Source organism: Hypanus sabinus, chromosome 21 (genome assembly GCF_030144855.1).
Source record: "Hypanus sabinus isolate sHypSab1 chromosome 21, sHypSab1.hap1, whole genome shotgun sequence".
In the NCBI taxonomy this organism is placed as follows: Eukaryota; Metazoa; Chordata; class Chondrichthyes; order Myliobatiformes; family Dasyatidae; genus Hypanus; species Hypanus sabinus.
This window is the reverse complement of record NC_082726.1, coordinates 21,293,001-21,414,896: the sequence shown is the minus strand read 5'-3', so window position 1 is coordinate 21,414,896 and position 121,896 is coordinate 21,293,001. Positions and strand designations below refer to the sequence as shown.

Below are 121,896 nucleotides of genomic sequence, written 5' to 3'. Positions count from 1 at the left end.
TAAGATTTCTCCATAAATATAATCCTTCTCCCTGTCAGCTGAAATGTGCTCTGTTAGATCTTTCTGATCCCTAACAGAGACTTTGGTTGAATTGACTAACTGTCTTTGGTGTAGTCTGTTATTTCTATTGTGCTGCGCTGTAATTATTTAAAAATTCGGCAAACTTGCTGATGTGCAGCATGTGACATATTTTGTTGCTGGGCTCTGTCTCTTCTTTTGGTTTTCTTCCTTGCTAAAGACACCGGATTATGTCGAGATTCCTTTCCAAGCTTGGGGCAGCTTGCCCCTGGGGTCACTCCTGCTCTTGCTCACCAGTGGTCTTATGGACAATATGGTTTCCAGTATCTTTCTGAAGCCTCAACTTGGCCTATCTAGTGTTACAGAGCTATAGAGCCACAGAAACTTATACAGTATGGAAACAAACCCTCTGGCCCAACTGTCCTTGCTGCATAATAGTCCCATTCACCTGCATTTGGCCCATACCCCATTCTTTGAAAATTTGCTCTTGTCAATTTTAATGTAGAATGGTAGGGTGGAAATACTTCTCTACCGAAGGAGGTGTAAGGTGCTCCTTCCCTTCCCTAGCCAGCAGGTCACCCTTCAGCAAGGTTTAGCCCCCCCAATCAGGGTCACGTGAAACCGTGGGAGCAGGTGGTGGATGGGCATACGAGCAGATGGTGCATATCACAAGCCCTGGCTATGCCACCACTGACACCAGACAGACAATCTCTGAAGAGCATTGAAAATGGCTCCCCTTGTAAGACACTGACCAGAAGAAGGCAATGGCAAGCCATTTCTGTAGAAATATTTGCCAAGAGCAATCACGGTCAAGAGCATGATTGCCAACGTTATACGATGTGGTACATAATGAACGAATGAACACCAATCACTTCCTCCCTATTCCTCATGCGGACCGACCGACCTCGGGGTGAAAAGGTTGCCCTCAAGTTTTTATTATGTGCTGGGTGCTGTGAATATACTGAAGGCCAATGCAATAGAGGCATGTAAGAGGCTCTTAAACTGGCAAACTGTGACCCTGTGGGTTTCCTCCCACAGTCCAAAGACATACCGGTTGGTAGATTAAATGGTCATCGTAAATTGTCCTGTGATTAGGCTAGGCTTGGGAGTTTTTGGGCAGCACAACTTGAAGGGCAAGAAGGGCCTATTCCATGCTGTATCTCAATTTTTTAAAAATATGTGCAGTAAATGAAAGGAGAAGAGCACTGTAGGCAGAAGGGGTTAGGATAGTTGGGCATTTGATTCATAGTGGAATTATTTCAGTATAGTGTTGTGGGTCACAGGGCCTTTTCCTGCACTGCGCAAAATAAAAGGCTCTCATTGGCTGTGGACCACATGGCACTGTGCAGCAGTAACAAATCAGAATCAGGTTTGTTATCACTGACTGATATGACATAAGATCTGGTGTTTTGTAGCAGCAGGACAGTGCAAAGATATAAAATCACTATTAATTTCAAAATAAATAAATAGTGCAAAATAAAAGGAATAGCAATGTAGTGTTCAGAGACCAATCAGAAACCTGATGGCAGAGAGGGTGAGGTTGCTTCTGAATCATTGGGTGGCCTCCATCCTTCCTCCCTAATGGCAGTAAGAGGACATGTCCCAGAAGATGAGGGTCCTCGTTGATGAATGCTGCCTTCTTGAGCACCACCTCCTGAAGATGGACGTGAAGGTGGGGAGGGTTGTGCCCACGACGGAACAGGCTGAGTCTACAGCCCTCTGAGGCCTTATGTGAGCCTATGCATGGGAGCCTCGACACCAGACTGTGACGCAACCAGTCAGCATGCTCCCCACTGTGGATCTAACAGAACTTGTGTGAGTGTTGATTCAAGCTTGCTTGTCCTTTTCAGAGAGCCGATAAAAGTCAGTCAGCTCACTGTGAGTCCAGAGTTGCATATGGGGCCCGAGGTGATAAGGGTGACAGATTTCCTCCCCTGGAGGGCTTTTATGAACCAGTTGAAACATTAACAGCAGCTCAGTGGTTTAGAAAACAATCTGTACCCATTCATCAGGCTACTGCAGAGTTCCATCCTGTGGACTGACGGTAACCCAGGCAGTTTGCAAGTCCCAGATGCAGCTGTGAGAAAAGTTCCCAGTCAGCCAGAGATGCTTGAAGCCCCTTGACTGCCAGGGAAATCCATCCCACTTGTCTCCCATATGCTCATACATATGTAGTGTCTATACAGAAGTCGGGTGTTTGTAACCTGGGGAGTACCTGTATTCTTTAGTTCATCCAGTTCAACACCACTCAAACTGCCATTCAAGCAGAGGAGGTTTACAAGAATGATCCCAGAAAAGAAAAGGTTAATGTTTGAGGAACATTTATTGGTTCTGGGCTTGTATTCACTGGAGTTTAGAAGAATGAGAGGGGATCTCATTGAAAAATACTGAATAACGTTTGTAATTACTGCACTTTACAAAGTCTATAATTTAATGTGTAGTTAATAACTACTCTTCCCCAGCCAAGCAAGGGGATAATGGTTCTTATAGGGGCTTTTCTTTCATCACTATTTTAGTCTTTGGCAGATGCCTTTTCCCTGATCTACACAAGAGCAGTATTTTGCAGACATCTGTATACAGCACAGTAGCATAGTGGTTATATAATGCTTTTAAAATACTAATAACCCTGGTTCAATTCCCGCCACTGTCATTAAAGGGTTTGTATGTTCTCCCTGTGACCGCGTGGGTTTCTTCCGGGTGCTCCGGTTTCCTCCCACGTTCCCAAGACGCATGAGTTAGCAGGTTAACTTGTCACATGGAGTAATTGGGCAGCATGGGCTCGTTGGCCTGCTTCTGTGCTATACAGGTATCCCCCGCTTTATGAAAGTTTGCTATGCACCACTTTGTTATTACAAAAGACCTACATTAGTATCTGTTTTTGCTAACTGAAAGAAATCCGAAGAGGATTTTTGCTTTTACAAATAAAGGTGAAAAGTGAAAATACCGTTCAGTGTTCGTTTTGCAGCGAGCCGTTATAGAGGCAGCGCACACCTCGAGCAGCGAGAGTGGCGAAAAGCGAAAATAGCATTCAGCGTCTGTTTTACTCTCAGTAAAACAAACACTCAGCACCTCAGCATCAGGCCGCCATAGCTTTCAACTGCGTGAGATTTTTGCTACGATTGACAGTGCTGGAATGATTACAGAAAAGTATGACTTTAATTTTGAAAGGGCACGTAGGTCTAGGGCAGGTTTGCAGGATGTTTTGAGTGCTTACAAAGAACTGTATGATAGAAAAATGTGTGAAGCTTCCAGTGTGCTCGCGTCTTCCTGATTCTGGTAAGTGAAACTGCACTGTACATTCATTATTTCTACTTTATATAGGCTGTGTATTTATCATATCATTCCTGCTTTTACTATATGTTAGTGTTATTTTAGGTTTTATGAGTTATTTGGTTTGATTTGGTAGGTTATTTTTTGGGTCTGGGAACGCTCAAAAATTTTTCCCATATAAGTTAATGGTAATTGCTTCTTTGCTTTACGCCATTTCGGCTTACGAATGGTTTCATAGGAACACTCTACTTTCGGATAGTGGAGGAAACCTGTATCTCTAAATAAAATCAAATCTGTACTTAGCAGGTTTGAAAGGACTAAATAAACTTATAAAAGGATTCAGCCTCCACTTTTTTCATTAGCTCATATATTGGTGAGGTGGAAAACAATTCGCAGTCTCATGGCCTGGAGTGAAACCTTTTTTTGAATAAAAAGACTGAGAAGGGAAGTGTAACAAGCCCCTGATTTAATTGAAAGCAAGAAGGAAATGAAATAATCACAATGGCAGGCTTGAGTGCGTCTGACTCTCAACTCAGAATGGAAGGAATATTACAACCTGGTTGTAAAGGGTATTGGTGATGAAAATAAACAGAGGTTTATTCTAATTAGTGCAACGAGGCACTTGTGTTTTTTTAAAATGAGAAATCTGCTGAGCCAGCGGAAACTTGATGATAAAATAATGCATAAACTCGGTGGATTTGTTGGAGAATTAAATTAACTCAAAGCCAAGTAAAGGTTGAAGTTTGAACCCCTCTCAGAATATGTAAACATTACATACAGCAAACTGTCAGGTCAGCAAAAAAGGAATTGGCTGCAGTCTACTGTCACTGTGTCCTTGTATCCAGGACAAAGAAGTGGGCAGGAAAAATTATTGTAAACACTACCCACCCAGCAATCTACCTTTTCAAAAAGCTTCCTTTTGGAAACTGATATAGGGCTACAAAAACAAAAAATTCACACCATCTTAAAATTTTCTTCCTGCAGGCAGTTAATCAGATCAACCATTCTAGTTATCTCCAACTAAACCTCTCTATCTATTACCTCATTCACTACACTGCAATGTAATCTCTTAAAACCACTCTTTATAATGTTGTGAACATTGTAAATACATGCTGGCATTTATGTATTTATGCACATGTTTCAAATATACGTACTTTAACCTCTAACTTCAGTTTTTATGTAATTCTTTATTCTTTATAATTGTTAAATGTTGTTTTTCATTGAATGTAGCACCCTGACCAACACACCACAGAAAATTCCCGATACATGTAAATGTATCTGGCGAATAAAAACCTAAACAAAATAGAGGCTGAGTTTGTACCCAAAGTAAGTAAGTTATCACAGTCAGTAGTCGGAAGTAAATTTAATATCAAAGTGCATATATTTCACCATATACAACCCTGAGATTTGTTTTCTTGTGGGCATTCACAGTAAATACAAAGAAGCACAATCGAATCAATGAAAAAACCAAACAAAAGACAGTCAAACAACCACTGTGCAAAGACAACAAACTGTGCCGATGCAAAAAACACAAAATAATTATAATCATTAATCAATAAGCAATAAATATCGAGAACTTGAGCTGAGGAGTCTTTGCAAGGTTGTGGGAACAGACTGGTGTTGGGGTGAGTGACGTTGAATGAAGTTATGCCCTTTGGTTCAAGAGTCTGATGTTTGAGGGGTAACAACTGTTCCTGAACATGTGGTGTCAGTCCCTTCTGTACCTCCTTCCTAACAGCAGCACGGAGAAGAGAGCATGACCTGCGTGGAGGCGGTTCGTGATGTTAGATGATGCTTTCCTGTAACAGCGATCCATGTAGATGTGGTGAATGGTGGGGAGTGCTTTCCCCATGTTGGACTGGGCTGTATCCATCGCTTTCTGGAGGATTTTCCATTCAAGAACACTGGTGTTCCCATCCCAGGCCGTGATGCAACCAGTCAGTATACTCTCCAACGCACTTCCTAAAGAAGTTTATCAAAGTTTTAGATGTCATGCCGAACCTTTGCAAACTACTAAGAAAGGACAGGTATTTGTGTGGAATCATTAAAGTCCATATTCAGAGCCCATGAAAGGTGAATCAGTCCTTTGGGAAAGCACTGAAAACTTCCCCAGCAGTGAGATCATCAAATAAAAATCAGAATCGTTTATTTTTTCCAAATTACCGTACATGAGCTTTGTCCTTTTGTGGCAGCAGGACAGTGCGAAGATGTAAAAAATACTATAAATTACAAAATAAATATATAGTGCAAAAGAAAGGAATAATGAGGTTGTGTTCATGGATTCATGGATCATTCAGAAATCTGATGGAAGGGAAGAAGCTGTTCCTGAACCAGTGAGTGTGTTTCTAGGTATAGTGCACAGTGGAAATATGCAAACCATACTGTTCTGCAGTAAATCAAAAATCATTTTATAAAGTTAGGCAATAGAATAGAGGGAAATGATGCCATATGATTGCTGGTTCCGGCAAGAAATGTGGTTTAAAAAGCTACTATTGTGTCTGTGCACAACTAGATATCAATTAAATAAAAGCACACATGCAGGAGATGGATTTAACTGATGTATTCACATTGCAGCGTGAGAGAGAGAGAAAGAGAGAGGGCAATGCGCATGCGTAGACCATAGCACATGCACAAGCAACAGATCAATATGTCGTGCTAAGGGTCATTGCTCTAAAAGAAATAGATCCATACATTACACTTCCTCCCCCCTTAGATTAATGCAACATAAAACTGTATATGTAAAACATTCAATTTCCCTTTCATAAACCTATATTCCAATAAACATGCTTTCACAATAACAGTCAATTACTAACTTCACAGTGCTTGGGTGGTGCTCTGCTTCTTTCAGGATAACACCTCTAGACCTGTGGCGCTGCATCAAATCTGACATGTGTCCAGTCAATGATAATGTTCTCGTTGCGTATCTGTAATTACAGACAAAGCTGATTTACTCCATTCTCAGTTTTATACCACACAAAAATCGATTGTGAGCCAGATGATTTTGTGATTTGCTTCAGTTGTACTATGCAGTTCTAGGCATGATAGTTCATCTTTGTCAGACTCTATGTTGTCTGATTCTGTTTTACATTCGGTAACTTTATGCAGTTGCTTAGTTTGAGACTTTTCACTTGGTCGTGCTTTTCGTCGGCCTTGCACATTCTCTCCATATGACCTTGTCTGTGGCACTTTCTCCAGACTTTTTCTTTGAACCAACAGTCATTTCCATCATGGGAGGGTTTGCCACATTGATAACATTTTTGGCTTTTTGCACCTTTCAGGGACATTTTGTGCATTTCACAATCCAACCTCCTTTCCCGAAGTTCTGCTGTATCCTTTGCTGAAGCCTCTAAGTATATTGCAATGTTCAATGCCTGTTCTAAGGTTAGGTCTCTGTTGGACTGTAGCCTCTTTTGAGTGCTTCAACTGTGCGTAACACATACAGGGCTGTCCCTCAATGCATCAGGAAGTCACCTGGGAAAGTCGGCGCATTTCTACAATGTATTCAGAAGTGCTTTCATCTTTTGAATGCTTCCTTTTGTAAAATCTATATATCTCGGCTATAACCAGTGGTTTAGGGCTCAAGTGATTTCATAAAATTGCCACAATTTTGTTGAATTTTGCTGGCTTTGGAGGGGTAACTAAGTTGTGTAAGGGACTGTACATTCTTGGGCCTGTTAAGCTAAGAAGTGTAGGGGCTTTCTTTTGCTCCTCCACGTTGTTCACATTGCAATATAGCTCAACCCTCTCGATGGACAACTCTCAGCCTTCATTAACTTTCCCAAGTGAGCCATCACCACATTATTTTCACTTTAAATTCAGTGTGTCTTTCGCTATTACTCACCGGTCCTTCGGCTTTCTCGTGCTGTTTGACTCTTGCTGTTTCAGCCCGTAACTGTCTGTGCAGTTCATGATTTTCTCTGACATGCAGGTTCGTACTCGTCACCAATTTGTCATGTCTGTGCCCAACTACATATCACTTAAATAAAAGCCTGCACATGATAGATGGCTTCAACTGGTGTATTTACATTCCAATGAGATAGAGAAAGGGAGAGCAATGTACATGCGCAGACAACAGATCAATATGTGGTGCTAAGGTCGGGGGGGGGGGGGGAGTCCCTGCTCAAAAAGAAATAGATCCATATATTACAGCTACACTGCCAGAACTTGTACAAATAAGCATGGAGTCAACAATCAAATTGGAAGTAAATATGTTTCTGAAGTTGTGAGCATTTTTACCACAGAAAGGAGTAGAAAGGAGGTGTTCACAAAGTTTAATGAAAACAGGGCTAATTTATCATTGTGGGTACAGAGCTGTGTAACCAGAGAGGGCTGTGGAAGCCAAATCACAAGGTGTATTTAAAGGAGAGGTTGATTGGTAAGGGGGTTAGGGATTACAGGGAGAAGGCAGAAAGATGGCAGGACACTTGATGAGCTGAATGGCCTAACTCTGCTGTTATATCTTATGCTCTTATGGACATGATATTTGATATTAAAATTGGAAGCCACATTACCCTGATGAACCAGGCCTGATGGGCTGGTCAATGCAACACCTGAACTTAAACCGACATGACTGAATCCGAAAACCTTTACATAGTCATAGTCACACAGAACTGAAACAGGCCCTGCAAGCTCATGCTAATCCCACTTGCCCACATTACAACCCCATTCTTCTCTGCCTTGCCTATTTAACTACCTGTCTAAATGCTTCCCAAATGTAGTTGTATCTGATTCCACCACCTCCTCTGGCAGCATGTCTAGAGGATCAGAAGATTATGGACTCTGAGCACCATGCAGCAGATGGGTGAATTCTTTAAACCAAGCATCACTTACTATGGTCACACCATTGATACTCAAGAATTACACAAGTGTACTGAGAAAATTCAAGCAGTAGTGGATGTCCCAAGGCCAAAGGGCGTGTTACAGTTGTGATCCTTTTTTGTCAATTACTATAACAGGTTTCTGACAAACCTAGCTATGTACTCTGGCCCTTGAATTCATTACTACAGAAGAAATGGCAATAGACAAAGCAGTGTGAGGTGGCAGTTAAAGGAAATGGTCAGCCAGCTGGTGGTGTAGTGGCATCAGCCTTGGACTTTGAGGCGAATGGTCCAGAGTTCGAATCCAGCTTTCCATATGTGCTGGGTTAAGTGTCAGGCTAGCAACTCAGCCACATAAAAAACAGTCAAATGCTACTGAAATGGCAATAATGCTGCTTGATATGCTACAAAGGTGTGAAAAACAACAACAACAAAGGAAATGGTGGCGTTGTACTCACACATTATGATCCACTTCATCTAGTGGACTTCATCAAAAACATGCAGATTAGTGCTCTTTTTGAAACTGCAACTTGACAGTTTATCATTTTCTCTTCCCTGTGTGGTCCATTTAATTTTGTCGGCCTCAGATGTTCTTGTATGTGTCCTGTTTTGTTGCATTTTCTGCAAGTTTAGCCTTGAAACCTGCATTGTTCTGGTGTATGTGCCATAACGGTAACACAATTTGTTCAGCCAGGTCAGTTTCTGTTTAGATGTTCAATTTTGTTCATGCTCACTTTTATTCCTGACCGCTACTCAATTGCATCTCTGTTTGCTGTTTCCACTGATACAGCAATTTCAACTGCTCTTTTAAATGTAACTTGTGCTTCAATTATGAGCAGTTTTTGAATGCTTTCTTTTAAGGTTCCAAAAACTAAATGATCTCTCAGAGTATCATTAAGCCTATCACTAAACTGGCAATGATCAGATAATATTAATTCAGCCACGTATGCTGACATGGATCCCTCCTCCCTTTCGATTATGAAATTTAAAGCATTCTGAAATCAACAATAGTTTTGGTTCTAAATGTTCCTGTGTTACCTTCACAATATCAGCAAAGCTTACTTTGGCTGGTTTGGTTTGAGCAGTTAAACCTCAATGCAAACTTTATGCTTTAAACCCAATGCAATATACTTAGTATACAATATCCAGTTATCTCTTGTGCAACCAAACAGGTCTATCTTTCTAATGTTGGCTGCCAGTTTTACCTACTTTATTTTAGAATCATTATCACCCACTACTCACTGTTTATGACCTGTGAATTCCTCCATTTATTTGTCTTTATTTAAAACTTGCCTGTTTCTGTCCCTTCCCGAAGAAGTGCATGCTGCATTACTTTTTAACTCAAATGCCTCACTGTGCTTTTTTTTATTTACACTCGAACGTCTCGCTGCACTTCAATGGGTAAGTAGTCATTTTGGGCTTTTTAAGAAGTTACCTGTCACCACTATTACATTTTGTAACTCCTAAACATAAAACTAATAGTGGAAAAACGTCAGGAGTCCAGGAGAATGGGTCCTAGTTTTGTTTTTACTTTAAGCAAGACACACACTATGACATGGTGGCAGGATAACATATGCCATTCAAGCACTTTTACAAATAACCCAGACTGCATAATGTAAACGACCATGAATTCTTAATCAAACACTATACAGAATTTACAATACTACTCAAATATTACTGCAATATGGAATACACAACACTTACTAATCAAGAAGCTATCAACCTCTGCTTTAAATATACCCATGTGTTGGTCTCCACAGCCATCCGTGGCACTGAATTCCACAGATTTAGCACCCCCTGGCTAAAGAAATTCTCCTCTTTGTCATTGTGTGAATGAAGACACGGGAGAAAATTACTAGTAGATACAAAGCAGCTTCTTTATTCTACAAAACAAGATACAGCAGGCATCATACGGAGATGCTTTTGATCGAAAGGTCTGCTGGCCCAGTGTGGGGCTCAATATTTTATGTGCCAAACATCAAATGACAATTCCATATTTACAATGTATGGACAATGCTTTCTTTGAAACTACATACAACCTTCAACCCTCCTGGTTCATATCCACACCGCAGACGTTCAAATGAATTTAAATCAGCATCGACTGGTCTGAGATTCACTGCTTTTAGGAACCCATTTTTCAGAGCTGCTCTCCAAATTAAATCCATAATACACATTCAGATGTGAAGACTGGTAGCCAAAGTCAATTGCTAAATGTAAATGTCCGAAACCCAAAAATTGCTCTAACAGTCCTCTCTGTTCTAAATGATGACATCGGTGATGTCATAAGGAATGAGGAACCAGAGGGAAAGGGCTTTGGTTTAAGTTAAGAGAAGTAAATGTAAAAGCCACCTGCGAGACATCTTCACATGGTTTGCAGCTGTGGGAGGAGCATATATATTAATGAGTGTGAGTGAGTTGCACCTTAATCCTAAAAGATTGGGAACTGCTAATGGAAAATGTCTCCTAACATTATTTGAAGAAGAGCACAATATTCACCTTTGGTTCTATTTAGCTACTTTTTGTTCTTCATTCAACCAGATTAAATCAACTCGTTATACTTTTTTCTGGCAGAGCCTGAATAATAAGAAGAGGCTAAAGGCTTATTCACTGGCACTTAGGAGGTTGAGTCGGTGCTTTAAACAATGAGGAATGTACATAGTGGGAATGCATATTATCTATTTCCAAGGGAATAAGGAAGCAGAGGGAAAGGGCTTTGGTTTAAGGTAAGAGAGGTAAAATTTAAAAGCAGCCTGTGGGATATCTTCACATGATTTGCTGTGTGTATAGGGAATGAGCTATCAGTAAAAAGTAGTTGAGGTAGGCATAATAATAACACTTAAAAGATATTTGGATACGTATATGGATAGCCGTCAGTTACCGTGCCAGTACAGAAAGGTAACTGTATAAATCCAGCATAATGGTCCAGAGCTTTGTCACAATGCCTAGGGTACATGGCAGGGATTGTTCCACTCGTGGAACCCAAGGGGTGCACAGTTAGCTTCCTCTCACAGCCAGAGATCTGCCCACTGGCCCAAAGCCTGATTAAAACCCACACAAGCACAGCCAACCCCACTCAAATGCCAGGCTAAAGATAAGAGTTAATTTTAGCCTTTTGTTCGTTTCAATGTTAATTATTGATCTTTATTGTGTGACTATCTTTTTAAGTGTGCTAAATGTAACATCTAATATTTGGCATGACACCAGGAAGAGATTTCAGGCACACAATTCTCTCCATCATCAATGATATTTCTTTTTTAGGACAATGCTTCATGAGGTTCTATGAAAAGGAAAGGAAGGAACATATGATAAGCAGCTTTCCATCTGCTATCGGAAATAGTTTCACTAGTTCTGCTGTTCCATTCTATTGAAGCTGCTCAGACATTTTATCCCAGTGGTAAGGTCTCAAAAACTTCAAAGTTCATAGTTCAATGTAAATTTATCATCAAAGTACATATATGCCCCTACATACTACCCTGAGATTTATTTTTCTTGTGGGTGTTCACAGTAGAACAAAGAAAATCAACAGGATCTGTGAAAACTACACACAAAGACTGACAAACTACCAATGTGCAAAAGAAGACAAACTGCAAATGCAAAAAAACCCGAGTAATCATAATAATCGATAAAGAGTAAATAAATAAGACTGAAGATTTAATGCAGGAGTGAAACAGGTGGAGGTAACTTCTACTTTGAAAAAGGACCACTCGACAACTTCATGCCCAAAGGAACAACTTTATCTGGGACGGCAAAACCGATATTTACATACAGAGGCTTTGATAGGGAGCCGCCAATCCACATCAAGGTGTCGATGGCAGCCTTGTCAAATAAGACCTGGTACCCTTCCCCTTCAGCTTTAGCGGCAGCTTGATCCATGTTTTACATGCACACCCTGTTTTCTAAACTGGTCTCCACTGATTCTCAATGGAACTCAATCTCTGGAGCAGACAATCACAACTCAGCTATTACATTCAATGCTAGCAATAAGCGTCAAGTTTCAGTCCTAATGTGTTCAATGTGAAGCCCAGCGTAGCTCAAGGGAAACAGTTTGAAGCGTGCCAGGGATACAAGAAGACCAAAAATGTTTCCTTTCCCTAAATAACATTGGTGAAGTAACTAAACTGTATGGTCACCACTTCAATTCCAAAATTTTATTTAGCTGTGTTTAAATTCATCTTCATTGTAGACCATTGGCCTAAGCTCTCGTTCACTAGCTCACTGTGCCATTATTTATCTTATCAAGTATGTTTGCTAAGTGGACTGAACTATTAATATACCACTGATATGATCCATTCATTCCACTGCCATTTTTGGAAAATGGCCTCGAAAATAATAAGATCAGAGCATGTTCAAATTGCCAGGAATTAAGTCATTATTGCCCTGTGTGTACAGACGGATGATTCATGGTAGCTCAGGCAAGCCTTTGCGAGCTGCAGTAAATCCGCCATATAAGGCTTGAGTTATTTTGGGATTAAACTGTGTTTCTTTCATTGACACTCTGTACAAACAACTGTAAAGACAAAGACTTTAAAAATAAGCATTCAATACAGTTGGCCAGTTTTGTTTGAGTTGGTGGAGATTCTACTTACTCTTGTTTGACCAAGAAAGTTTGGGTAAGGATTACAAAATTATCCAGGGATATTAGGGAGTATCTAGTTGGACTGTGCATGATGTCAACTCAATTCACACAGTGTCTATTCACATAACTGTGAAGCCCACAGCGCTGTGACAAAACAGCCCTGTGCTGAACTGTGCATTAAGTGGCAGGGATACACCTTTAACAATATTCTAATAACAGGAACATTCATCCAAGCAACACACACACACACACACAAACACACAAAACGCTGGAGGAACTCAGCAGGCCATGCAACATCAATGGAAAAGAGTAAATAGTTGACGTTTCGGTCCTGAAGAAGGGTCAAGGCCCGATACATCAACTGTTTACTCTTTTCCATAGATGCTGTCTGGCCTGCTGAGTTCCTCCTGCATTTTGTGTGTTATGCTTTAGATCTCCAGCATCTGCAGATTTTCTTGTGTTTGAGGAACATTCATCCATTGTCTTTCCCTATGTAGTTTCAAAGAGACAGAATCAGCTCTTATTGACATATAGCCATTTCTAGTTTATGAACATCCAATTCATAGACTCCCATACACACCAACAAGCTCCCATTATATGAATAAATTCAAAAGTCCAATGCCTGCACAAAGGTTGTTCCTCTGCATGGCGGAACAAGTTTCTTCTCTCTCTCAACTTTTAGTGATTGTTCCTCCTACCAGTCTTATGGACTTTTGATGTTGTTCATTATATTACTGTGCTGGTTTGGTTACCATATTGAGTGATTTTGTAAATTTTCCAATTTACAGCCAAAATTAATTTAAGGCCATCTGTAGAGACAGCTGTAATTAATTGAATTTCCTCATGATAATCCAATATGGCCAACATAGTACATTTTAATGTGCATTGTGGGAAATGTAGCAGGGAATATATACACAGCAAGCTCCCAACACCAAATAATCCATTTTATCAATGTTGATTGAAGGAGATTTCCCAAGATCCTTAAGATAATTCTTCATTTTCTCCTTATAATGATTCCATGAGACCAGTTTACATCTACCTGAGAGAGAACTTGTTTTAACATCTGACCAGAGCATAAAAAATAAGAGCATGTGTAGGCCACACATCCCCTCCAGATCGCTCTGCTGTTTCACAGGGGTTAGAGCTAATCTGATCTTGGCCTTAACTTCCCGAGCCGTCTCTCGTGATCAAAAACATCAGTGTAGCTGGACTCGGAACAAATTCACAATGATCTCTTGGGCAGAGAATTCAAAATGTACACAGTTCTTTGAGTGACAAAAATGCTCCTGATCTCCACCTGAATGGGTAGGTTTTTATTTCAAGAAATTTTCTCTCGTCCTAGATTTAGCCATTACTGCACCTGAGTCCATCTAGAATCTTACATGTTTCAATAAAATCACCTCTTATTTCAGAGAATTAGGCCTCATCTATTAGCCTTGCCCATCTTTTATCATTCATTTTTCATGTGAAAGACAATATCTGTGATAGTGCAGCACTCCCTTGATGCTACATCAAAGTACCAGTTGTGCAATAAGTCCCTGTAGTGTTTTCTTCTCTACTGAGTCGGCAACAGTTTATAACACGTTGCCATTACATGTAGTGGTGATCTTCGGGAAAAAGCTACATTGCTAAAGCTGGGAGCCAAGTCCCTACAAAGTGTTGGTTTGAGAATGAGCCTTTGTCTCGAAGTTCATAAGGAGCTTGTTGCTTTGTGCTTTGTAAGTATAACCAGTCAGGTAACTCATTCTGAATGTTGGCACACCAACAAGTTTTGGGATTGAATTGACACTTGAGAGTTCAATAGCCTAGTGTTGTAATAGTTACATTAGCATTTTGTTGCCATGGTGGCAGAAATCCTACACGTCAATGTGATCAAATGAGAAGTTTTCAATAGTCATGTAATGAAAGACTTGCATTGCTTGTTCATTTTCCGATATGTGAATAGTTCGACTCCCTTACATGTTTCTGAGCAACAACAACAGACAGTGAAAGGGTTAACTGCCGCTTCGCTGTCATGTCATTGATTTCAAAGGGTCGTGGTAATTGGGGGGGTGGGGGGGGGGTAAAAGAGGTATGGAAGGTGGGAGTGTAGAAAAGACCTACATTTTAAAGCCATTTACAAAAAGGAGCATTTCTGTAGCTATAAATGCATTTTCAAAGGGACTTTGTGAAGGTGAATAATCGCAAGCTGCTTTTATATTTTCCTAACTTAACATGAAAAGCCACCGTTTACATGGGTTAGTCTGCTTTCTGCGTAGCAGAATTGTGGCCATGTTAATGAAATGGCATTGATTTCATGAGAACTGTAGAGTAGACAGGCAGTATCTTTTTCCCAACGTTGAAATATCTAATATCAGAGGGCATGCATTTAAGGTGAGAGGAGATAAGTTCAAAGGAGAAGTGAGGGGCAAATTATTTACACAGGGATTGGTGGGTGCCTGGAATTCACTGCTTGGGGAGGTGGTAGAGACAGATACATTAGGACTTTTAAGAGTTGTTTAGATAGGCACATGAATGTGAGGAAAATGGAAGGATATGGACATTGTGCCAGCAGACGAGATAGTTTAGTTGGCTATTTGATCACTAATTTAATTGGCTTGGCACAACATAGTGGGCTGAAGGGCCTGTTCCTGTGCTGTACTCTTCTATGTTCTATGCTCCTGTTAACCAAATCCTTTCCATAATGTGTCCTATAATCTGCATTGCGATGTGGAGGCTTCCAGGAGTGAGATGGATTGTCTGATTGAGTGGTGTCGCAACAAAAACCTCGTACTTAACTTTAGCGAGCCAAGGGATTGATTGATTCAGGAAAGGGAAAGTCAGGAGAACAGACACCAGTCCTCATTGAAGGGTTAGCGGTGGAAAGGGGGAGAGGCCTTGATTTCCTGGGCGACAACAGTTTGGATGATCGGTCCTGGGCCCAACATATTGCTACAATTACAGAGAAGGCACGCCAGCCGCTCTGCTTCATTCGGAGTTTGAGACCATTTGGTACGTCACCAAAGACACTTGCAAATTTCTACAGAGGTACAGTGGAGAGCGTTCTGACAGGTTTTATCACAGTTTGGGATGAAGACACACAATGCATAGGATCACTAGTGGATGCAGAACGTCGTAGGTTCAGCCTACTCCATCATGGGCACAGGTCTCCCCCACCATTTTCCTGAGATTGTGGGATCCTTCATTCAGGACCCACACCATCCAAAATATGCCCTCTTTTCATCACTGCCATGCAGGGCGCTGAAGACCCAAACTGAATGATTCAGTAACAGCTTCTTCCCCTTTGTTATCATATTTATGAATGGTTCATGAACCCATTATGCTACTCTGTTATTCCTTTTTTGTACTATTTATTTTGAAAATTATCATTTTATGCCTCTGATGATGAAAAAGAAGAAAAATTTCATGTTATGTCAGTGATAGTTAATCTGGTTCTGATACCTAACTTCTTTATTGGGTCAGGGGATGTGGATGAAACTGGCACTGACATAATTCATTGTCCATTCATCGTTGAACTGAAAGGCTTACTCAGTTGGATATTAAAAGTCTAATCACATAGCCGAGGGCAAGAGTCACCTAAAGGCAGATTAGTAAACCAGGTCACGGTCACAATCGCTGGCGCGAGTTTCCAAATTCATCTCTGGGGACGGAATTTGAAATTCCTTCCCCTAGAATAGATCACTGATCCAGAACTCTGGATGAGCATTCCAGAAAAAGCAGCCAGTAAAAATACAGAGAGGGTGGGGTAAGGTGAAGGGGAATGGGGACCATAGGGACAGAGAAATGCAGCTCACTGGAAGCAGCCAGATGGACATTGGAAAGCCATATTGTATAATTTCTGGTGGCGGTGAGATGCTTCAGGTTACTGTTTTAGTTTTGTCTGCATTATTGTCACACACAGTGCAAGGATGTAAGACACTTAAGTCAGGGAGTGTGATTAGCTTTCTTTGTGCCTTGCTCAATGCACTGTACCGATATCGTGCTTGTTTTCAGTTGGTAGTTTGTGTCCCGAATAAAACAAAACCTTTGTACTTGAGCAAGAAGAGTTTGCTCGAAAGACTGGAACAGTCTTTATTAGAGGTGTTCTGACTAATTTAAAACTGAGCCACACTGAAGCAGGAACTGGGAAAGATGGCAAATTGCAAGTTGGGACAAGAGCTACAACTGCCCCCTTACCTCCTCCTTCACCTCCACACTCCTTCCGAGTGTGGCAACACTTTACCTGAAATCTGTTGGGTCAACGGTACTCCCGTGGGTGACCGCTTCATTCAGCACTTCATGTGCCTCAACAGGTATGATCTCCTGGTGGCCTCCCATTCTGTCATGTCGATCCACATGATTTACTCTACTGCCACAATGAGGTCTCTCCCAGGTTTGAAGAGCAAAATATCATATTCTGTTTGGGTAGCCTCCAGCCTGACAACATGAACAGCGATTTCTCTAACTTACAGTAATTTCTGCCTCTTCGTCCTTCTCTAATTTTCAATCCCTCATTCTGGCTCCCCTCTTGCCCCTTCCCATCTTACCCCTGCCATCACATCCCTCTGGCACCCCTCCCCTTTCCCTTTCTCCGATGATCCTCTCTCCTCTCCTATCAGATCCCTCCTTCTTCTTCAGCCCTTTACCTTTTCCACCTATCACTATCCAACTTCTTAGTTCATCCCCCCCCCTCCCATCCGCACACCTTTCCTCACACCTGTGTTGCTCTGGCTATGGAAACTAAAACTGATCCACATGGAAGTGGAACTGGGAAACTTTATTCACACACTAAGCCTCCAGCCTCCAAGAGAACCTCAAATCTCCTGACATGACGTTTTGTAGTTTTTCAATGCAAAGGTGACAATAATTGATTAACACGCACAAAATGCTGGAGGAACTCAGCAGGTCAGACAGTACCTATGGAAATGAACTAGCAGTCAATGTTTTGGGCAGAGACCCTTCATCAGAACTGGAAAGGAAGGGGAGAAAGCCAAAGTAAAAAGGTGTGGGGTGGGGGAAGGAGTACAAATTAGAAGATGATAGGTAAAGTCGGGTGAGTGGTGGAAGAGGTGATAGGTAGCAGAGGTAAAGGGCAGGAGAAGAAGGAATCTGATAGGAGAGGAGAGTGGACCATGAAGAGAAAGGGAAGTGGTGGGTGTTGGGCAGGTGATAGACAGGTGAAGAGAAGAGGAGAGGTGGGAGGGGAACCAGAGTGGGGAAAGTAAGAAGAGGGAAGGAGGAGGGGGAAATATACTGGAAGTTAGAGAAATCGATATTCATGCCATGAAGTTGGAGATGACACAAACAGAGTATGGGTTGGTGCTCCTTTATCCTGAGAGTGGCCTCATCATGGCAGTAGAAGCAACTATGAACTGACATGTCGGAATGGGAATGGGGATTGGAATTAAAATGATTGGCCTCCAGGAAGTCCTGCTTTTTACAGATGTGGTGAAGGTGCTTCGACAAGGTGGTTTTCCTACGCCAGCTCTCACCAATGTAGAGGAGGCCACATCAGGTGTACTGAATACTGTAATGATCCCAACAGATTTGAGGTGTCGCCTCACCTGAAGGGATTGTCTGGGGCCCTGAACGGAGGCGGCTCAGTTTTAGTTCAGGGTGAGGGTGGATGTCTGGGAAGTAGAGGAGATGCGGATGAGGGCAGGATCAATGATGGAGGAAGGGCACCCCCATCCTTAGAAGATTGAGGACATCTCTGATGTCCTGGAGAGGAAAGCCTCATCCTGAGACAGATGTAGCAGAGATGAAGGAACTGGGAAATAGAAATGGCAGCCTTAAATGATACGGCAGGGTGTGAAGAAGTACAGTCAAGATAGCTGTGGGAGTCATTAGGTTTATAAATGATTGCAATTGCTATAATCACCTACCTTACTTGGAACTTGGGAAGATAAGTTTACAGAACACAGACAGACAGGCAGACAGACATACTTTATTGATCCCAAGGGAAATAAGGTTTTGTTACAGTTGCACCAAACAAGAATAGTGTAGAAATATAGCAATATAAAACCATAAATAATTATATAATAATAAATAAATAATGCTAAGTGGAAATAAGTCTAGGACCAGCCTATTGGCTCAGGGTGTCTGACACTCCGAGGGAGGAGATGTAAAGTTTGATGGCCACAGGCAGGAATGACTTCCTATGATGCTCAGTGTTGCATCTCGGTGGAATGAGTCTCTGGCTGAATGTACTCCTGTGCCTAACCAGTACATTATGGAGTGAATGGGAGACACTGTCCAAGATGGCATGCAACTTGGACAGCATCCTCTTTTTAGACACCACAGTCAGAGAGTTCCGTTCCACCCCCACAACATCACTGGCCTTATGAATGAGCTTGTTGATTCTGTTGGTGTCTGTTACCCTCAGCCTGCTGTCCCAGCACACAACAGCAAACATGATAGCACTAGCCACCACAACCTCGTGGAACATCCCCAGCATCGTCCAACAGATGTTAAAGGACCTCAGTCTCCTCAGGAAATAGAGACAGCTCTGACCCTTCTTGTAGACAGCCTCAGTGTTCTTTAACCAGTCCAGTTTATTGTCAATTCGTATCCCCAGGTATTTGTAATCCTCCACTATGTCCACACTGAGCCCTTGGATGGAAACAGGGTCACCGGTGCCTTAGCCCTCCTCAGGTTCTCCACCAGCTCCTTAATCTTTTTCACATTAAGCTGCAGATGATTCTGTATACAAAATTACTTAGTTATTTGAAAAGGTAGCATATTCCAACTAACAGAAGCCTTCTGAATATACAAAACTGGTGTTTGACAATAAGACCATAAGATTGCAAACTGCGGGCATCAAAATATATATCTCTTTTGTTACAGCACTGAAGGATGGACTATGAATATACAACTAGCCAGAAGGTTGACTGTACAGACCTGTCTTGAGCTGTGACTTAAGAAGCAGCTTTACTTATTTACTGCCCGTAATGCACTGGCATTTAGCGCATCCATGAACATTCTGTCACCCGGTTCGGATATGACCCAAGTGCATAGTGAGGGACACTGAAGCAGGTCGATAGTTCACAAACTTTAATGCGAACAGTGTTAAAGGGAAAATAAACAATAAACACTGGGCCAAATAGGGCTGTTAAACAAAACTCTCAAATGGGAAATGAAGCCTACACTGCGACTGAAAAGAACAGCTAAACATTAAACGAATACCAGCAGTCTTCAGAATCAGTTCACTCGAAAGCCCAATTTCTCAAGGAAGGCCAAAAGCAAACAGCAGCGAAGCATTGCCGTGCTCTGTCCAAGTCTCGACAAGCACTACGACTACTAGTATAGAATTAAGTACTATCATGATTAAATAATAATTAGCTGACTTGTGCAAATTCACAAGTGCAATTGCTGTATCTACAGCGCTGTGGTTGTGACACATTCTCCATCTCTGGCGGTGTTCAGGGCTCCCTTCATCATGTCAGTAGCTTCCTTTCAGTTTTCACCGCTGTCATTCGTGCAAGTCCCAGGTGGAGACTCGGGAATACCATCACACTCAGATGTAGAAGGATTCTTCTTTGCTGTTTCCGTAACCATTTTGATTTACCGGTCAGGGTTGTTAACCCTGAGCTGAACCCCCGACCCTGGAGGACCAGTGGAACAGTCTTCGTCTGGCCTCTGCCCTTTGACCTGCTTGGCGTAGGTGACCCTGTCAAGAACCAAAGCATGAGGCTCTGACTCCAGCAGCATAGCTGTCCAGGTCATTGAGGCATACAAGCCTCCAATCTCTATGACAAGATTGTGGTCCTCTTGGAGGCTAAGTAACAGTGATGCACCTTTAATAATGTATTTATAGCAGGACCACTCATCTATTGTCTCCCCTTGTGTAGTTTCATTTGGGTAGAATCGGAATACCATGCACCTAGATCATTGGTTTCACTAGCCACAAATTATTGGTTGGAAGTTAGATTGTGAACAGATTTTATTTCCTGAAGAATGGTTCTTGTACTTCAGTCCATAATTATGCCATCTATAATTTCATAACTCCAGAACAATCCCTAACAAGAGGGCATTCAGCAGTACAGCGATTGTGACTCCAAATTAAATAAAATTGATGTTTTTGAGCACGAAGTGGACGGTCGTTATTAGAACAGTCAAGGATAGAAAGGTTCTGCATCAATTGATGGGACCACCCATAAAATCCTGAAGGAACTCAACAGATCTGGCAGCATCTCTGGAGAGGACATCTTGACAAGGTGATGCCGAGGAAGGTTAACATCCAGCATTTAGGACCATCACCACTCGGGACATCCTTTTTCTCCTTTCTACCTCTAGGGAGAAGATATAGGAGCCTGACAATCACACTCACTGATTTAGGAACAGCTTCTCTCCCTCCGCCATCAGATTTCTGAATGGTCCATGGACCTATAAACACTCGCGCCACTTATCCCTGGATCTCCCCAGGAACACTACTTCACTATTCCCCTTTATGAACCATTTATTTATTTACTTTTGTAACTTACAGTCATTTTCTTTTATGCCTGGTAACAATCTATGCAACAATGCAAATAATTTGTGCACCATCGTAGCAAAGCAGTTAGCAAAACACCATTACAACTTGGGGAGTTGGAGTTCGGAATTCAATTCCAGTGCTGTCCGTAAGGACTTTATAGCTTCCCATAATCGCGTGGGTTAGATCTGAGTGCTTCTTTCCACAGTCCAAGGATTACCAGTTAGTCAGTTAATTGGTCATGGTAAATTGTCCTGTGATCAGACTAGGTTTAAATTGTTTTGCTGGGTGGTAGGGTCTGTTCCACATGGCATCTCTATATAAATAAAATAAATGTTTAAATAACTTTTTTTGATTCTAATGTATATTCTATGTTCTAGAATTTGAGAGAAGAGACACATTCTGTGTTCTAGAATTGAGAAAAGAGACGTGGACACTTAGTTGGTGTTGAAGCTGTAGTTAAATCTCAGATAGGAAACTCCAGAACTTGTATCTGGACAGCAAAGCTGCAGTGATGAGAGTTAAGTTTGCACATGGAGGAGCCCAGATGTCTCAGGGGCTGCGAAATTGGAGGAGTTTATACACTTAGGGAGGGCTGGCCATGAAGAAATTCGAAAACAATGATAAGAATTTTATAAGCAGGGAACTGACAAACAATTTTCTGTGGTAATAGTCTGCCTAAAACACAAAGAGAGAAAATGTTGAAGTCAAGTTTTGGACATTGGATTCCCGTAATCTTTGGCGAGCTTTTCTCTGGACAATACTGAGGCCAATATCCATTAACCATCTATGATTCAGCGCAGTGGCTGTATTTGAAATTCAAAGCCGATTGATTTTATGCAAGATGAACAATAAGGCTTTTGATTTAAACCAACAAAAGAGAGTGGGTGCTCACAGCCATCCAAAATGACAACAGTAAACTGTAAACAAGCAACTCCAGCTCAGAGCTGCCCCCTGGGGTGAGGGGTTAACATGCTGTCGTGGGAGAGTCAGGGCAGTGGAGGGTCTGCCTAGTCTGACTGTATGCTACTGTTCAGAGGGCATGCCATGCCTGGGTAGTTCTGGAAAAGGGACATGTGGCATCCAGGAGGACCATAGAGATGTTTCGGGATCATTGGGCACTGCAGGGAATAAATGCCATCCTTGATGAGGTTGGGACTGTGCTAGTTTAGTCTGTGTTAGTCATGACTTGTCTGTTTCTTTGCTTGTGGTTGTACAATAGTGCTGCAGTGGTTTGAATTTATAATAAATGTATTTTTGTTAAAAAAAAAGAGGCGTTCTGGCCAACAGCTCCACTTAGCCTGGCTGCACCAAGTTCATTTCTGTTGCTATTTTGGAATCTTGCTGTGCGTATCTGCATGACGTGATTTCCCTATCCCAGTGGAGGTGTGTGTTTCACGCTAAACTCTCTGTGCTGCTCCAATGTGGAGGTTTAGTCGTAATTGTGTTTCCTCGAACTTGAGCACCTGACGATCAATTGCCAATTGTTCTATTTACCGAGAGAGTTCTCCTCTGTAATCCTGACCACAGTTTACATACCACCAGTGGCAGACTATAATCAAGGCACGGAGATAGTGGATGATGCCGTCACCAGACAGGAAACAGTTCACCCAGGCACATTTCATATCATAGTCAGGGACTTCAACCTGGCTTGTTTGAAGAAATCTCTGCCCAGTTACCATCAGCACATAACCTGTAGCACCAGAGATCCCAACACACTAGACCAGTGTTATACTAAGATAAGGAATGCCTACCATTCCATGCCCAAACCACATTCCAGTAAATCTGATCACTTGCCTGTCCTTCTCCTGCCTGCATAAAGGCAGAGGCTAAAGAGCAAAGCTCCAGAGATTAACATAACAATATGTTGATAGCGGGAGACAGAGGAATGGCAACGGGAATGCTTTGAGTCATTAGGCTGGGCCGTGCTCCAGAACTCATCTGTGAATCAGAATAAATGGTTGTTACAGGCTTTACTAAAAACCATTGTAGGTGAGTGTGTCTCTACGATATCATCCAGTCTTCCCAACCAGGATCTCTGGATGAACCATGAGTTCCACAATCTGCTTAGGTTAGAGGTATTCGAGTCTGGCGACCAAGGTAGTAACCTGAGTTCGAGGTACAATCTCTAAAAAGCCACCTCACTGACAAAGTGGCAACTCCAGACTAAACCTGAATCAACGAAGGACGCTCACCAGCTGTGACAGGGCTTGAATAATAGCACCTCCTACAATGTGAAATCAAGCAGCATAGGTGACCACAGGGTCTCACTTCCAGACGAGCTCAATGCCTTCTATATCTGCATTGACCGTCAAAACATGAACGATCACAGACTCCCGCAGCCCTCGAAGATCCTGTGGTTTTAGACTCTGAGCTTGACTTGCTGGCATTCTTCAGGAGGGTGAACCCATGGAAAATATCCAGCCCAGACGGGGTACCTGGCTGAGTGCTAAAGACCTGTGCTGATCAACTGGCAGCTGTGTTTACTGAGATCTTAAATCTCTCGCGTTGGCAGTCTGAGGTATACACCTGCTTCAGTTATACTGGTAGCTAAGAAGAACATGGTAACCTGCCTCAGAGACTATCAGCCAGTAGCACTTACATTGACTGTGAATTGTTTTGAGAGGATGGTGCTGAAACATATCAGCTCCTGCCTGAGAAGCAACTTGGATCCACTACAATTTGCCTACCAGCTCAATATGTCCACAGCAGATGCCATTTCACTGGCTCTTCACTCAACCCTGGAAGTCTGGACAACAAAGATGCAAACATCAGGGTGTTCTTTGTTGACTGTAGCTCAGCATTCAATGCTATCATCCCCTCAGAACTAATCAACAAGCTTCAAGACCTTGGCTTCAATGTCTCCTTGTGCAATTGGATTCTTGATTTCCTCACTTGAAGATCCCAGTCAGTTCAGACTGGCAACGACATATTCTCCACACTCTCCACCAGCACGGGTACGCCACCAGTCTGTGAACTTAGCCCCCTGCTCTACTCATTTTATATTTATGGCTGTGAGGCTAAGCACAGCTCCAATGTCATATTTAAGTTTGCAGACAACACCATTGGCGTAGGCTGAATCAAAGGTGGTGACGAATCGCTCTCATATAGGAGGGAGATTGAAATCTGGCTGAGAGGTGCTACAACAACAACCTCTTACTTAATGTCAGCAAGACCAAGGAGCTGATTATTGACTTCACAGGAAGGAAACCAGAGTCCATGAGCCAGACCTCATTGGGGTTCAGAGGTGGAGAGGGTCTGCAACTTTAAATTTGGTGCTATTATTTCAGAGAACCTGTCCTGGGCTCAGCACACAAGAGCAAGTACAAAAAGCATGGCAGCACATTTGCTTTCTTAGTTTGTGAAGCTACAGCATGACAAATAAAACTTTGACAACCGTCTATAGATGTAGTGAAGAGTATATTGACTGGTTGCATCATAGTCTGGAATGGAAACACCAATGCCCTTGAACGGAAAATCGACAAAAAGTAGTGGATACTTCCACCATTAAGTACATCTACACAGAACATTACGGTAGGAAAGCAGCATTTATCTTCACAGACCCCACCACCCAGGTCATGCTCTTTTCTCACTGATGCCACCAGGAAGAAGGTTCAGGAGCTTCAGGACTCACAACAGGTTTAGAAATAGTTGTTACTCCTCAACCATCAGGCTCTTGAAACAAAGGGATATATTCACTGAACTTCACTTTCCCATCACTGAATTGTACCCACTACCTATAGACTCACTTTATCTCATGTTCTCAGTATTTATTGCTTATTCATTTATTACTTTTTTTTGTATTTGCACAGTTTGTTGACTTTTGTACACTGGTTGTCCACCCTGTTGGTGTAGTCTTTCCTTGATTCCAGTTTGGTTATTGGGTTTATTGAGTATGTCTACAAGAAAATGAATCTCAGAGTTGCATATGGTGATATACGTATATGTCCTTTGATAATGAACTTCTTTGAACTTTGAACTTAGAACCCCTTTATTTTCTTTCTGTGGCTCCATCTCCCAACTCTACCACACCAGCTTCCCCACCTGGATCCATCTGCCATCTTCCTGAAAAAAAAAAGACATTTTGGTTATTGGTATCAATAAAATTAGTGTGAAGTTTAGAAATAAATGACCATCTGACCTTACAAATTAAGCCAAAAGTAAAGAACTTCGGCATTATTACTGACTCTGAGCTAGATTTCAAATCACATATAAACCATATTATTAGACTGCATTCTTTCATTTAAGAACATTACAAAAACTTGATTTCTTATTACATCTCAAGATATAGGAAAATTGATACATGCTTTTGTGTTTAGCTGATTAAACTATGATAATGCACTCTTTGCAGAACCGCTAAGAAAGATATAAATCGGCTGCAGCTTGTTCAAAATGCAGCAGCAAGAATCTTAAACAAAAAATGAAAATCGTAGCACATTTCACCAAAGAACATAGGAGAGTACAGCAGAGGTACAGGCCATTCAGCCCACAATGTTGTGCTGAACTGGCTAAAAAGCAAATCAGAAACAACGAAACACCTATCCCTGCTTCCTACACCATGTCCATATCCCTCCATTTTCCTTACATCCACGTGCCTATCCAAATGTCTCTTAAATGCCTCTAATGTATTTGCCTCCACCACCATACCAGGCATCCATGACAGTCTGAGTAAAAAACTTATTCCTCACATCCTCCTTGAATCTATCCCCCTCTCACCTTCAATGCATGTCCTCTGGTAGTAGACATTTCATCCCTGGGTAGCAGATTATCTATGCCACTCAAAATCTTGTAAAACTCTATCAGATCTCCCCTCAGCTTCTGATATTCCAGAGAGAACAACTTCAATTTATCCAGCCTCACGTGATAGCGCATGTCCTTTACACAAGACAGCATCCTGGTAAACATCTTCTGCACCCTCTCCAAAGCCTTGCTAACCTCCCTATAGTGGGACGACCAGAACTGCATGCAGTACTCCAAACCAGAGTTTTATAAAGTTGCAACATAACTTCCTGACTTTTGAACTCAATGTCCTGATTAAGAAAAAACAACATTCCATAAGCTTTCTTTAACCACCTTATTGACCTGTGTAGCCACTTTCATGGAGCTATGAACTTGAACCCCAAGATCTCCCTGCTCAGGAACGCTGTTAAGGACCTTACCCTTAGCAGTGTACTGTCTCCTTGCATTTGCCCTACCAAGGTGCAACACATATTTATTTGGGTTAAACTGCATCTGCCATTTCTCAGCCCATATCTGCAACTAGTCTACATCCTGCTGTATTCTTTGCCAGTCTCCTACACTTTCCACAAATCCATCAATCTTGGTATTATCCGTAAATTTACTGACCCACCCACCTACATTTTCATCCAGGTCATTTATATACATCACAAACAGCAGGTGTCCCAGCACAGATCCCCGCGGAGCTCTGCTAATTACAGACATCCAGCTTGAATAAGTCCCTTTAACCATTGCCCTTTGTCTTCTCTGTGCAAGCCAGTTCTGAATCCAAACAGCCCATTCACCATGGATCCCATGTATCTTAATCTTCTGGATTAGCCTCCCACGAGGGACTAAAATCCATGTGGACAACATCCACTGCCCTACTCTCATCAATCTCTCTTATCACTTAAAAAAAAACTCTATCAAGTTGATAAAGCACAACCTGCCACACACAAAGCCATGCTGACTCTTTCGAACTATGCCGTAGGTTTCCAAATCCTCATATATCTTAACTCTAAGAATTTTCTCCAGCAATTTCCCTACAACCAACATAAGACTCGTCGGTCTATAGTTGCCAGGATTTTCTCCTGTTCTCTTCTTAAATAAAGGTACAACATTAGCCACTTGCCAGTCCTCTGGGACCTTTCCTGTGGCTAGAGAGGACACAAAGATACCGGCTAAGGAGCCAGCAATCTCATTTCTTGCCTCCTTCAATAACCTGGGGTAAATCCCATCAGGCCTGGGGACTTACCCAGTTAATACTCCTTAGTAGTCCCAACACTTCCTCCTCCTCGGCCTCCAAAAGACTTAACGTAATTATACACTCAGCACTGATCTCCAGGTCCTCCGTATCCTTTTCCTTGGTAAAGACTGAAACAAAGTACATAGTAGGTATCTCACTCACATTCTCTGCATCCATGCAACTTTATCCTTGAGTGGTCCCATCCTCTCTCTAGTTATTCTCCTGCTCTTGGTGTATGTATAGAATGCCTTTGGACTCACCTTATTCTACTAGCCAATGTCTTTCCATGGTCCATCCTGATTTTCCTAATTCCTTCTTTTAGTTCATTTCTGGCTTCTTTATACACTTCGTCTGCTTTGTCTGATCCTAACTTCTGAAGCTTTACGTAATTTTCCTTTCTCTTCTTGACTAAATTCATGACTTTGCTGGACATCCAAGGTTCTCTTGCCTTTCTATCCCTGTCCTTCCTTCTAACAGGAACATACTTTTCCTGTATTTTGTGCAAATGATCTTCTAAGCACTCCCCACATGTCTGATGTGGACTTGCCAGAGAAAAGGTGTTCTCAATTAAGCCATCCTGAAAGATAAGGAGTTGTGGTCAGTGTTCCCTAACTGTCCACCCACGGAAAGGTCAGTCACCTGGCCAGGTTCATTACCCAACATCCGGACCAGTACAGCCTCTCCTCTCATTGGACCATCCACATATTGATTTAAGAAACCTTCCTAAGTATGCTTAACAAGTTCAGCCCCATCTAAACCCCTTACACTAAGAAGGTCCCAGTTTATATTAGGGAACTTGGAATCCCCCATGATTTCATTTCCAGTATAATGATACTGGTTTTGGCATCATTGCACTCGCTGCCTGTGCCCTTTAGGATCAATTTTAAAATCCTCTTAACTGTTAAATCAGGCTCTGAGTAAACTAGCCCTTCTGTATATTTTGGAGTGTCCATCCCCTATCATCCCTAATTGTAATCTAACATCCATTAATACCGGTTTTCTTATTATTCCTATTGTCAAGCATGTACAAATTGGTGATGCAGCCTTTTGCTCATGCACAAGAAATCTGGAATACTCAGGAGACAGATACACCAGGCTAGGACACTGGAATGTTTCAAAACACTTTGAAAAACTTACTTTTAAAATTCAGCCTGCTTATAGGATTACTTAGTGCCTGTGATGTTGATTACAATTATTTAATCTGATATATTCAATTACATTTTATTCTATATAATGTTTGTCTCTACTTAATATTTTTAATTTTGCCTTTTTATAACTATATGATTTAACATTACTATGTAAAGCACATTGAGATGCATCTTAATGTATGAAAGGTGATATATAAATAGAGTTATTATTATTACAATTATTATGATTATTATCCTTCACCCTTCCACAGTCCACCAACCACCTCCCAGCCCCAGTATCACCCGTCTCTTCTCCTCTTCATACAGGCCATCACCTCTCTCCACTCAGTCCTGATTTAGGGTCTCAACCCAAAATGTTGCCAATTCCTCTCTGGTGCTGCTCGACCCACTGAGTTCCTTCAGCAGATTCACTGTTGCTCCAGATTCCAGCATCTGCAGCCCCTCGTATGTCTCCATCTTCTTTGGCTGTCCATCGATTTCGATGTTGGCTGTGCTGAGAGTTTTACTCCAACACGCCTTGCACAGTAATACGACAGACAGTGTCGTGCCCTCACCATACGTCTCTCTGGGCTTCCAGATCTGACGCTAAGTGGTACACAGGAGTGTAACAGCGGGTCAGGAAGCTGCCCCGCAGTGACAACAAACTAGTCTAGTGATGCCATCCGTCGACCAGCACTCTGGTTTCCCCGTGTGCCACCAAGGTGGCTGTACCATTGACCCTTTTGGATTCATTTGCCACAGACACCATCAGACGCTCTGCTGCCGGCGTCCTTGTTGGGTGCAGCCTTTGCTTGAAGAGGCACAACCTACAAAGTAGCAAAGGCATGCTTACCTCCATGACTTAGCTAGCCAGGATCCTACTGCTAGATCTAGTCTAGTAGTATACCGATGGAACATCACCATCATGGCTAGGTTAGACTTGCCAGAGAACGAATCTTCGCCGTACTTCGCTGATGTTCAGCCAGTGTCACTCCCACGCCACGGTGAGGTGCCAAGGTAGGATTTTGTCTCTATCAATGCAATCATGACTCATCCTCTGTCTCAATACCATAATCCCCTACTCCTTGCTTCCCTTAGTGCCTTTCGTGTTCAGAAATTTATTCCTGCTATTCCCTCAAGATCAAGAGATGTCTCACAGAATGATGAGGGATAGCTACTGAGGGAATTCAAATCACAGAACATAACATTAGCAACACGCAGAAAGTGCTGGAGGAAATCAGCAGGTCAGGCACCATCTGTGGAAAAGAGTAAACAGTTGACGTTTCGGGCTAAGGCCTTTCTTCAGGACTGGAAAGGAAGGGAAGAAGTCAGAATAAGAAAGTGGGGGGAGGAAGAAGTGCAAATGGCAGGTGAAACTAGGAGAGGGGGAGGGGCGAAGTAACAAGCTGGAAAGTTGACTGGTGAAAGAGATAAAGGGCTGGAGAAAGGGGAAATCTGACAGGAGAGGACAAAAGACCATGGAAGAAGGTTCTAGAAGCAGCGGAGAGAGGAGGTGGGCAGGTAAGAAGAGAAGGTGTGAGAGAAAGAACAATGAGGAATGGTGAAGGGGGGCAATTACTGGAAGTTTGAGAGATTGATGTTATGGCCATTAGGCTGAAGCTGCCTACATACAATATGTGTTATTCCTCGAACCTGGGTGTTGCCTCATCATGGCAGTAGAGAAGGCCATGAACTGACATGTCAAAATGAGAATGGGAAGTAGATTTGAAATGGTTGCCACTGGGAGATCCCACTTTTTCTGGCAGATGGAGCGAACATGCTGGATGAGGCAGTCTCCCAATCTATGTCGGGTCTCACCGACATTGTATTAGGGAGCTAGGGCTTTACTAGGAGCTAGGGATATTAAGAGGAATAGACAGAGAGGACAGCCAGCACCTCTTTCCCAGGGCACCACTGCTCAGTACAAGAGGACGTGGCTTTAAGGTAAGGGGAGGGATGTTCAAGGGAGATAGTAGAGGAAGGTTTTTCACTCAGAGAGTGGTTGGTGCGTGGAATGCACTGCCTGAGTCAGTGGTGGAGGCAGATACACTGGTGAAATTTAAGAGACTACTAGACAGGTATATGAAGGAATTTAAGGTGGGGGGGGGGTTATATGGGAGGCAGGGTTTGAGGATCGGCACAACATTGTGGGCCAAAGGGTCTGTAATGTGCTGTACTATTCTATGTTCTATGTTTTATGATATACAGGAGGCCACACCAGGAGCACCAGATACAGTATATGACCCCCACCTGGAAGGACTATTTAGGGCCCTGAATGGTAGTGGAGGAGGAGGTGTAGGGGCAGGTCTGGCACTTGTTCCACTTGCAAGGATAGGTACCAGGAGGGAGATCAGTTGGGAGGACAAGGGCGTTGCACAGGGAGCGATCCCTGCAGGAAGCAGAAAGTGAGGGGGATGGAAAGATGTGCTTGGTGGTGGGATCCTGTTGGAGATGGCAGAATTTATGGGGAATTACGTGCTGTACGAGGAGGCAAGTGGGCTGGTAGGTGAGGACAAAAGAAACCCTATCCCTGGTGTGGTGGCAGGAGGACGGGGTGAGGGCAGCATTGATGGTGGAGGAATGTGAGCCCCTTTCTTTGAAGAAGAAGGACATCTCAGTTATTCTGGAATTGAACATTAGCATGTAGCATGGTAGAATAAAATAAGGAAGGAATATTTTTATAAAGGATGTATTGTGGCAAATAGCACGAGGCCATTCAACCCATCAAGTTTATGCTGACTTTCAGAGCAATCTGGTCATCCCACTTCCCCACTTATTTCCCATTAATATGCTCTCTCTCTCTCTCTCTCTCGCATATTCTTGTATCCTTCCTCAACCCCAGCTCCCCCACAATTCTCCCACCAACTTTAATTAATCTACTGACCAGCACATTGTTGGGTTGTGGGACGAAACCACTGGGTCACAAGGAGAGCACTCTGACTGGAATCAAGCCGGCAGGAGCCGAGAGGAAGCTTGACCCAGTCAGTAGAGCAGCACTCTACATAATCAAAGACCCCTGCCATGTCGGGCATTCTCCCTTCTCTCCTTCCCACTGGGCGGAAGATACTAAAGCTGGAAAGTACGTACGGCTAGGCTTAAGGACAGCTCCTATCATGCTATTATAAGAGTACTGACTGACTTGATCTCACAGTCTACCTCACAGTTTATTGTCTGCCTGCACTGCACTTTCTCTGCAATTGTAACACATTATTCTACATGCTTCGTTCTTATTTCCTGAAACACTTCAGTGCACTGTTGTGATGAAATGATGGACGGTACGCAATAAACAAAATTGTTTCCCTGTACCTCACTATATAAAACAATTTACCAACTTACCCAGTGGCTAGCTGAAGGTTTCTAAACCAAATGATGGCTACTTTGAACTGGAGTCCCGTCACAATCTAACTGAATAGATGAACAAACCAAGAACCTGTTTCCATTTTCTTTAAATGTTCCATTAGTGGTGGAGCACTTTGTATTGGGCCAAAAACTGAGGGAATAAATCAGACGCCGTAAATCTGAAATAAGATAGGAAACATTCAGCAGATCTGATAGCATCCATGGTAAAGTAAACAGAGCTGGTAGTGCCTTCAACCTGAAACGTTAACATTGTTTGTATCTGCCTGATTTCTTTGCTGCTAATAAAAGTTTAACATTAGTTCTTCAGCTGAGCAGATGAGACTGGAATTCATTGAAACACAGCTTTTAAGCATATGGGGCTGTTCACTTGTATCAATGCAACCTTTTCCATTCAGGCCAATCTCCAGCTCTGTATAGTATTTTCAGCTTTGGTAGATAAAATATTAAATACAATATAAAGCAATTTTATGTCATGTCCAGAGCATGCTAGTAAATATTTTAAAAGATACCCTGTTCCTAAAAACGTTTTTAATCAACCTTGATGAATAAAAATAAAATCCCTGACTGTGTGAATGAAGCTCTTCAACCTATTACATTAATTTTAATTTATGTGCATTTTTAAAGAAAAAGAGTTGCATTTTATAATTATGATGTTCAGAGGGGATTTTCTGTTTTCTGTTGTAATATGAAGTTGCCACACTCTAAGGTAAGTAACATTGGGCATTTTCGTATAAGCAGTTCCATTTACAGAAACAAAGGTAGGAGTTATGTGATGCCATGTGTCAGGAGCTGGCAAGGGGAGGGGGTACAGTAAAGTTTGAAAGTGTGTTCTGATGGTCTATAAGAGTTTTACTACGGGCAATTTGCATTGTGTTTCATTTAAGTGTACATGTTTGTGCTGTGTGTTCAAAGTTCAAAATAAAATTTATCATCAGAGTGCATACGTGACACCACATACAACCCTTAGATTCCTTGTCCTGTGGGAATACTCATCAAATCAATAGAACAGTAACTGTAAACAGCATCAATGAACAACAAAATGTGCAAATGCAAATATAAATAAATAGCAATAAACAATGAAAGCATGAGATAACAAGATAAAGTATCCTTAAAGTGAGATCATTTGGTGTGGTAACATCTCAATATTTAAGTGTAATTATCCTCTTTTATTCAAGAGCCTGATGGTTAAGGGCTAGTAACTGTTCTTAAACCTGGTGGTCTGAGTCCTGAGGCTCTTGTACTTTCTACCTGATGGCAGCAGTGAGAAGAGAGCATGGCCTGGGTGGCGAGGATCTTCAATGATGGATGCTGCTTTTCTACGGCAACATTTCATGTAGATGTGCTCAATGGTTGGGAAGAATTTGCCCATGATACACTGACCCGAATCCACTACCTTTTATAACCATATAACAATTACAGCATGGAACCAGGCCAGCTCGGCCCTTCTAGTCTGTGCTAGAACTGTGCTAGTCAACTTACTCTCACCTAGTCCCACTGACCTATTGTAGTATTCTCTGTGTAAAGGCATTGGTGTTCCCTTACCAGGCTGTAATGCAGCCAGTCAATACACTGTCTACCAGACATCTGTAGTGTTAGTGCTGTTGTTAGTGTTTAAAATAGACACAATATACACTCAGTGGCCCCTTTATTAGGTACCTCCTGCATCTAATAAAATGTTTATTGTGTGTATGTTCATGGTCTTCTGCTGTTGTAACCTATCCAGTTCAAGGTTTGATGTGTTCTGCATTCCGAGATGCTCTTCAGCACACTGCTCTTGTAATGCGTGTTTCTTTTAATTACTGTCACCTTCCTGTCAGCTTGAACTATTCTGACCATTCCCCTCTGACCTCTCTTATTAACGAGGTGTTTTCGCTCATAGGACTGTCACTCACTGGATGTTTTTTGTTTTCTGCACCATTATCTGTAAACTCTAGAGATTGTTGTGTGTGAAAATGCCAGTGGATCAGCAGTTTCTGAGATACTCAAGCCACCCTGTCTGGCACCAGCAATCATTCCACAATCAAAGTCACTCCAATCACATTTCTTCCCCATTCTGATGTTTGGTCTGAACAACAACTGAACCTCTTGACCATGTCTGCATGCTTTTATGCTGCCACATAAATGGCTAATTAGATATTTGCAATAACAAACAGGTATACAGGTATACCTAATAATGTGGCCACCGAGAAAATGTTGTGTGTGTGCATAATACATATAAGCCTTAAGACCCTGCTGTTCATTATGCCCTACTAATCCTCCAAAGCTTTGACTACTTACTTCCCTCTATAGATGCCGCCTGACTTGCTGCGTTCCTCCAGCATTTTGTGTGTGTTGCACAAGATTTCCAGCATGTACAGAATATCTTGTGTCACTGCCAAGGATTAAGTTCCTCCTGCCATTACTCTGCCCTTCTTACCAACTCGTGAATATTGTCTTGTAATTGAAGACTATCCTTGCTATAAATTGCACCGCCAATTTTCATGTCATCTTCAAGTTACCATTAATCATACCTCCTACATTCACGTGCAAATCATTTATCATTGTGAGCAATAAATTAGATACCGATTCAGTACTTCAGATTTCTGCAGTACACCGTAGTCACAGAATTCCAGTCACAAAGCAGCCCTCCACCATCACATTTGTTATCAAGACATTGAGACAATTTGACCTGGATTCCATGGACTGTAATACTTCGATTTGTATGCATTGTTGACACTATCAAAGGCCTCAGATCAACTGTACTACCCTCAGCAATAGAATTTGTAAACTAATCAATAGATTCAATCAATTTGGTCAACAGGATCATAATAATAGGCATCCATTAGTCTCATGAGAACATGGATTTGCACCTTGGAAGGATTCCAGGGCGCAGGCCTGGGCAGGGTTGTATGGGAGACTGGCAGTTGCCCAAACTGCAAGCCTTCCCCTCTCCACGCCACCAGTGTTGTCCAAGGGTTGCACTAGGATCACACAATGTTGCACTAGGACCCAAGCAGCTTGGCACCGGTGTCATCGCAGAGCAACATGTGGTTAAGTGCCTTGCTCAAGGACATAACACACTGCCTCAGCTGAGTCTCGAACCAGTGACGTTCAGATCACTAGACCAATGCCTTATCCACTAGGCCATGCGCCAACACGCAACAGGATCGCCACTTAACAAAACCATGCTGTCTTAGATTAATTCCTGCCTTTCCAAGTATTCTATAATTTGATTTTTTATTATTATTGATTTTTTTATTATTATTAATTATTAAATTGTTTCAATAATGTTCCTTCTATGGACGTTAGATTCACTGACATATTATTATCTGGCTTATCCCTTTTACCCTTCTTATGCTCCACATTTTCTGTCTTCTAATGGTCAAGTACCTCACTGCCATTAAATATTTTGAAATCCCCATCAGGGCCCCAGCAGTCTCTTCCCTTGTCTGCCAAAACAGACTGGAATACATCTCCAGGGCTCTGGTGATTTATCCACCTTTAAGCTCATTAAGACATTTAATACTTCATCTTTTTTTTAAAGATAATTTGTCCCCCACCCTGAATTCTCCAACTTTCAGCTGGGTGAATACAGATGAGAAGTACTATTTCAGACGTCATGTACATCCTCTGGCTCCGTGCTCTGATTTCCTTTTTGGTACTTCATTGGGCACCACTCTCTTGCTGTTAACACATTTTTTATTTAATTTAAAAAATTCCACCATTGATATTTTGCTCCCCCTATTAATTTCCCTTCCACATTGGCTCTGTACTCTGCCAGTTTCACATTGGAAGGAAGGGTTTTCATTTGTTGGTTGTAGACTTACCTGTAAGTCACTTTTCCCATTTACTTTGCCAGTTCCTACCCAATAACATTGAAATCACCTTCCCCTAATCCAGAAAGTCTGGATCATCCTTATCCATTTCCATAGTTACCATGAAGCCTGCAGATTTATGCCACCGGTTTCACACTGGAACTTCAATCTCTTGCCAACCGCATTCACTAGGTTAATGACCCGTGTGAGCGTGTGTGCACTAAGCAGGCATGTTGAGTGCTCATGTGTGCAGTATTTAATTTATGTGTGTGTGCTTGTGTGAATGGTGTACATCACAGTGTGTTGGTTTGTGCGCAATGCTTAGACGCTGAGTTTGTGTGTGTGAAATGCAGTCACAGTGGAGAGATGCCCATATTTCCATTCGTAGACACATTATATTGGTGCACACATGCACAGAATTGATAATGAGTCTGTACTTGCAGAGGAAATGATGCACAAACTATTTTTTTAGGAATTCCACACTGTGTACTTGCATTGGCACAGAATGCTTAGGCAGCTGCTTTTATAATCTTACAAAGGATGACCTGCTCACAACATAAGCAACAGTCAGCAGACCCAAGTTATAATGGAGACCACAGTTGGATCCTGATGATTTTGTGACCGAAGTTTCTTCAGAAGCTAAGAGTGAAACATAAAACTTGTGGCTTACTATCATTATTTATTTAGAGTTCCAGGAACCAATAGACCCCACAATCTATACATAATTACCCCAACCTAAGGACTTATTAACAAGGACTCTTCATCTCATGTTCTTGATATCTATTGCTTATTCATTTATTATTATTATTTCTTCTTTTTTCTTTTAGTATTTGCACATCTTGCTGCTTTTGCTGGCTGTTCACCCTGTTGGTGCAGTCTTTCATTGATTGGATTTATTGGGTATGCCTGCAAGGAAATGAATCTCAGGATTGTATATGGCAACACACGTGTACTTTGATAATAAATTAACCTTGAACTTTGAACAAAGAAAGAGAAAGAAGAAGGAGCATAATGAAAGGGAACAAAGGAAGAAAAGAGAGCAGGGAAAAGAGGAGACAGGGAAGAAAAGCCCAAGGGAAAAGAGAGCAAACAAAGGAGTTCTTTTCCTCTTCTACCAGACCACTGATAACGTTAAATTCCATTGATAATGTTGACCAATCAGAAAGTCAGATTCAAGTAATATGACACCCACCACTGAAACCAAGAAGATAACAGAAAAATAGAGGCCACTGATAATCTCACATGTCTATGGGTGATTATATAAAAATACAAACAAGCATAAGAAAGTGATACTACAAGAAAACTACAATCCAATCCAACGCCTCACTCAGCTTGTTTGGTAATGTGGAGCACAGTGCGTAGAGATCTGCACTTTGATACTTCAGTGTCTATGCCAAGGCCGCCTCTCTCACAACTCTACTTAGCGTTATCAGAGGCTGAGCAACAGTCAAGGATATTTAAGGAACATTGTTATAATGTGGAATTAGAGCACAGTGGCCCATCAGTAGAGAGGATACACTATCTTGTTTCGGAGGTCGGAAGGACGCCAGAGTCTGCGCTGCACGAACATCCATCTCCATTTGCAGAAGGGATTTTGGTACTGCATCAACTGGACAGTGGTTAGCTGGCCTTGCAGCAAGTACTTCTCGATGAAAGAAGTCAGAGCACAAGGAGCTCTCACCCTCAATATATAGATGCACTTTTATCTACAAATCACCTCTTCCTTTCCTTCTTCCCATTGGCTTGTGGGAGAGGGTGGATTGTACCTAGACCAGATGCTTTCAGGGAACCACTTCCCTTTTACTGTATTTCCAAAGCATTTCTTACACAGAGGACACCCAACAGACAATAGACAATAAGTGCAGAAGTAGACCATTCAGCCTTCGAGCCTGTACCGCCATTCTGAGATCATGGCTGATCATCTACTATCAATACCCGGCTCCTGCCTTGTCCCCATATCCCTTGATTTCCCTATCCATAAGATACCTATATAGCTCCTTCTTGAAAGCATCCAGAGAATTGGTCTCCACTACCTTCCGAGGCAGTGCATTCCAGACCCCCACAACTCTCTGGGAGAAGAAGTTTTTCCTTAACTCTGTCCTAAATGACCTACCCCTTATTCTCAAACCGTGCCCTCTGGTACTGGACTCTGCCAGCATCTGGAACATATTTCCTGCCTCTATCTTGTCCAATCCCTTAATAATCTTATATGTTGCAATCAAATCCCCTCTCAATTTCCTTAATTCCAGCGTGTACAAGCCCAGTCTCTCTAACCTCTCTGTGTAAGACAGTCCAGACATCCCAGGAATTAACCTTGTGAATCTACGCTGCACTTCCTCTACAGCCAGGATGTCCTTCCTTAACCCTGGAGAACAAAACTGTACACAATTCTCCAGGTGTGGTCTCAGCAGAGCCCTGTACAAATGCAAGAGGAATTCCACCTCATGTGTGGAACGAGCTACCAGAGGAAGTGGTAGGGATGAGTACAGTTAGACAAGTGCATGGACAGGAGAGGTTCATGGAACAAATGTGGAAAGCTGGGACTAGCTCCCTTAGGCAGCTTGTTCAGCATTGACAAGTTGGGCCGAAGGTTTGTTTTCTGTGCTGTGTAGCTCCATAAGTCTTAGCCTTTAACTTACTCTCCCCCACATACCTACCAACCCTCTTTGTTTCCTTGGACACCTTCCTGCACTAAGGAGCAATTTAAATTAGCCAATCAACACCCATGAAAAACCCACAAAGTCACAGGGAGAACATTTAGACTCCACACAGACAGATCCCCAGAGCTCGGAACTATTATTGAAATTACTTGGTCAGTAACTGACTGCGGTGACAAGTAATTATTGTCTGAAGTGTAGCTCCACTTGCATGGTCCAAGTTGCCTCGTGGATTGGATGATATCCTTCCCAATCTGCCACTGGAATCAACAGAAATTAGATATAGGGATGTTTATGGACGCAATTCAGATACTGGGCAGAACAAAAACCTCTGCTGAATCTGTGGTGCACTGTTGTGGGGTTGATGTACAGTCATCAAGTTTAAAATGAGACCATAAGGGAGGCAGCGCCTGGCTCAGACTCAAGGAAAAACCAACAGCTAATCATGGCTTTGGGGACAGCAGTGGGTTTGAAATTGGAGAGAAACTTTTTAAAACATTGCAGTGCGTGACTAAAAGTCCCAGGAATTGTGAGCAACACACACATAGTGCTGGAGGAATTCAATAGGTCAGGCAGCATACATGGAGGGGAATGGACGGCCAACGTTTTGGGCTGAGTCCCTCCAGGAAGGGGAAAGAAGCAAGGATAAGAAGGTGGGGGAAGCGAAGGAGTAAAAGCTGGCCTGTGATAGGTGAGACTAGGTGGGGGGAAGCGGGTGGGGTTGATATGAGAAGCTGCGAAGTGATAGGTGGAAGAGGTGAAGAGCTGAATAAGAATAATTCTAATAGGAGAAAACAGTGGGCTATGGGAGAAAGGGAAGGAGAAGGGGAGCCAGTGGGAGGTGATAGGCATGGGAGGAGAGAGTAAGGGTGAGAAGGTAAACAGAATGGGAAACAGAGAAAGGGAGAAGGAGGAGTGGAGGGGAAATTGCCAGAAGTTAGAGAAATTGATGTTTATGCATTCAGATTGAAAAATAGTGCTTGATCTCACTAAGATTAATGACTCTCTCATTACCTGCATGACTCTTAATGACCTTCATGCCATTGCTATACCTTTAAACAACTCATAGAGTTTAAAAAACGGAAAACTACACACCAGGGATCAGAACTGAAGAAGCCTCTCAGATGCGTGGTGAAACGTCTTCTAGACAACACAGCAAGTCGAGTTGCCTTGATTTACTACCACTTGATATACAATGACCTGGATGACTGAGAAACTTAATAGACATGTTGTAGAGATCTGTTTTCATTTCGACACAAAAGAGTAGTTTTCTGTTTATCTGTGTCAAAAAAGCCAAATAAAATCCACTGTGATTCAATGTTGTAAAGCAATAAAACATGAATACTTCCAAAGAGGGTGAATACTTTTGAATGGCACTTAAGTCAGGGGACAGAGATTAAAGGCAACTAGCGAAGGATTCAAAAGCGACACAGGGAAGATATGTTTTGATGCAATGTGATGAAACATATCGTCAGTGAGGAATAGAGGAGAACTATTCAGTTCAAAATGGAGCTGGATAGGTATCTGAAAAGGCAGAATTTGCAGAGCTTTGGGGAGTGGGTGGGAGAGTGAGTCTCGATGGATTGCTCTTATATAGAGCGGAGCAGGGCAAATAACTAGTTTCCATACTGTAACTACTCTTTGAAATGAGTATCCTTACTCCGTTTCCTTGGACACAGGCCAAATCTGGATACGAGGGACCCTTTGTTCTGTATTGTACATCACAATCATTCTGCCTCCTCCTTTGACCTGTGTTTGTTCCAAAGGAATGCTCTATGTTCTGTAGAACCTCATAGGAATCCGGTCCACCTAAGCAGTGCATTTGAAGGAGAAAGGTCTTGCCGAGTTCAGATCCTGCAGCTGATAGAAACTTCAGAGACGGATGGGATGCTTTAAAAACTCCTCCTGCCAAGAGTTCTGGCTCCCTGTAGCTCTGCAACTGATAACATAGCTGGAATTCTCATTGGAAGAGTCACAGGATCAACAGTCTACTAACACCAATTTTATCCAGCATGTTTCAGCCTTTTATAGCTATTTAGCCAGCGCCAAGCTTCACTCAGTTTACCAGTCAGGTCTATGATGTTAAACAGACTGTAACATCCAGCAGGCTTCTAGCAATGCATGGAGAGGAAAGCTAAGCTTTAGGGTGAGACTGGTGATGTAGTTTTTATCAAGTGCGGTGATACAGAGTTATCTCCATTTCAGGAGAGCACGGATAATTACCACCGTCCCCTCAGCTTATAGAATTCACAGATAGGTCTGATGAAGGGTCACTGCCCAAAACGATGACTCCTTATTCCTTTCCATAGATGCTGCTTGACCTGCTGAGATCCTCCAGTAGTTTGTGTGTGTAGGCCTACTCTGATGGGACACCCACCCCCATTGCTTTTCATAGCATCCCTCTCCAAATTTTCCACTCTCTTGTCACTTATGTCCACCTTCTGGTTTAAGATGGCGCAAATGAAGGCGCGCGACAGCTTACTAGTAGATCAAAAGACAAGAGTTTCGACTAAAAACCATTACTTGAAACATTTTTTTCTGAAACAAATTGTGGTGAGTTATTGCTGTAGACAGTGAGGAGACAGGCGTAGGCAATGCTGGTCCGAGGGATGAGTCGTGGTGGGGCATTGTGAGGTGTGACATGTTCGATCCGGTGGGTTTGCAGAAGGAGTCTGTATTGCTGCTGGAGATGGAGCAAGTGATTCAGAGAGGAGTTCATGTGGGAGAGTTTTAACGCTCTTCCACCTGACCAGGGTGTGAAGTATGATACTCCAAGCACTGAGCCAATTTGGTGAGATCAAGAACGTGTCGTGGTGTTGGGGTCTGGGTCCTAGAGTGAGGCATTACCTGGTGCTTGGACAATTTACACACCAGCTCAGATAGTCTGGAAGCCCAAATGTCGGAAACAGAGACGTGGGTCAGGCTCGCTCTCCCACAAGAGTTCATTACTTTCCCCGCGGTGCTGAGGCTGTGAACAGATCTGGCAGTTCTACGTTTTTGCTCCACTGCTGATCTGGAACCGAGGCTTGGGCCTACTCCGCCTGCTCCGGGAATAGATCTGGGTCTCAGTCCAGTTCAGAATGCCGTTGGCTTGCTTCTGTTAGTTACGTGGTCTGTGATTTTGTTTCTCTTTGTATCTGTGTTGTGGGTTTGTGGTCTTGCTTTTTCAAAAATTGGGTTATTCGGGTTTCTTGCTTTCTGGTTGCTTGTAAGCAGTCAAATTTCAAGGTGTATAATTTATACATTCTTTGATAATAAATATGCTTTGAATCTTTTAATCTTGCGCTCCACCTTCACAACGAACCATCCGTTCTCTGACTGGATCATTCCTCTCTTTACCAAAGACTTTGTAATTATTAAACACGTTTGACCATTTAATGCCACCAGTGAACATTTTGCCAGAAATAGTTATACCAGCGGGCATAATTTTAAGGTGACTGGAGGAAAGTATAGGGGGGTTGAGGGAGGCAAGCTTTCTACACAGAGAGTGGTGTGTGTGTGGAATGCCCTGCCAGGTATGATGGTAGAGGCAGATAAATTAGGGGCTTTTAGGAAACTCTTAGATAGGCATATTTGCATATATGATTACAGAGGGCTATGTAGGGAGGGAAGGGTTAGGATGATCCTAGAGTAGGTTAAAAGATCAGCACAACATCGTGGCTAAAGGACCTCTACTGTGTTGTAATGCTGTATGTTTTATGAATTTTCCTCACAATGGTAACATGAAAGTTGGGCTTCAAATAGTGAATAAAAATCCTTCACCTCCCAAAGCTACACTGAGTGTGTCTGAGTTTAATTTAATGAAAGTAAGTGAATGTGGTTTTATTTATTTACTCAGTATGAAAAACAAGACCACTCTGCCTTTTGGAGCCCTGCTAGCTCCTATCAGTCATCCAGTCTCATTCCCCCCCTGTATGTTTCTCTGTGCCTTGTTCTCTTTCATATATCTAACTTTTGTCCTTCTAATTCTTTTCCCGGTTACCTGCACTCGGAGGTGGCAGGTCTTGATGGTCAGATGCAGAACAGAACCGGGAAAAGAAACACTGCAGGGGTAACTCCATTCAGGCCATCATTCCCAATATATCCCTCCAAGCAGTCCTAAACCCTGCCCTTTCTCCTGCACAAGACAACATTCCTTATAATCCCTTCCTGTTCCTTTTACTGTAATTAGGTAGAGTATTACAATACAGTGTTATGGTCCGGTCCGGAGCCCGCATTCCGGGTCTTGATCCGGTCCGCAGACTCCAGACTTCGGGTCTTGCAGCCGTCCCTCCTGTCACCCTTAAGCCAAATAGGATCATCTTGGCTTAAGAAGGTGCATCTGTTGCCCATCAGCTGGCAGGTGGATAAAAGGGACTCTGGGACCAAGTCTGGTTGGGGGTTGTCCTGCTCTGAATGTGTTTTGTCTTGTCGGCTGGTTTGCCATGTTCTGAGGTGTTTTTTCTGATTGGCTCTGTTTGTTCCAGTTGTCCCGGCTTGGAGGGCCCACGGCTTCATCCCCAAGTTCTGTGAGTCAGCCTGGACCAAGTTCCCTCCCGATCCTTTGCCTCTGTCTGGTAGCAGGCCGGACTGCCATTGCCCGGCGGGGGGGACTCTGTCCCCTTCCTACCCCTCACCTCTGATAGGTTGTGCCTGCTACCTGCCCAGGTGTTCCTCGTCTTGCCCGGGCCCCTGTGTTCCTGCCTGGGAGTCGGCCCTGCCCAGGTGTTGTGCGGCCGCCCAGGGGGCTCTCCAGCCTAGCCACGGACTCCGGCATCCAGCCTAGCCACGGACTCTCCCTGAACCCCAGGATTACCTAGCATGCCTCGTCTCTTTGGCACGCCCTGGTCTCCCCATCTGGTTCTATCCTTTAGTTATTCCTGTCCTGCCCCTAGTACTACAGTTCCTGTGTCCTGCACTTGGGTCCAGCCTCCTGTCCCCCTGTGACATACAGAAACAGGCGCTTTGACCCATCTTGTCCTCGCCAACCTTATCTTCTGCTTAGTCTCATCTACCAGCACCCAGAGCATATCCCTCTAATCCCCTCCCATTCACATATCTATCCAAACTCCTCTTAACTGTTAGAATTAAGCCTGCATTGGTGGCAGCTCCTTCCACACTTCCACTATCCTCTGACCGAAGAAGTTGTCCCTCAGATTCCCCTTAAATCTATGACCTCTAGCTCTAGTCTCAGCCAACCTGGGGAGAAAATGTCTGTATGCATTCACTGTATCTATATCCCTCATAATTTTGTAAACCTCGATACGATCGCCCACAATTTCTGCAGCATTCCAGGGAATAAAGTTCTATCATTCCTGTAGACGGTTATCAGAAATGCACAGAAGTCTCTAAGTCATAGAGCAATACAGCTTGGACACAGGCCCTTCAGCTGAACTGGTCCACGGTGGCCAACTAGTCAGGTAGTATTTGGTTCTGGCCCCTCTAAATGGTTTCTCTTTTATACATTGCTCACACTACAGTATATGCCCATAATCCTTTCTGCTCTAGATAGACCAACTCCTTCTTCACTGTCTCTGTTCATAACTGTGCTTCCTCAGTCAGATGTTGTCATCCTTATGATCACAAATATACCATTCACCATGAGGAATGGCTGACAGTGGCTCATGGGGGCAAGAGGTTATTGCCAGTGTTTACAGGTTGGAGAGATCACAGGTCTGTCTGTGACTGGTTTAGTCAGGGCATCTAGGAGACCCAAGCCTTCCCCTGGTGGGCTGAGAGACTAGTTTGCCACTGGGCCGAGGATTAGCACACTCAGCCGGGTTTGGAAAGTGCACTAGAGCTGGTCATGGTCAGGAAGGGTGGGAGGGGGGCATGGGGGTTTGGGTGGGTAGAAACTTAAAGAGCTCACGTGGAACAGCTTCCAAAGTCAAAATCGAGTGTTTTGTCTCCAGCACGTATGCACAGGCATGTATGGTGAAATATATTCACTTATTGGATAATAAATTTACTGAGAACTCTGAAAAACCTACTTGAAGCAGCATCACATAATCTCAGATAAACAACATTCAAAAGAAAACATAAAGTAAACATAAATTATTAACAGGCAACATGAGTGAATCTGCAGATGCTGGAAATAAATAAAAACACAAAATGCTGGCAGAACTCAGCAGGCCAGACGGCATCTATGGGAGGAGGTAGTGACAATGTTTCGGGCCGAACCCTTCATCAGGAGTTAATGGACCATCGTGATGAAGGGTTTCGGCCCGGAACGTTGTCACTACCTCCTCCCGTAGATGCTGTCTGGCCTGCTGAGTTCTGCCAGCATTTTGTGATTTTGTAAATTATTAACAATCTTATAAGTAAACACAATTAGGACAAAAAAAATGTTCATTACAGTGCAAGGTGGTCATAGAGTAGTAGTGATTAAGGTTGGGTCTGTTGGTTCAAGAACTACATGGTTGAAGAGATGTAGCTGTTCTTGAACCTGGTGGTGTGCGGCTTCTGTACCTCCTGCACATTGCTTAATAAAGGTAGCCTTGAGCATTTTGATGATCTACCCCAGAAGTGGCCAGTGCACCCACAGGCCACACTTACATTGCGGAATATCACAGGAGCTGCATTCAGTTGTGCACTGGAGATCATGGAGAGTGTCCCATTGTCTTTCTCCACACTTCAGGCCATGGCTGTTCCAATTTTTCCAATCTCTGTATGTCCATGATTTTATTTAAGGAGAGATTTGCCATAGAGATTGTAGTACACCAGCCATTATGGTCAAGCAGCCAACATAATCAAAGAGTAACACACGTAAGGAATTCAGCAGCTCAGGCAGCATCTATGGAAAGGAGTAAGGAAAGGCCCACCCACATGGACATTCTCTCCTCTGCCCCCTTCCACTGGCAGAAAATACAAAACCGGAAAACACATATGATTAGGCTGAAGAATATCTCCTATCCTGCTGTAATAAAACGACAGAAGCATCTCATGATATGAGAACAATCTACCTTGCCATGGCCTTACACCTTCTTTGTCTACCTGCACTGCACTAACCACATTCTGTATTCTGGTATTGCTTTTTCCCTTGTGCCACCCCAATATGATGCAATGATCTATATCGGGGGGAGGAATAAGTAGGTGAAACCGGGAGAGTGGGGCGGGTGAAGTCAAGAGCTGGGAAGTTGATTGGTGAAAGAGATAACGGGTTGGAGAAGGGGGAATCTGATAGGAGAAGACAGAAGGCCATGGAAGAAAGCAATGGGGGAGAAGCACCGGGGGAGGTGAGAGGCATGTAAAGAGATAAGGTGTGAGAGGGGAATGGGAATGGTGAAGGGGGGGTGTAATTACCAGAAGTTCGACTAATTGATGTTCATGCCATCGCGTTGAAGGCTACCCAGATGGAATATAAGGCATTGCTCCTCCAACCTGAGCGTGGCTTCATCGTGTCAGTGGAGGAGGCCACGGACAGATTGACATGTCAGAATGGGAATGGGAAGCAGAACTAAAGTGAATGTCCACCAGCAGATCCTGCTCTCCCCCTCTTTAACTCCCCTCTTTACCATTCCCCATTGCCCTTTCCCCTCTCACCTTATCTCCTCACCTGCCCATCAACTGCCTCTGGTGCTCCTCCCCTTTCCTGTTCTTCCATGGCCTTCTGTCCTCTCCTATCAGACCCTGTATCTCTTTCACCAATCAACCTCCCTGCTCTTTCCTTCACACCTCACCCTCTCCCAGTTTCAGCTATCATCTCCTACCTTTTACTTCTTCCTCCCCTCCCCCATCACCTTACTCCGACTTCTCATCTTTTTCTCTCCAGTCCTGATGAATGGTCTCAGTTCGAGACATCAACTGTTCACTCTTTTCCATAGATGCTACCAAACCTGCTGAGTTCCTCCAGCATTTTGTGCGTGTTGCTTGGATTTCCAGCATCTGTTTTGACAATAATAAACCAATTTGCCAATTTACATTAGCAGAAAGTTCCTGAGCCAGGGTCTCAGTCCAGGTAAAGTTAAGCACCAGTGGCTGTTTACCACTCCTTCATTATAGCTGTGAAGAACAGGTTTAGATTTTGTGTGTCTACAGTAAGGCAGACCCACAAGCTTTTGATTCAGGTATTGACGTGGCATGAAATGACAAAAGTGAGAATAAATTCTTTGGGGTTTTTGTTTTGTTTTGTGGGCGTCTGTGGAGAGTAAGAATTTCAGGTTGTAAACTGTATACATTCTCTGATATTAAATGGAACTATTGAAAATGTGGAAGAATTTATTCCTCCTGGAAACCGTGGAGTTAATCTAGCCATTTTTAATTTGTTTATTCTGTAGTGTTTAACTGTTGAATTCCTTCCCTTTTCTGCAAAGGGGCACTCATCTGGTAAAATTTTGTGAGAATCAGGTTTATTATCACGGACATATTGCATGTTGTGGCGACCCACTTCCCAGTGCACTCGAACTGGCTCACAAAGCGGCGCGCGCCGGCATTGAGGCCGGTCCCAAAGAGGGCGATAAGCCTGCTTCACCAGCAAGGGGAAAAGCCCGCGCGCGGGACGGGACTGTGAATACAGCATTCCGGCCCAGGGAGGGCGGGATCAGGAAGGCTTTAAAGCGGGGCCGCAAAGTTTGAATAAATCTCTTTTGTAAATGCAGCTCACCGATTCCGTTTCGTTATTGCAGCGCCGTGTGTAGCACACCGCTACAATCGGTGACGCTGACGGCCCAAACAATATTTGGACCGGAGATGAACAATGCCGCATCTGTTCATGCAGTTTTATTAAAACTGCCAAGCTTCTGGACGCTGCGACCTCACCTATGGTTCCAGCAAGCAGAAGTCCAATTCCACATTCGGCAGATAACCTTGGAGGACACACGTTACTACTACGTGGTGAGCTCCCTTGACCAGGACACAACGGCCCAGTTTGAGGAGTTCATACAGTCTCCCCCAGCGGACGGCAAATACACGGAATTCAAAGCCCTGCTCATAAGGACTTTCGGACTCTCACGGCACGAGCGAGTTGCCCGCTTACTGCACCTGGATGGTTTGGGGGACAGGCCACCGTCGGCTTTGATGAACGAGATGCTGGGCCTAGCCGGAGGACACAAGCCCTGCCTCATGTTTGAGCAGGCATTCCTGGAGCAGCTGCTGGAGGACATACGCCTGCTGCTGTACGACGCGGATTTCAGTGACCCCCGGAAGGTGGCGGCCTGGGCGGACATGCTATGGAAAGCCAAGAAGGAGAGTGGGGCGTCCGTTGCACAGATCACCAGGCCACGCTCCCAGCAGCAGACCAGACCAGGCCCGGCCACAGAGCCTGCTAACCCCAGAGGCAGGGGTGAGGAGACCAATGAACAGTGGTGCTTCTACCACCAGCGGTGGGGTGCAGAAGCCCGCCACTGTAGCCCGCCCTGCAAGTTCCTGGCAAACGCCAGGGCCAGCCGCCGTTAATGGCTACGGTGGCTGGCCATCGGGGTAGCCTCCTGTATGTGTGGGACAAGCGGTCGGGACGCCGTTTTTTGGTCAACACCAGAGCCGAGATCAGCGTCTTACCTTTGACGAGTTACAACACCCACAACAGGGCACCCGTACGGTGCAGCTACAGTTCGGCTCCAGCCGGTTCACATGGGACTTCACACTGGCCGCCGTAGCCCAACCGCTTCTGGGTGCGGATTTTTTGCGGGCTCACAGCCTACTGGTCGACCTGCCCAGGACGAGACTGATACACGCCGAGACCTTTCAGACGTTCTCCCTGGGTGAAGCCCAGTTGCCAGCCCCTCACCTCGACTCCATCACGCTGTCCGACAACGACTTCACCAGAGTCCTGGCGGATGCCACCTCAGTTCACGGCAGCCATGCCCAGACATGGCGTACAGCACCACATCCTGACTCAGGGACCACCCCTCCACGCCCGTGCTCGAAGGCTTCCCCCGGACAAGCTCCGGCTGGCGAAGAAGGAGTTCAAGAGGATGGAGGAATTGGGGATCATATGGCGGTCTGACAGCCCATGGGCCTCCCCCCTGCACGTGGTGCCCAAAGCAACAGGGGGCTGGAGACCATGCGGCGAATACCGCAGGCTGAATGAGGCTACAACACTGTGTTCATGGACCACAAACCGCTTACCTTTGCGTTCACGAAAGCATCCGACCCCTGGTCATCCCACCAGCAGCGACATCTGTCCTACATCTCTGAATACACGACAGATGTCCAGCATGTCTCGGGAAAGGACAATGTCGTGGCGGACGCCCTCTCCTGTCCTAACATCCAAGCCCTGTCCCAGGGGGTAGACTATGAAGCACTAGCAGAGGTGCAGCAGGCAGACGCAGAGATCCTGTAACTACAGGACTGCAGTCTCCGGTTTGCAGCTCCAGGACCTCCCCGTAGGCCCAGGTGAGAGGACCCTACTCTGTGACGACACCCCGCCCCGTCGTTCAGGCAGCCTGGTGGCGGCGCGTTTTCAACTATATTCATAACTTAGCACAGCCCTCCATCAGGACTACCGTCCGGATGGTAGCCAACAGGTTCGTTTGGCACGGACTCCACAAGCAGGTCAGTGAATGGGCCAAAACATGCATGCACTGCCAAACAGCCAAGGTACAGTGGCACACCAAAGCCCCGCCGCAGCAGTTCCACCTCAGCCGCCGGCATTTCAACCACATTCACGTGGATATCGTGGGCCCCCTGCCAGTGTCGTGAGGAGCGCGGCACCTCCTGACTATCGTGGACCAGTTCACAAGATGGCCAGAGGCGGTCCCGCTCACCGACACCATCTCCGAAACTCGCACTCGGGTACTGATTGCCACCTGGATATCTCGCTTTGGTGTACCGGCCCACATTACCTCCGACAGAGGCGCCCAGTTCACCTCCAGCCTGTGGTCAGCTATGGCCAGCCTTTTGGGGACATAGCTGCACCGCACAACTGCCTACCACCCACAGTCGAACGGACTAGTGGAGCGTTTCCACGGTCTCCTGAAGTCGGCTCTCATGGCCCGCCTCAAAGGGCCTAACTGGGTGGACGAGCTCCCCTGGGTCCTGCTCGGAATCCGCACGGCGCCCAAAGAGGATCTGCACACCTCGTTGGCCGAGTTGGTATATGGCGCACCCCTGGTCATCCCAGGAGAGTTCATACCAGCCCTAAGGGGGCAAGAGGAAGAACCCGCAGCAGTCCTGGGCAGATTACATGAGAGACTCGGTAACCTGGCCCCCATACCCACTTCAAAGCATGGGCAGAACCCAACCTGCATACCCAAAGACCTGCAAAACTGTAAGTTCGTTTTTGTACGACATGGCGGACATCAGGCACTGCTACAGCGGCCCTACGAGGGGCCGTTTATGGTGATCAGAAACAATGGGTCCACATTTGTGCTGGACATTGGGGGGAAAGAGGAGGTTTTCACAGTGGACCAACTCAAACCGGCCCATGTGGACTTGGCGCAGCCGGTCGAGATTCAGGCACCACGGCGCAGAGGCAGACCTCCCAAACAGAGTCCGACCCAGACTGAGGACATCGGGGGGTGTATCACCAGTTCTGGGGGGGGTTATGTGGCGACCCACTTCCCAGCGCACTCGAACCGGCTCACAAAGCGGCACGCGCCTGCATTGAGGCAGGTCCCAAAGAGGGCGCCAAGCCTGCTTCACCAGCAAGGGAAAAAGCCCGCACGCGGGACGGGACTGTGAATACGCGCCCCCTACAGCGTTCCTGCCTGGGGAGGGCGGGATCAGGAAGGCTTTAAAGCGAGGCCGCGAAGTTTGAATAAATCTCTTTTGTAACTGCAGCTCACCAACTCCGTGTCATTATTGCAGCGCTGCGTGTAGCACACTGCTACAGTGTCAGGCAATTTGTTGTTTTGTGGCAGCAAGACATATATATATATATTACTATAAAATGCAGTAAGAAATATTTTCAGAAGTAGGGCAAAAAGTTAGATAGCTTTCATGTGTTCATGCTCCATTAAGAAATCTGGTGGCAGAGGGCAAGAAGCTGTTGTTAAAACGTTAAGTATGTTGTGGGGGTTTATCAGAAGAAACCTGACCAATTAGCATTTGTCAGCAAGAACACTCACTTTGATTCATCTCAAGCAGCTTATGGATACTTGTCAGACTAATCAAGTGATATTAAGACCCAAAGAGTTTGGATCAGTTCCTGTGGGAATAGAGACAAAACTGTCAGTTCGTAATGATTCGGTTCAGTCACTGCTTAATGGATGTATGATGCAAGAACCAAAGGAATTTATTTGTGTACAGTCAGCCTCCAGGTTTTACAGAAACAAAAGGAGCTAATATTTAACTTTGGGATGCACCTGTTCTGCATCAATGTCTAGGCCGCACTTACAGCTGGACTACCTAGTTTTGGATGTGGAAGGCAGAGTTGAACAGCAGTGCACCCAGTTTGTTGGTACCTCACAGTGCTGGGGATCCAGGTTTGATCCTGACCCCAGGTGCTGCTGAGTGGAGTTGGCACATTCATCCTGTGACAATACAGAGTTCCTCACGGTGCTCCAGTTCCTCCCATATTCCAAAGACATTCAGGCTGGTATGTTAGTTGGCCACTGTAAGTTGTCCTAATTTACAGTAGATGAGTGGTAGAAACAAGGGGGAGTTGATGGGAATGTGGGGGAAATAAAAACATTCATGTAAGTGGGTGAGTGAAGCCTAATGTTGATTTGATAGGCCAAAGGGCCTGTTTTTTTCCAGCCCTAATGAAGGGGCTCAGCCCGAAACATCAGCTGTTAAGTCTTTTCCATAAATGCTACCTGACCTGCTGGCTTCCTCCAGCATTTTGTGTGCGTTGCCCTGAAGAGCTGCTCCCTGCTTTTTTCACTTAGTGGGCCATGTCTGTTCAAACTTCTTCTTGGTAAATTATTAAAACTACTTTCATATTAATGTGATAAAAGTATGATGTTTGGAAGTCTTACCCAAGTGAAGTGGACCGAAATTGTGTCCATCTTTTCAGCCGTATTCCAGGTGATGGAAAAACAGCGATTTGTGTTAACTCTCTTTGCTGCCCCATCAGAGAAGGTGTGGGGGTCTGTGAAGTAATCCGTGGGAAAGCACTAATCCTCTCTCAGCACCAGTGGTTGCAGTGGCCTCTCCAAGGTACTTTCCCACAGAAGAGAATAACGGGTGGGTGGGTCATTATCAAATACTTGATTGCAGACTAAAACAGCAGGTCAGACGATTAAGTTATTGGGAATCAGTGTGTGAAATCATTTGTGATCAGTGTGAAAACTCATTAGAGATCAACATGTAGAATCATTGGAGATAGTGAAAAATTATTGGAGAAGAGTGCACAAAATCATTGGAGATCAGTGTGCAAAGTCATCGGCGATTAGTGAATGAAATCGCTAGTGATCAATGTAAGCCATTGAAGTGTCTGTGGAAAATTGTATTCAGTGCAGTTCCAAGACAGAGGGAGTAATCTAATTGCTTTTTAAAATTCTGTTCACAGGATGTAGGCATCAACTGCATTTCTTCTCCACTTCTACTTGCCCTTGAATTGAAAAGCTAGTTACGAGGGGTGATTGATAAGTTCATGGCCTAAGGCAGAAGGAGTCAATTTTAGAAAACCTAGCACATTTATTTTTCTGACATTTACACACTTAGTCCAGCGGTCGTGGAGCATACAGATCCCTTCTTTGTAGAAGTTGGTGTCTTGGACCTCCAGAAGTGGGCTACAGCATGGAGTGATTGATAAGTTCGTGGCCTAAGGTAGAAGGATATGAGTTATTAGTTTTAAACTTTCTGCATTTTCACTCAAAGACTTGAACTGCACGTGCATGTAATGAGAGCTGTATAACTTATCACCTTCTACCTTAGGCCACAAACTTATCAATCACCCCTGGTGTAGACCATTTCTACAAAGAAGGGATCTGTATGCTCCACGACCGCTGGACTAAGTAGGAGAGGACTATGTTGAAAAATCAATGTACTATGTTTTCTAAAATTGACTCCTTCTACTTTAGGTCATGAACTTATCAATCACCCCTCATATAAGCCAACCACAGTGATTGTTAGGGAGTCAGATAAGGCTAGAACAGGCATCAGGATGGAAAAGGTGGGAAACAAACAGCTGAAATATCTCAGTGGGCCAAGCAGGATCTGGGGAGGGAGAGAAGTTGTTGGTGTTTCGGGTCAAAATGCTGCATGAGAACCTGATTCCCCTTGTCACAACCACCGAGTCTGGGTACCCTCTCGGGCAGGCTGCTGAACGGGATCTACAATCACACTTGTGAGCATGCACGTTCCAGCTAATTAGTGCTTCACTGTGGTTGTATTTAACTCCCTTCCTCTTGTCAAACCTTGACCAAAAGAACAGCCATGTCAATGCTCACTCCTTCCTCTTGTCTATGTTCCAGAAAATTCTACCACTTAGATTGACACTGTAAAGGAACGGTATTTATTTAGTATTAAGTTAATGCTTTGGAGAGGCAGTGTCTGTGTTAGGTTTTAGTTGAGATGTTTAGTTCAGGCTCTGTTGACTTAGCATTTATTACTGTTTTACCTTCAGTTCTGCACAGTTATTCCTAAAGGTCAGTAAGCTGTTCATCTGCTTCCGTGAATCTCCGTCTCCACTTGGGCCATAACCACACACTTCTGTTAGCAAGGCTCGGCAAGTGGACCCAGTGGAGAGAGAACAGCTGATCTCGGCTCTGAATTTCATTGGGCAGGTAGGAGAGGAGCTAGGGTCAGTAGAACATCGAGGTGCTGCAGATGCTGGAAGTCTAGAGCAATACACACAATGTGCTGGAGGAGATCAGCAGGTCAGGCAGAATCTATGGATGGGAATAAAGTCGTTGCTTCAGGCCGAGACCCTTCAGCACAACTGTAGAAGTCAGTAGAAGCCCGGTCGGCAGATGTGTCTCATGTGGTGTGCCAACTACTTGCAGTGGCAAGCCCCATCCACGCCAAGTTTCAACGGTCAGATGGAGGCGACGATAAAGTCGATGGAGTCTGAATTGGCAGAAAAGGCTCGCACAGTGCAACAACTGCTTTCAGAGCAGCAAGCCCAGTCTGAACAGGAAGAGCAGGTAACAGCACTCAGCACAGACAGCCAAAATTGGGTGGCAGCCATTGCTGCTCTCACTGACGTGGTTCACTACTAACAGCCAGAATCAGGAGGCTGCCATTACCACTCTCGCTGACCACAATTCAGCTGCCACAAACTTCAGCCTGGAGAGTCCCACGCCCAGCATCTGTAACGGTCTCAGCAGCCTCAGCCACTAATGCCCCAATTCCCATAGCAGTTTCTGGATCAGAACTGAGTGTTCCTCCACCAGACAGGTAGTCCAGTGAGCCCTGCCGAAAGGTCTCGACCCGAAACGTTGACTGCTTCTTTCAACAGATGCTGCCCGACCTGCTGAGTTCATCCAGCTTGTTTGTGCATCTTGATTTGACCACAGCATCTGTAGGTACTCCAGTGACCCTGGTGACTGCAGGAACTTTATTACCCAGCGTGAGCTGACTTTTCAAGCCCATTTTTGGTCAGTTCAGTGATGATGCATGTAAACTGGCTTACACAGTGAATTTCTCAGATGGACCACCCCCCACCCCCCAACTCTGGCTGTTCAACATTTTAGGACAAGGTACCCTGCTGCCCAAACCTTCCAATAATTCATGGTTGGTTCAGCATGTGGTCAGGCTGCATGGCTTCTTTTAGGCCATAGTATCTGAATGAGGACCACAGTTCACATTCCGTTTTTGGAAGGCTTTCTGTCCTCTTCTGGGAGCCACAGTTAGTCTCTAGCCTGGTTTTCACCCCCCAATCTAATGGCCAGACTGAGAGAGTGAATCAGGAGCTGGAGACAGCCCTGCACTGCCTTGCCTCTTTCCTTCCAATTTTTAAAATTAAATTTCATACAGACAAATACAGAATTCATAACAATACTTACTATAAATCAAAATAAGATAGCACAAAATGCACTATATATAAATCACACTGATACAATCATGGTATCCCATATCCATGATCAATCAAATAAAATAAATTGAATTATGAAATGTAATAATATGGTTAATTATATTATTTAAAAATCTGCACTCAGTACCAAGACAAAGCTGGTTGGTAAAAAAAAAACAAGAGAAAAAAAGAATACTTTACCATATAGTGTTTTATAATAATAGCTCAGATCTATATTTTAATAACAATAACAATTCAAAGATTTTTAAAATAGTTCAGAAAAGGTCCCCATAGCTTTTGAAAATCGTGGTTAGAATCAGAAATTGAACAACAAATCTTCTCTAAATTTAAACATGACATAACATCACATAACCATTGAGCATGTGTGGGGGGGGCAAACTCCTTCCATTTAAGCAAGATTGCCCTCCTAGCCATAAGAGAAATAAAAGCCAGTTCCCGCAAATGAGAGGGCTCCAAAATTATACCGTTTTCAAGCTGTACCTGTTTTTATTCCTAAGTATTTTTTTGATTCCTTAGATTCGATTCTTTCTTCCTATATATGGAAGAACAGAAAACCTGATTAAGTAAAGCCCACCCTTCAAAAAATTAAAAAGAATGGAGGCCTTGCTGTACCCAATTTTAAGTTATATTATTGGGCAATTTTACATTCTTACATTCTGGTTATATTATATTAGTCATGAGGATTGTCCAATATGGGTCTTTTTGGAAGCCAACTCTGTTACGAAATTTTCTATTATTTCTCTTCTTGGATCCTCTCTTCCTTTATCTTTAAATAAATTAACTGACAATTTGGTGGTTAAACACACTTTGAGGATCTGGTTACAGATCAGAAAATATTTCGGTTTATTGAGATTTTCCCTTTCTAGTCCTATTTTTTCTAAATTTTTTTGAACCATCTACGACTGATCTGTTTTTTAGAGAATGGGATAGATTAGGCATTAAATGATTTCAGGATCTGTTTGTTGGAGGGACTCTTTCTTCTTTTGAGTATCTCTCAGTGAAATATAACCTATCAAATACCCACTTCTTTCGATATCTACAGATTAGAGATTTTTTAAGATCTAAATTACATATATTTCCTACCAGTTCAGATATGAACATAATAGATATAATTTTTAATTTGAAACCTTTTAATAGTGGCTCAATATCTTATATTCATGGTCTGTTGTTGGGATTGAGAATGGTTCCTTTAGACAAAATTAAAAAAGATTGGGAAAAGGATTTACAGACTTCATTATCTGATGAGACCTGGAGAGCTATTTTCAAAATGGTTAATTCTTCATCATTATGTGCTTGTCATTCCCTCCTACAGTTTAAAGTGGCACATAGGGCTCATATGTCTAAAGACAAGCTCTCTCGTTTTTTTTTGCAGATGTATCTCCTTGTTGTGACAGATGTAATAATGGAGAGGCTTCATTAATTCATATGTTTTGGTCATGTTCGAGCCTTGAAAAACATTGGGAAGATGCATTCCAAACTTTTTCTGCACTTTTTAAAGTTAATTTCAAGCCCAATCCTTTGATTGCCTTATTTGGTATTATTGAGGAAAGAGCTATAATTTTGGTGCCTTCCCTCTTTCAATCAACATTCCCTCTAATTTGTAATGATCAGTATGCACAAAAATCTTGTGCTGTGCAATTCATACTGTAAAATTTATTGTGCACATGTTGTCACTGGGCAAAAATCTTGCACTGTGCAATTTTTTGTCCAGTGTCATCAACATATGCGCAATGAATTTTATATATTGAGGTATTCATTTTAACAGCTGTCAATAAGAACTTTAATCTCCTCTGGGTTTGATTGTTTTCACTCTTGTTCATCTGCATTCTCACAAACATACATTTCAAGCCTGTAGCAGGTAATAAAAGATTTTCTCACTGGAGCTTTTGCACACCATCCATATCTGATTTGCTTGCTAAATAATGTTTTAACAAATGTCAAGTTTCCAAATATCACTCCACTTCTTCTCATGTGCAAATTCTCCAGCAACTTTTCCTGTATTGTACATAAATATTTCTCATACCTGCACATTCCTGACTTCTTGAGCTTTCGGTGTAGCAGTTTCTACTATTTCATTGAGCTATTCGGTTTTAAATGAACTAGCAGCTCTTTTGCACTTCACCCCCTTTGCTTCTTTGGAATTTGATATGGTGAATCAATAATTTCATCAATAAAAACATTATAAATAAGCCAATTCTAAAATCTGCAGACAAATCTTTTTACATAGTACAGAATTAAGGGTTATGGGGAAAAGGCAGGTAGATGGAGCTGAGTTTACGGACAGATCAGCCATGATCTTGTTGAATGGTGGGGCAGGCTCGATGGGCAGGATGACCTACTCCTGCTCCTATTTCTTATGTTGTATCATCACAAACTCCACGTTGTTAACACCATCTGATCAGAAACTGGAAAAGGATATGCAATTGTGTATGATCATGGAATATACTTAACATGCCAATGAGATAGAGGGTGACAACCATTTATGCATAGTTGTGCACGTACGCATCTGCACACCTTAGAGGGAACATTGCTTCCAATCTCATGACCTGGAGCTCCCAAATGGCTTGGGCAGAGATTGCCCACAATGACCTCCAGACATCCCCCAATGGCATCTCCCCCTTTGAATGCAAGAAGGGATTCCAGCCAACACTCTTCCCTGACCAAGAGACTGACATGGGAGTTCCTGATGCTGAACAGTTGGTCCAACGCTACAAGTGCACATGGAGACGGGCCAGGGCTTCTCTACTGGACACTCAGAAACGATGTGTCTGGGAGGCTGATGGGTGATGCCTCTCAAGCCAGGGGAGGAAGTCTGGCTGGCACGCAGAGATCTTCTATTGAAAGCCTAGTGCCTCAAGTTGGTCCCATGGTGCACAGGACCAATTGCAGTATAGAAGGCTATCAACAGAGTCTTATATAGCCTGTGCTTACTATCATCGTTGAAGTTTCACCCGTGTTCCATGTTTCCCAGCTCAAGCTGATGACCTCCTCCCCCCTTGTTCCAGTCACCCCCTCCTCCCCACTTGGTAGATTCTAGTCTATTTGGTGAGGTGCCTCCTGGCATCTCGCAGGGTCCAGCATCTCATGGATTGGGAGGGGTATGGCCATGAGAAACATTCTTGGGTTCCAGTCATGACATCCTGGACAAGTCTCTGATCCAGGACTTCCAGTGGTCACAAGTCTCTGGTGACTCAGGAGTTGTTCCTAGGGAGGTGGGCCCTGTCACAACCATGGACTCTGCGGTGAGCCCGGCAATCACGCTTGTGAGTATGCACGTTTCATTGTGGTTGTGTTTAACTCTGTTCCTCTCATTGTCGACTCTTGACCAAAAGCACAGCAACATAAAACATTTCCTGCTTTCCTTCGTCTTTGCTCTGGAAAGAAGACTACCTATTAGATTGACACAATAAAGGAGCGGTGTTTATTTAGTATTCAGTTACTGCTTCTGAATCGTGGTGCCAGCATCATCTTGCAGCTTGAGAGTTTTAGTTGATGCTCTGTTAGCCTAGTATTTATTGATTTTTTCCTTTAATTCTGCTTGGTTCTTATTAAAACTCTTCATCTGCTTCTGTGCCTCTCCCTCTGCACTTGGGCCATAATCACACACTTTTGTCACCCATGGAAGAATTCAAGACACAGTCAAGCAGAACCTTTGGTCCATCGAACTGATGCTAACCATCAAGAATCCACCTGTACACTGTAACTCCCATTAATCAGACTTGGCCCATAGCCTTCTCTTGGTGATTTGAGTATTTGTCTACTGACTCTAAATGTTGTCAGAGTCTCTGCCTTCACCATTCCTTCAGGCAGTGTTCTGATAAGTACCAGGTAATCTGTATTATTTTTTGTGTTGATGAGAAATAAACACTGATGATCGGGCATAAATCCTCTGTTTCTTTTGAGTCTTTTGTATCATTGGGAACGATAGTGTCTCAGCCAAATAGAAGCACAGGTGCTCAACACTTTGAACTGGGACTTGAATCCATGACTCCAAATGAGAGGGCCTCCATTGGAGCTATGGTCGACACCCTTCCTGCCTCTTGCTCTGATGGGAGAATAGACAGTTACAAACAGAGTCTTACTGTCCATTATGTTTACACTTCTCACATAATAGCCCAAATAATCAATTATCACACCTACCCAGAATATTCTCTTTTATCTTCCCCCCCCCCCCAATCAGGCAGAAGATACAAGTGTGAAAGCACCAACCTCTAGCTTCTATTCCACTATTATAAGACTATTGTATCATAAGATGGACTCTTGACTTCACAATCCACCCGGATATGATCTTGCACCTAATTGTCTACCTGCATTACACTTTCTCTGAAAATGTAACACGTTATTCTGCCTTCCAACTCTTCATGCTCTCCATAATACATCTGTAGAAGTTTCCCAGTGTTTTAGGTGACAAAGCAAATCACTGCAAACTCCACTGCATAGCCACTGTCTTGCCTTTTTTTGGTACCGTAGCTGCATCGAAGTGTTGGGACAAGATTGGATCCTCAGAGATACTGACACGCAGGAACTTGAAACTGCTCACTCTCTCCACCTCTGATCCCTCTATGAGGATTGGTTTATGTCCTTCGTCTTACCCTTCCTGAAGTCCACAATCAGCTCTTTGGTCATACTGACATTGAGTGCAAGGTTGTTGCTGCTACAACATTGGACTAGCTGGTATATTTCGTTCCTATATATCATCTTATCACCTTCTGAGATTCTGCCAACGATGGTTGTATCATCAGCAAATTTATAGATGACATTTGAGCTGTGCCAAGCCATACAGTCATGGGTGTAGAGAGAGTAGAGCAGTGGGTTAAGAACGCATCCCTGAGGTGCACCAGTGTTAATTGTTGGCAAAGAGGAGATATTATTACCAATCTGCACAGATTTTGGTTTTACGGCAGGAAGTCAAGGATCCAGTTGCAGAGGGAGGTACAGAGGCCCAGATTCTGTAACTTTTCAATCAGGACTGTAGGAATGAGGATATTAAATGCTGAGCTAGAATCAATGAACAACATACTGCCATAGGTATTTGAATTGTCCAGGTGACTAAGGCCATGTGGAGAGGCATTGAGATCATGGCTGCTATAGACCTATTGTGGAGGTAGGTAAATTGTAGTAGGTTCAGGTCTTTGTGGAGGTAGGAGTTGATTCTGGTCATGACCAACTTCTCAAAGCATTTCATCACCATAGATGTGAGTGCTACTGGACAATAGTTAATAAGGCTGGTTTTCTCATGCACTGGTATGATTGTTGTCTTTTTCAAGCAGGTGGGTGCTTCTGACTGTTACAATGAGAGTTTGAAAATGTCTTTGAATACCCCTGCCAGTTGATTGGCACAAGTTTTCAGAGCGTTACCGGGTACTTCATCAGGGCCTGTCGACTTGTGAGGGTTCATCTGCCTGAAAGACAGCTTGATGTCGGCCTCCAAGACAGGGATTACAGGATCACCGGGTGCAACAGGGATCATCAAAGCCTCTAAGAGATCCTGCTTTTTCTGGCAGATGGAAATTAGGAGGGCTGAAAGTAGGCATGAGGTTGCACTAGCAGACAAGATGACAGAGAATCCTAAGGGATTCTACAGATATATTAAAAGCAAAAAGATAGCAAGGGACAAAATCAGACCTCTGTAAGATTAGAGCGGTAATCTGTGCATAAGGCTGAAAGGGATGTAGGACATCTGTAATGGATTTTTTTTGTATCCATATTTCCCCAGGAGATGGACACTGTCTAAAGAAATGAGGCAAAGTAGCAGCACGTTCACGGCCCCTATACAGATAATGGAAGAGGAGGTTGCTGTCTTGAGGAAAATTAGGTTGGATAAATCTGCAAGGCCTGACAAAGTGTTCCATCCTGTGGGAGGCAAGAGCAGAAATCGCAGTGATCATAGCAGATATATATAAAACATCCTTAGCCATGGGTGAGAGGTGGTGGATTGGAGCACAGCTAATATTTTTCTATTGTTTAAGAAAGGCTCTAAGAATAAAGCAGAAAATTATAGGCCAGTGAGTCTGACATCAAACGGGAAAAGTTACTGGAAGGTGTTTTAAGGGACTGGATATATATGTATTTTGATAGATGGGGACTGATTAGGGATAGTCAATGTGGGTTTGTGTGTGATGTCATGTCTAACTAATCTTATAGAGTTTTTCGAGGAAGTTACCAGGAAAGTTGATGACGACAAAGAAAGTTGATGGTGTCTACATGGACTTTAGCAAGGCATTTGACAAGGCCCACATGGGAGATTGGTCAAGAAGGTTCAGTCACTTGGCATTCAAGATGAAGTAATAAATTGGATTAGACATTGTCTTTGCGTAAGGAGCCAGAGACTGGTTGTAGATGGTTGTCTCTGTAGCTGGAAGCCTGTGACTCATGGTATGCCACAGGGATCAGTGCTGACTCCATTGTTGTTTGTCATCTATATCAATGATCTGGATGATATTATAGTAAACTGGATCAGCAAATTTACAGATAATACCAAGACGGGGGTGTAGTGGATAGTGAGGAAGATTAACAAAGCTTGCAGCGGGATCTGGACCAGCTGGAAAAAATTGTTCTGAAAATTGGCAAGCACGAGAAAGTCTGCAGATATTGGAAGCCTAAAGCAACACATGAAAAATGCTGGAGGTAAAATGACAGATGAATTCAATGCAATTAAGTGTGAGGTGTTGAGCTTTGGGAGGACTAACGAGGATAGGTCTTACACGGTGAGTGGTAGGGCACTGAGGAGTGCAATAGAGCAGATGTATTGGGAATACAGATCAAAATGGTTTGAGAATGGCATCATAAAGATAGGTTCATAAAGAATGGCTTTGGCACATTGGCTTTCATAAATCAATGTATTGAGTACAGGAGTTGGGAAGTTACACTGAAGTTGTACAAGATGTTGGTGAGGCCTAATTTGGAATATTTTATTTATTTTTAAAATCTTTTTATTGGTACATAATCTTCTACAGCTATAAAATGATACAAAACTTCAACAAGGATTCAACAGTGGCTAGATGGGAGATGCCAGAGAGTGGTGGTGGATAATTGTTTATCGGGATGGAGGCTGGTGACTAGCGGGGTGCCTCAGGGATCTGTTTTGGGCCCAATGTTGTTTGTAATATACATAAATGATCTGGATGATGGGGTGGTAAATTGGATTAGTAAGTATGCCGATGATACTAAGGTAGGAGGTGTTGTGGATAATGAGGCGAGTTTTCAAAGCTTGCAGGGAGATTTATGCCGGTTAGAAGAATGGGCTGAATGTTGGCAGATGGAGTTTAATGCTGAGAAGTGTGAGGTTCTACATTTTGGCAGGAATAATCCAAATAGAACATACAGGGTAAATAGTAGGGCATTGAGGAATGCAGAGGAACAGAGAGATCTAGAAATAACAGTGCATAGTTCCCTGAAGGTGGAGTCTCATGTAGATAGGGTGGTGAAGAAGGCTTTTGGAATGCTGGCCTTTATAAATCAAAGCATTGAGTACAGAAGTTGGAATGTAATGTTAAAATTGTACAAGGCATTGGTAAGGCCAAATTTGGAATATTGTGTACAGTTCTGGTCACCGAATTATAGGAAAGATATCAATAAATTAGAGAGGGTGCAGAGATGATTTACTAGGATGTTACCTGGGTTTCAGCACTTAAGTTACAGAGAAAGGTTGAACAAGTTAGGTCTCTATTCATTGGAGCGTAGAAGGTTGAGAGGGGATTTGATCGAGGTATTTAAAATTTTGAGAGGGAGAGATAGAGTTGATGTGAATAGGCTGTTTCCATTGAGAGTAGGGGAGATTCAAACGAGAGGACATGATTTGAGAGTTAGGGGGCAGAAGTTTAAGGGAAACACGAGGGGGTATTTCTTTACTCAGAGAGTGATAGCTGTGTGGAATGAGCCTCCTGTAGAAGTAGTAGAGGCCAGTTCAGTTGTCATTTAAGGTAAAATTGGATAGGTATATGGACAGGAAAGGAGTGGAGGGTTATGGGCTGAGTGCGGGTAGGTGGGACTAGGTGAGATTAAGAGTTCGTCACGGACTAGGAGGGCCGAGATGGCCTGTTTCTGTGCTGTGATTGTTATATGGTTATAAGTTATATATACAATTAATAAAGCTGAAAAAAACATCAAAAAAGAATAATATATGATAATGAAAAAAATGTTTAAAAAGAAGGATAAAAGTGAACCCCAACTAATAAAAAAAATGAAACCCCACTAACTACTAGAGAAGGAAAAAGTAAAAAAGAGAAAAAAAAAGAAAAAAAAACCATTACGAATCAACTCCTGGAGCAATACATCTTACCTATATATATATATGTGTGTGTGTGTGTGTGTGTGTGTGTGTGTGTGTGTGTGTGTGTGTGTGTGTGTGTGTGTGTGTGTGTGTGTGTGTGTGTGTGTGTGTGTGTGTGTGTGTGTGTGTGTGTGTGTGTGTGTGTGTGTGTATAAAATTTGGAATACTGTGTGCAGTTTTTGTCAGGTACCTAAAGGAAAGATGTAAGTAAGATTGAAACAGCGCAGAGAAAATTTACACGGATGTAGTAGCTGGGGCTTGTGGACCTGAGTTGCAAGGAAAGGTTGAATAGGTTAGGACTTTATATCCTAGAACACAGAAGATTGAGAGGAAATTTGAAGAGGTATAGAAATTTTTGAGGGTATAGATAGGGTAGTAAATACAAACAGGCTTTTTACACTGAGGTTGTGTAGGACTAGAACTAAAGGTCACAGGCCAAGAGTGAGAGGTGAAAAGTTTAAAGGGAACATGAGGGGGAACTTCTTCACCCTGATGGTTGTGAGAGTGTGGAATGAGCTGCCAGCACAAGAGGTGGATGTGGGGTCGATTTCATCATTTAAGAAAACTTTAGACAGGTACATGGATAAGAGAGGTATGGAGGGCTATGGTCCAGCTGCAGGTCAATGGGGCTCAGCAGATTGAAGGCTGGGCAGAAACTAGATGCTTCTGTGCTGTGATGTTCTATGACCCTATGACTCTTTGACTCTGTGGCTGAATTCTGTTCGTATGTTCCCATAGCATTATTTGTGTCAAGAGCTTGCCAAGACCACTTGCCCACGTTGTCTCTTTGTAACGACAGGATTTTCAAAGTTGAGGGGAATGCTGATTTGAAGATTTGCATGTGGAAGCACATCTTTCTAGGTCGCTTCTGCTCATTACTCTGCTTTGAGCTCTTGGAATAGTTTCCATGGGTCATGTGCAAAGCTTTATCATTTCCCATGCGACACTGCTTTGAAACCCATGAAACTGGGCTGCATTATTTGGAAGAATAACTACCAACAGTGAATCCAAAATTTACTTTGACCTGCAATGGACCTGTTTAAACAGGGGATTAAATTTTGGGCAGCCCATCACTGGGAATCTTCTGCTCTATCTTGTTATGGTCACTAAACCTACCATGTTAACCTCTTTAGACATAGAACAGTACAGCACAGGAACAGGCCCTTCTTCACACAATCTTCTGCTGAACCAGCTAAAAAGCAAATGAAAAACACCAAAACACTGATTCCTCCTACTTACACAATCCCCATATCCCTCCATCTTCCTTATGCCTATCTAAATGTCCCATAAAAGCCTGTAAAGTATTTGCCTCTACCATCATACCAGCCAGCGTATTCCAGGCATCCGCGACTCTGAGTAAAAAAACTTACCCCTCACGTCCCCTTTGAACCTACCCCCCACCCCCACCTTCAATCCATGCTGTCTGGTATTAGACATTTCAACCCTGTGAAAGAGATCCTCACTGTCTACTCTATATATGCCTCCTATAATCTTATAAACCTCTATCAGATCTCCACACGGACTCCAATGCTCCAGAGAAAACAACCTCTCATGATAGCACACGCTCTCTAAACAAGGCAGCATCCTGGTAAACCTCTTCTGAACCCCCTTCAAAGCCTCAACATTCTTCATCGAGTGGGGCCACCAGAACTGTATGCAGTATTCCAGATGTGGCCTAACCAGTGTTTCATAAAGTTGCAACATAACCTTTTGACTTTTGAACTTAATGCCTTGACAAATAAAAGCAAACATCCCATAAGCCTTCTTACCAAGCAATGTAGCCAGTTTCAAAGAGCTATGAACTTCGATCCCAAGATCCCTCTGCTCAATAACACTGTTAAGAATCCTGCCCTTAACAGTGTACTGCCCTATATTTATCCGGGTTAAACTGTATCTGCCATTTCTCTGCCCATATCCACAACTAAACTATATTGTGCCATATTCTACAATATCCACAACTCCACCAATCTTGGTATCATCCATTAATTTACAAACCCGCCCATCTACATTTTCACCAGGGCATTTACCGGCATTACAAACAGCAGAAGTCCCAGCAGAGGTCCCTGCACTGTGGAACACTGCTAATTACAGACCTCCAGCTAGAATAAGTCCCTTCAATCACTGCCCTTTGCCTTTTATGGGCTAGCCAGTTCTGAATCCAAACAGCCAATTCACCATGGATCCCATGCATTTTAAACTTCTGGAGTAGCCTCCCATGAAGACCTTTGTCAAGTACCTTACTAAAATCCATGTAGTCAACATGCCACAACGTGCCGATGAAGCTCCTCTAGAATGCCCCTGTCTCTTTCTGGCCTTACCACCCAACAAAGACTCTCATCCTTGAGCATCCTCGGCAGCACCATTAAGCAACTAGCAAACTCACTGAAAGTTGCAGTGAACTAGGTTCAATTCTGACCTTGGGTGCTCTCTGTATGCTGTTTGCATGTTCTCCCTGTGACTTCATGGGTTTCCTCTTGGGACACAAGCTTCCTTTCACATCCCGGAGATGAGAAGGTATGTAGATGGATGGGCTGCTGTAAATTGCCTCTAGTGTGTAGATGGCTAGTGGAATCTGGGGGAGTTAATGGGAATGTGGAGAAAGTAACAAAAATGTAACAAGGAAATGGGATCATATTGTGAGTCAGAATAGACTTGAGAGGCCAAATGGCCTCCATCTGTATGTTTGGAAAATAAGGAAGTATTATTATCATTAGTCCACAACTAAAACAATCATTGGCTTCTCACACAATGCTCCTTAATCTAACACACATCATTCATCTTCCTCAAATATGAATGGTGATCTGGATTTCCATTCTTTAAGCCCACAAAATTGTCTTTTTGCTGATTACTTCCTCAAAAGCTCCAGATCCACCTGCAGAGATCACAGATGTCTGGAATGTGAGATTTTCACTGTCACTTAGTGGAGAAGGCAGCTCAGATCACCTGGGGTCCAAAGCACCGAGTCTTTGTTTCCTGGACTGTGTGTGAACACACATCCATAAGCACAGTTTTCATCTGAAAATCCCACAGCAAAACAGTGAGATCATTAATTCTATCTTTTACCTCCCTATGGTAGTTATCTTGGCATTGATTTCAAACAAAAACTGGATGGGAGTTCAGGATTTTAATTTCCTGTCATGAAAGAAGATTTAAATATTCAATGATTAAATGCTACAAGAGACATTTTTAGATGCTAACTTAGATGATGCCAAAACATTACATATTCCTTAAAAATATGCCAGAAAACTTTAAATAGATATGGGTCATTTAGTAATTACCCTGACTGAGAACCTATTTGAAACTCTACTCTGCAGTTAATGAAGTTCACCTGGAAATATCCTATCTCACAATCCACGTTAATCAGTCTAAGTGGTACCTTTGTCCATTCGTCCCTCCCCACTAATCTCCCTTCTGGCACTTACCCTGCAAGCAGCTAAAGTGCTACACCTGCCCATTCACCTCCACTCAGGGCCCAAACAGTCCTTCCAGGTGAGGGAACACTTCACCTATGAAGCTGGTAAGATCCGTTGTACACAGGGGGACTGCCTCGTTGAGCTCATCCGCTCCATCCACCAAAAGTGGAACTTCCCATTGGCCAAACATTTTAATTCCGACTCCCAATCCTGTTCTGACATTTTTGTCCATGGCCTCCTCTTGTGCCACCTTAGGGTGGAGGAGCAATATCTTATATTATTTCTGGGTAATCTCCAACCTGATGGCATGAATATTGATTTCTCTTCTGGTAAAAAAAAATCCCTCCCACTTTCCTCTTCTTCTATTCCCCACTCTGACCTCTCCTCTGTTTATTACATCCCCTGGGGCCCCTCCTCCTCTCCTATCAGTTTCCTTCTTCTTCAGCTCTTTACCTTTCCTACCCACCTGGCTTCACCTATCACCTTCTTGCTATCCTCCTTCCCCTCCCCCACCTTTCCACTTCCTATCCAGTCCGAAAGAAGAGTCTCAGCCCAAAACATGGACTCTTTACTCTTTTCCACAGATGCTGCCTGACCTGCTGATTTCCTCCAGCATTTTGTGTGTGTTGTTAAGTGGTCACACAATATAGCGAAGTCGCCCACTATGATTCTTCTTTTGGGATAAATGCAGCACTATTATCTGGCAGGAAAACTTTGTTATTTACAAATACATGAGAGGTTGTTAAATAGTCTGAGCTTCTGGGTGGGATACTGTAAGCCTTCTTCTGCAGCTGGCTATTTTATAAGTATAAATACTCAAACAGATTAAATATATCGATAAAGGCTACAAATGTAGTTTTTCCATATTTCCTTCCAACAAAGAAGCTGGCAATTTGAGCCCATTGAGAATAAAGCCATTTCTCCACTTAATCTCTTGCAACCTATGCTCCCTCATATAAGAACACAAGACCATAACAATTAGGAGCAGATTTAGGCCATTCAGCCTATCAAGTCTCCCTCTCTATTCAATCGTGGTGATTTTACTTTTTAATCCCATTCTTCTGCTTCTCCTATTAACCCATAATCCCTTTATCAATCAAGAACCTATATTTCTGCCTTAACGCTACCCAGTGACTTGCCCTCCACACTTCATTGTAGCAACAAATTCCAAAAATTCATCATCTTCTGACTGAAGAAGAAATTCTTCCTCATCTCACTTTTAAATGGACATCCCTTTATTCTGAGGTTTGGCCGTCAAATCCTAGACTCTACTACTAATGCAAATGTCCTTCACCTCCAATTAATTCAGCACTTATAGTATTGGATAGATTTCAAAAGATTCTGTCTTCTGCTTCTGAACTCCAGTGAGTATAGGCCCAGCCATCATTTTGACTGTCAGTTAAAGGAGACTGTCCCTACACCTCCTCTCTTACCACCATTCAGGGCCCCAAGCAGTCCTTCCAAGTGAGGCAACACTTCACTTGTGAGTCTGTTGGGGTCACCCATTGCATCTGGTGCTCCCGGTGCGGCCTCCTCTGCATTGGCGAGACCTGACGCAGATTGGGGGACTGCTTCGTCGAGCACCTACTCTCCGTCTGCCACAACAGACAGGATCTCCCGGTTGCCACCCACTTTAACTCTGCTTCACATTCCCATTCGGATATGTCCATACATGGCCTCCTCTACTGCCATGATGAGGCCAAACTCAGGTTGGAGGAGCAACACCTCTTATACCATCTGGGTAGTCTCCAGCCCCTTGGTATGAAGACTGAATTCACCAACTTCTGGTGATTCCCTCCCCCTCCCTTCCCCTATCCCACTTTCACTCTGCCTCCTCTTCCAGCTGCCTATCACTTCCCTCATGGTTCCGCCTCTTTCTACTACCCATAGTGCTTTCCCCTTACATTCCTTCTTCACCTTCCCTGCCTATCCCCTCCCTGCTTCCCCTCCCCCACTCCTCGATCTTTCCTCTGATTGGTTTTTCACCTGGCACCCACCAGCCTTCTCCTTCCCCCCCCTAACCCCCCCCCCCCACCTTCTTTATGGAGGCCTGTCTTGTCTGTGCTGGGGTTGCAGGCCTGTCTTGTCTGTGCTGGGGTTGCAGGCCTGTCTTGTCTGTGCTGGGGTTGCAGGCCTGTCTTGTCTGTGCTGGGGTTGGAGGCCGGTCTTGTCTGTGCTGGGGTTGGAGGCCTGTCTTGTCTGTGCTGGGGTTGCAGGCCTGTCTTGTCTGTGCTGGGGTTGCAGGCCTGTCTTGTCTGTGCTGGGGTTGGAGGCCTGTCTTGTCTGTGCTGGGGTTGGAGGCCTGTCTTGTCTGTGCTGGGGTTGCAGGCCTGTCTTGTCTGTGCTGGGGTTGCAGGCCTGTCTTGTCTGTGCTGGGGTTGGAGGCCTGTCTTGTCTGTGCTGGGGTTGCAGGCCTGTCTTGTCTGTGCTGGGGTTGCAGGCCTGTCTTGTCTGTGCTGGGGTTGGAGGCCTGTCTTGTCTGTGCTGGGGTTGGAGGCCTGTCTTGTCTGTGCTGGGGTTGCAGGCCTGTCTTGTCTGTGCTGGGGTTGCAGGCCTGTCTTGTCTGTGCTGGGGTTGGAGGCCTGTCTTGTTTGTGCTGGGGTTGGAGGCCTGTCTTGTTTGTGCTGGGGTTGGAGGCCTGTCTTGTCTGTGCTGGGGTTGGAGGCCTGTCTGTGTGTGTTCCTGGGTGGGTGGTTGGGAGGGAGGAAAGGGTTTGTTTTGCTGTAATCGAGTTGTTCTGCTGAACATTATGTGCATGCAATGCTGGCACCGGAATATGTGGTAACACTTGCAGTTTGTCCCCAGCACATCCTTAAGTTGTGTTTGTTGTTAACGCGGACAATGCATTTCTTTTGATACACATCTGATAAATAAATGAATCTAAATCTGAATCATACTTTAACCCTCTCATTCCTGGAATACAATGCAGGGCCAGTACATCCTTCCTCAGACACAGGCCAGATTTGCTCACAGTATTCCAATGTGGTCTGCTCAATGACTTATAAAGCCTCAGCAGTACAAACTTGCCTCTATACCCTTCAACTCTATTCATTCCTCCTGTGACTCACATACATGAGGGATAATTTAGAGTAGCCAATAAAACAATGTGTCTTTGGGAAGCTGAAGTATCTCGGAGGAAGCAGTGCATGAAAACTCTGCAAAAACAGCAAGGTCAGGATTGCACCCAATCACTGGTGGAAAAGCACACAGCTTACTTTGAATGTCATTTAGCTATTCTAACCAAACCATTTTCTGCTTTTATTTCAGATTGCTAGCATCTGCATCCTTTTTGATGCCCATTTAGTAAGAAGTTTTAAGTGGACACTGGACCATTGCCGATCAATTCTGTGCAACCAATGCTGCTCTATTTTACGTTGTATGTACGGTAATTATTATTGTTTATTTCTGGTTTAATGCAAAGAGTTTAAAATGGTAATTTCAACATTTTTTCAGTGTTACGATATGTATCTGTCTTTGCCAGCTTCTGATGTTTAGACACTCTAACTCCCTGGAATATGACTGGCTGGCAATGCCCCTTTAAAGAGTTAGGCCTGCCCCACTAATTGGTGGCCATGTTTTGGTGCCAGAATTTTAATATTTAAAGAGCACCTAAACTGAGGTTCAGGCTCAAACGTCAGCTCTGCTTTGGATTCTCATCTAGCATCTAGTTTAGAACCCTGACCTCGTTTCAGTCTCATGTCGTGTCTTGATTCTCGTCTCGAGTACTCCAGCACTTGAGTCCTAACCATCCTCGCCTAGGTCTCTCATCACATGATGATGGACCCAGTGGATTATCAGAGCCTCTCTTCAACTGTGGTCAATCCACACCAAAAAACTCTCCAGACAGAGCCTGGATTTACACGACCTCTAGGAAGCCAGAGTTGCTCGGATGGGGCTGCCGGTCACTCTGCAGAGTCAGTCTATCTTCAGTACCCGGAGAGATTCAGTGGTGACCCGGGCTCATGCCACAGCCTCCTCACTCGTTGTTTATCGGTGTTAGAACTCCAGCCATCCTGGTTCCCTATGGAGTGCGGAAAGGTGACCTTCATGATCTCTCTCCTGATTGGGAGAGCCCTGGCCTGGGACCACCTTGCAAAGACAATGGAGGTCAGAGACTTGCTTGGATCTGGAGGAATTCATGGGCACCATGAAGAGGGTGTTTTGTCATCCTGCCGAAGCTAACAGAGCCACAAACTGTCTGATGAAGGTGCACCAGGGTAGCCAATCAGCAGCCATCTACACTATTGAGTTTCAGACTTTGGCAAGGAATGTGACTGGACTGGGAAGGCCTTGGCCACACTGTACTGCCGCAGACTCCAAGGTGAACTAAAGGATGCCCTTGCCTTGGGAGAGCTGATAGGGAACTTAGAGAATCTGATTGATCAGTCCAGCCGCCTCAGTAATGGCCTGGTGGAGCGAGAGTGGGACATCCTCAAGAAGCTGAAGAAGGCTAGCCCAAGCCCAGCCTCGGCACATCACAGTTCCGCTTCCTGACCTTGGACAATGTCCAGCCCGTCTCCCGCTCAAGATCCTGTCAAGCCCATATGAATCGGCAGCCCAAGTCTCTCTGCCAATGAGAGGTCCCGGCATTGGAGTCAAGGTTGCTGCTTTTACTGTGGGGAAGAAGGTCACCTGTGAGTTTTCAGCTGCAGCCATTGGGAGAACTGCTGAGACCATCCAGTGTTGGGAGGACTCTACGGTAACAGCCTCTACCCCCAACCCTACTGATTCTGGTATCACGCTGAAGGCAGAGATCCTGGGGAAAGAGCCAGCAAGAGGTTGCTCCACTTAAGCGGAGGTTGTTTTTACAGAACTCAAACAACGGTTCACAACAGCTCCCATTTTGGCTTCACCTAACCTGGGTGAATAACTATTGTTACGAACCCCGTAACTGGGTCCCTTACCAGCAAAGATAGAGAGGTCCGTTGAAGTCTGATGGTACAATTTTTAAGAGTATTTATTGATAAAAATACACAAAAATAATATCAATGCAAACATACCGATAACATACGTCGTCAATACTAAATCTAAAAGTGCGGGTATAATAATAATCAATAAGAAATAGCTCTATCGTTGTCTAGGGAATAACGTATTGTCCGATGGAAATATAAGAGTCACTTTAGTTCGTTCAAGCAGCAGCTTTCTGGTTTGAGAGAAAGACGGGTTAAAATTTGCCCAGTCCTTTTATGATGTCAATCCTTCGAGAGTCGTTGGGAGTTGATTTCCCCGTTGTTAGCTAAAAACCATTCTTCCGTGGTCAAGACACACCGATTCCAGGGCAAATGGAAATGGACCCACGTGGCCTTCCCATCGGCTTTTGCTATTACGGGATCGCTAGCGTTTCTTCTGGTGCGTCTGAGGGGCTGTTCCCACAGACCCTCTTTTATGCTGACTCACAGGGTCTCAGATGTCAATCAGGTTGGGATGATGCAATCTCTCCACCAACCTCCCCCTCGGTTCATTGCCTGGGGCTTTGATGCATGGTACAGGATGCAGTACACAAGTCTGTCTCAAAGAGACAATAGCCGGTTTCAATGGGTCCGCCTTTTGGAGGCCAGGACACATTCCAAAGCTTTGTGGATTCTGCATGTCTTTCTCTCATTTCCTGGGTCTCCTGAACTGACTCAATAGTGATCTTGCGATTCTCACAAAGGAGGGGGCTACCCTGCACCCTTTGGCCCCTCAGCTCTGTGGTGCATTCATAACATTCCCTTTCTTCAAAGCGTTTTCACCAGCGGTGAAAACGAAGTAGTACAGAGTCTTACAGGATTTTAGAATCTAACACAATACAAAAGTTTTTTTTACAGAGTAATACAGTTATACATTCAATTCAGCATCTAAACAGTTAACGATTACAGTGTCACTTCCTTTAATATCTTAACATCTTGTACCTTACTAAAGTCTTGTAGCATCAGACTTCAGTTTAATAACCACCTATTTTTATTTCTTTCCTTCGGCAAACAAAACTAAAGAGTTGTGTTCTTAGCTTACGTGTGTACTACAAAAGTTCATGCAAATACTAATCTTTTTGTTGCTTTCAAACTTAACAGACAGGCTTTCATGGGGTTGTCTTTATTATTCACATGCTTTGTCGAAATCCCGTGAAACCGGCTTTTGCTGTTTAAAAATGGCGTTCCCATTAACCCTCACCTCTTTTCCGGTTAATTCCCATGTGGGGAGCTTGGGTACCCTGGCGAAATAGGCGTTCGCCCGCTTCTTCCATTGGAGTTATTTTATCAACACCGTGTCCCAAAGTTAGACCATCTTCTGAATTTCCACCCAATTCTTTAATTTTACACAGGTTGTGAGTTTTCTTTTCAGGACCCTTCAGGCTATTAGTTTTCAGTTCGAACTCTTTGTTCAAGCCGCATTTCAAATTCTGCCTTTTCACACCACACTCTGGAATAACAATAACATGCCCCCCCCCCCCAACCGTCATCTTCCGGCTCAACCTGTAAGTGATCCGCAGGCTTTGTGGTACCACGCCATTGAAATGACTGGAGCCTGGTTGCAGCTTTTGATATTAATCCAGTCTTTAAATTTTCTTCATTCGATTTGGGAACTACATATTTCCCGTTTCCTTCAATAATAATATTCATCTCCCCACTTTTGATCTCCGCATTAACTTTTAACACACCTTCGAGCACAAACACCTAGGAACTCTCACTTCCCACTATTACCAAGGTTAACCCTTTCTTCACTGAACCAAGTCTATCTGACCCACAAGGACGGCCTACCTTTTCAACTGAATCAAATACCTCAGACTTTTTCTGAGCTCCATTACCAGGTTCAGTACCACATGCATCCACATCTTGGACACACTCAAATGGAACATTTGCCTCTTCCAGGCTTTCAATACTCTTACCAGGTCCAAATTCTAAATTCCCCTGATTCTCCCAGCTACTCTTTGGGCAACTCCCTTCCGGAGTAAACTCAACCCTGCAGGCTGTAACAACCTCATCTGCCAACCCAGCAAACTTCTTCAAGGTAAGGGCACCCGTTTCAGCTAGGTCTGCCCTCATTTCATTATTGGGAACACCTTTAGAACTTCAACCTCTTCAAACAGTTCTGCCGAACCAGACAGATCATCCATGTCCAACTCTGGACCTTTTAACAGCTCTATCTGTTCCTCATCTTTATTTTCTGCCTCTAGAACTTTTCTCCTCGCTAAGGGCAGGTCTACCCCCTCTCCCTTACTCTCTTTCACTTGACTACTCTTAGTTTTACCACCCACTAAATCCTCGTAGTACAGGGTCGGTAAAAACATCTCGGCCAAATCGAAACTGGCCAGATTTAAACTGCTCCCTTTCTCAGCTGCCTTTCTCGACATGCTGCGAGTGACCGCGCATGCGGGATAGATCTGGGACTCTAGGGGCGGAGCCTCAACACTCACCGGCCGGCCGGTCCTCGTCATGGCTGCCCAAACCTTACCACCTGCTAAATCGTTACCAAGAAGGACGTCCATGTCAGTTCTCAGGAATTCTGATCGCACCCCTATTTCAACTGGTCCAGAGACTAGCTCACAATTCATAATGACCCTATGCAAGAAAATCATTTCCGTCCCTTTGCCTGTTCCTTTAACAGCTACCATTCCTGTCTTGCGACCAAAATCTAGTACCTTACTGCTGATCAATGATAGCTCAGCCCCTGTATCTCTCCAGATCCGTACTGGAACTGGTGTATCTCCCTCCCTCACAGACACGGTTCCATTTGACATACAAGTCTCAGACCCTTCTCGTACTCTGTCTACCCGGGGCTCTCTTGTCGATTTACTGATTACCACGGCACATCCGATAGGGACTGCTGCTTTCCCTTCTCCTGTCTCTTTCCTTGGAGCAAAGTACCTAGATGCAATATGCCCCCCCTTTCCACAATTAAAACAGGTCAAGCCCGGAAACCTCTGGCAGTCTGGCCTTTCCCCCTCAACTTTACCACTAGCTCCCAGCGGGACCTCTGCCTCAGCCGCGTGCTTTCTCGATTGTTCCCACTGTCTCTCTGGGAACTTTTATTTGAGGAAAACTTTGTCTTGTGGGTTAGGGCATATTCATCTGCGAACCTAGCAAATTCTGAGATGGACTTATTCGGCTTCTCATTCAAATACATCCGGATATCCTCCGAAACACAACCTTTAAATTCCTCAATCAGAATTAACTCCCTGAGATGCCAATAACTCTCTTCCACTATCTCTGCTGTGCACCAACGGTCCAAGAGCACACCCTTCTCATAGGCAAACTCGGTATACATCTGATTCCACCCTTTCTTTAAATTTCTGAACTTTTGTCTCTACGCTTCAGGTACTAACTCATAACTCCAGAGAATGGCTGCCTTTACTTTGTCATAACTCTCCTCCTCTTCCTCCTCCATGGACAACGCCGTATATGCCCGCTGTGCCTTCCTTTTTAACACACTTTGTAACAACGCCATCCACTGATCTCTGGGCCATTTCTGATTCATTGCCACCTTTTCAAAAAGCAAGAAATAACTATCAACATCCGTTTCCTCGAACGGAGGTACTAACCTCAACTCCCGACTAACATTAAACCACTCCTCTCAGTCTGACCCTTGATCTCTTAGCCCTTGCCTTAACTTCCCCATCTCCAAGTTATGTTTCCTTTGTTTCTCTGCCTCCCCATACTCTCTCTCCTTCTCAGCTCTTTCTCTCTCTTTCTCTGCTCTCTCTTTCTCTTTTTCAGCTGCTTCCAGCTGTTTTAACTGAATTTCATGCTCTCTTTGTTTCTCAGCTCTTTCCTGCTCCCGTTTCACCTCTAACTCCTTTAGCTGGAGCGCATGCTCCCTCTCTCTCGGCTCTTTCATTCTCCTTCTCAGTTGCTTCCAGCTGCTTTACCTTAATTGCATGTTCCAACCTTAATTTCTCCAACTCTAACTGAGCCGTCCCACTAGCTGGTACCTTTTCAGGGATATTTTCCCATACCTCAGCCGAAAACACATTCTTCCCAATATAATACTGGGTTATTGCCCTTCGCACCTCCCGCTTTTTCATGGACAACCTCACCTCTGCGAGGTTTAACCCCTTCGCCAAATTTATCAAGTCTGATTTGGTGTCTGCCCCTAGCGCCTCCAGAGTTGGGTTTTCTATAAATTCACCCACGTCCATCTTTGCTGGTTTCCCATCTGGCTACCCGCGTAACCAGATCCAAGTTTGGACTTACAAGCCCGATTCACTGGCCTCCCAATTTGGTGTCAAATCCTGAGACGAGAACCCCAATTGTTACCTACCCCGTAACTGAGTCACTTACCAGCAAAGATAAAGAGGTCCGTTGAAGTCTGATGGTACTATTTTTAACAGTATTTATTGATAAAAATACACAAAAATAATATCAATGCAAACATACAGATAATATACGTCGTCAATACTAAATCTAAAAGCGCAGGTATAATAATCAATAAGAAATAGCTCTATCGTTGTCTAGGGGATAACATATTGTCCGATGGAAATATAAGAATCACTTTAGTTCATTCAAGCTGCAGCTTTCTAGTTTGAGAGAAAGACGGGTTAAAACTTGCCCAGTCCTTTTATGATGTCAATCCTCCGAGAGTCGTTGGGAGTTGATTTCCCCGTTGTTAGCTAAAAACCGTTCTTCCGTGGTCAAGGCACACCGATTCTGGAGCAAATGGAAATGGATGCACGTGTCCTTCCCATCGGCTTTTGCTATTTCGGGATTGCTAGCGTTTCTTCTGGAGCGTCTGAGGGTCTGTTCCCACAGACCCTCTTTTATCCTGACTCACAGGGTCTCAGATGTCAATCAGGTTGAGATGATGCAATCTCTCCACCAACCTCCCCCTCGGTTCATTGCCTGGGGCTTCGATGCATCATACAGGATGCAATACACAAGTCCGTCTCCAAGAGACAATAGCCGGTATCAATGGGTCTGCCTTTCGGAGGCCAGGACACATTCCACCTCTTTGTGGATTCTGCATGTCTTTCTCTCATTTCCTCTCTCGAACTGACTCAATAGTGATCTTGCGATTCTCACAAAGGAGGGGGCTACCCTGCACCCTTCGGCCCCTCAGAGCTGTGGTACATTCATAACACTATAGAATATAGCTGAATAAAAATTGTTTATTGCTGAATAAGGATTTCAATATCCACCAGCTTCAATGTCTCTCCAGTGACTTTGTTCACAGTCACAATTCCACCGTCTTTTAAATATTTCCTGACATGGAAAGGATTAAAGACTGTGGGCAACAAAGGGAGATTCATGGGCCACCACTTCTTGTGTAGACACTACCTACAAACAACAGGGAGAACCACATTTTGGATAGCCCATATAGACTTATCTTAGACTTATGCTCCTGAAAATAATACACAATCAGGATCAAGTTTAACATAGCTGGCGTATGTCATGAAATTTGTTAACTGTATGGCAGCAGTATAATGAAATACATGATAAATAAATATAGAGAAAAAGTACCTGAATTACAGTGAGTATATATGTCTATTAAATAGTTAACTTAAAAATAAGTAGTGCAAAAAAATAGAAATAAAAGAAAGTAGTGAGGCAATGTTCATGAGCTCAATATCCATTTAAAAGTCAGATGACAGAGGGGAAGAAGCTGTTCCTGAGTCGCTGAGTGTGTGCCTTCAGGCTTCTGTGCCTCCTTCCTGATGGTAACACCAGAAGAGGGCATGCCCTGGGTTGTCGGGAGCCTCAGTGATGGACACTGCCTTCCTGAGGCACCGCTTCTCGAAGATGTCTTGGATTCTACAGAGGCCAAGTACCCACGATGGAGCTGACTAGTTTTATAGGTTTCTGCAACTTACTTCAATCTTGTACAGTAGACCCCAGCCCTCCCCCCTCCAAACCAGACAGTCTCCTCAAACTCTGAATTAAATTTAGCTGTTGTCTTGCCTTCTCTATAGCTGCATCAATATCTTGCATCCAAAATTGAAATCAAGCATTCAAGAAGACAAAATATACTCAATATTTTCTCATACTTCATTGCAACATAGAAAGAATTATATTCATTGTAAGGACTGGGACTTCACAGGCTGAGCTAGCATTTAATTGGCCTTTCCTAGTTGCCCTTTGTCATGAGCCCTGCAGCTTGCCATACAACATTGATCTACCAGGGTTTCTGAGCACCTGTACTTACTAATCAAACTCTTATCTAGAGTTGTTAAGACCTTGTATTTTCAGTTTAATTTTTGTCAAGTTAATTGTGGCTGGCACATGCTTCCCGCGTTCTATGATTATTTAAAGAGGACCTGCAGTGCTTTAGTAGGGTCATTGTATCAGAGAGGATGAATTACCTCATGGTGTGACTTCTCAGAGCCTCTGATTCTGATGTTTAGCCACTTGTTCCTGTCTCTTCCTGGGGACCCTGCTGATCCTCTGCACCTGGGTTCAGTTCTTCATGAGCACACCATGACAGAATGACCCTACCCTTATGAACCCAGCCAAAGTTCTGAGTTTATGTTCAAGATGTTTTTCTGAGGTTCTCTGTGTCTTCAAAGTTCATAAGGTCTCCTATGTTATTCTTTTTCTCCAAGTTATGTTTTGTTTTCAGATTTGAATGGTATAGTTCCAAGTTATATGCTACGTTTCTGAGTTGTATGCTGAGCTCCTGAGTCGAATGCAGTGGTTTGTTTCTGAATTGTATGTTGTTATTCCAAGTCAAATGCTGTTTTTCCAAGTTATGAGTTATGTTTCTGAGCTGTGTGCTATGTGTCGAGCTCCAGGCATGTCCTGTGTTTTTTCAAACCTGCCTTGGGAGCACAAGGTATAGACTTGATTCTTCAGCACTGCCTTGAGCTCCGTGTCTGCCTTGTTTTTCAGACCTGCCTCGAGAGCTGTCTGGGTCACTGGGTGCTAGCCTTGGCGGTGAGCTCTGTCATGAGCTCTGCAGCTTCCCACAGAGCATTGAGCTCCAGGGTTTTGAGAACCCTGGCAGTGCACTGTGTAGGCAGGGTCCTTAGCATTGTCATGGATCTCTCCCAGGCACCCCACAACCTTTGACCCCCCAGGCAGGAGATACCTTCTCATTAGGTCCAGGACTGTTAGTTTGGGAAGGAGCTTCTTCCCCAAGGCTGTGTGACTACTGAACTCCCTGCTACCACCCAGGTATCAAGCTCTTAACTAGAGTTGTTAAGCCCCTGTGTTTTCGGTTTTATCTTGTCAGGTTAATTGTGGGCTGACGCATGTTTCCTGCATTATTTAAAGAGGACTGCCCTGCAGTGCCTTGGTGGGTCATTGTGCTGGAGAGGATGGTGTTGCTCAGTCACTCCTCTGAGGATCTTATTCCGACGTTTAACCTCTCACTCCCATCTCTTCCTGGGGATTCTGCCATTCCTCGGCACTGTAGTAAAGTCCGTTGTGAGCACACTGTTAGGGCTGCTGAAGCTGCCTTCATCCAAGCAAGTGCCGCAATTCAATTACAACTCTTGTCCTGAGTCTTGCTGTTGTAAAACATAGAACAGCACAGTACAGGGTCTTTGGCCCATGATGTTGTGCCAAATTTTAACCTACTCTAAGATCAAACTAACCCTTTCCTCCTACATACCCCCTCCATTTTTCTATCATTCATGTGCCTATCTAAGGGTTTTTTAAATGCCCTACCACATCTGTCTCTAACATCTTCCCCTGCAGGACATTCCGTGCACTCCCCATTCTCTGACATTCCCCCAGCCCTTTACTTTCCTCCAATCTCCTTCAAATAATGCCCCTGGTGTTAGACATTTCCATCCTGGGAAAAGTGTCTGGTTATTCACTTGAGCTGTGCCTGTTATCATTTTGCCTGTCTTCTTTGGGGAGATGACTTACTCGCTACAGGGTTCCTAGCCTCAATCATGACCTTGTAGCCACATTGTGAACAATGGCTACCCCAGTCCAATTTCTGGTAAATGGTAGCCACCTGGGATATTGACAGAGTGGTATTTACTGATGTTGATTGCATTGAATGCTGGGGGGTAATATCTAGATTTTCTCTGGGGTATCATTTGGCACATTTATACTGGTCTCAGAGAAAGCCTATTAACTTCATTCCAAAAATTTCCCTCTCAGACTGTTTCATCTTTCCATTTCTTGCCACATAAGGGTCTGCATGTTTAGCTGTGCCAACTTATAATCGCTGCAGTCGGTTACATGAACCTCCTTGGCTCATGTTCCTTGGCTGTGTTACCCCTCTGATAAGGAGGTGCCCAGAATTACATCTATTTCCCTCACTGTGGGGGAGCCTCACTGGTGATTCACTGCGTCTGGCATACTCCTCTACCTGACATTGCCAGCTTGGCCGCACCCAGCAGACTGTGCATCAGTCTTGGCTCCAGATGAGGGTAACTTCTGCTTCTCGTTTCTGGTAGGCTGCAAGGCAGGGCCTGAAAACTCCGCCAGCCATCTTTGAAGTTCATTAAGTAAAACTGACTGTGTCAATAAACACAGCTGCAGCAGATCGTGCCTCTGATGTAGCAAAGTCATTCAAACTGGCCTCAATGGTGTATTATCAGACCAAGTTCAACATGAAACATGAAACTGCAGCAACTGGCCCAAAGCTCAGGCAGAAATGTAGAACCTAAGGGCATAAGAACAGAAGAAATTAAGAGCCGGAATAGGCTGTTTGGCCCTTTGGGCTTGTCCCACTATCCAATAAAATCATGGTTGATTTTCTAGGCCTTATCTCCTTTCCTCCATCAGCTTTCCATAGCCCTCAATTTACATAGCCTGGACAAGTTTATCTGCTTCCACTTTCAGTGCCTCCAGTGATCCAACTTTCACATGCCTCTATGAGATTCACCATCCTCTGCAAGACAAAGTTACAAAGGACCGCTTACAAGCTATGCCCCCTTCTTTGAGGTTCCCCACTTCTCGACATCCACTGTGACATGCCCATTCGGAATATTACATAGAACATCGAGCATAGAACATTGCAAGCACAGTACGGGCTCTTTGGCCTATGATGTTGTGCTGAACTTTTAACTTGCTCTAAGACCAACCCAACCCTTCCATCCTACACAAGTCTTCATTGTTCTGCTACCCATGTGCCTATCTAAGAGTTCCTTAAATGCCGCTAATGTTTCAACCTTTACCACCACCCCTGGCAGTGCACTGTGTAGGCAGGGTCCTTAGCATTGTCATGGATCTCTCCCAGGCACCCCACAACCTTTGACCCCCCAGGCAGGAGATACCTTCACATTAGGTCAAGGACTGTTAGTTTGGGAAGGAGCCTCTTCCCCAAGGCTGTGAGACTACTGAACTCCCTGCCACCACCCAGGTATCATCACTTACAAAGCATTTTCTATGTGTTGCTCTGGACGTCTGCAGAATCTCTTGTGTTTGTGGTATTACCTTGCTGTCCTTGAGCCCAATATCCCAGATAACGAAAGCCAACGTGCTACACACATTCTTAACAATGGCTGCATGGCAATTCTGAGCGATCTATGAGAGATCTTGTATGTTCAAACAAGAACACTTCTCATCTTAATCTCCAAAAATACAGCTGTACTTTCTTGTGTTGGTTTAAAGAAGAGAGAGGAGGCAGAGAGATGCCAAGTTTTAGGAAAGGAATCCAAGGTTGCTGAAGGCTTGGCTGCCATATTGGGTTGTTGGGATTCATTAATGCCAGAATTGGTAGTAATCAGCAAAATGCTTGCCTCCTGCTGAAGTTACATCTAAAGGTGTGCCATGAGTGATCACATCATGGGGGAATTTCAAATTCACTTTGATAGTGAGCAGCTTGAGCCTGAAACTACTGTGCGACACTAACACAAGGGCTATTACAGTGGTCCACGTGGACAATTGGCTAAGGTGGTCTAGGAAAACAGATTAAAGGGTCAGGTGGTTTATCTACAGTGTTCGAGGAGAATTTCATAACTGTATATGCCAGTGACAAAGAGAAGGACCATGATCCACTTTTAATGTAGGAAGTTAAAGAGGACATCAAATGAAAAGAAAGGACATGTCATATTCCAAAGGTTAAAGTTCAAAGTAAGTTTATTATCAAATTACATATGTCGCCATATACAACCCTGAAATCCATTATCTTGTGGGCATTTTCAATAAATCCATAATAAAATAATAACAGTAACGGATTCAATGAAAGACAGTGCCAACTTGGGCATTCAACCAGTGTGCAAGGGAAACAGACTATAAATACTAAAAGAAATAAATTTTAATAATAAATAAATAAATAAATAAATAAATATTGAGAACATGAGATGAAGAGTCCTTGAAACTGAGTTCATAGGTTGTGGGAACATTCCAGTGATGAGGCAAGTGAAGTTGAATTCCTGACCTGGTTCAAGATCTGTTTGAGGGGTAATAACTGTTCCTGAGCCTGGTGGCCTGAGTCCTGAGGCTCCTATACCTTCTTCCTAATGGTGGCAGTGAGGAGGGAGCATGTCCCAGGTGGTGGGGTCACTGATGGTAATGCTGTTTTCCTGTGCCAACTTCTTGTGTCGATATACTCAGTGGTGGGGAGCTTAGTGGTAGGCTTGAAGGCCAGGGAATTTTTAGTGACCAGGAAAGGACTATAAAAGTTGAGAAGGAGGGAGGAGTGCATGAAGGAAGCCAGAGAGGGACACCTGGTTAACTTTCCACCTGTATTCCTCCTTGTCACTGATCCCAATCTCTGTTCCCCATCATTCCTCCCCATCCGTCCCCCCATCACACATCCCTCCTCTCCTCCCAGTGACATATCCTTCTCATTTCCATTGGTGGCATCGTAACACAGCGGCTAGCATGATGCTGTTAGAACTCGGGGCGTCAGAGTTCAGGGTTGAATCCCGATGTCCCCTATAGGGAGTCTCTGCACCATGGAATATGTGGTTTTCTCCTGCTCCTCCGATGTTCTTCCACTGTCCATAGACTTACCGGGTAGGTTAACAGGCAAATCGTCCCAAGATTAGATCGTCTAAGTTAGGGATTGCTGGGCAGTGTGGCTTGAAGGGCTGTATCTTTAAATAAATAAATAAAATCTCCACACTGAGAATGTCCATGGTTAGGATTGTACATGGGTCACTGGAGCTGGCATGGTGGACAAGGTGAAGATGGTCAGTGAAACTATCCTTTTATCTGCATCAGTGTCATCAATGTGGAGGAGACCACACTGGCAGCACCGGATACAAGAAATAGCACAACAGGATTCACCTGTGTTAGACATTCACATGTAAAAGCCCCATCCTAGGCTATCCCAGAGGTAATCAGCCATGACTAACAGTGTTGGATTGTATTATGTTTTGTAACTCCAAAACATTAAACTAACTAAAAGAAAGACGCGGAATTAGGGATAGTTAGCATAATCACATTTCGGCACCAGTGATTATTGATCATGGTTCCATTCCCGCCACTCTCTGTGAGGAGATTATACGTTCTCCCCATAACTATGTGGGTTTCTTCCAGGTGCTCCAGCTTCCTCCCACATTCCAAAGTATTTTTCGGGGCTGTGAGTTGTCGACACACCATCTTGGTGGTGGAGGCCTGGCGATACTGGGAGGGCTGCCTCAGACTGCATTGGTCGGAGCCCAAAAACGATGCGTTTCACTGGATGTTTCGAAGTATGTGTGACAAATAAAATTTAAATTTAAATCAAATGAAGCTAATCAGTATCTTTTATCTTTTATTTGGAGGGTAGGGCAGATGAAATACTTTTACAAAGTTAACTATTTCATGGAAAGCACCACACAAAGATCAGATGGAAAGCTGTAGCAGAAAAAGCAAGAAGATATAAAATATGAATGGTTGAGATGTAACTGTACTGTGGTTACACTCGAAGAGGAAGAGATCTAATCTTTCTCTTTCCTTTGGCACTCTCAAAACATCGCAGGAAAGTGAAGGATAAGCTGATGTGGAGTAACATGAATCATCTGGGTACAGAATATTTAAAGTGTGTACATAAGGCTGCCTATGACATTGATGTTATCAAATGGAAGCATTGACTAGCCAAGCGGAAACCAGGCTGGACGTTTATGGATGAACTTATTTCAAATGAGTGGGCGAAGGAGGAGAGGGGGCACTCTCTGTGGGAAGAGAGCTGAGACTAGCATAGATCAGCCCTGGTCATTCTGAACTGTGGCGCTGGCCTGACAGGCTTGATAGCCTACCCTTGCTCTCATTTCCTTGTGCTCTTGCATCGTGAGGTGATCCTGCATTACTCTTACTGTCAGAACATGCTGGGACTCTGAAGCTGTCTTCTGGGTGGGCATGTGAAAAGGTGGGCAGTGACCCAGGTGAAATCCTGATCTCGGATCACTGTCTATGTGGAGAATGCACGTTCTCCCTGTGGGTTCAAATTCAAAGTTCATTTTTAGTCAAATTTATAGTCATATGCACAAGTGTTTATGCAGCACAACACAGGCGCATAGCACCAGACACACAGCATTCACAAAAAAACATAAATTAATCATAAATTATACATAAGTTTTACAAGAAAGAACTAAATTTGTATTAAAACAGACTACTTTAGTGAAAAGTGGTCATAATGTTGCTAAATTACAGTGATTTGGATTTTGCCAGTTGGTTCAGGACCTGAAAGGTTGAAGGGAAGTAGCTGTTCTTGAACCTGGAGGTGTGAAACTCCTGGAGATTCCTGTTCCCTTCTACATCCTAAAGGCATGTGGGTGGGGAAGTAAATGGACACTTAATAAGTTGGTCAACTGTATTCTCTGGGGGAGGAGGTTGCATAAAAAAATAAAAGAAATAGGATTAATATAGAAACTCAGAAAGACTGTTGATGCTATAATCGGGAGCAAGAAACAGTTTGCTGGAGAAACTCTGTGGGCTGAGCAATGTCTGTGGAGAGAAGATGAATTGTTGAGGGTTTCAGTCAAATGTTGAGGTGTAAAATGGAAGTTTGAACATTGGTGTGAACTTGATGGGCGAAGGGCCTTCTTCTGTGCCATGTCATTCTTTGACGCCATGACTTTAATGTAATAGGACATTGGAGAGAAGTGCAGCAGATTGCTGAGTTTATAAAAATCTGAGGGCAGTTTTCTGAGGGGAAATGTGAGTGGGGTATGAGATTGCCAGGGCAGATGTAATTGTCTGTAGTAGAGGTTGTGGTGTCCCAATCTGAATAGGTGTAGAAACAGAGCCCCTATCTCACATGACCACAGATGATCTGTGACCCAATCAGGGAGGTTCTGTGCAGCGTTTATCCTTTGGTAAATATTTATTATCTCAATGAAGGAAGGGTTTCAGAAAGGTACATTAGCTCTGTTTCTCTTTCCATTGATGATGCCTAACACGCTGAGCTTTTTCTGCTTTTATGTAAGATTTTCATTTTCCCCCCCATTTTTATTGATTAATTATATCCTTTAACCAACATCACCTCAAAGCATGGGTTCCCACTTAGGGATGATCCATGGACTCATCGGGTAATGGTAGGGGTCCATGGTATAAAAAAAGGCTGGGAAACCCCTAAGCAAATGACCTGATCATTACCACATTAGGGGGCTATGATGAACTACCTTCTTGAATCTCAGCAGTCCTGGTGTTGTTGGGAGACAGTTTCCATTTTATAAATGAAACTTTCTTCAAAAAATGTCTAGTTTGTTGCAGCATGAATTGGACCGAGGTCACAGAAAGTTGTGTATAAAATCACTTGTGGAAAATAGGTGCTAGAGCCATGTTCAAAGTCAAAGCTGAGTTCATTGTCATTTGCACAAGTACATGTATCCAAAGGTGCAATGAAAAGCTTACTTTCAGCAGCATCAGAAGCACATTGCATCAAGTAAACAGCTTTCTCAAAACACCAACAGTTAAATAAATTGTACTCAACTTTTATGAAAGAACATGAAAAAAAAAGAAAAAGAAGCATCCAGATCTCGTTGAGGTGATTTCATCCAGATTTATGTATCCCTGACTTTCCACGGAGATACGGTGCAGGTGGCAGAGATACAGCCTCGCTGTTCCGGCGGCCCAGCTTCAATACTGAAGCCGGGTTCTGTCTGTGTGTAGTTTAAACATTCTCCCCATGACCATACTGGTTTCTTGTTGCCCTCCCACATCTCAGAGATGTGCCAGTTAGTAATTTAATTATCTGCTGTCAACAGGCCCTTGTATGTAAGTGAGTGGTAGGGGTAAGGAGATTAAAAAAGGGATTAGGGTAGATTAGTGTAAATGATTAGTGCTGAATCATGCTCAGCACAGATTCAGTGGGCTGAAGAACCTCTTTCTAACACGACATGAATCTGTGACTCTTTGACCGTAATCAGACACAAAGACAGGCCTGAAGGAGGATCATTGACTTCGGGATAGTAATGGTGGGACTGAAATGTGTGTTGTTTCTCACAGCACAAATAAAGCTAACAGAGATAACATGGGAGTGCAGATGCTGGAGTCTGGTGCAGTAATAAACTGCTGGAGGAACTCAACGGGTTGAGCGGCATCTGTGTGGGGTGGAGGGGGTGAGGAGGTTGATGGGCGAAATTGTCACCTCGTCAGGTCCTGATCCTGCATCGGAACTGAGATTCAGATACAGATTATTTATCATAAGTGCATGCAAACATACAATGAAGCGCATCATTCGCATTAACAACTACACATTCCAGCGTCAACATGGCATACCCACAATGCTTAGCAGAACAACACAGAACACAGAAAAACAGAACATACCAAGCAACAAAGCAACTTCGGTGAAAACACGCCCCGTTCCTCCCACCCTGCAACACACATGCATAGTCCTCTAACCCCAGGATAAGCCACCTTCTTCTGCCTCCAGTCTTGTGGATTCACAGACACTGGATCTCGACTTCCCCAGCAGACTCGCAGAGATTCGTAAACATGGCCCTCAACTGGACTTCTGGTCGACCTTCAGCCTTTGATCCAGATCTCAGATTGGCCTTCAGGCTTCAAGTCATCAGGACTGACAGAAGAGAGGGGAGATGGCCAGTATAACTAACCCATGTATGCTACCGATCTCTCCTTTCCACTCTCAGACCTGATGTAGGCTGAAATGTCAACAGTTGCCTTCCCCACAGATGCCGCTCGATCTGCTGAGTCCCTCCAACCATCTGTTTGTTGCTCCAAATGAATGGATAAGCGGCAACTGATCAACTTGTGTCTCAATGGCTCAGAGAAGACATACTCATCACATCAAGCATTGGGTGGAGTGTTTCTAACCTCATCCTGCAGGAAATCTGGGAGCTAGGAGTTGTAGCCACTGTAATGGAACGGTGCCTTCTGACTTTCATGTTTGTATTCACATCCACAAACCCCTTCCAGCGGAAAAAGCCCAGGCCAGTAGCAGTCACAAGCTTCTGAACTTGTTTGGTTCAACCTCAGATGGAGGAAGTGCTGGCAAAGGCTGCAGAGTTGGCAGCTGAGCCTTTGATTTCTGGGAGAGTGATGATTCCTAGATTGCTTCTAAAAATGCCTCAGCATAAACTAAACATTATTTGAATTGTAAACAAGTTAGCGATGGTACTGATTGGTTATGGGGTGGGGAAGGTACTGAGTAATGCTTGAAGGTCTTTATTCCTTTTACCAAACTCTGGGAGAAAGTTTAGACCATATGAAGTACCAGCAGGAGCAGCCTATTGTTCATGCTCCGTCACACTCACAACCCGAGTTTTGTATCAGAGCCAGTGGAAATATTAAGGTCATGAAGTGGCCAGAAGTAGGACAAGGGGCCTTTCAATGTAGGTGGAGATTTAGGAAATAATATTTATTTATTTATTTATGTGTTTTGACATCTTTGGAATGTGAGAGGAAATTGGGGCACCTCTAAGAAATCTCTACTGTCACAGGGAGAAAATCTAAATTCTTTACTATAGACCGGTGGGTCTCATTTCAGTTATAGGAAAATTGCTGGAGAAAATTCTTAGGGATAGGATATATGTTGAATTTACAAATGATATCTAAAGATAAAATTAAATGTGCTCGGGAATTGGAATTTCAAGAGTCATTTTCAGATAATCAATGGAGTAACATTTTTCATCTGGTTAATAACTCATCTATTTGTGCCCACCATTCCTTGATACAGTTCAAGGTAGTACATCGGGCACATATGTCAAAGGATAAGCTAGCACGTATTTTTTCCAACATCAATCCTATTTGTGACAGATGTAATATTGAGGTGGCCACTTTAACTCAAATGTTTTGGTCTTACATAAAGCTAGACAATTTTTGGAGAGATGTTTTTAAAATGTTATCAAAAGTCTTGGATCTGGACCTACAACCTAATTTACTTACGCCAATCTTTGGGATTATCATATCGGAAGCAGGAAATATTCCTGTTTCCACTCAACGTATGATAGCTTTTTCAACTTTACTGGCTAGGAGAGCCATTTTACTGAAGTGGAAGGATTCTAATCCAACCACTGCCTTTTATTGGCTTTCCCCCGTTATGTCCTGTTTAAGTTTAGAGAAAATAAGAAATCGGACATTTGATACATCCTTTAAATTTGAGCAAATCTGGTGACCTATTATTCGAAATTTTCATTTGATTTGATTTATTACTCTTCCAATTTTTTTTTGAGTTTTAGATTCGATCAGGAAGTCTTTTTTTTTGGTTGTATCCTCAGAATGGACTGCCCAGTCCCTTTTTTTCCCTTCCTCATATAGTGTAGTGGTGTTTTTTCATTTAAAAATGTACAATTTTTTTTTCTCTCCATGAATTGATAAAAGGAGAATTAACTGTGTTCTTTTTTATTATATACTACATATTAGCTTAATACTATGTATGATTTTGATAATGTCTATTTCACTTTCTTATTGATATATATATATATTTGAGATAATTCTCCTCTTGTTTGTATATATGCTCTTTTTAAATCAATAAAAATATAACATTAAAGGGCAGAAAACCCTGGTGGGAGTTGTGTACAGGCCACCTAACAGTAGTAGTGAGGTTGGGGATGGCATTAAACAGGAAATTAGAAATGCGTGTAATAAAAGAACAGTAGTTATAATGGGTGACTTCAATCTACATATAGATTGGGTGAACCAAATTGGTAAGGGTGCTGAGGAAGAAGATTTCTTGGAATGTATGCGGGATGGTTTTCTGAACGAACATGTCGAGGAACCAACTAGAGAGCAGGCCATTCTAGATTAGGTATTGAGCAATGAGGAAGGGTTAGTTAGCAATCTTGTCGTGCGAGGCCCCTTGGGTAAGAGTGACCATAATATGGTGGAATTCTTCATTAAGATGGAGAGTGACATAGTTAATTCAGAAACAAAGGTTCTGAACTTAAAGAAGGGTAACTTTGAAGGTATGAGAAATGAATTAGCTAAGATAGACTGGCAAATGATACTTAAAGGGTTGATGGTGGATATGCAATGGCAAACATTTAAAGATCGCATGGATGAACTACAACAATTGTTCATCCCAGTTTGGAAAAAGAATAAACCAGGGAAGGTAGTGCACCCGTGGCTGACAAGGGAAATTAGGGATAGTATCAAGTCCAGAGGAAACATATAAATTAGCAAAAAAAAACAGCACACCTGAGGACTGGGAGAAATTCAGAGACCAGCAAAGGAGGACAAAGGGCTTAATTAGGAAAGGGAAAAAAGATTATGAGAGAAAGCTGGCAGGGAACATAAAAACGGACTGTAAAAGATTTTATAGATATGTGAAAAGAAAAAGATTGGTCAAGACAAATGTAGGTCCATTACAGTCAGAAACAGGTGAATTGATCATAGGGAACAAAGACATGGCAGACCAATTGAATAACTACTTTGGTTCTGTCTTCACTAAGGAGGACATAAATAATCTTCCAGAAATAGTAAGGGACTGAGGATTTAGTGAGATGGAGAAACTGAGGGAAATACATGTTAGTAGGGAAGTAGTGTTAGGTAAATTGAAGGGATTAAAGGCAGATAAATCCCCAGGGCCAGATGGTCTGCATCCTAGAGTGCTTAAGGAAGTAGCCCAAGAAATAGTGGATGCATTAGTGATAATTTTTCAAAACTCCTTAGATTCTGGATTAGTTCCTGAGGATTGGAGGGTGGCTAATGTAACCCCACTTTTTAAAAAAGGAGGGAGAGAAAAACTGGGGAATTATAGACCGGTTAGTCTGACATTGGTGGTGGGGAAAATGCAAGAGTCGGTTATCAAAGATGTGATAACAGCACATTTGGAAAGAGGTGAAATCATCGGACAAATTCAGCATGGATTTTTAATAGGAAAATCATGTCTGACGAATCTTATAGAATTTTTTGAAGATGTAACTAGTAGAGTGGATAGGGGAGAGTCAGTGGATGTAGTATATTTAGATTTTCAAAAGGCTTTTGACAAGGTCCCACACAGGAGATTAGTGTGCAAGCTTAAAGCACATGGTATTGGGGGTATGATATTGATGTGGATAGAGAATTGGTTGGCAGACAGGAAGCAAAGAGTGGAAGTAAATGGGACCTTTTCAGAATGGCAGGCAGTGACTAGTGGGGTACCGCAAGGCTCAGTGCTGGGACCCCAGTTGTTTACAATATATATTAATGATTTAGATGAGGGAATTAAATGCAGCATCTCCAAGTTTGGGGATGACACGAAGCTGGGCAGCGGTGTTAGCTGTGAGGAGGATGCTAAAAGGATGCAGGGTGACTTGGATAGGTTAGGTGAGTGGGCAAATTCATGGCAGATGCAATTTAATGTGGATAAATGTGAGGTTATCCACTTTGGTTGCAAGAACAGGAAAACAGATTATTATCTGAAGAGTGACTGATTAGGAAAAGGGGAGGTGCAACGAGACCTGGGTGTCATTGTACACCAGTCATTGAAGGTGGGCATGCAGGTACAGCAGGTGATGAAAAAGGCAAATGGTATGTCAGCATTCATAGCAAAAGGATTTGAGTACAGGAGCAAGGAGGTTCTACTGCAGTTGGACAAGGCCTTGGTGAGACCGCACCTAGAGTATTGTGTGCAGTTTTGGTCCCCTAATCTGAGGAAAGACATTCTTGCCATAGAGGGAGCACAAAGAAGGTTCACCAGATTGATTCCTGGGATGGCAGGACTTTCATATGAAGAAAGACTGGATCGACTAGGCTTATACTCACTGGAATTTAGAAGATTGAGGGGGGATCTTATTGAAACGTATAAAATTCTAAAGGGATTGGACAGGCTAGATGCAGGAAGATTGTTTCTGATGTTGGGGAAGTCCAGAATGAGGGGTCACAGTTTAAGGATAAAGGGGAAGCCTTTTAGGACCGAGATGAGGTGAAACTTCTTCACACAGAGAGTGGTGAATCTGTGGAATTCTCTGCCACAGGAAACAGTTGAGGCCGGTTCATTGGCTATAGTTAAGAGGAAGTTAGATATGGCCCTTGGGGCTAAAGGGATCAGGGGGTAAGGAGAGAAAGCAGGTACAGGGTTCTGACTTGGATGATCAGCCATGACCATACTGAATGGTGGTGGAGGCTCGAAGGGCCGAATGGCCTACTCCTGCACCTATTTTCTATGTTTCTATTAATAAAGAAAGAAGAAAGGATATATGAGCATTTGGAAACCTATAGCCTAATTAGGGAGAGCCAGCTGACTTCATGCCAGTTAGGTTTTGCCTTGCCAACCCTTTTGACATGATGACAAGTGTAGGGCAGAAGATGTTGTCTACATGGATTTTAATAAGATGTTTGATGAAGTTCCTCGTAGGAGGTAATCCAGAATATTAAGATACATGGGATTAGCATCAATTTTGGCTGTTTGGATTCAGAACTGGCTTGCACATAGAAGGCAGAGGGCAGTGGTTGAAGGGACTTATTCAAGCTGGAGGTCTGTAATTAGCGGAGTTCTGCGGGAATCTTTGCTAGGATGTCTGCTGTTTGGGATGTATATAAATGACCTGGGTGAAAATGTAAATGGGTAGGTTAGTAAATTAGTAAATGATACCAAGATTGGTGGAATTGTGGGTAGTGTGGAAGACTCATTTCACTGACCTTTTGTTTGAAACGTGTATGAAATGAGTTGAGCTCATTGGGGAGAGCTGTGTTGTTGTCAGCAACAATACCCAACTTTACCTTACAGCCCGTTGCATCGTGAAAGCCTCGCTACAACTGACGATCTGTCTGGGACTCTAGTTTGAACCGGTATTAGCTTTGCAAAGGTTGTGTCTGAATTCCTGTAGAGGTCAGGATTGATGAATCTTTTCCTCTGTCTGCCTGGTGACATTTCCCATGAAAGAGCTTGGGATAAGGTGTCTGGTTTGTGAGTTGTGATCTGCCCAACATGGCCGAGCGTGTGTAGCCAAGGCCTCGGAATGAATCTGAATCAGGTTTATTATCACTAACGTATGTCGCAAAATTTATTATTTTACAACAGTAGAACAGTACAAGAAATGAGTTACAAGAAAAAGTGCAAAGAGTGAATAACAAGGGTTAACAAGGATTCATGGGACTGTTCAGAAATCTGCTGGGGGAGGGGAAGAAGTAGTTCTTAGTATGTTGTGTGTGGATTTTCAGACTCCTGTACCTTCTCTCCAACTATAGTAATGCACAGATGGCATTTTCACCCAAAGGGTGAAAAGGGTGGGGGCGGGGGCGGGTGTTGGTGTTCATACTTCACTGCTGCTTGTGGGGGAGGGGGGAAAGGGGGCTTTGAGGTTCTAACAGTTTTCTGTTGTTCGTTCTTTTGGGGTTCTTCTGTTTGTCGAGGATGTCTATGAAGACTAGTTATTTCAGGTTTTGAATACTGTATACATTCTCTGATCTTCAGAAGTTTTCTGATGACTCTGCCATAGTTGGATGCATCTGCAAGGGAGATGAGGCTGAGTACAGGGCTACGGTGGAAAACTTTGTCATATGGTGCGAGCAGAATCATCTGCAGCTTAATGTGAAAAGGACTAAGGAGCTGGTGGTGGACCTGAGGAGGGCTAAGGCACCGGTGACCCCTGTTTCCATCCAAGGGGTCAGTGTGGACATAGTGGAGGATTACAAGTACCTGGGGATATGAATAGACAATAAACTGGACTGGTCAAAGAACACTGAGGCTCTCTACAAGAAGGGTCAGAGCCGTCTCTATTTCCTGAGGAGACTGAGGTCCTTTAACATCTGTCGGACGATGCTGAGGATGTTCTATGAGACTGTGGTGGCTAGTGCTATCATGTTTGCTGTTGTGTGCTGGGGCAGCAGGCTGAGGGTAACAGACACCAACAGAATCAACAAACTCATTCGTAAGGCCAGTGATGTTGTGGGGGTGGAACTGGACTCTCTGACGGTGGTGTCTGAAAAGAGGATGCTGTCCAAGTTGCATGCCATCTTGGACAGTGTCTCCCATCCACTCCATAATGTACTGGTTAGGCACAGGAGTACATTCAGCCAGAGACTCATTCCACCGAGATGCAACACTGAGCATCATAGGAAGTCATTCCTGCCCGTGGCCATCAAACTTTACAACTCCTCCCTCGGAGTGTCAGACACCCTGAGCCAATAGGCTGGTCCTGGACTTATTTCCACTTGGTATGATTAACATTATTATTTAATTATTTATGGTATTATATTGCTATATTTCTTCACTATTCTTGGTTGGTGCAGCTGTAACTAAACTCCATTTCCCTCGGGATCAATAAAGTATGTCTGTCTGTCTGTCTCATGAACGGAACCATTTAGTTGCATTCTTTGTTTTGTGGTTCTCAAGCGCCATCTTAAATTGAGAGTCCACAATAGATTAATTGGTCTTGAGGATGATGTTGTTGTGACACCACTCTGCCAGCCGATCTATCTCACTATTGCCTACTTCTTCGTTGGCATCTGAAATTTATAATTGGTGTTTGAGCTGTGCCAAGCTACAAGGTCAAGAGTATAGGGAGAGTACAGCAGTGGACTAAACATGCTTCCTTGAGGTACACCTGTGATGATTGTCAGCGAGGAGATGGTATTACTGATCCTGATCAGGAAGTTGAGGATCCAGTTGCAGATGGAGGTACAGAGTTCCAGTTTTGAAGTGTGTACTGAGGATATTGGCCGGTGAGAGGACTTTCACTTGTCCTTCCAGAATATTTTGTGGAGACAGTGTTGGTGTTATTTTTCCACTGCCTTGAGGCTCCCACTATAGGTAGTAGATGAATCAGAAGCAGATCAGAGGTCAGCAGCAAGCCTGCCATGAGAAGGTCATAGCAAAACGTACAATGTTCAGTTTTGTTACCTATCAGCTGATCAGGTCTTGCAGAAAAGCATTCCATCTCAGTCAACTTGTCCAGTTTTCTTTCAGTACAAAACAACCAAATACCATTAATACCAAACTAGGAAAGATGCCAGCTCACCTTTGGACATTTTACACCTTTGGATGAAATCAAAATTACTGCCAGAGAGTCTTCTTTTAATTAAAAGCAGGTTAATTTACATTACCAGGTAACTCAATATTTCAGCACTGAGTTCCTACTCTGCTGTGTGTGATTAAACTCGAATTAGTAACTCATTCATTGTTTTTTTGTGCAATAAATGACCCTGAATTGACAAGAGCATTGTGAAATTTTTATAGTTTGGGTTAACCGTTAGTGGTAGAGGAGCGTTCCCAGTAAGAATTGCTCATGAAGGGAGTTCAGCAATCCTACATCTAAGGTTTGACAGGAGAGCACGTCCATGTCTGGTGTAGCCTGGTGTTTCATTCACTAGTGGAAAAAACAGGATTAACCAGAGCTCTTGCTCAGTATGTGCTGTTGTGAACAAACCTGGCTTTCAGGTTTTCAGGCAGAAGTACAGGACACTGGAAAGGGAGCAAAAAACAGAATTATTTTAACCAAGTGTAATGTAGCTTTAAAACTTCACAAGAAGATTTCACCAGGAATGTAATGAAGTGATTGCTTTATGACTTGATGGGGCAAGGTCTTATTCCAAAGGCAAGAAAAGTCCAAGACAAACGGAGACCAGGCTTTGTTATACAGATATAGTATGCACATACACATGCAGACACACAGACACACTCACATATTCCAACACACACTGACAGTGTAAAACATAAAGGCACAGACACAACAATCCAGTCATGCAATCTTCTCTCTCTCTCACACACACACACACACACACACACACACACACACACACACACACACACACACACACACACACACACACACACACACACACACACACACACACACCAGTCCCTCCAATGTTTTTGCAAAAATCAGAGAAGTTAGAGGATTAGGAAGCTTTTAAAAACCAACAGAAGACAACCAAAAAAAAAGCCATGAAGAGAGGAAATGAAATATGAAGGTAAACTAGCTAATAACATAAAAGAGGGTACAAAAATCATCCCCCCCCCCCCGATATATAAAGAGTAAAACAGAGACGAGAGTAGATATTGGACATCTGCGGAGACGGTAAGAGGGGAATGAAGAAATAGCACCAAAATTATAAGTATTTTGCATCAGGGGGCAGAAGTGAGTAAAGTTGCTATTACTAAGGAAAAGTTTCTTAGGAAGTGGAAAAGTCTGAAGGTAGATCAGTCACCTGGAGCAGATAGACTACAAACCAGAGTTCTGAAAGAGGTAGCTGAAGGGATTGTGGAGACATTAGTAATGATCATTCTAGAGTGACTTGATTCTGGAATGGTTCCAGAGTAATGGAAAATTGCAAATGCCACTCCACTCTTTAAGAAGGGAGGGAGGCAGAAGAAAGGAAATTATGACTATAATTTTTGGGAAAGTGGTCTAGTCTATTCTTAAGTATCAGGTTTCAGGGTGCTTGAAGGCACATAACAAAATAGGTCAAAGTTAGCACGGTTTTCTAAAAGGGAAATCTTGCCCGACAAATCCGTTTGAGGAAATAACAGGCAGGATAGACAAAAAGGAGTTGGTGGATGTTTTTATTTGGATTTTCAGAAGGTCTTTGACAAGGTGCCACACATGAGGCTGCTTGACAAGGTAAGAACCAATGGTTCTAGCAAGAAAGGTACTAGCATGGATTGATGGACTGGCAGGAGGTAAAGAGTGGGATTAAAGGAGGTCTTTTCTGGTTGGCTGCTGGTGACTACTGGTGTGCCAAAGGGGTCAGTGTCGGGACCGCATCTTTTCATGTTATATGTCATTGATTTGGATTTAGCAATTGATGGCTTTGTGGCCAAGTTTGTGGATGATATGAAGATAAGTGGAGGGGCAGGTAGTGTTGAGGAAGCAGGGAGACTGCAGAAGGACTTAGATCAGGGGAAATGGGCAATGAAGTGGCAGATGGAATATAGTGTAGAGAAGTGTATGGTCATGCACTTTGGCAGAAGCAATAAAGGCACGGTCTGTTTTTTAAATGGGGGAGAAAGTTTGAAAATTCGAGGTGCAGAGGGACTTGGGAGTTCTCACGCAGGATTCCCTGAAGGTTAACTTGCAGGTTGAGTCAGTGGTATGGAAGGGAAATGCAATTCCAGAAGACTGGATTATAAAAGCAAGGATGTAGTGCTGAGGCTTTATAAGGCATTGGTCAGAGCACACTTGGGGTATTGTAAGCAGGTTTGGGCCCATTATCTAAGAAGAGATTTGCTGGCATTGTAGAGGGTCCAGATAAGGTTCACAACAATGCTCCCAGGAATGAAAGGGTTAACATTTGAGGAGCGTTTGATGACTCTGGGCCTGTACTCACTGGAGTTTAGAAGAATGAGGGAGAATCTCATGGAAACCCATCAAATATTGAACGGCCTAGAAAGAATGAAAATGGAGAGAATGTTTCCTATTTTGGGAGTGTCCAGGACCAGCGGACACAACCTCAAAATTGAGGGATGACCAGAGATGAGGAAAAATTCCTTTAGCTAGAGAATGGCAAACCTGTGGAATTCATTGCTACAGACAGTTGTGCATGCCTAGTCATTGGGTGCTATTAAGGTGAAGGTTTGATAGGTTCCTGATTAATCAGTGTTTATGGGGAGAAGGCAGGAGGATGGGGTGGAGAGGGATAATAATTTAGCCATGATGGAATGATGAAGCAGATTTGATGGGCCAAATAACCTAATTCTGTTCCTATGTTTTACTTCTGCACACACTCAAATACAAGGACTCACACAGACCCGGACACAAACACACATGCACACGTAGATACACAATGATATATACAGACACGGCCAAAGGCAAAAGCATACATTACACACACACACACACACACACACACACACACACACACACACACACACACACACACACACACACACACACACACACACACCACACACACACACACACACACACACACACACACACACACACACACACACACAGAATCAGGTTTATTATCACTGACAGGAAATTTGTTGTTTTGTGGCAGCAGTACACTACAAGATATAAAAAATCTCTTTAAGTTACAATAAATGAAATAAACAGATAAACAGAAGAATGAATGAATTGTGCAAAAGAGGACTATCAGGCCTCTTATGACTATCCAGCATGATCTGTGCTGTTCTCCGCTCCTCTTCTGTGGCAGTTCCATAGCTCTCAATTCCTCAACCTCTCACATATTTATTAATCTCCATCAAATATGCACCTATTGATCCTTGGGATCAGAGGCTCATTGCTTTCTGAGAAAAGAAATTCCAGATTTCATTACCGTCTGAGAGAAGTCATTTCTGAGCGCACTCTGACAAACTCTGCTCACACACTCACAGTCTATGTGGAGGATGATGAACAACTGACATCCCATGAAGAAGAATTCACAGAAAAACATCTTTCACTTCTCTAGACCAGAGTGGGGACAGTTATCCTGAGAGACTGCCTAAGAAGATGCAGAACTCCATGACCTGATTGATTAAAATACGAAATAGATGTATGAAATAGAACGATTGTGATCCTTCAGCACGCACCTCTGCTTTGATTCTCTTTACCACTGAGGTATTTGGTCCCATTGTCCTACAGTCCTCATACTCCTAAACTCTCACTTATCTTTCACATTCCTCACTCCATAGTTTCAGTCCAGCTTTCCCCATTTAATGCATAAGATTTGGAGTTATCTCCTTATTCTTCTCTATCCCCCTCTTCTCGGTTTCAACACAAACTTTCGATTTAAGCTTGTAATCAAACTCTCACATGGCGTTAATACAAGCTGCACATTTTCAACATTCCATTCTGATGCAGGATTTTGTTCGGAAATGTTTACAGTTCTTCCCTCCCACAGATGCTGCTGCTCGAGCCATTTATTTCCTCCAGCAGATTGGGTGTTGCTCCAGATTCCATCGTCGGCAAGACTCTTGCGCCTCAACTTTCGGCCGGCTTGGCTGGAGAGAGAAGCCGGGCTTTAAATAACTTTAATGGCTTCTGAATATTCTGAAAGCTACGTGGGTGCAACTTTTTAAATGTGTCTGTCTTGCAAGCATTGGAAGTGGGCATGATGTTCCTTTCAAATCATGATGAACACACGTCAACCCCACCACTCAGTAAGACTCTGGGGTATTCAACAATCTGTTACTCCTCATAGAGCGGCATTAAAAAAAATGAAGTGCTACTTAGTTCTTTCAATACTGTCTGTAATATTGCTAAAAATAGATAATTAGGTGAATTTATGGCAGGGTTTAAAGATTCAGATGGGAGGGCACTGCTGTTACTAAAGGTGCATGGACATTGAATTCTCCATTGATGAGATTGTGCAGATTTATTTTTGGCTCTTAATGATCAACCATGAATCAAGCGGAGGCAGGAATGGAATGAAACTCACATGAATGAGATTATGGATACTGTGGTTAATTTAACCCATTTTAAATCACATTCTGAATAATCCCTGCTTACGTTTAATGATTGTTGCGAGATTATGTAGCAGCAGCGAAGGCTGATGGACATCAAAACTAAAGGATATCATCTTTACAAGTTGCAGCCCCTCTGGCCAGTATTATATGTTGGTCCCACTGGGTTCGATGAAACAAGAGATACCTATGAGGAATCTTATCAAAGACATAGGTCTATGGACATTATATTCCTTGTAAAATATAATTAAATTATGTTATTAATTCCTTGGTACTCACTGCTATAAATTTGGAAACACCACAGCTAATTTACAAACTAATTCTTACAAACCCTTAAGAAGTTTGATACCATTCAGGACAAGTTAATGCACTTGATTGGTGTCCCATCCAACATTTTAAATACTCATTCCCTCTGCCACCAATGTAAACTATCTACAAAAAGTGTTGTAGCTTCTCACCCAGGCTACCTTGACTGCACCTCCTAAACCCGCTACCTATTGACACCAGGAGCAACAGGATAATATAAGATTAACTTTATTCATTACACGTACATGGAAACATACAGTGAAGGGCGCCATTTGTGTCAATGACCAACACAGTTTGTGCAGGTGCTGGGGGCAGCCTGCAAGTGCAGGCACGCATCCGGAGACAACATAACAAGCCCGCTATTTACTAATCCTACTTGTACGTCTTTGGAAAGTGGGAGGAAACGGAGCTCCCAGATAAAACCCATGCGGTCACAGGAAGAACGTACATACTCCTTGCAGACAGCGGCAGGAATTGAACCCAGGTCACTGTCACTGTGAAGCTTTGCATTTATTGCTACGCTATGATACCGCTTGAAGGAAGCAGTCATGTGGACTCACCGCTTGCAGGTTGTTCCCCAAGATTTCATTAGATTATATTAGTTTAGCATATTTTCATATACATACATCAGGATGCAATAAAATGTCTTGTTTCTGTGAAGCCCACAGAGTAAACAAGTAATAATAAATATATAAATACTATAAACACAACGACAAGCAAAAAATAACAGAATGGTGGCAATCTGAAGTGGTGTAAAAGAAATAATAAAGTGACACGAGAAGGCGAGTTAAGAGACCAAGCAGGAAGCAGTACCATTGGGAAGGAAATGTGAAAGAGATGACTGCCTCAGGAATCTGACAAGCAGTGGGGTAGAAGCTGTTCTTAAATCTGTGTGTCCAGGCACTCAAGCTCCTGTATCTTCTCACAGAGGGTAAAAGAGAGAAAATAGAATGGCTAGGATGGCAGGTACTAAATGAAGTTCACAAGATTGAGTGTTGTAGTCACGAAGACAGTCACAGCCAGTCCAGGAGCTCATTGGTTGCAGGCCAGAGCCTCAGTACAGTGCAGAGATGAGTAAACCTCACAAACTGCAAGCTGAATACCGGGCCGTCCCCCTCCTCCTTCCCGGACACCTTGACCTTTTCAATCTGGCCCAGATTGGCTTAAATCAGCCAAACATCAGGTTGGTTCTCCTACTTGGACCTGGGCCCTGCCCCTTTGATACACTCTCAGGCCTGGGGCACGCCACCTTGATTCGACCCATACCTGACCTTTCCAATCTAGCCCAGCACTCAAATTGGTCAAACATCAGCTTGTTCCTCCCTCTATGGCCCAGGCCCCGTTGACTTGGTTCACCTCACCTCAGTTCTGCCGCTTGGAATCACCTCCAAGCCAGCGCCAGAAATGGCCAATCAAAAACAAATATTGTGATAGCAACCAGATAATCTGTTTTAGGATTGCTGACTGAGGGAAAGATGTTGATGAAGATTTCCATTACACCGTAAGTCTTAGGAGCAGAATTAGGCCATTCAGCTCATTGAGTCTGCTCCACCATTCAAACATGGCTAATTTATTTTCCAACTCACTCTCATTCTCCTGTCTTCTTCCCATAATCTTTGATGCCTTTACTAACTAAACACCTATGAACCGCTGCTTTAAATAGAGATCAGCGAGGGGAAACCAATGGCTCAAACGGCATCTGTGGGCAGAATTTTGGGTCAAAACTTTGCATCAGGACTGACAGTAAAGAGACAACAAGGCTAATGTAAAGAGGTGAAGGGCAGTGGTGAGAAAGGAGACTGGGAAGGATGTAGGGTGACAGGCAGGTTGTACCAGGTGGGGTTAGATGAAGTTAGAAGACAGGTAAATGTTAGGTGGAGGCAGAGAGAGAGAGAAAGAAAAGCTGAGAGGCAGGTGGAGAGATGTGTGGGGAGGGGAGGGTGAAGGTTGGAGTCAGAGGCTGATGGGAGAAAAGCAGGAACACAAAGGGCTACCAGCGCTGGACTCTGATAAGTAAAGGGGGCTTGAATGAGAACAAAGGGGGAAATGTTGTGCGTGAAGTGTGTATGTATAGTGGATGGATGGAACCAAGATGAGAAGGGACACAGAGATGGGCAAAGAGAGGCTGGGGAAGTATAAGGGAAAGAAGACAGCAGTGAAAAGACCAGAGGAGGATTGGAAGGATGGGTGTGAAGAGAGAAGGGAGGGTTACCTGTACTTCAGTGATATTGTACTTCCCTTTAGTCTCTATACTTGGCAGAAGTTGTCGTAAGTTAGCCAGGCTTTATAAACGTCACTAAGTTACAGAGGCATAAACACAGCTTGAAAACAGGCCATTTGGCCCAAATGGCCCATGCTGACCACAGCATCCTCCCTGCTCATCACAATTGCCCACATTCAGCCCGTGACCCTTCAAGCGTTATATATTATTCACTAATTTGTGGTATATTTTGTTGTATATGCTGTGTGTGATACTTATATTGTGGATGCACTGTGGTCCAGAAGGAAGTTGTTTTGTTTGGCTGCATATACGCATGTACAACCAGATGACAATAAACTTGAGCTTGAAGACCCTCTCCCCCATGTGCCTGTCTAAATGCCTCTTAAATGTTGCAATTGAACCCACCTTGACCATATCTTCTAGGCAACTCATCCCAGGGACTCACTACCCTCAGTGTAAAGAAGCTGCCTCTCAGACCCTCATACAGGTGGCATATTCTATACTTGTATATATGGATTGGGATGATTGCAAAGAATAGATTAAGAAGCAGGTGGTAAATTTGTACAGACAGTTAAGCAAAGGATACTATATCCCCAAGTCTTTAGCTGCATAGTAACCGCCATTCATAGAAGCCAGTGCACTTCCCACTGCAATTCTTTGTTGCATTGATCTTCTTCCTGTGTCTGGTCTTTGTACAAACAACTGAAGCGGACGGACAGAACTTTATGGATTCCCTTCTTTCTATTTACCAAAATAATTGGGACTGCAGAATAAAATTTAACTTAGATAGACTGCATGTGGACCAGAGAGCTTAACCTCAGAACAGAGGGATATCCATTTAAAATGGAGATGAGGAAGAATTTCTTTAGCCAGAGGGTGGTGAATCTGTGGAATTCATTGAATCAGGCAGCTGTGGAGGCCACGTTATAAAGTGAATTTAAAGCGGAGGTTGATAGATTGTTGGTAAGTCAGGATGTGTGAAGGTTACGGGGAGAAAGCAGGAGAATGGGAGTCAGAGGTCTCAATGGGCCAAATGGCCTAATTCTGCTCCAATATCTTTTGGCCCAGGTACAGAGAAAGTACAGTGCCAGTAAGCAAAAAGGTGCAATGCCATGACAAGTTGCGTAGATCGCGAGGTCAAGAGTCTGCCTTATTCTACTAGGGGACTTACAACAGTAGGAGAGAAGCAGGTGGTCTGTACTTTCAGGCTTCGTATCTAAATTACACAACTCGACCTACACTTCAGAAACCAAAACGTCTGTATAACTGATACAGGGCAGGAACAGAGCAGACATCTCTCCCAGGACTGTCCACATGAGCCTGCTCCTGCTTAGTATTTATAGCAAATAATCCCAATGCCCCAAGCCCTTTTACTGACTCAGCAACTGAGCAAACCCAGGCCTCTGGTACAGAGAATTCAAAGGACAAGCATGGCCATGAGTGGGAAACGCTGCCTCAGTGGTGTAACTCGAGATTTGGATAGGCAAGGAATTTGTGGATCCATAAGAAATGAGAGTTGGAATTGACCATGCAGACTCTTAGGTCTGACCTGAATCTGTTCACGTCATTGAAGACCTGATCTACTTTCCTGCCTGTCGTTCTAATTACCAACTGCCTTGGAGGCCAGAGATCCATCTGCCTATACTTTAAAAATATTCAATGGCTTCAGCTCCACAGCTCTCCCAAATGGAGACCGGCTTCAGTGTGGGTGGCAGGGTAGTGTACAGGTTACAGCATCGCTTTCCCGCACAAGCAATCTCTGACTGGGGTTCAATTCCTGCTGCTGTGTGTGAGGAGGTTGTACCTGGGTTGCCTCCTGGTGCTCCAGTTTCCTCCCACGTCCCAAAGACCGGCCACTCTCCTCTGACACCTCTCATTAGCAACACATTATTACCCACAGAACTGCTGCTCACTGGATTTTTTTTTTGTTTTACTACGCACCATGCTCTGTGAACACTAGAAACCGTTGTACATGAAAATCCCAGGATAATCAGCAATTTCTGAGATACTCAAACCACCCCATCTGGCACCAACAATCATTCCATGGTCAATGTCAATTAGATCACCTTTCTTCCCCATTTGGTCTGAACGATTGAAGCAACTGATGGCATGCTTTTATGTATTGAGTTGTTGCCTCATGATTGGCTGATTAGAAAATTGCAATAATGAGCAGGTGCACATGTGTACTGGATAAAGTGCCCACTTAGTGTAGATTCATTCTTAACATATGAGTGTCTATTCAAGAATCTGACAACACCGGGGTAGGAGTGGTCCTTCAGCTTGGTGATGCCTGTCCTCAAACTGCCCAACGGAAGAGGGGTTGTTCTTCTTGGGGTAAAAATGGTTGAAAGGACATTTGGTAAAGGCAAAAACCGGTTTAGAAAATGGTTCCCGTCTATGCATGGTTCTTGTGTCTCCTTCCCAAGTGTCTGGTAATGCTAGGGGTGACAAATTTTCATGAGCAAGATCAATGGATTTTTGTTAGGTTTGCGTTTCAATGATTTTATAATATTACAGCATATCATTAAGATACAGATGAGTCATCCACGACTTACCTCAGAGTCAAGGGGCTCTGTCAGATGTCAATGTCAAACCACCAAGGGACAAGTTTCCCACATTTCCTGGCATCACCTGTATTGCAGCAACAGGTTTAGGTATGATCACATTCTGGCCGGGGTAGGGGGTGGGGGCGGGGGAATCTCATTGAAACCTATCAAACATCGAAAGGCCTAGACAGAGCGGGCATTGAGAGAATGCCACTTTAGAACAGAGATGAGGAACAATTTCTCCAGCCAGATCATAGTGAATCTGTAGGATTCATTGCCACGGACATCTATGGAGGCCAAGTCATTTGTTATATATTTAAAGTGGAAGTTAATGGCGTAAAAAGTTATGGGGAGAAGGCAGGAGTATTGGGGTTGAGAGGGAAGAGACGTGCTTTCCTGTGATGATTTTGGACTTCAGGAAGGTGCAAGTCAACCATTCTCCATTGCACATCAATGGCTCTGCCACGGAGAGAGTGAAGAGCACAAAGTACTTTGGTGTGCATATAGCGGATAATCTAACCCTGACCCTCTACACCTCCTGATTAGTCAGAAAGGTACAGCAGCGTCTACACTTCCTGAGGAATTTGAGTCATGCAAGGCTCTTCATCCCCATTCTAACAACTTACTACAGGAACAACAGTGAGATTGTCTTTAAGACCATAAGACCCCACAGAGTATAGTAAGAACCACCAAGAACCACCGTCCCCCTATTTGAGACATTTACCAGGAGCATTGTGTAGGAAAGGTCCGAAGTATTGTTGAGGATCCCTGTCACCCATCCCACAATCTCTTTTGTTATTTATTCAGATACAGCTCAGAACAGGCCCTTCCAACACTTTGAGTCATGCAACCCCCGACGTAATCCTAGCCTTATCAGGGGACATCTCACAATGACCAATTACCCTACCAGCCAATACATATTTGGACATTGGGAGGAAAGTGGAGTGCCTAGAGGAAACTCACACTGTCATGGGGAGAACGTACAAACTCCTTACAGATGGCAGAGGGAATTAAACCCAGGTCGCTGGTACTGTAAAGCGCTGTGTTAGCCACTACGTTACCATGCCAGGAAGGAGCTACAGGAGCATCAGGACTAGGACTGCGAGACTGGGTAAATGCTTCTTTTACCAGGTTTTGAACGTAATGAATACCCAGCCACCACTGACGTCTTCACTAGGACAGGGAGCTGGTTACTGTTTCTCTTTACCTGTGTTGTGAACTTCACTCGCATTTTGAATTATACTTTATCAACTTTTTTCAGTTTACACAGTGTGAGTGCGATATATATTGTACTGTGATCAGGACTAACGTTGTTTAATTTGGTTGTATAGTCAGCTGACAATAAACTTGAACTTGAGCTTAAATCAGCCATGATCAAATGGTGGAGTAGGCTTGATGGGCCAAGTAATCTAATTCTGTTCCTATGCTGTATAGTCTTATAGACATGCTGACAATACAACAAAGTATTAAGCTTCCCTTACCCCCATCTCCACACTCAACCGGCACCCCTGTCTTATTGTTGCGGAGATTGCTGCATTGGAAATGAGAGCTGGAGTTGACAGCCACCCTCAGCACTCACTTCACTGCGGCACAGATGCAGCATTACAATAAATTATTCAGCCAATAACTCATGCTTGCAGGAGCAAAGTGACACTATAACCCACCGGACCACTTCATAATTCACAGGACATGGTCTGTGAATTTTCAACTGACTGAGCAAGCTATCACTGAATTAGTGCAAAAGCCCAAGTACTCTTCCTCCGCCCAAACTCTACAGTGTCCATTCATTTTTGATGTGGTGAAATGGTTTTGGAGACATTTCATCAAATTTAGAGGCTGCAGTGCCAATTCCACTTTTCCCAAATGCAGTTTCTGGTTTCAGACTCATGAATATATTTGGAATATCTACAGCCAGCCAAATTTCCAAGTCCTCCTTCCTTTTTATTTTGTTGTAATCAAAGTCTGCTAAAGGTGGTGCATAGCTCAGTCTATCACAGCCAACGTTGTTCACACTATTGAACACATTTACCAGGAGCTCTGTCACAAGAAAGCAACATCCTTCATCAAGGACCCCCCACATTGCAGGCCTTGCCTTCTTCTTGCTATTGCCATCAGAGCAGGATGTAGAGGAGCTTCAGGACCCACATCACCAGGTTCAGGGACAGTTATTACTCTTCAACCATCAGACACCTGTACCACCATGGATAATTTCTCACCTCAATGCCAAACTGACCCCATAACCTATAGGTTCACTTTCAAGGATTCTGCGCCTCATGTTCTCAGTATTATTAATTTACTTTTTTATTATTTGCATGATTTGTCTTCTCTTGCACATTGGTTGTTTGTCAGCCTGTATAATTTTTCATAAATTCCATTGTATCTCTTTATTTTCCTATAAATGCCTGCAGGAAAATCATCTCAAGGTAGTACATGATGAATTGTACATACTTAGATAATAAACTTACTTTTATTTTCAAAGTTCAAAGTAAATTTATTATTGAAGTACATCTGTGTCACTACATACAACCCTGAAATTAACTTTCTTGCAGGCATACTCAGTAGATCCATAATAGAATCAATGAAAGTCTGCACCAACTTGGGCGTTCAACCAGTGTGCAAAAACAACAGACTGTGCAAATACCAAAAGAAAGAAATAATACTCATATATAAATAAGCAATAAATATCGAGAACGTGAGATGAAGAGACTTTGAAAGTGAATCCATAGGCTATGCGAACATTTCAATGATGGGCAAGTGAAGTTATCCCCTTCGATTAAACAGCCTGATGGTTGAGTGGTAATAACTGTTCCTAAACCTGGTGCAGTGAGTCCTGAGGCTCCTGCACCTTCTTCCTGATGGCACAATCGAGAAGAGAGCATGACCTGGGTGACTTTACTTTGATACAGGCTTACCATAATCCTTAGGATAATGAAATGAGAGCCTACTATCTTCTTCAGTAACTGATCCAAGAAGGTTCTAACACTGGAAGCTTCTCATTGCTGTTTTAGAACCAGGAAGACTATTAAAGCAGCACACACAAAATTCGAGAGAAACGCAGCAAGTCAGGCAGTATCTATGCAGGGGAATAAACAGTCGATGTTTGGGGCTGGGACCCTTCATCAGGATCGGAAAGGAAGGGGACAGAGCCAGAATAAGAAGATGGGCAGAGGGGCCAGGAGTAAAGCTGGCAGATGACAGGTGAGACTAGGTCAGCAGAAAAGTGGATGAGTGGGGTGGGGTGTGTGGAAAAAGAAATTTTAAAAAGTTCCAGTTGATGATTTTGTAACGAGGCTGATAAGTGGACTAGTTACATAAATAATGTCACTACAAGAAAAGATCAAAGGCGAGATAACTTAATGCTCGTTACTCACATCTTGACACTTCAAAGCCTTTCCACCAGCTACAGTATATAAGTTAGGAATATAATGAAATGCCGTCTACTTGCCTGGATGACTGCAGCTCCAACAACACGTAATAAGGTTGACACCATCTAGGAAAAAAAACAGCCTGCTGATTGGTCTCCCTTCCACCAGACTCTAACCCACAGAAAAGGCAGTGTGTAGCACAAAATACACTGCTGTTACTTGCCACTCCAACAGCATCTCCCAAACTGATGACTTAAGCCACCAAGAGAAACCAGGATAGCACCACAAAGTGGATGTTCCCTTCAAATCACACTTTACCATAGTCTAAATCCTGGAACACCCTCCCCGACAGCTCTGTGGGAGCACCTTTACCAAAATGATTATACCTTAGAACTTAGAACAGTACCGCTCCTTCAATCCACAATGTTGAGTTAACCATTTAACCTACTCCAAGATCAAACCAACTCTTCCCACCCCTGCAGCATGTTCCAAGCCTCCTTCTATGTAAAAGCCTACCATGGACATCCCCCTGTCCTTTCCTCCAGTTACCTTAAAGGTACCTCCCATAGCTATTACCACCCTGGGAAAAAGGTGCTGGCTGTCTACTTCACCTATGTCTCTTATTATCTCATACACTTCTATCAAGTCACCTCTCATTCTTGTTTGCTCCAAAGAGAAAAGTCCTAGTTTGCACAACCTTTCCTCGTAAGATGTATTCTCTAACCCTGGCAGCATCCTGGTAAATCTCCTTTGCACCATCTCTAATGCTTCCACATCCTTCCAGCACTGTTTATTAAAAATGCCCAGCAGTTCCCACCGTGCTGGAACCTATGATAACCCAAGGTGCTGGCCTTGAATGAAGTGCTGATAGGCGTTGGTTACTGTTGCACTCAGTATATGATAGATTTACAGTCTTTTGTTTGGTGTGCTGTTGAAGCACAATGTCTGAAACATATTAAGTGCTCTTTTGGAATGCGCCACTGGACTACTAACAGATTCTCTCTGAATCCTCTGCATTTCCGTAAGGGGTGAGGTTGTTTATGGACAGGGCATTGTCTATGGGGCTTCAGGATAGAGTCCTCTACTTCTATTTTGTTAATTGTGAAAGGGGTTTTGGTTTTCCATATTTTTGCTGGAGATCTGTCTTTGAATGAGATGTTATTAGAAGTTTAAAGCATAAAACTAGGGTCATTTCACATTTCTGCGTGGCGGCAGATGAATTCTATGAAGAATGCAAATGGCGAAAATACTTGGACCTTCAGTTATCCTTTGTTTTTGGATGGTGTTCTGTAGTTTCTCCTCCATACGGTTTATTCCTCTTGCTGTATCCAAGAAACTCAGTCCTAGTAGATAATGCTCATTTTCTGTGACTGTAGTTCTGACGATAGATCTGTAAGTTGCTGTAGCTTCTACGGTTCTCTGTGCGAGAGTTTTGGAAAATTATCTTGTCTACTGAAGAGAGATTCTTTAATTGCCTCTGGACAGCCATAGTATCTGTCCAGCCTCTGCCACAGCATTTGTAAACCCTTAGGTAGTTTATTAAGACGAACTGCTCTAACCCTTCCTGTATGTTGCAGTGACTCCCCACCAAGCCACTTACAGAGAAGGTCTTGCTCTTCAATAGGTTTGAAACTTACGGTAGTCCTTCCACAGTGTTGCAAAAACTTAATTTCCAGGCAGACTGGTTGTCAAACACATTTAGACCTGCTGAAACTAGGTCTCAATGAGCCAGATATGAAGCCAAATCAAATGCACCTAACGTTGCATTAAAGTTATTTTTTTTGTGTTACAAGTCAATCCACCTTTTTGGCAAAGATTATTCTACAGTTCATGCTGGTCTCTTACACTGGATGGGAGATTCCTTTGTGAAATTCAAGCAAGGACCGAAGAGGGGATAGTAGAGAGAGGGTGAAAGGGTTGAACAGAGCTGGAAATTTAGCTAATGAGAGTATTTTTTACTCATTCATAAAACGTGGAGGTGGATGGCAAAGCCAGCATTTATTGTCCATCCCTCAATGTCCGCTGCACTGGATGCAAATGCTGCCCCGGAATTACCCACGTCCTCCTGTCTGAGTGGAGATGAGAGGTTTAACATTTCATGTAAAGCAGCACTTTCATCACTGCTCCCCCTTCAGTGTAAGCCTGGGTTATGTGTTTGAGTCCCGGGGGCAGAATATGAGCCCAGAGTCTTTATTCATGAGAAGAATAGGAGCGACCGATCTCTGCTGCCCAATGCTGTCGTGACACTGTTCCGTTATTGTCCTTGTCCGCAGGCAATGGAGAATTTCTTCATCACCAAACTAGCAGACTAAATTCTGGACCTTTTTAATCTAAAAAATATAAATCTGATCCCACTACATCAGCTCAAGAATCTAAAGTTGGGTGATTAAATAACTCTGGAATTTGAAAAACAAACTGGCCTCTGTAAGCATAAAATTACTGGATTCTTGTCAAAGTAGTTCAATCATATCCTTCAGGAAATCATCAAAGTTCAAAGTAAATACATGTCATCATATGCTACACAGAGATTCATTTTTTCTGAGCATTCATAGTAAATAACAAGAAACACAATAGAATCAGTGAAAAACTACACACAAGCAATCTGCAAAAGACAGCAAATTGTGCAAGTACAAAAGTAAAAATGAATAATAATAGATAAATACGTAATCATTAATGTTGAGTACATCAGTTGAAGAGTCCTTGAAAGTGAGTCCACATGTTGTGGACCTTACCTGGTCTCTATTCTACCTGATATGGGGATCTAGGACCATCAGTATTGTTGGCCATTGACAGCCTCAGTGCAGTCGGCATTGAGCGACAGACAATAGATGCTGGCTGTGCCATCCACCTCCATATAATATGGACAAGTGAAAAATACTCTCTCATTAGCTCTTAAATTTTCAGCTCTTTTGAACCCTTTTATCTTCTCTCCTCCCCTCTCTCCAGTATTTTCTATTTCTGTCTTTTCTCTTTTCTCTTTCTCTTCTCTCTCTCGTTGTTCTTTTTAAATTGTCTTCCCTCTCACTTGACTCTCTAGTCTCTTTCTCTCTCACTCTCTCTTCTTCCCCATCCTCTCCTCCTCCCTTCTCTCTCTCCTTCCCCCACCCCTCTCTTTCTCTCCTCTCTCCTCCCCTCTCCACCCCTCTCCACCCAAAACAGTTCAAGGTGACAATGCTTTGTGGATCCAGAACTGGCTTGCCTACAGAAGGCAAAGAGTGGTTGTAGATGGGTCATATTCTGCATGGAGGTCAGTCACCAGTGGAGTGCCTCAGGGATTTGTTCTGGGACCCTTACTCTTCATGATTTTTATAAATGACCTGGATGAAGAAGTAGAGGGATGAGTTAGTAAATTTGCTGTTGACACAAAGGTTGGAGGTGTTGTGGATAATGTGGAGGGCTGTCAGAGGTTACAGTGGGATATTGATAAGATGCAAAACTAGGCAGAGAAGTGACAGATGAAGTTCAACTCAGGTAAGTGTGAGGCGGTTCATTTTGGTAGGTCAAATATGATGACGGAATATAGTATTAATGGTAAGACTCTTGGCAGTGTAGAGGATCAGAGGGATCCTGGGGTCCAAGTCCATAGGACACACAAAGCTACAGCATAGGTTCATTCTGGTTAAGAAAACATTCGGTGCATTGGTTTTCATCAATCATGGGATTGAGAGGTAATCTTGCAGCTATATAGGAACCTGGTCAGACCCCACTTGGAGAACTGTGCTCAGTTCTGGTTGCCTCACTATAGGAAAGATGTGGAAACCATAGAAAGGGTGCAGAGGAGATTTACAACAATATTGCCTGGATTGGGGAGCATGCCTTATGAGAATAGGTTGAGTGAACTCGACCTTTTCTCCTTGGAGTGATGGAGGATGAGAGGTAACCTGATAGACGTGTATAAGACGATGAAAGGCATTGATCGTGTGGAGAGTCAGAGGCTTTTCCCCAGGGCTGAAATGGCTAGCATGAGGGCACAGTTTTAACGTGCTTGGAAGTAGGTACAGAGGAGATGTCAGGGGTAAGTTTTTTACACAGAGAGTGGTGAATATGTGGAATGGGCTGCTGGCGGTGGTGGTGGAAGTGGATATGATAGGATCTTTTAAGACAAATATATGGAGCTCAGAAAAATAGAGGGCTATAGGTAACCCTAAGTAATTTCTCAGGTAGGGACATGTTTGGCACAGCTTTGTGGGCTGAAGGGCCTGTATTGTGCTGTAGGTTTTCTACGTTTCTATGTTTTTAGCTCGCATTTCCCGAGCTGCGATTTTTTAAAAAATTGCGTGCCATTTGTTTGATGGAAGCCAAAAGCTGTAAACAAAGCTCTGAAACCAAATGGCAGTGCTAAAAGTATGAAGGAAGTGAAGCTGAAAGGACATTAAGCACCAGTTGGGGAAACACAGAGAGATGGAAGTGGCTGGAAGAATTGCTAAAAGCCGATTCTCCCTGTAGGTTTGTCGAAGAAGTGAAAGTCAAATTTCTGACAGTTCTCTGTTTCAGATAGGTTCCAGCAAAGGTCAAACGCACGGTTTCTCAACCTGCCCTCCCTCACTGTATCTTGTATGTTAAAATAAAAGTTTTGTTTTGTTTGATTCTTTTAGCCATACATGGTGAATCTCACATGCGTTCAATGGCAACACATCTGGGAACTGCAGCACAAGGCCCAAAAGGTCAAAAGGGATGGTGAGGCCCCACTTGCACTGCATTTTAAGTGAATGATCCCAGGAAGAAGGGCCTTTAGACTGACTGACGAAGCTAATACTAATTTATTATCACCACATGCACCAAGATACAGTGAACAGCTTTTGTTTGTGTGCCATCCAGACGGATCGGGCCATATATACTGTAAAGACTCCGAGGTATTAAAATAATAAAATAGAGTGCAAAACTGCATTGTTGCAGATACAGAGAAAGTGCAGAACAGGTAGACAAGTAAAGTGCAAGGGCCAAGATGAGGTAGAATGGGAGATCAAGAATTCATCTTTTAGCGTGTTCAAGAGTCTGAGAACAGTGGGTTAGGAGCTGTCCTTGAGCCTGGTGGTGTGTGTTCTTACACTTTTGTATCCTCTGTCCAAAAGGAGAAAGATTGTTCTTCTTGGGTTAAAAATAGTTTGGTTGAGTTGGAAAGGGCTTGGAAAGTAGTTCCTATCAGTTCCTGGTTCAAGGGTGAAGTGGGCAAAGCAATTTACGATGGGATGTGAAAATAAATTTAGCTTGCAGGGACGAGTTTTCGTAAGGAACCTTTCGGCTGTAAGGACGGTCGATCAGAAGTCTGGAAGTCGAGGCTCGATGGCTGGAACTCCAAGTCTACGGATCTCTGCGAAGTCACCGGGAAAGTTGAAGGCCCAGTGTCTGAGTCCACTGGGTCTGCACTCGTGTTGGAGAATTGTGTATGTGCGGGGGCGGGTAGGCGGAAGGGAGGAGTGGGGCTTGATTTGCTGTTGTTGTTTTGTTGCTTGCTGGGTCCTGTTTTGTGTTTCTCTGCATTGTGCACATACTGTGTTGCAGACAGAATGTGTAGTGACACTTGTGGGCTGCTCCCAGCATATCCTTTGGTGTGTTAATTGTTAACACAAACAACATAATTCACTGTGTGTTTTAATTTACATGAGATAAATAATCTGAATCTGAATCTGAGGTCACTGACCTGGAGCATCATGTTTCTACAGGGGCTGCCTGCTTTTCCACCGTAACGCCAAGGACCAATACAAGAAAACGGAACAACCCCTCATCTTCTATTTGGTCACAAAGCAGACTTCTATACTCAGTATCAAAATCTCCATCTTCAGTTTCTATCAGAAACTAGTCTTATCTGCTGCACGTCATAAACCTACAATATTGACTCCATTTTGCTCCCTCCATTAGCTCCGCTTGATCTTCTGGCTATTGGTAACATGTTGTACATTTCATAACTACCATCATAAATCCTTTCACCAGCTGACCCTTACAACTTATCCCCAAGTCAAGCCTGCCCTCACCCTTTGTCCTATCCATTCCTCTCCACCCAAACATAAAATCACCTTCTTCATCTCTCTTTTCAAGTTCTAGTGAAGTATCTTTGACCAGCAACACTTTAGTCACTTTCTTTTTCCACAGATGCTGCATGACTTGCTGAATATTTCTGGTGTTCTCCATATGCAACATAGCAGCAAAGCAAGATTCTGCTAAACAGTAATGCGATCATGCCCGGTCAACCTGACTCACTAATAGCTAGAGAAAGATAGACATCTAAGAAGGAGTCAAGCACCTATCACATGTATCTCCCTACCGCCGACTGAAATTGGACGAGGCTTCCTTTCTCTAATCAATGAGGTAAATAAATTATGAGGAAAGTCCCAGCCAATGATTCTGATTTCTCAGTGAGAATGGTGCTGATTTCATCTAATGTAGGTTAGATAGTTGTTGGGGGTGTGCTCTGAAGTAAAGAGATACCACAAGGTTGAAGGCCAGCTTTTATTCTGCTGTGAGAAGTTATTTGAGAGGACCGATTGTACGATAAAGTTGAACTCACAATCTCTTAATCTACCTCATTGTGGCCCTTTGTCTACCCGTCTTGCACCTTCTCTGTAAAATTGTAATCTGCTTTCATATTATTATTTTCTATTTGTTCTACCTCAGTGTATTTATGCATGGATTAATTTATCTGGATGGCATGCATACAAAATCTCTTCACTATATCTCATAGATGTGACGATAATAAACCAATTTTCAATTTCCTTTATCTGATGGCAGTCAATGGAAGGGAGGATATCTCCAGAATCAATGCCCCGATCCAGCACAAGCTGGATTTTCATCTCAGATTCATTCATTTTCTGCTTTTACAAACCCCCTGGGAGACACTTGCCTCAACAGGAGAAACAAGGTTGAGTGTCTCCAGGAATTGAAGTCCTTCTGTGAGCAAGGCGACCTATTCATAAACACGAGAGATTCTGCAGATGCTGGAAAACTAGAGCAACACGCACAAAATGCTGGGGGATCTCAGCAGGTCAGGCAGCATCTGTGGAGAGGAATAAACAGTCGATATTTTGGGCTGAGAGTCTCCTGCTGAGTTCTTCCAGCATTTGATGAGTGTTGACTTACATTCATGTCGGTTTATCTGCACCTCCACACTGCAGAACGTGAAGATATTTTGGGACAAGTATTGCATTAATATACGCGTGCTGAGACAGCTTGGTAGGAGGAAGGAATAGCTCAATAGGAGTTCTCCCAGTTTCCTGGAATAACTGGCTATTTACACTATTCTGCTGACTGTGCAAAACGTTCAGTACCAAAGTGTCACCTACAAACAAGGGTGGTGGCAACGATAGGAGTGGTTCTTTGATGACACCTGGTGGCAAGTAACTTTGCCCTGTTGTTATGGTTTGCGTGAAACCACACCATGACAGTTGACTTACAGAAACTAAGTGAGGAATGGTGGTACAAATATTTAATATGTTAGCTCTTTATGCAGAAGACTAATCAAAAATTAATATTGTAAAGTGTAGGAAATTCATGCACTTCATCAGTTTAGTGTGTGTGTGTGTGTGTGTGTGTGTGTGTGTGCATGTCCGTATATATGCAGATATTTGTGAGTTTGTGTGAGTGTGTGTGAGAGAGAGAGAAAAAAAACATGTCTTGCACTCTGCTCCTTATTCTGCTGTTACTGTAGTCTTCAAGGTCATCTCCCATTGATTGGTTTCAAAACCTTACCACCAATTACAGTCACGGTACATGCACAGAAAAGGGACATGGGTCAAACGCAGAAAACTGGAACTACTGTAGCTCAGAGAGATCTTGGCCAGCGTGCACTAGCAGGGCAGAGGGACCTGTTTCCTTGCTGCTGGACTCTATAACTCTAGGACCAGAAACTCAAATCTATGTTGACTCACTATCAATCTGTTTGTTGCCAATAAGTTGAAGAAGAAATTCAACAGAAATTTCTTTGCCCAGACAATTGTTTGAATGTGGATCTCACTATCATAAGGATGTAGTGAAGGTGAACAATGCTTATCTACTTATTGAGATACAGTGCGGAATAGGCCCTTCAGTGCTGCCCAACAACTCCCAAAGTAACCCTAACCTAATCACGGAACAGTCTACAATGACCAATTAACCTACCAACCAGTACGTCTTTGGACAGTGAGAGGAAACCAGAGCACCCGGAGGAAACCCACGTGGTCATGGAGAGAACTCCTTACAGACAGTGGCGTAAATTTAACGCTGTCACTGTTACCGTAAAGCACTGTGATGATCACTCTACTACTGTGCCCATCTGCTACCGTGTGTTGATGTCTTCAAAGGAAGCTGAACAAGCACATGGCGATGCAAGATTGGAAGATTGTGTTGCTGCGATCAGATTGAGGAGACTGGGTAGACACACATGTGGGGCATTGAACATCAACACATGTAGCTTAGGTGAATAAATTACTTTTGTTTTGTAATTTCTAATGCCCAATTAAAATGAAAGATTCTTCATTATTTCTAATACTATTTACCAAGGTGGAGGGTCAACATTGAATCGAATCTCAGCAACTTGAAGGTATTGGGAAGATCACAAACAAGAAAATCTGGAGATGCTGGAAATCCAAACAATACACACAAGAAGCTAGAGGAACAGCTGGTTGGTGAAAGCTGAAGGGGTGAAAGAGATACAGGCTGGAGAAGGGGGTATCTGTTAGGAGTGGACAGAAGGCCATTGAAGAAAGAAAAGGGGGAGGAGCCCCAGAAGAAGGTGGTGGGCAGGTAAGAAGATAAGATAAGAGAGTGAAATGGGAATGGGGAATGGTGAAGGAGAGGTGGAGGGCATTACCGGAAATTCGAGAAATCTATGTCCTTGCATCAGGTTGGAGGCTACTCAGATGGAATATAATGTGTTGCTCCTCCAACCTGAGTGTGGCTTCATCGCAACAGCAGAGGAGGCCATGGATTAACATAAAAACATAGAAAAACTACAGCACAATACAGGCCCTTTGGCCCACAATGCTGTGCCAAACACGTACTTGTGACGGCCTGCACACGCAGGACTCGAAACGCTATTAGGAGCCATGGGCAGACACATGGTAGCACGTTTGGAAATACCTGCTCGGGGCAGACCTTCTGGGGACAGTCTGACATCACGTCCGCCCCGCAGGTCACAGGGGCCCACGAGAGGGGAGATTTAAGCGCTCGATTTTGAATCAGTCAAGGCATTCTGAGTTCAGCTCTCTCTGCCTCCCTATGTTTCTTTAGTAGCGTGTTGCACGCGACTACATTGGTGACCCCAATGTTCCAGACGGCATCTGGAGCCGGTGACTCAGTGACCAGCCAAGAGTTCGAGCAACTCACACAGCACGGTCTCTCTGAAGCTCCCGACTTTCTGGGCCACTCAGCCCGACATTTGGTTCGAACAGGCTGAGGCCCAGTTCAATATCAGAGACATTACAGCTGACGTCACGCGGTACTACGATGTGGTCAGCACGCTCCACCAGGAGACGGCAGGCCGGATCATCGACTTCCTATGCCAGCCACCAATAAGCTTAAGGCGCTCCTGATCCGTACCTTCGGATTCTCCTGCCACGAATGGGCCACGCGACTCCTACACATGGATGGCCTGGGCGACCGTACGCCATCCGAGCTCTTGAACGATATGTTGGCGCTCCTGGACGGCCATAAGCTGTGCCTTCTATTTGAACAGTTGTTCCTTGAGCAAATGCCAGAGGACATTCGCCTCCTTCTCGCGAGTGAGGATTTCAGCGACCCACGCAGGGTCGCCGCTAAAGCAGACGTCCTTTGGCAGAGCAAGCGACGCGGGGCAGCCTCTATTGGCCTAGCCACGATCGCGCGCCCCAAAGCCCAGGCCCCACAACCGAAGCTGTCGAGACCCACGGGGGGAAAAGACGAAAGTTCAGAACTATGGTGTTTCTATCAGCAAAGCTGGGGCTCAGGCGCGCACCACTGCCATCCACCATGTGCTTTTCCGGGAAATGCTGGGACCAGCCATCGCTAATGGCTATGACGGCTGGCACGGAGACAGCCTCCTGTACCTCTGGGGCCGACACTCCGGGCAGCGTTTCCTGGTAGACACCGGGGCCGAAGTAGCGTACTCCCCCCCTCAAATATGGACACTTGTAACACTGTCCCAGGCCCCGAACTTACCACTGCAAATGGCACCAGTATTCGGACGTCCGGCCTGCGAACTATCTCACTGCATTTCGGGTCCAGCCTTTCATGTTGGCAGTGGTGTCACAGCCACTAATAGGGGCAGATTTCCTATGAGACAACTGCCTTCTGGTCGACCTAAAAGGCCGGCGTTTGGTCCACGCCGAGACGTTCCAGACTTTCCAGCTTGGAGAAGCCAAGCTACTGGCCATCGACCTGGATTCTGTGACCCTCTCGGGTAAGGAAATCGCCAGGGTGTTGATGAAATTCTCCTCCATAGTCACCCCGCAGTTCTCCACGGCCGACCCCAAGCACGGCGTGCAGCACCACATCCCCACGCAAGGACCGCCGCTGCACGCCCGAGCTCGCAGGCTCCCACCCGACAAGCTCCACCTCGCCAAGGAGGAGTTCAGTAAGATGGAAGAGATGGGAATTGTACGCCGCTCAGACAGCCCGTGGGCATCCCCGCTGCACATGGTGCCCAAGTCCGCAGGAGGATGGTGGGCCTGAGGAGACTACAGAAGGCTCAACGACACCACAACTGCTGACAGATACCCGGTACCCCACATCCAGGACTTCACGGCGAACCTGCATGGAGTGACCATCTTCTCCAAAATCGACCTGGTCAGGGGATACCATCAGATCCCAGTGCACCCCGACGACATGCCCGAGACAGCCCTCATAACCCTGTTTGGCTTGTCTGAATTCCTGAGGATGCCTTTCGATCTCAAGAATGCAGCCCAAACTTTCCAAAGGCTCATGGACTCGGTGGGACGCGGCCTGGATTTCGTTTTCATTTACTTGGACGATATCCTGGTGGCCAGCAGTTCGCCCCAAGAGCACGTGGCACATATGCACCAGCTCTGCCAACGCCTGAGCAACCACAGACTGGCAATCAATCCGGCAAAGTGCCAGTTCGGGCTGACAGAGATCGACTTCTTGGGCCACAGAGTCAATCGACATGGCGCAGTTCCCCTACCGGACAAGGTCCAGGCCATCCGCCAGTTCCCCAAGCCCAGCACGGTCAAGGGCCTGCAGGAGTTCGTAGGGATGGTCAACTTTTATCATCGGTTCGTGCTGGTGGCGGTACACATCACGAGACCCTTGTTCCACCTGATGGCCGGTAAGGCCAAAGAAGCGGCATAGGATGCGGAGTCCACGGAGGCATTCGAGCAGGCTGGCGAAGGCGGCCCTCCTAGTGCACCCCAGAGTCGATGTACCCACGGCACTCACAGTCACGTAGCAGTCGGCGGTGTCCTGGAGCAGCTCATCAAGGACCAGTGGCAACCGCTCGCTTTCTTCAGCTGCCACCTACGGCCACCAGAGATGAAGTACAGTGGCTTCGACAGAGAGTTGCTAGCGCTCTACCTGGCTGTCCGGCATTTCCGGTACTTCCTCAAGGGAAGGGAGTTCACCGTATATATGGAACACAAGCCCCTCACCTTCGCACTAGCCAAGGTATCGGACCCTGGTCGGCTCGGCAGCAGAGGCACCTGTCCTTTATTTCAGAATTCACCACGGACATCCGCCACATCGCTGCGAAGAACAACGTCATCGCCGACACACCGTCTCGCCCCTGCCTCCACTCAGTAGGCATATCGTCCACACGAATAGACTACGCAGCACTGGCGGAAGCACAATGGTTGGACCCCGAGATCCTGGCTTACCGCACCGCCGTTTCGGGGCTCCAGTTGGAGGACGTCTCCATTGGCCTGGCAATGGATTGGCTTCTGTGCGACGTGTCTACCGGCGAACACCGGCCCATGATACCAGCAGCATGGAGGTGCCGGGTGTTCGACACGCTGCACGACCTGGCCCACCCACCCATCCGGGCGTCCATCAAGCTGGTAGCGGACAGACTCGTTAGCAGTGCTAACGAGGCTGCAGGACAACATAGGGACCCTGGCACTGGTCCCGACCTCCAGGCATGGTCCCACGCCATCCTACACCCCTAAAGACCTCCGAGACTGTGAGTATGTTTTTATCCGCAGGGACATGCACAGGTCACTTCTACAGCGGCCGTTCGAGGAACACTTCAAGGTGATCTGGCACAACGGAACCACGTGTGTTGTGGAGGTGGGTGGCCAGGAAGAGACTTTTACAGTGGACTGCCTCAAACTGGCGCATTTGGACAGTGAGCAACCAGTGAGGGTACCCGCACGCTGGCAAGGCCGGCCACCCAGGCAAGCCACACAGACTGGGGGTTTCACTCCCCCAATGGATGTGTCGGGGTGGGGGTGATGTGACGGCCCACACACACAGGACTTGAACCACCATCGGGAGCCGCGGGCAGACACGTGTTAGCGCGTTTGGAACTACCCGCTTGAGGTGGACCTTCTGGGGACAGTCTGACGTCACATCCACCCCATGGGTCAAAGGGGCCCATGAGAGGGGAGATTTAAGCGCACAATTTTGAATCAGTAAAGGCATTCTGAGTTCTGCTCTCTCTGCCTCCGTGTGTTTCTTCAGTAGCGCATTTCGCGCTACTACATATTTACTTTAGAAATCACCTAGGGGTACCCATAGCCCTCTATTTTTCTAAGCTCCATGTATCTATTCAGGAGTCTCTTAAAAGATCCTGTTGTATCCATCTCCACCGCTGTCACTGGCAGCCCATTCCACGAACTCACCACTCTCTGTGTAAAAATCTTACCCCTGACATCTCCTCTGTACCTACTTCCAAGCACCTTAAAACTGTGTCCTCTTGTAATAGCCATTTTAGCCCTGGGAGAAAGCCTCTGACTATCAATGCCTCGCATCATCTTGTTCACCTCTATCAGGTCACCTCTCATCCTCCGTCGCTCCAAGGAGAAAAGGCCAAGTTCACTCAATCTATCATAATAAGGCATGCTCCCCAATCCAGGCAGCGTCCTTGTAAATCTCCTCTGCACCCTTTCTATGGTTTCCACCTCCTTCCTGTGGTGAGGTGGCCAGAACTGAGCACAGTACTCCAAGTGGGGTCTGACCAAGGTCCTGTATAGCTGCAACATTACCTCTCGGTTCTTAAACTCAATCCCACTGTTGATGAAGGCCAGTGCACTGTACGCCTTCTTAACCACAGAGTCAACCTGTGCAGCAGCTTTGAGTGTCCTATGGACTCCAAGATCCCTCTGATCCTTCACACTACCAAGAGTCTTACCATTAATACTACATTCTGCCATCATATTTGACCCACCAAAATGAACCACTTCACACTTATCTGGGTTGAACTCCATCTGCCACTTCTCAGCCCAGTTTTGTATCCTATTGAGGTCCCACTGTAACCTGTGACAGCCCTCCACACTATCCACAATACCTCCAACCTTTGTGCCATCAGCAAATTTACTATCCCATCCATCCACTTCCTCATCCAGATCATTTATAAAAATTACGAAGAGAAGGGGTCCCAGAACAGATCCCTGAGACACACCGCTGGTCACCAAACTCCATGCCATGTATGACCTGTCTACAACTCTTTGCCTTCTGGATCCACAAAGCAAGGTCTCCTTGGATCCCATGCCTTCTTACTTTTTCAATAAGCCTTGCATGGGGTACTTTAACAAATGTCTTGCTGAAATCCATATACATAACATCTACTACTCTACCTTCATCAACGTGTTTAGTTATATCCTCAAAAAATTCATTTGACAAAGCCATGCTGACTATTCCTAATCATATTATGCCTTTCCAAATGTTCATAAATCCTGCCTCTCAGGATCTTTTCCATCAACTTCCCTACCACTGAAGTAAGACTCACTGGTCTATAATTTCCTGGGCTATCTCTACTCCCTTTCTTGAACAAGGGAACAACATCTGTAACCCTCCAATCCTCCAGAACCTCCCCCATCCCCATTGATGATACAAAGATCATTGCCAGAGGCTGAGTAATCTCCTCCCTCACCTCCCACATTAGCCTGGGTTACATCTCGTCTGGTCCTGGAGACTTATCCAACTTGATGCTTTACAAAATCTCCAGCACATCCTCTTTCTTAATGTCTGTATGCTCAAGCTTTTCAGTCTGCTGTAAGTCATCCTTACAATTGCCAAGATCCTTTTCCATAGTGAATACTGAAACAAAGTATTCATTAAGTATTTCAGCTATCTCCTCCGGTTCCATAGACACTTTTCCACTGTCAGACTTGATTGGTCCTACTCTCTCACATCTTATCCTTCTGTTCTTCACATGAATCCCTTGGGGTTTTCTTTAACTCTGCTTGCCCAGGCCTTCTCATGGCCCCTACTAACTCTCCTTATTTCAATCTTAATCTCCTTCCCCCTAGCCTTATAATCTTCTAGATCTCTATCATTACCTAGTTTTTTGACCCTTTCATACGCTTTTCTTTTCTTCTTGATTAGATTTTCAATATCCTTTGTACACCAGGTTCCTGTACCCTACCATCCTTTCCCTGTCTCATTGGAACATACCTATGCAAAATGTCACACAAATATCTCCTGAACATTTGTCACATTTCTGCCATACACTTCCACTATACATTTCCCTGAGAACATCTCTTCCCAATTTATGCTTCCAAGTTCCTGCCTGATAGCCTCATATTTCCCCTACTCCAATTAAACACTTTCCAAACTTATCTGTTCCGATCCCTCTCCAATGCTATGGTAAAAGAGATAGAATTGTGATCACTATCTCCAAAATACTTTCCCACTGAGAGACCTGACACCTAACCAGAGTTTATTTCTGCAGCCGTGACACTATCTCTGATCAGCAGTGCCACGTCCCCCACCTGTTTTGCCTCGCGCACTGTTCTTTCCTAAACATCTAAAACCTGGCACTCAAAGTAACCATTCCTACCCCTGAGTCATCCAAATCTCTGTAATGGCCACAACATCACAGCTCCAAGTACTGATCCACGCTCCAAGCCCATCCACTTTGCTCATGATGCTTCTTGCATTAAAATAGACACATCTCAATCCATTGGTCTGAGTGCATCCCTTCTCTATCACCTACCTATCCTCCCTCTTGCACTGCCTCCAAGCTTTCTCTATATGTGAGCCAACCGCTTCTTCCTTCATCTCTTCAGTTCGGTTCCCAACGCCCAACAATTCTAGCTTAAGCTCTCCCCAGTAGCCTTAGCAAACCTCCCTGCCAGGATATTGGTCCCCCTGGGTTTCAAGAGCAACCCGTCCTTTTTGTACAGGTCATGCCTGCCCCTAAAAGCGATCCCAATAATCCAGAAATCTAAATCCTGGACCTCTGCTCCAATCCCTCAGCCACGCATTTATCCTCCACCTCACTCTATTTCTATACTCACTGTCGCGTGGCACAGGCAGTAATCCCGAGGTTACTACCTTTGAGGATCTGCTTCTCAAATTTCTTCCTAACTCCCTGTAGTCTGTGTTCAGGACCTCCTCCCTTTTCCTACCTATGTTGTTGGTACCAATATGGATACTGCCTCAGGATATCATGGACATGATCAGAAACATCCCAGACCCTGGCACTCGGGAGGCAAACTACCATCCACGTTTCTTTCCTGCGTCCACAGAATCATCTTTCTGACCCCCTAACTACAGAGGCCCCTATTACTGCTCCCTTCTTCCTTTCCCTAGCCTTTTGAGCCACAGGACCAGACTCTGTGCCAGAGGCATGGCCACTGTTGCTTCCCCCAGGTAGGCCATCTCCCTCAACAGTACTCAATCAGAGCACTTCCCTCTCCTGACTGTTACCGACTTACCTGACTCCCAAGGGTCCAGTATAACTACTTGCCTATAGCTCCTCTCAATCACCTCCTCACTTTCCCTGACTGGACGAAGGTCATCGAGCCGCATCTCCAGTTCCCTAACCCAGTCCCTAAGGAGCTGCAGCTCGAGGCACCTGGTACAGATGTGGACTTCCCACAACTGACACCCAGTACAGAACAGCAGCCTCACAGACATACTTCCTGTTTCTATTCCTCACAAGTAACTTACCTCATCTCGACCTGTTATCACCGAAGCCTGAATTAGCCAAAGCCTGACGCAGACTGGGAGATCGTTTCGCTGAACACCTTTGCTCTGTCTGCCAGAGAAAGCAGGATCTCCCAGAGGCCACACATTTTAATTCCACATCCCATTCCCATTCTGATATGTCTATCCATGGCCTCCTCTACTGTCAAGATGAAGCCACACTCAGGTTGGAGGAACAACACCTTAATTACCATCTGGGTAGCCTCCAACCTGATGGCATGAACATTGACTTCTCTCAGTTCCATTAATGCCCCTCCTCCCCTTCTTACTCCAATCCTGATTTACTTACTTCCCCCCTCCTTTTCTTCTGTCTCTCTGCCCATCA

At 44.0% G+C, this 121,896-nt stretch overlaps 2 long non-coding RNA genes across 3 annotated transcripts; one reads left to right on the top strand and one right to left on the bottom strand.

Annotated features, from left to right (window-relative positions):
- Positions 1-539: 539 nt before the first annotated feature.
- On the top strand, positions 540-82,087 carry LOC132378884 (uncharacterized). Of its 2 annotated transcripts, none has more exons than XR_009507212.1 (3): positions 540-1,833; positions 68,821-68,929; positions 81,909-82,087. It is a non-coding gene; the product is annotated as an uncharacterized LOC132378884 (long non-coding RNA). The 2 variants fall into 2 exon arrangements; XR_009507211.1 differs by lacking the exon at positions 540-1,833 and adding an exon at positions 14,282-14,399.
- On the bottom strand, positions 24,701-35,526 carry LOC132378883 (uncharacterized). Its single transcript, XR_009507210.1, has 4 exons — positions 35,386-35,526; positions 31,556-31,737; positions 27,102-27,220; positions 24,701-25,195 (listed from the first exon to the last, which is right to left on the bottom strand). It is a non-coding gene; the product is annotated as an uncharacterized LOC132378883 (long non-coding RNA).
- Positions 82,088-121,896: the final 39,809 nt, after the last annotated feature.